Source organism: Rhododendron vialii, chromosome 1a, assembly GCF_030253575.1.
Source record: "Rhododendron vialii isolate Sample 1 chromosome 1a, ASM3025357v1".
NCBI classification, from domain to species: Eukaryota; Viridiplantae; Streptophyta; class Magnoliopsida; order Ericales; family Ericaceae; genus Rhododendron; species Rhododendron vialii.
In genome coordinates, this window is record NC_080557.1 from 46,116,294 (window position 1) to 46,254,571 (window position 138,278).

General features: G+C 38.7%; 20 protein-coding genes across 31 annotated transcripts; 8 read left to right on the forward strand and 12 right to left on the reverse strand.

Moving 5' to 3' along the window:
* Positions 1-12,070: 12,070 nt before the first annotated feature.
* On the reverse strand, positions 12,071-13,035 carry LOC131321340 (ethylene-response factor C3-like). The gene has a single exon (XM_058352333.1). It carries the CDS (start codon positions 12,995-12,997, stop codon positions 12,329-12,331), a length of 669 nt encoding a protein of 222 aa, XP_058208316.1. The 5' UTR covers positions 12,998-13,035; the 3' UTR covers positions 12,071-12,328.
* A 16,186-nt stretch (positions 13,036-29,221) lies between these two features.
* On the forward strand, positions 29,222-29,732 carry LOC131321350 (ethylene-responsive transcription factor ERF098-like). The gene has a single exon (XM_058352339.1). The coding sequence runs from the start codon at positions 29,222-29,224 to the stop codon at positions 29,663-29,665; it is 444 nt and encodes a 147-aa protein (XP_058208322.1). The 3' UTR covers positions 29,666-29,732.
* A 623-nt stretch (positions 29,733-30,355) lies between these two features.
* LOC131321358 (ethylene-responsive transcription factor ERF098-like) lies at positions 30,356-31,025 on the reverse strand. The gene has a single exon (XM_058352345.1). It carries the CDS (start codon positions 30,856-30,858, stop codon positions 30,457-30,459), a length of 402 nt encoding a protein of 133 aa, XP_058208328.1. The 5' UTR covers positions 30,859-31,025; the 3' UTR covers positions 30,356-30,456.
* A 1,223-nt stretch (positions 31,026-32,248) lies between these two features.
* On the reverse strand, positions 32,249-32,922 carry LOC131321366 (ethylene-responsive transcription factor ERF098-like). The gene has a single exon (XM_058352353.1). It carries the CDS (start codon positions 32,763-32,765, stop codon positions 32,367-32,369), a length of 399 nt encoding a protein of 132 aa, XP_058208336.1. The 5' UTR covers positions 32,766-32,922; the 3' UTR covers positions 32,249-32,366.
* A 2,020-nt stretch (positions 32,923-34,942) lies between these two features.
* Positions 34,943-35,416, reverse strand: LOC131321413 (ethylene-responsive transcription factor ERF098-like). The gene has a single exon (XM_058352416.1). It carries the CDS (start codon positions 35,414-35,416, stop codon positions 34,997-34,999), a length of 420 nt encoding a protein of 139 aa, XP_058208399.1. The 3' UTR covers positions 34,943-34,996.
* A 526-nt stretch (positions 35,417-35,942) lies between these two features.
* On the reverse strand, positions 35,943-36,746 carry LOC131321417 (ethylene-responsive transcription factor ERF098-like). Its single transcript, XM_058352430.1, has one exon. It carries the CDS (start codon positions 36,689-36,691, stop codon positions 36,293-36,295), a length of 399 nt encoding a protein of 132 aa, XP_058208413.1. The 5' UTR covers positions 36,692-36,746; the 3' UTR covers positions 35,943-36,292.
* A 2,529-nt stretch (positions 36,747-39,275) lies between these two features.
* Positions 39,276-42,013, reverse strand: LOC131321405 (hyoscyamine 6-dioxygenase-like). 2 transcript variants are annotated; one of them, XM_058352398.1, is made up of 3 exons: positions 41,716-42,013; positions 41,371-41,627; positions 39,276-39,565 (listed from the first exon to the last, which is right to left on the reverse strand). In XM_058352398.1, the coding sequence occupies exons 1-3, from the start codon at positions 42,004-42,006 to the stop codon at positions 39,544-39,546; spliced, it is 570 nt and encodes a 189-aa protein (XP_058208381.1). In that variant the 5' UTR covers positions 42,007-42,013; the 3' UTR covers positions 39,276-39,543. The 2 variants fall into 2 exon arrangements, 1 of the variants encoding a protein (XP_058208381.1); XR_009198469.1 differs by lacking the exons at positions 41,371-41,627; positions 41,716-42,013 and adding an exon at positions 40,914-41,363.
* A 4,920-nt stretch (positions 42,014-46,933) lies between these two features.
* LOC131321391 (dehydrodolichyl diphosphate synthase CPT3-like) lies at positions 46,934-50,913 on the reverse strand. 3 transcript variants are annotated; one of them, XR_009198467.1, is made up of 4 exons: positions 50,788-50,913; positions 49,849-50,013; positions 47,602-48,912; positions 46,934-47,381 (listed from the first exon to the last, which is right to left on the reverse strand). XR_009198467.1 is itself a non-coding variant. In XM_058352378.1 (3 exons), the coding sequence occupies exon 3, from the start codon at positions 48,878-48,880 to the stop codon at positions 47,966-47,968; it is 915 nt and encodes a 304-aa protein (XP_058208361.1). In that variant the 5' UTR covers positions 48,881-48,912; positions 49,849-50,013; positions 50,788-50,913; the 3' UTR covers positions 46,934-47,965. The 3 variants fall into 3 exon arrangements, 1 of the variants encoding a protein (XP_058208361.1); XR_009198466.1 differs by having other exon boundaries at positions 47,424-48,912; XM_058352378.1 differs by having other exon boundaries at positions 46,934-48,912.
* A 119-nt stretch (positions 50,914-51,032) lies between these two features.
* On the reverse strand, positions 51,033-58,898 carry LOC131321373 (diaminopimelate decarboxylase 2, chloroplastic-like). The gene is made up of 9 exons (XM_058352360.1): positions 58,773-58,898; positions 57,926-58,685; positions 56,375-56,549; positions 55,712-55,861; positions 54,292-54,453; positions 53,948-54,133; positions 52,206-52,328; positions 52,035-52,124; positions 51,033-51,290 (listed from the first exon to the last, which is right to left on the reverse strand). Exons 2-9 carry the CDS (start codon positions 58,423-58,425, stop codon positions 51,210-51,212), a joined length of 1,467 nt encoding a protein of 488 aa, XP_058208343.1. The 5' UTR covers positions 58,426-58,685; positions 58,773-58,898; the 3' UTR covers positions 51,033-51,209.
* Positions 58,899-65,804: 6,906 nt separating this feature from the next.
* LOC131321383 (hyoscyamine 6-dioxygenase-like) lies at positions 65,805-68,435 on the reverse strand. The gene is made up of 4 exons (XM_058352367.1): positions 67,883-68,435; positions 67,515-67,756; positions 67,083-67,401; positions 65,805-66,274 (listed from the first exon to the last, which is right to left on the reverse strand). Exons 1-4 carry the CDS (start codon positions 68,090-68,092, stop codon positions 66,026-66,028), a joined length of 1,020 nt encoding a protein of 339 aa, XP_058208350.1. The 5' UTR covers positions 68,093-68,435; the 3' UTR covers positions 65,805-66,025.
* Positions 68,436-71,413: 2,978 nt separating this feature from the next.
* LOC131321425 (2'-deoxymugineic-acid 2'-dioxygenase-like) lies at positions 71,414-74,096 on the reverse strand. Of its 2 annotated transcripts, XR_009198485.1 has the most exons (4): positions 73,766-74,096; positions 73,378-73,627; positions 72,477-72,795; positions 71,414-71,877 (listed from the first exon to the last, which is right to left on the reverse strand). XR_009198485.1 is itself a non-coding variant. In XM_058352439.1 (2 exons), the coding sequence occupies exons 1-2, from the start codon at positions 72,495-72,497 to the stop codon at positions 71,665-71,667; spliced, it is 234 nt and encodes a 77-aa protein (XP_058208422.1). In that variant the 5' UTR covers positions 72,498-73,330; the 3' UTR covers positions 71,414-71,664. The 2 variants fall into 2 exon arrangements, 1 of the variants encoding a protein (XP_058208422.1); XM_058352439.1 differs by lacking the exons at positions 73,378-73,627; positions 73,766-74,096 and having other exon boundaries at positions 72,477-73,330.
* A 2,703-nt stretch (positions 74,097-76,799) lies between these two features.
* On the reverse strand, positions 76,800-79,744 carry LOC131321444 (protein KINESIN LIGHT CHAIN-RELATED 1). Its single transcript, XM_058352440.1, has 2 exons — positions 77,944-79,744; positions 76,800-77,249 (listed from the first exon to the last, which is right to left on the reverse strand). Exons 1-2 carry the CDS (start codon positions 79,623-79,625, stop codon positions 77,006-77,008), a joined length of 1,926 nt encoding a protein of 641 aa, XP_058208423.1. The 5' UTR covers positions 79,626-79,744; the 3' UTR covers positions 76,800-77,005.
* Positions 79,745-79,855: 111 nt separating this feature from the next.
* Positions 79,856-84,349, forward strand: LOC131321460 (CDT1-like protein a, chloroplastic). 2 transcript variants are annotated; one of them, XM_058352441.1, is made up of 7 exons: positions 79,856-80,095; positions 81,120-81,239; positions 81,337-81,571; positions 82,183-82,884; positions 83,419-83,620; positions 83,704-83,794; positions 83,951-84,349. In XM_058352441.1, exons 1-7 carry the CDS (start codon positions 79,959-79,961, stop codon positions 84,006-84,008), a joined length of 1,545 nt encoding a protein of 514 aa, XP_058208424.1. In that variant the 5' UTR covers positions 79,856-79,958; the 3' UTR covers positions 84,009-84,349. The 2 variants fall into 2 exon arrangements, with proteins under 2 accessions (XP_058208424.1, XP_058208425.1); XM_058352442.1 differs by having other exon boundaries at positions 79,961-80,095; positions 80,953-81,239.
* Positions 84,350-85,339: 990 nt separating this feature from the next.
* On the forward strand, positions 85,340-91,143 carry LOC131321486 (uncharacterized). 6 transcript variants are annotated; one of them, XM_058352443.1, is made up of 6 exons: positions 85,340-85,483; positions 85,595-85,721; positions 88,068-88,240; positions 89,460-89,558; positions 89,647-89,798; positions 90,628-91,143. In XM_058352443.1, the coding sequence occupies exons 3-6, from the start codon at positions 88,070-88,072 to the stop codon at positions 91,013-91,015; spliced, it is 810 nt and encodes a 269-aa protein (XP_058208426.1). In that variant the 5' UTR covers positions 85,340-85,483; positions 85,595-85,721; positions 88,068-88,069; the 3' UTR covers positions 91,016-91,143. The 6 variants fall into 6 exon arrangements, with proteins under 6 accessions (XP_058208426.1, XP_058208428.1, XP_058208431.1 ...); XM_058352445.1 differs by having other exon boundaries at positions 85,595-85,697; XM_058352448.1 differs by having other exon boundaries at positions 85,345-85,483; positions 85,599-85,663; positions 88,066-88,240.
* A 2,226-nt stretch (positions 91,144-93,369) lies between these two features.
* Positions 93,370-94,575, forward strand: LOC131332182 (uncharacterized mitochondrial protein AtMg00810-like). Its single transcript, XM_058366261.1, has one exon. It carries the CDS (start codon positions 93,370-93,372, stop codon positions 94,573-94,575), a length of 1,206 nt encoding a protein of 401 aa, XP_058222244.1.
* A 1,615-nt stretch (positions 94,576-96,190) lies between these two features.
* Positions 96,191-98,876, forward strand: LOC131321553 (hyoscyamine 6-dioxygenase-like). Its single transcript, XM_058352449.1, has 4 exons — positions 96,191-96,443; positions 97,037-97,287; positions 97,419-97,737; positions 98,348-98,876. Exons 1-4 carry the CDS (start codon positions 96,249-96,251, stop codon positions 98,594-98,596), a joined length of 1,014 nt encoding a protein of 337 aa, XP_058208432.1. The 5' UTR covers positions 96,191-96,248; the 3' UTR covers positions 98,597-98,876.
* A 12,194-nt stretch (positions 98,877-111,070) lies between these two features.
* LOC131321569 (hyoscyamine 6-dioxygenase-like) lies at positions 111,071-114,613 on the forward strand. The gene is made up of 4 exons (XM_058352450.1): positions 111,071-111,465; positions 112,285-112,535; positions 113,197-113,515; positions 114,124-114,613. Exons 1-4 carry the CDS (start codon positions 111,271-111,273, stop codon positions 114,364-114,366), a joined length of 1,008 nt encoding a protein of 335 aa, XP_058208433.1. The 5' UTR covers positions 111,071-111,270; the 3' UTR covers positions 114,367-114,613.
* A 1,657-nt stretch (positions 114,614-116,270) lies between these two features.
* Positions 116,271-119,103, forward strand: LOC131321581 (hyoscyamine 6-dioxygenase-like). Its single transcript, XM_058352462.1, has 4 exons — positions 116,271-116,515; positions 117,124-117,371; positions 117,680-117,998; positions 118,746-119,103. The coding sequence occupies exons 1-4, from the start codon at positions 116,321-116,323 to the stop codon at positions 118,992-118,994; spliced, it is 1,011 nt and encodes a 336-aa protein (XP_058208445.1). The 5' UTR covers positions 116,271-116,320; the 3' UTR covers positions 118,995-119,103.
* Positions 119,104-126,189: 7,086 nt separating this feature from the next.
* On the forward strand, positions 126,190-133,750 carry LOC131321589 (transcription factor EMB1444-like). Of its 2 annotated transcripts, none has more exons than XM_058352473.1 (11): positions 126,190-127,132; positions 127,763-127,930; positions 128,208-128,292; positions 128,442-128,483; positions 129,504-129,563; positions 130,556-130,681; positions 130,753-131,718; positions 131,826-131,927; positions 132,300-132,440; positions 132,605-132,730; positions 133,375-133,750. In XM_058352473.1, the coding sequence occupies exons 1-11, from the start codon at positions 127,038-127,040 to the stop codon at positions 133,453-133,455; spliced, it is 1,992 nt and encodes a 663-aa protein (XP_058208456.1). In that variant the 5' UTR covers positions 126,190-127,037; the 3' UTR covers positions 133,456-133,750. The 2 variants fall into 2 exon arrangements, with proteins under 2 accessions (XP_058208456.1, XP_058208464.1); XM_058352481.1 differs by having other exon boundaries at positions 126,235-127,132; positions 132,605-132,741; positions 133,389-133,511.
* Positions 133,751-134,447: 697 nt separating this feature from the next.
* Positions 134,448-137,133, reverse strand: LOC131332192 (1-aminocyclopropane-1-carboxylate oxidase homolog 1-like). Its single transcript, XM_058366272.1, has 4 exons — positions 136,499-137,133; positions 136,352-136,386; positions 135,047-135,368; positions 134,448-134,845 (listed from the first exon to the last, which is right to left on the reverse strand). The coding sequence occupies exons 1-4, from the start codon at positions 137,030-137,032 to the stop codon at positions 134,594-134,596; spliced, it is 1,143 nt and encodes a 380-aa protein (XP_058222255.1). The 5' UTR covers positions 137,033-137,133; the 3' UTR covers positions 134,448-134,593.
* Positions 137,134-138,278: the final 1,145 nt, after the last annotated feature.

The window sequence follows — 138,278 nt, forward strand, 5'->3', positions numbered from 1 at the left end:
AGGGTATTAGTTATGAAGGGGAATAAAATAGTTGGGGGTATTATGTAAGAATGATGGTCCCACATTGATGTGACAACGGGATTAAATAGTACTTAGTTTGGATGAGGGATAAAATTGGGGGATAATGTTTTTTTTTAGTTGAAATGGAAGAGAGAAGGGGTATTATTCGGAGGTATTATGTAATAACATCTCAAAACCTTTCCATAAATAATTCCTCGCTGAGGGTATTAGGGGGCACAAGAGAATCCGGGGCTTAGCTAATACCACTGATAAAGTGCATTCCCAAACCATGGCTTAATCATGAGCCAACGGTCTTTAGAGGGGGTATTACTAATACCCCTTCGGTAGCCCCCATCCAAACAGGCCCTAGCCTCCTATTATTATACAACTCAGTTTCTTAACACAAATTTTTGGGCTTGTTCTTCACCATTTAGGAGGATTTGACAGTGGAGATGGAGTTGCGTTGAGATTACTTAAAGTTATGGTTTCTTGGTCCAGTAATTCATATATCCAACAGTCGCGATTATAATTTGAGGTATCGGGTAGTGTGCAATACATTCCTAGTTAAATCTCTTTGCAAATAGTGTTCTTTGATTATCTCATATTTGTAATCATTTGATGTCTAAGTTTATTGATTCAGTTATTGTCACTTCTTGTATTGTGACACAGAAGTATTTGGCTGAAAGCCATGGAACAGATAAGCCCACCGAGTTACAGAGTTATGAAAGATGTACGATGGACTGCCCTACAGAGAGTCTATAATGTTTATAGGGCCCATGTGCCCAATACAAAGTTTGACCTGGGTGGTGCTTGGCATGTTGCCGAGTATGAGGCTACAAATGAAAACGTTCAGAATGATCTTACTTGATTTGTTATCCTTGTTTATTGAGTTCTTAACGATAACCATGTTTATTGTCCTCAAATTGCATATACTACCTAGGCGTTTTATATTTTCAAGTGCAAAACAAGTTAGTGGGAACCCGAGTTGGAGTATTGAAAGAGTTAATTTTAGAGATTGTATAGAAAATCTGTATCATTTTGCAGGCTTTTAGGCCCACCATGTATATTTATCTTGAGGGCTTGTAATTATTGGAGATGTATTAATTTTGAGGCAATGTAAAAATGCGGGTTGTCACAACTGGTAAGTCACTAAAATGAATCAACTTGCTCATATTTATTTGGTGAATCATAATTAATTTATATATTTGTATCTATATATATGTATTATACAGTCCGGGTCGATTTGGAACCATAACTATGAATCCACAAACCAAACCATATAACGTGGTTTTTAATTTTTTTAAACCATGACCAAACCATACTACTAAAAAATCGAACCAAACATTTTTTGTTTGAAATGACTTAGACTGGATTCGCGATTTGACAAATTTTTTTCTCACCCCTAATTTTATCCCCTCTTCCACTACTATTGGCAAGCTTCAAATATAATACACTGGTGTAAAGATGTTTGAGATTTAATATTAGGACTCCATAATTAGTTGAGGTACGAGTACGGTAATCCGAACACTCGGGCATATTAAGATATGGGGTCCGATCTCATCTTTTCCGAAAATCCCCGTGTCTCTGTGCCGAGAGGGTTTCCGGCCGTTGGATTTAAAACATAATTCAACGGCCGGAAATTAAACCCATCCACACAGAGGCACAAAAATTTTCAACACAGAAGGTCCTGTCTCTAAAGATATACAGTACAATCTATTATTGCAGCCACAAGAAATATCGCACTAAGCCACTAATGAGAAATAGTCAACATCATACCCCGAATAATATGCATCAGAGGACCAAAGTTTACGGTTTGGTAAGTGCAACATTAGATTAAGGAAAAGTCGGCCGCATGGAATAGATGACCAGAAGTCGAAGCAAACATGCCGCCACCACCACCGTTGGCTTTTATTTTAAACACTTATTTGTAACAATCATCATATTCCTAATACCACAATAATCAAAAGCTAGGGTCGGTCTCCTCGTAGACTTATTTTTTGACTAAACTAAGAAAATAAAATATGAAAAAGCATTACCGGTACAATTCTTAGACAGTCATGCAGGAATTATAGGGTTTATAGGTCAGAAATACCGGTATTCCGTTTTTTTTATTTTTATACCTAAGTGTGTCCAGGTCAGACTGGTCAGTCTGTGCGTAACTCGATCGATTACTGGAGAATCAACTGCATCATCCACTAGTGCTAGTACAACGAAGTTGGCTCTATTTCTCATAGCTCTGCTAAGTAATCTTGCAACAAGTAGGCAGATGCCGCAGAGCGTTGGCCCGATAAGTTATTAGAGCCTAGTTAACAATATTGCTCAAAATGCTTAAGCCTCCGGTCCCGGATGAATTCCTTAAAAGCCAATTGAATCGGAAAGGGGGAAAAAAAAATATACCAAAACCAACTTTCTCCTCGTCCCCCACTAAGAAAGTAGTAGTAGTTGTGTCCATGTGCAAGGCCCTCGAAAGTATTGTTGATGGCACTACTCAATGGGAGAGTCCAATGTCAAGGGCCCTGGTTTAAAGGAGAACTTCCCAGATCTTTCTTTCCATTATTATTTTTTTCCCTCCTCTCACCAGGAAACAGTGAAAACCTTATTGCAATTTTTAACCTCAAAATACGCTTTGAAATTTTATTCAAAAAGTAGGGATGATGCCTTTGAAAAATTTCAATTCTTCAAACCACTTACGCTCTTGAGTGGGGAACAAAATGAAAAGGCACACCCAGACCAATGTTATCTGAATTTTGCGGGACTTCATAAAACGTTGCACCATTACCTCGTGAGAGTCGTGTTTTGGTAGTCAAGTGTTGAGGGACTGTTCGGTTCTCGTCGCTTGTTTTTTTTTTTAATTTATAAATCAAGTGTAATTTCGGCTAGCTTACGTGTTTCTCGACTAATCGTGGAGACTCAATTCCATTACCCACTTGTGGACCGAAGTTAGGCTGTGACTTAAGCTTGTGCTCATTAGGGAGTGTGTGTGTGTGTGTCATTCTCCCTTGTTGTAAAGCCCGTGTAGACCTTAATTGTAGGGCTATTCAATCGGCAAGTCTCCTTTAGTCGCGATCACCAAAGATTATGGACGCGTAGATCAACTATTGTAAATTTTTTCCCTTCATCGTATGCCGGAAGAAAGACTCAGTCCCTTTTATCGCTATCGTCTTGGTCGGAATCGCTACAATCTTGGCTTGCTGATTTAACTGATGGTCGCCAGAATAGCTTCAAGAGGTACCCTTCCTCTTCAATATCTTCCATTGTAACTAACAAAAGTAGGCACTTAGGAATTTGAAAAAAGGTTAATTAATGGGAAAATGACGGCCCAGTATGTGTTTTGATAATTAATACCCTCCAAAGACATTTTCAGTATTAACAAATATTCTTAACATGTCATTGGCAGGTATTAATCAAAACTCGTCCTTAGCCGTCATTTTCCCTTAATGGAAAACCCCCCAAAAAGGACTCTATGGGCCTTTTGTGCCTAGAAAACATGCGGTGCCATGATGGGCACAGTGCTTTAGACTTGTCCATATTGGTAGGTTCATGTATGTACCCAACATTCATTGCAGAAGTATTGTTTTTGTAATCTTCAGGAACCCTAACTGCTATTTCTTTTTTGAGCTCTGCTTTTATATATACTACTTTTTTTTGAACGGCAATATAGCATTTTATTAGGAGGAGGGAAAAGATATCCAATCAAAAATTGAAACCAAGGCAAAGGAACGAGCCCAATGCAATACCTGAGGGCCTAAAGCCCATATATACAATAAACAGCACATAAAATCCAAAAGGCCTACAAGTCCAAATACAACAATGAAATCCAACCCATAAGAAAATCCTAAACCTAACCCAACAGCTGCCTCCTCCCGCCACAAACAAAACCACCACCGCCAGTTCACCACCGACATCGATCCACCAAGCCACCATAGGCAACTCACGGAAAGAAAACCGAAGCTAGCAAACCCAAACTGCTGCGGAAGCTGCACCACTAGTAGTCCACGCGATGCGTATATTATGCAAAAGATATAAAGAGGAAAATTTGTAATGAAATGTGGGATGTGAAAGTAGAAAAGAGGGGAGAAAAAAACTTGGGTGAAGGGACGGATTGGGTGAAAAAAAAGAAGAAGCGTGAGTCAGCCTCAAAACTGATGGAGTGGTTATTTATGTGCAATTTTCTTCATTTGCACTTTTTAATATGTTCTATGATTTCTTTTTGTAAAAAATTAAAAAAAAAAACCCATAGAATTTGAAAAGTGATTCGACTGTCCAACTCAAAAAATGAATAAATAAATCTTGAAATTTCAGTATCAACAGCATATCTCAATCTCATTTCCCTATTTCAGAAGCTACTATTCACACAGACAAAAGTACATAGATTGTGCACAGATTTTTTTGTGGGGCCCACCATGAGTCTCACACAAATGATTCAAGCCGTTCATTAAATGTAAAGCACTTTTTTAATGATTCCAGTGAAAAATCAACTCAATCTGATACTATAAGTTCTCGATCCAATCACTAATGTTTTATTGAGATTTCAGAATAATGAAAAGTTAAATAATTGGATCAAGAATCTATAAGTATTGGATTGAGCTATTTTTTTACGGAAAACCCTTGAAAAAATGTTTTACGTTTAATGAACGACTCGGATCATTTGTGTGGAACCCGTGGTGGGCCTCACTAAAAAATCTATGCACAATCTGTGCATAAAATGTGTTTATCGACAAGACTTTCTGATTTCAGATCTCAAATCCTATTTTAAGGTCTGAACATGTGGCACGCAGATACAAGATCCCAGTGGCACAATCTCAACACCTGGTTTCTTTCTTTCTTTTTTTCTTACACAGAGTAACTGGATGTACGGACTAGTTTGAGCACGTCTCGACTAATTTTTGGACTTTAAAATTAACGGCTTGTCAAATCTCCAATGGCTCCAGGTTCATAATATTTGACTTTCGTAGAATTCGAACTTGCGACTTCTGCAGGAGGAGGATACGCTCTTTACTTTTTTCTTATTCTCGCTTGGCAAACCCTAACTGTGATAGTGACATTACTGGACACGCCTTTGGCTCGAACTTTTTTCCTCCTCTCTTTTTCAAAATTTTCTTTTCAAAAAAAACTCATTTAATTCGTTCTTTAATAAAAGAGAATCAATCAGATGACTTCGATCTTTTTAGGGAAAATGACGGCTCAGGACATATTTTGATAATTAATACCCGTCAAAGACAAGCTAAGAACATTTGTTAATGTTGAAAATGTCCTTGGCGAGTATTAATTATCAAAATACGTCATTGCCGTCATTTTCCCATCTTTTTAAACAGAAAGTCTATACATAAACATTTCATGCACAGATTGTGCACAATTTTTTTTGTGGGACCCACCAAGGGTCCCACACAAATGATCCAAGCCGTTTATTAAATGTAAAACACTTTTTCAAATGTCCCTGTGAAAAAGTTAGATGATTGGATATTTATAGATGCTCGATCAAATCATTTAACTTTTAATTATCCTGAAATCTCAATGAAAAGTTAGATGATTGGATCGAAAACTTATAGGGATTGAGTTGATTTTTCACGGAGACACTTGAAAAAGTGTTTTACATTTAATAAACGGCTCAGGTTGTTTGTGTGAGATCCGTGGTGGGCCCCACAAAAAAATTATGTGGAAAATCTGTGCGATTTTGTCTGTGTGAATATCAGCTTTCCTTTTTAGATTAATTTTTGCATGAGAGATCTACGCATATTGAAACCTACAGAAGGGTTGCCTCATACCTACAAAATTATTCTCGTAGCAGGCGAGAGCTAATATTTGAGTGCTCTTGGAGCAATGCTCAAAATCAATTACCGATATGTCGTTTTGTTCCCTAATTTACACACACAAAATCACGAGTCCCCCACTATTCATCGACCGCAACATAAGCGGAGTACCCATGGCGCCGCCTTATTCCAAAGAGCACTGAATAATTTTTCATAGTTGAGCTCACATGTCACGCCATCGTTTTCAAACATAATATATACTGTAAATCATTTCAATTAAGGATCCTTGCATAAATTAGATATTACCCAAAAAGTATTTCCCACTTGCTTAATTACAACAAAGTCCTCAAGTTTTACGTAACTACAACTTTGGCACCACGGCCTAATTTAACTTCGAAACAAAAACAATCGAGTTATTGAATTACAGACAGTTTAGCCAAAAAGAATCAAAAGGAATTAGTTACAGAGCCATCTTTAAAAAAAAGGGAATCAATAACAAGATGATTCAGTAACTAATCATAGTTAGCTTCCAAAAATGCCTTCGCATCTCGACACACAAGCATGCAAGCTAGAAACCGGCATTTGAACCTGAAAAGAAGGATTTTGTTGAGCAACACTAGCCCAGTAGGAAATTCTCTACAAAATCTATATGTAGTGAGATGACGAGCATGAACAAAGTGAATCAAGCTAAACAGTAAGTTCAGACAACACATATCGAAACCATACACTCGCATTGAACACTCATTCACGTAGATACTCTTCTTCCACCATATTTCCACCCCTTGCGTTACATAAACTCCACCCCTTGCGATATTGTATTTTCACCCATTGCGTCACAAATACTCCACCTCTTGCGATATTATATTTCCACCCCTTGCGTCATAAATACTCCACCCCTTGCGATACAACAAACTTCACATTCCACTTCCCAATTACAGCCACATTACTGTCACTATCACATACCGACATCATATACTCATTCCACACATACCAACAACGTCAAACACATCACAAATTAACTCATGAACTACAAGCACCAAGACATATGTTCATCAATCATAAAAATATGAAATCCATAGACCCTCAATTACTCCACTCGCACCATAGATAGCATTCAAACACAAATATCACACGAAGTCACCATAATACATGTAGAAGATGAGAGAAAACCCTACCAAAGTGGATTTTGAGCAAAATCCTAGGTCTACCAAGAGCTATTTGCTTGAATCCTTCAAAACCCAACCTTAGATTCAAGATCTAGAGAGGATATCACGCAAAAACATAATAAACAAACAAAGATCAACAAGTGATTGAGTGGAGAGAGAGAAAAACGTGGGTGAGAGCCCAAAGATGAGAGCAAGAACACAAAACTTACCCCTTGTTCTCCAAATGCAAGATTCAAGTGATTTTGAGGTTGAAAATCCTTGAATCTTGAAGATTTAATGTTGAAATTAAGAGTTTTGGGTGAGATTGGAGTTAAGTAGGTGAGAGAGGGTGTTTCTAGGGTTATCTCGTGGGTTTGGGTGTGAGAAATGACAAAAGGGGTTATCTCGTGGGTTTGGGTGTGAGAAATGACAAAATGGGGTATTTATAATTGTCCAAAAAGCGTGCTGAAAATTGCAGAAAAACATAGCTTGTACCGGTACTGGGCGATTCCCAGTATCGATTCATGTCATCCCAAAAATGCCTAAAACACAACTTCTGGACATCATGTATCGGTACTGGGCAAAAGGCAGTACCGATTCAAGCAGGGCAGAAAATGATATTTTTTCGATGGACACTGAATCAAACCCTACTTGCTACCAACACTTCCAAACAATATTACAACATCAAAACTCACATTTTACTATTTTCCGAGTGTTCAATACACAATAATAAACATATATCCGTACCCCCATAAATAAACGCACAACTTTATTAATAAGACGATTCCTTTGCGTATTTAAACGATTTTCGAAATTGTAATAATTTACGTATCTCTACGTCACATCACAGGAATATTGGAGGGCCAGAGAAAAGCTAGACTTGTCTCTTCGGAAATAGGATTAGCACTTAGCAGGAGGGAAATCTGAGAATAATGAAAGGAAAATCTAGCACAAGGTTAGATTCAAAGATTTTTTGGTCGGAAGTTGAAAAGTCAAGTGGTTTTTGGAACAAATGTGGACGACACTTCCACTTAGGTCCATAAAAAGTAGTATATGATTAAATCCTGGAAAATTGAAGGCCAAAACAAGCGAATTGATCATATTCGGCCTGTTGGGGAGAAAGGGTCAAATAACTGCGGCTCAAACACATATGTCACTTTGTTTGGTTGTGAGTTTAATTTAGTTTAGTTTTGGTAGTGGGTGAAAAGAGAAATATGATAATGATTGAAGAGAGATAGAGATAGATGAGAAAGTAATAATTGAAGAAATAAGGTAATGATTGGAGAAAAAAATAGGGTAATGATTGAAAAATTAAACTAAAACTAAAGTAAAATGGTAACCGAACGCTACCATGTGTTTGGTTTGCAATTTTGAGATTTATTTTTGAGATAATTTTTTTTTATAGGTTTGCGTATTTTTTCATCTTTAGTAATTTTTTAAACATTTTAAGAAACACTTTTACTTTTTGAATAGAGGTACGCTATGTACATCCAATAAGTAAAAAATTTGACAAAAAATCACTAAAAACGAAAAAACACAAATTACGATTGTCAAAAATTTTGGAGAGGTTATTTATGAGAGGGGAACCAAACAAAGTTATTTGCAGAGGCTCCGTAAATAAGGTTTTCAGGGAGGCGAACAATCTCACCAGTTCAAAAGTGTTTTGGATGACCTAAATTTTAAATAAATTATTCGCGTGAATAGTTTATTTAAAATTGACCGTCGATTATTACCGAGATGAAAGCGCGAGATAGAATAGCGCAAAAACCTCTTTTACGGACCCTCCATGAATAAGTTCACTTTGCACAAAAAGCTTCTTCTCGGTCTCATTCGTACGTCAAAAGTTCCATCCAAAAAGGGTCTTTGGGGGCCCCTAAGAGGTTGGATTCTTGTTTTTCATATTTTTTTTATTTAATCGAAATTTTGGTTATGGGTTTGAAAAATTTTTGGGTTTGATTTTTAGATAATGAGTGAGGAGAGAAAATATGATAATAATTGAGAATATGGATAATGAGTGGAGAGAGATAGAGAGAGAAATGAGATTAATGATTAGATATCGGGGTAATGAGTAGAAAGAGAAATGAAAGTAATGATTGAAGATATAGGTAATGAATGAATTTGGGTTTGGAAAATTTTTTCCAAACCCACAACCGAATAAGGGCTAAGAGATTAGATTAGGATATGTGGGGTGGTGTTGAGTCTGATTCTCTCTAAATGGATCTTTGGTATGCTTCCCGACCTAGATCTGCAAGAAAGAAAACCTCCGTTAGGTCCTGAGCAAAGTTGTCAATCTTGTACCGGCCAGCATACCGTTTTCACTACGGGAATAGTACGTATCGGTACCAGGCTGTATCTCGGTACCGTTCCGAATTTACCGCAATTAATATTTTATATATATTTAATATATATCTACCAAATTGCAAAACCATTTCTGTGAAATAAATGGCAGCAAAAAATTATCCAAAAAGACTCAAAATAAAGTTATGAAACAGATCAAAATTCCATCGTGATCTTAATCGAAGAAAATCATATATAAGCCCATAAGTTTCTTTTAATTAGTTTAGAGCCCACAACTTATGTCATAAAAAAAAAAAAGAGAGAATGTAATTTTGTACCGTCCGGAACAACGAAAAATGTCTGAAATAGACCGGTATCGTCTGGTACATCCGGTATTGGCCGGAACAGGCTGGTATTTCAACCGGAATGGATCTTGAGTCTTTGTGTTCCGTTTAAGCACCGGTATGGTATGTACCGGCCTGTACGGAACGAATTACGCAACTTTGATGGGGAGGCACTCCAATGACTTAAGTATGGGGAAAATGACGGCCAAGGACGTGTTTGATAATAAATACCCTCCAAGGACATTTTTAGCATTAACAAATGTTCTCAGCATGTCCTTGGCGGGTATCAATTATCAAAACATGTCCCGAGCCGTCATTTCCCCTCTTCGTCGATCCGATAATCTGAATCTGGTCCAAATACGGATTGGATCAGATTGGATTAAATTCGTTATCAATCCGATCTAAAAAAATTTTTCTAATTTTTTAATTTTTTTTTAAAAATTATAAATTTTTTATTTTGAAAAAAAAATGTTTAAGAAGTTGCATTTTTATTTTAATTTTTTTTAAAAAAATTCAGAAATTTTTTTTTTTTGCTAAAATTTTGAAGTAATAAAAGTTTTCGGATCGGATTTGAATTTTTCGGATTCGGATTATCACTATTGGATTCAGTCCATTGATAGGCCTAGGTGCAGTGAGTCATCTCAGCTGTCTCCTGTCTATCTCATTAATCAATTGTCCTAATATAAAAAGACTATTTGCGGGAAGAACCATTTCTTCACGTGAAGAGTCTCTTTTAACCCAAACAATTGAAAACACGTTTAGTCTGTTTAGATAGTTGAGATGACTCATCACACTCTGTAGTGACTTTCCTCACTGCAAGACCCCATCTCCCAAAAAATGAGGTTGAAGAGGTGCAAATTAAAATCGTTCAAAGCACAAGAGGTGTAAGATAAAAATGATTAACAATACAACATTGAATGGGACTTTTATGGGTGAAATATATCACAAAGTATGTCCGGAACCGTTTGTTTTACGTGAACGCGCATGCATTGGACAGTTCTGAACATAGTTATGTTTGGAATGATGTTATATAATTATGTTCCTAGCATTGCTTTTTTAGTTTTTTTAGATACTTTTCCTTTCAAAGTAGTAAACCTTTTTAGTTTCTGAATGAATTTTCTGTTGACCTTTTCAGCTCGGGCAAGACCAATGTCAGTTCCAAGTCCAAGGCCCATTCATAGTTGGTTGAAAAAGGACTCATAAGGCCCAAACTTGAAAATTGATTCCCAATCAGATGCTGATGGATTTGTTGGGCCGGACTGGACCATGTAACCTCTCCATTTCAAACGGACAGATCCATTATAACATTTGTTCCAAAAAATTAGAAATGACAAATTATTAATTGCTCCTGGAGCACCATCACATGGCGCTCGAGGGGCCTTCTACGCCACACATTGGTGAGGGCTCCACTACCAAGTGCGTAAATTGCCCACAAAAATGAGAGACCACAATCACACTTCCAACAAAGCTAACATAAAAGAGATTCTATGTAGTAGTTCGAAAACGAAATTGCTTTTTCACCAATTTCACAAGAAAAACAAAAAATGAAAGCTCATGCTGTTTGGCCCATGGGTTTTCTTCGCCGTGCAACAGCCCAAGAAAATAGATGTCATGTTTGATTTATACAGCCCAACAACTAGGGTTGCACTTGCCGGTCGGCGTTGGATGGATCTGTTTCACATCGTGTGCCCGTGTCAAATGGAATTGATGCGAGCTTTATATTTCTTCTGAAGTGAACGGTTCGAACACTTTAAAGTCTGAAAAGATGCCCATTTTTTTTAGCACACTAGGGCAGGACAAACTAGCCAAAGGTCCATTTTCGATTCCGAACTCCATTTGTGTGTCTCGTCTACCCTTGAGTAGTGGAAGAGCATAAATGCCCGAAAATAATTCCCATACTTCATCTTCTTTTGGCCCGATTGATTTGATGGAAAAGCATGCCGTTACCATTTCGATTATTTCCTTAGTTCTATTAATTTTTCCAGCAGGGGGGCATTATCAATTTGCACTTTTAAGGAATATAAACAAGGTTTCAATATCACTTAGCACACGCGATTTAAACTTCTTTGATAAGAGTGTTGCAACTACCAACAAAAGCATCTCTAGTAAAGGCACCGACTTTCAAAGAGCATCGCAATGACAAAATCTAGCTTGTGTTCTTATCGAGCTTGATTGCTTTGCCAATAGGTTGAAGTGCTCGTGGCGAATTTTCTATTTTTACCTCCATCTCTTTTTCCTACTTTGGGGTAAAAAAGAACTCCTCAATCATTTGAATGTCATGATTTAGACATTTTCATAATAACGCAAAGACCATGAAGAAAGTACTGGAGCTACGAAAACATCTCTGACAATAAACTTTTTGTCTCTAAAAAAAGAACATAAAAAAGTGACAAACGCGTATCTGTCAACGTCGCAATTTTTCAAACTTACACGGAAGCTTCTAATTAAGCCGGTGAGTGAAGGGAACTTGTTTCCTTCCACATTATATCAAATTCTTATATACAAAACAAAACACTACAGACATTCATAGAAACTATCAAAGACAATCATCACATAATTACCAAAACTTGATATATATTTCACAATTTACAACTACCATACAAGGAAACAAAAAGCTCGAATGAGAAACCGAATATCCAATACGAGGACACTCCTAGGAAACATTTTCACGTCCCGACCCGCGGAGAATTCTGATCCCTAGCAAGATAATCTATAAGCAAAATTGAAGGGATAAAAAAAAAAAAAAAAAAAAAAAAGGAGGGATACTACAAAAAAAGAAAGAAACATAATGTAACAAAAAAATGGAAGCAACCTAAGATGAATTTAGCAGCTCCTCCAAGTATTCAGCCCCCAAATCCTCAAATATTACCACATTGTCCACTTTCACCTCTTTATTACTAACTTTACTCCTTTTGGCAGTGCCAGACTTCTCTCTCATTGAGTGCCTCTTCTTTAGTGCCACCACAGGGGATCCCCCAACTTCGAAATCGTACTTCATTTCCTTCAGCGACTCCTGCACCCTCTCCGCCGGGAAATTGAGGACCGCCGTGGCCCCCCGCATCGAGAACGCCGCCTGGTCGTACGCCAGGGCGGCCGCCTCCGCGTCGTCGAAGGTCCCCAGCCAGACCCGGACCCCGTTCCTCGTGGAGTCCCGGATCTCGGCCGCGAACTTCCCCCACGGACGCTTCCGGACGCCCCTGTAGGACTTTTCCCTGACGGGTTTTTCGTCTTTCGCGACGGAGGTCACCTCCTCCTCCTTGGTCCCGCCGAAGGAATTCGTCTCCGAGGATTCCTTCGACGCTCCCTCGGCCAGGATTCCGAACAGGAGCATTTCCTCCGAGTCGTGGAAATCGAAGGGGAGGGAATTGTGATGGAAAGGGAGATTTTCCCATGAGAAAGATTGTGGGGAGTCCAAGGAAGATTCCTGTGTGTTTTCTGAGTTTGGGCATTGGGTGAAGAAGTACTGGGAAATGTAATCCATATTGGAAATGAGGCTTGACTTGAATTCCTAGTTATTTTGAAGACCTCACCTCATATATATACCCGAAGAAAAAGAAAGCATTTGATGGTATAAAAAAATGGGAAATCTTAGGCTCCGTTCCGGAAACCAAACTAAGTCCTTATTTTTTAAAAGGCAATTTCAAGCTCAAAAATTATAATTTTATTGAAATATAAAAATATGCAATATGGATATTGTTTGAAAGATTTTGATGAGATCTTTTATACGATGCAAAAAAATTTGAAAAATTATTTTTCATTTACTTACACAGCATTTATTTTTGAGTTTGAAAATATGAAATAAGCTGCTTATTTTTTAAGAAGGTTTCTGGAACGGGGCCTTAACCCAATTGGTTAGCCTGATCAAGGCCCGAGAATTAAGATTTGCTCTCGGGTTTTCAAGGTGCTATCAATTTCTTTGAAGTTGACTCATTTCAAGTGGGGCCCTGTTAACAGACGACGAGTTTACGTTCTTAGGAGTAATCAAAGTGTGAGTAAACTAACCAAAACATACACACCCAGGGGTTGCCCAGATTCGGAAACCCTGTAGTGCATGGTGCACTACAAGGCACTACATGGTGTGTAGTGCATATTACAACCATTCACGAGTGTTTTGGACAATTCAGATTTAAATGAAATTTTTTCGGTCCCGAAAAAGTTTCATTTTAAATGCAGACTGTTGAAAGCATATTTGGACGGTTGTGATCAGCCCTACAGGGCGCCTTGGAGGATCCCCTGATCCGGAGTTGCCCCAGTGGTTCGAGCAGATACCCAGGCTTTAGAGGTACTTCTCAAGGTCCGGGGTTCGATTCCCCACCGGATAAGTACTTTGAAGGAAATGGGAGGCCGTGACTGGTGTGACCGTGCTAGCTCCCCCAGATATTTGGGTTGCGTAGTCGGATCCATTTAGTGGTCTGATTGTAGGGTTGTTCCTCCATAACCAATATATTAAAAAAAAACTGAGTTAAATATTTAGTTATAAAAAAATGAGAAATTTTGGTGAAATAAAGGGAATGATTATTTTAAAAAGGGTGATAGGGAAAGGTTTTTGGGCAGAGAGGATGTTTCAGCATTTTTAAAATGTTTTAACTCCTATTTATGTGGTGTGGGGGCTGTATCTGTATTGTTCTATGATATTTGTATGGTCTAATGTGGGACTGAAATTGTGGGAATTGGACCAATTGGTGGGGGGTCGTTTTGGAGCACGTGGGTCAAATGACGCAAGGCGGCGAGGTCCAAGTAACTCACAAATTGCAAGTTGGATCGGGTGATGTCATACACGTGAGCTCATTGGATCCACTTGGCCTTTTACGATTGGCCGTCTATGTGTCGCCATTCTAGTGGCTGTTGTTTTCTACTGCTTAAAAATTAAGGCTTTTTAAGCTAGGACTACGGTTACCGTATGGAATTCGCGGTGACTGTCCGCCGTACGCCTTTTGTAGGCCCCAAAAAAATACATAAAAATATTCATAAATTTTAAAATAATATTTTACAGGATTCTGTAAAAAATCAGCTCCAATGGATATTGGTAGATATGTTTTTTGAATTTGTAGGAACGAAACTGCAAAACTAAACAGGTTCGTTCCTACGAATTCCAAAAAACATACTTACCGATATCTGTTGGAGCTGATTTTTTACAGAGTCCCGTAAAATATTATTTTAAAATTTATGAATATTTTTCTGTATTTTTTTGGGGCCAGGCTTGCGGTGGACCGGTCACCGTATGGAATGCGGTGACCCTAGACTTTCTGTAAAAATTCTTCAACAAAAAATCGTTCTTTCGGATAAATTTTTTTGGAATTTCATTTTGGATCGCTCTTGGATGACTGTTAATGATTTAAAATTTAGGTCGATCTTTTTAGGTGCCATATCCAGTTTTAAATCAATCATAACTAGTTCCGCCACTACTCTTGATCCACTCAATTAGATCTCGTTTTGGATTGGCACACCTCACAACCAAGTTAGTTATGAGAGTATACCTAAAGCACATGCATTCTAACGACGGAGGTCTCATGCAACCTGTGTTGGTCTTAAGTTATTATGTTGGTCAAATTAATTAAAGACGGTCACATTCCAAATGAATGGAACTTTCGTTTGGACTCCTGCATGTCCAGACTAATGTTAAAATGTTGAAGTTGTATTCATCGTGGTCTGGACTACCTTTACTGTGCTCCAGACGAGGTCGGGGTCAGGCCAGGGAGTTTCTGTAGACGTCTAGATGGGTGGTCACGGGTTCCACATCGCTTGATGAATGCAGATGATGGCGTAGCTAGACCATGAACAAAACAACCATCTTGTTAATTTTCTGATTATGACGCACAACTACATAGTCTATCCTAAACTTCTAGGGTCAAGTGGAAAGTTTTGTGTGGATGGCAACCACAGGCATCTAATCCTCCACCTGCACGCATGTTACATCAACACAACGACCAGGCCAGGTCGTTTTGGCATTTTGGATATACTCTGTACTATGTAGATAAATAGTGATGTAAGTATAGCTTCTCGGATTAGTCCGGTTGGTTGGTGGGTGGATTTATTTTCCACACGATTAATCAGAATCTAATTACTTAGGTCAAGTCGCTAGAAAATAATATAATTTCGAGGAGCGCGTAAGCTGGTCAGAAATGAATGTCGAAAGAGTGGAGCTATATATATATGGACATTAATGGATAACAGAAACCTGGAAAGCTAGTAGTATTCTGTTGACTGCAAACGGTCCAGATTCAGGCCCCTCGTTCTTGTCCACGTTATTGATCTCACATCAGAAATCAATAAAGAGAGAGATGAAAATGTGCGAATCTTTGAAAGTCTTCCCAGAAGAAAGGAATAGAAGAATAGTCTTGCTCAAGACAAATCATCCAAGGGCAATATAGTAAATTTATGTAGATAAAAAATAAAATAAAAAGTGTAAATGGCTAAAAGTGGAATGTGAAAATCATTTCCTCTCAATTGTCGATAAATATGTCTTTGCCCCTTAGGCCTAAAGCGAAACACGAAGTACACTCCTCAACTACATAAACTGCTTCGATTCCCCCTTTAATTATGATTGCTTAACTCAAAAAGACCCACAAATGCCCAAAGCATAGAGCATTTTCGTTGCCCTAGGTCCAATTTGGAGACATTATGCAAGCATTTACATTATCTTTTACTAATAGATAGATAGAGAAAAACAAGGACATTAAATTACATGCAGTAAGAAATTGGGATAAGCAAGCAAAAGTGAAAACCACTTGGCAGGCCAATAACATGCAATGATCTTATATAAGTAGTTTGCTTTAGTTCTGTTAATGAACAAGATCCGATTTGAATCCGTAATTCCTTACATTCAATCTAAATATAAATTCGGTAAAGCAAATTTCAGTAATCCAAATCCGATTCGAAAATCTGAATCCAAATCCATTCCGAAATTACAGTATGCATACTATATATGTTTTTAGTATAAACCCAATGAATTACTTATTTTAGAATAATCTCAAGATCTATTAATTTGTGAGTTGGATTCAAATTTTAATCTGATTCGATTAAATGGAACCCTGGTATTGGTACCGACCAATAGCATACAGATGGAGTACCAACGGGCACGTGGGGCCTACTCCGGATCCCGAACGGATAATCCGAGCAGTTCAATATTTTTCAAAAAAAAAAAAAATCCAGCAGGCTAGTGAAAAATCAGCTCGATCCGAATTGTGTACGTGCTCAATGCAATCTTTCATATTTTTTTAATCCATGCAGAGTCTGAAGTTGGCCCCTCGTGCTCATCATTACCCCATCGGTATGAGAGTGATTGGTCCTTTCGCTTTACTGGATCCTTTAGACCTTGTTTGTTTTTGGAATTTTAGATTTAAATTTATAGATAATGAATATAAAAAAAAATAAAATAATAATTAAAAATAAAAGTAACGATTAAAAAGAGATAGAAAAAAAAATGAGAGTAATCAACGTTACCATAGAACTTGAGTCATTTTGATATTGACCGGACGAAGAGACATGCGTGACTTTTGTTAATGTGTTCACAGATTCAGGGTACATGGACATTTTCTATATCTGTACCAGAGCCTTTCACGAATATATAGGAAAATCGTCCCACCAATGATTGGGTCCCACTTACCCACAACAGTCAAGACTTTTGTTTGTTTTACGGAGTATTATCTTATCCAAAACGCCAAAAATGCTTTTGTTGTTGGATTGTGATTTTGGCACTCCAAAAATTGATGGAGGGGCTCTAAAATTGCAATGTATTGATATACAAAGTAATGTAATTTTGGAGCCCCTCCATCAATTTTTGAAGTGCTAAAATCAATTTCCTTTGTTGTATTGTTCCCAAGTTAATTTCATACTGGATGGATTTATGTTGTGTGAGGAAAATATTACTATTATGTATCTTTTCCTTATAACTCAGATGTCTAGATCAACACTTTTGCAAAATTTGATTATTTTTGGGAGCCCAATCTCACCGATCACTCGCTGAGAACCCAGCCTAATTGAAGCCAGAGGAAAGTTTCGTATGGACTAACCCGAAAGAAGTTGATTGAGACCTTAAAGATGAGCAAATTTCTAAATCTCGAGTCTAAACTACCAGCCAAACAACCCCTAGAGCTTAACCGAAATACTATTATATTTATGTAATTTTTTTTTTTTTGGGCAGAACGGAAATTATATTTATGTGTTCAAAGCACGCACGGAATTTTTCTTTGTTACTCAAAAGTAATTCTCTATAACTTGATTACAAGTTTAGGTAATTTTTTTCTCAATCACCTGCTTAGTTCCATAATGTAGGTAATTTTTATTAAATTCCCTTAATAGTTTCGAAACTACTTAATTCTTAATATAACTATCATATTATATCATGGCAATAGTAAATATACTATTTTGAGTTGAAATTTTAACTAAATAACAACAAATTATGGGGGTTGATGTATGACACGTGATTGCTACATTTATTAATTGGAAATGTTTTATGGGGCCCATTGATTGCGAACCATTTTGGCAATGGTACATGAACCCACGGGCTTCTTCTTTGGACGCATGCAAGCTTGAAAGCTTGGTTCTAAGGTTTTTTTCTTTTTTGAATCCGTGTCTTCTAAAGTTGGTAGCAGAAAATATACCACGTGCTGATTTAAATAACCAAGAGTGCTTATTGAGAGGATATTGCTAATTCCTCGTATTTGGTCCTAATTACTAGTCTATAGCTCCCTATAGGTATAAAGCTTATGAGTGACTATCATGTTCCATTCTTTTTACCACCTCTGTCAGTGTTTGTTTGTCCACTTTCGTTATTCTACACCCTTCAAAAATTTGTACGTATTTTTTAACACGAATCCTAAAAATATGCAATATGATAGTATTCGAAATTTGTTTCATTTAGGCCTGGGTTTCAAAAATGCTAAAATAGCTCCCTGTAGGTATGGGGTATGACTTATGAATAACTATCAGGTTCCATTATTTTTACCACCTTGGTCCGAGTTTGTTTATCCACTTTTGTTATTCTACCCCCTCTAAAAATGTGTACAAATGCATGTGTTCTCTCTCACCTCTCCTCCTTCTCTCTAAACCCTTTTTTTCTCTCTCTCTCTCACTCTCTCTCTCTACTTCTCATCTTAGGGTTCCTCTGTGCCTCTCTCCCTCCCCCTGGGCTTTCTCTTTCCCTTTCCTTTTCCCTTTATCCTCTTGTTGGTCTCCCTTTCAGCCGTTTCAACCCTTTTCGCTGCCTTCCCTCACCATGTCCTCTCCGCTCTGATTACACCACCGATTGTCACACTTGGTACAGTCGGTTTTGCCTAACGGCGAGGTGTGATCGTGTGGCTGGTGGGGGGCATGGATCATGTGGTTTTCAGCCGATTCACTCTTGTGTGAATTCGATTAGGCTTAACGGCATGCAGCCCACGATTGGTGCGTTGGTGCGGTCGCAGATCTAGGTTTCTTTGGGCGACTGTGGCGGTGGCGTTTCTCCTCTTTGTTCGTCTCCGGCCGTTTGTAAGGGTTGTATCGACAACTTCTTGGCATGTTCTCGAAGTTCTAGCGGTGGAGGCTGATGGTGTCGCTGATCATCCTTCGTCGAAGTCTGGTGGTTGGGTTTTTTTTGTGTTGCTGCTGGGTTTTTGCTGCTGGTGGTGGTGGTTGTGCCTGGATGAGGTGGTCGATGACAAGTTTTTGAGTGGCGGCTAGGGTGATCAATGGTTGGGTTTAGGGTTAGGAAGTGGTGTATGGGCTGGGCTTGGTTTTTGGACTGGGTTTGGCTTTTGTTTGTGCTGATTTGTATTAATCTGGGCTTTTAGGCCCATTTTAGGTGTGGGTTTGTCCCAAAAGATGTATCTTGGTTTGGGTTGAACCTGTTGGGCCTAAACTAGTTCCTCCATATGGTTTGGAGAAAAGGGTCTTGGATGGTCAGGCCGGTGTATCCAAGATCCTATTATTTTTGTAATTTCGTGTTATGAGTTAATGAAACTCATTTTTGCTAATAAAAAAAAATGTGTATAGATTTTTCAACACGAATCTCTAAAACTATGTAATATGGTAGTATTCAAAATTTGTTTCATTTAGGTTTGGCTTTCAAAAATGTTAAAAGTGTTAAAAATACTAAGGTTGTGTTTGGATGACAGGCATTTTAGAGGGAATGAAAATGTGATTTCAGAACTCTAAGGTTCCTATGTTTGGGAAGAGCTTGAATGAGTATCTAATTACTGATCACCCAATCCAGAAGCAATCGCTTTCTTGTATAGAGGAGGAATTCGATCACCTAATTCAGGAGCAATCACTTTGGGAAGATCAAAGCTTTCTTCTTGTACCCCTCATTCCCACATATGGTCTAATTGTACACTAATATTATTTGCTTGGGTTAGTTTCTCATTATTTTTTTAAAAATTGTTTATTCATCTCGGTGAAAAATATAATAAAAGCACAAAACCATGAACCAACTAGAAGAAAGTATTAAGAAAAAAAAATAAAAGACAAAAATATCTGTCTGTTTTAAATTGCTTTGTCTTTACTAAACTTTTTTGAGCTTTTGGTCATTGTTTTTTCTTCGCATTTCTCTCATTGAGACAAACAAATAATTCAAAGAAACTTAACAAAAAAACCTAAACAACAATAGAGAATACGCAACAAATAATCCTTATTCCCGGAATGACACAACCAAATTAACAACAATGAGGGGCCTTTATCTTATCGATCAGCTATTCTTTCAAGCTTTCCATTTTCCTTGGTACATTTCTAGTTGTTTAAAAGTTGCATATTTTTGTAACGTCTACGCACAACGGAGTTGCTATTTGCTACACATGGTTGGAAACTTGGAGTACTGTAGCCCCAATTGTTAATTCGGTTGGTTGATGAGTTTGCTTCTCATGCAATTTAAAAGGGTTCGTTTTTTGGGGTCAATGCACAAGAAAGTAGTAATTTCTTGTGGATTCCTCAGTCCTGGCGTGAATGACATGTCTTTGACCAGACCGGATAGGGGGCTAATCGAGATGCACGTAAACAGAAGGTGTAGTTTCCTTAAAAAAAAAAAAAAAAAAGCCAACTTTTGGTCGTCTTTTAAATTTTCTTTCGCCTTTGTTAGTAGATTTGCAGACATCCGTCCTATTTTATTTTTTATTTTCTAACATCTTATCCTCTACCATTCGGATGAATTAAGAATTAAGAATTCCTTAGTTTTCTTAATCGTGGCCCATCCCTATATAATCCACTATCCCCCTATAGCTTGGATTAGCTTGCGAAACACTCATTTAGGTTAGTTTAATTATGTTACTAACCCCGTTGTGTGGGATATAATAATTAAGCAAGCTTTTTATAAAGCAACAAGTACATGCATCTTTACATAATTCCACCTGTGTATACTTCGTAAGTAGACAGATTAATTAGTATCAAGGGAAGAACTCAAGATGCTACACGCAACTTTAATTTCTCAATAAAACACAGTACTGTAAAAGATTACCCTGCAACTAGAACACGAGGAATATTAAATTAATCATTATCCCACTAAATACAGATTAGGTTACTAATCATTTCTCCACCTAACCAATATATGATTACATTAACATAGTATAAATGGCCAGCAATCATCAATCCATTTTGGCCGAATTAATCCAAGGATACAAGTTAATTAACCCCGAGGGGGTTTGGCGGGTGGGCATGAAAAATCAACTTAAATTAAGGGTTGGCTTGCGAGGGTCACAAGTTCGAATTTCACGAAGGCTAAACATTCTTATTCTTGGGGTCATTAGGGTTTGCCCGTGTTTAAGTTTAACATCCCAGAATTAATCAAGATGCGCACAAGTTGGTGTAGACATTCTGTCAAAAAAAAATAAAAATCCCAAGGATAAAATATTTGCCTAATTAATCCTTGGAATTTAATAATCCATTTTGGATTGGCATGAGATTTTGTGTCTCCAATTATGTGACATGGGAGGAAAGCCAACAGATTGTTCAGTGCTATTGGAGCATTTCTCCACCAAAAATGCTACTTGCACAACCGTTGTATTGATTGTGTGTGTAATTCTGACTGTCTAGATGTATTTGGACGGTCTAGATTTTATAAAAGTTCTTCTAAGGAAAAGTTTAACTTTTATGGGGAAGAGTTTGAGCGAATCCTGGCCATTTATTACAACAATGGACGGCTAGAGATTGGTTGTGTGTTGTGTTTTACACAACTGTTGTTTTTGTAGCACTTTTGTTTCTCCACCCTCTTACGACAGTCAACACTACTCAACAGTGCATTGGATCCGACATTTGGGCCATTTTTAAGGTCCCGTTGTTTGTTTGGATAATCTCAATTAAGAAATAAGTACTTATTCGGTATGCTGTTTTTGACTGCTTAAATCTTTCAATATTGATCTCAAGAAGTATGCAATATGAATCTTTAGATTGATTATTCCACTCCAATCGATTCAAGAACAAGAGAAAGAACTAATGTCCTCTTCAGATATTTTAATTGACGTACCCATAAATGGTATTTTCCATAGAAATAGTATTATTGTTTATTTTGATGATCCTCGATACAGAAGAAAGAGTTTGGGAATTGCTTTTACTAAATATGAGACTCTAGAAGTGCATTCCATCGTTAAAAAAGAGGATTTTATTGAGTATGAGTATCGAGAAGTCCCGGAATTTAGGGCAAAAGACCAAATGAAAGTAGATCGATTTTTTTTCATTCCCGAGGAAGTGCATCGCTTACCTCTATCTTCTTCCATAATGATACGGAATAATAGTATCATTGGGGTTGCGTAGAATCGGGTTTCATGAGTTTCTCTTGGAAAACCGGATCAATTTCGGATTTACTATTATTTAGAATGTTTTCGAAACGATATCTCAATTAATTCGATTATAGAAAGTTTGCAAAATCATGAAATCCATTATAAATTGAAAGATATAAGGGATCAATAAATGACACAGATTTTGGAATGTAGAAATTACAAAAGTGCTACACACACAACAGTTGTGTAAAACACAATACACAACCAATCTCTAGCCGTCCATTATTGTAATAAATGGCCAGGATTCGTTCAAACTCTTTCCCAAAAAAGTTAAACTTTTGTTCTTATTATGGGTTCTTATTATTTTCCCTTCCAAAAATCCAAAATAATTAAGTAGTAACTTTATTTTTTAAGGAGTATTCATACTAAACTGTTTTTTTTTTGTCAAAAGTTAACTTGTTTTCACTAAACCAAAACATGTTCTGCAACTTTTAGTTTAGTAGAAACAACTTGACTACAAATAACTACTAAAAATTATCCACAGCTTCTAGCTTACCGGAAACGCCCCCAATAGATTATAGTGTGTGTGTGTGTGTGTGTGTGCGTGTGCGCGCACGTGCGTGTGTGTGTGTATATATATATATACACTACGGATCCAGTGAGGGATTCCTTACCAGTCTACCGTGCGGACCTCCCCTTTCCCGATCGAATTGCGATGATCCGAGCCGCTCAATGTGTTCAGAACGTGATTTTAAGAGTACCCGCAAGAAATCAGCAAAAAAAAAGATCGGGAAGGGCTTGATCCGAGCAGTTTTTACTGAACCGTTCAATAAAAAACTGCTCGGATCAAGCCCTTCCCGATCATTTTTTTTGCTGATTTCTCGCGAGTACCCTTAAAATCACGTTCTGATCACTTTAAGCGGCTCGGATAGTCCCAATTCGATCGAAAAATGGGAGTCCTGCACGGTAAGCCCGTGCGGGATCCCTTAAGGGAACTGAACTATATATATATATATATATATATATATATATATATATATATATAGCAAATGTGAGAAGTTGTATTCAATTGTGAGGCGAAAGCCTACACAACAGAGAGGTACCCCATGGGAGCAAATGGACATCTACAGACCAGACAAACCATTAAAGAGGGCAATCAAAGCACAGTATGTGCAACCCTATTTCAAACTTGCCTAGCGAGATCAGGTTCACAGAAAATAAAACTAATATCAAACACATGACCAATAAACTACCGGACATAAATCGGACTGAAATTTGGACATAAACCGGACTAAATCCGGACCAAAAAAAAAATAAAGCAAAAAAAAAAAAAACTTCCCTCCTTCATTGAGCAACTCTTCTCTTGCCGAACCCCCTATCGATCAAGCTCCCAAGTCAGCACCCATGAAGCCACCGGCGACTGCAAACCCAGAAGCGGAGCAGCGGCGAATGGCAAGCGGTTTTGGTGGAGTTTGGGGAGGGAAACCAGATCTGAAGGCAGGGATTGATCTCTTCGCTCCCATCGCCCATATTTGGGTATAAACCCAAGGGGGAAGGAGAGAAAGGAGAAGAGGAAGTGTGACGGCTGTTTTAGGATTAAAGAGAGGTGCTCCTGCTTTTTAGAGAGAGAATTAAAGAGAGGTGCTGCTGCTTTTTAGAGACAGAATTGTTATGTGTATGTGTATGTGTATGTGACTTTGTCAATTTCAGAATAGGATTTTTGTCAAGTGAACCATATACTTAGCGTTTAGTCTGATGACCAGTTTAAAGAAAGATTTCAAGGCATTTGAAAGTCCTTGAGAGTCGTATAGAAAAGTCCGTCAAAAGTGGAGGCCCTTTGAATGCAATATTTATTTTACTAATCCTAACAAAATATTACTATATATATGTCCTGACCTAACCAGCTTCATTGATACATGCATATACATATAGACATGGATTATGTAATTAATTAATTAACCACCTTCTTTAATGGGAGTGGGACCAACAAAATCAGGTTTGGTAAAATTGTTGTTGGAACGTACTTTACATATGTGGCTGAAATTAATGAAGAAAATGCATGCACACTACTCTTAATTAAGGAGTAACACAATTTTTTTAATAATCGGATGTCTGGCAAACTTGTACGTCACACCTCGACTGATTCGGGATATTCAAACTCAGTGCATGGGGTTAGATCTAGTCAAGCTCATTCCAGTTTGTGCATTGATCTGGTAATGGAGTCGCTCGTGAGTTAGAGAAGAAGGGGCTTGGAGTGGGAAGCAGCTTGGAATGGATTTCGTCTCCTCCAATATGGTTGTGGAGTCAGCTTCGCATAGATGGGTGTTCTTGAAGATTTTTTTTTTCTATCGTTTCGTTCTATCGATGATAATGTTATCGTTTGACCCTCCATCCCTAACAAATTTTAAAAAAAACTTGCACGCACCTCGATTAATTCGAAAAGCTGAAGTTAATTGCTGTTGTGTCATGCTAACTTGAAACTTTACAAATGTGGCTGAAATTAATGAAACAAATGCATGCACACTAGTCTTAATTAATTAAGGTGAGCTCATGGTCATAGCAAGATATTATAAATCCCCTTGATGTTGTTTATGTTTCTTGTGCTTTGACATGCATTAGTATATATAGAAACTACCGAAATCTCTGTGTCCCTAGCATTATTGTTTTTTTTTTTTTTTCCTTTCACAGTCAAAGGTGAATATTCTGATTCAATCCTGAAACCAATAGTATAGTACCAACTATAATTCAACTCATTTCTATTAATTTCCAAAAAAAAAAAAAAAAAAAACTATAATTCAACTAATTAAGGCAGGTAATTTGCAACTTTATTGGAAGTTTCTCAGTGGGCTTTTGATGTACTGTTGCACAGATAGTCCAGGGTGGTTCTTTTGGGTATGGGCTATCAGTGGTTGTGAACAAAAATTTGTCTTTCCGCTAACAAATCCAACAAATTTGCCATAAGCTTTAATCCAGAACCGATCGTAAATTAATTTGGCCCACAACTTTCTTTCTTACTCCGTAGTCCTTCGTCATCCAAATTAATCTCAGTTCCCAGCCCATCAACCAAAATAGAGACAGCGTACCCCCAAGAATCATCATCAAGTCATAAAACAAAATCTCGCATCCGCAAAATGAAGTAGGGGCACTTCCCCAAAAATCTCATATGACAAATCGAAAACAACAATTACCATGGAATCAGCCTTCCAACGAAGGCCATGGATACATCCGATAAAGAAAGTCCCGTCGGAGTTTACCACACTGCGACAATTGGTATATTGAATTTCTCCTTCAACCATTAGTTTTTGGTGTTTGGCGATCGTCATAGGGGGTTTGTGAGAGCTGGAAACACACTTGGATTCCGGCGTTGGACATGGCTGCTGCCTTCGGGTCGAGTCCAAAACGATAACCCGGCCCTTGCCATAAGCAATGCCTATAAATGTAAAAGAAAGAAATTTCTTCTATTAAAAGTTAACGGTTCAGTGGGCCGTCCAGCCCATATGAACTAATTCTAACATGGAAATGGGCCGGGTTATCGTTTCTTCTGATTACTACCACACGTTTTGATTTACCCTATTGATGATGGGTCAGTTCATTGGTGGAAACCTGAATTTGGTTGGACCAGACAAGGTTATGTTTGAGTCTCCATAGTTTTTTATCGGGGCTAAACATACTTCTAACAGCATCTACACGTGGTGAGACCTTAGTCTCAATCACGACGTAAGTGTGGTGAGGTTCTCTGCAGATAGTGTTGTAGTATACGAGTAGGTGTTCATTGAATTGCAGCAATTTAGGAGTTAAATGGAACGCAAAGTAGGAACATTTGAGTGTACGAGTAGGTGTTCCTTAATTAATTTTCTATCCGCTCCCACCAGTTTGACCTTTCCAAAAAATAAGGTCAGCCTAAGAATGTGATTTCAATTATTTCGGTGACGAGGGGCCAGAACTTGCTTTGCTTTGCCTACCTATATCGATCATCTTAATTTTCTTGTTCTAGATTTTTCTAAAAAGTAGTCCAACAAACTAAAACTAGAATAACCAATTGGCGCTCAGTTGGCTAGGACTCTTGCATCTCATTAGGAGTGAGTTCGAGTCTCCTCACCTACGTGTGAGTGTTCTTTCCTTAGAGGGCTTTTCCTTTCTTTCTTTGTTTCTACTCTATAATAAGTTTATTTCTTGTGCATAGGTTGAGTTATTGGGTTTGGTTATCTCGTGGACTCTTACAATTGATGTAGTGTGTCCCGGGTTTAAACTCTGTACTTCATATCAAATGTAAAATGTACTCTTCTATCGATTGAAAAAACAAAACAAAAAAAGAAACCTAGAACTAGAATGCATGAACCAAGAAAAGGGAATTCAAACATTCCTTTAATTGAGGTGGTACGATACGACCCCCGTGACATATACAGCATCTCAACATTGACCATCCATGCATGCATGCACTTGCACTGTTAGATTAATACAGTACTATTATTACAAGTACTGTTTAATTTGCTAATTGCTCAAATATGCCAGCCACGAGGGGATCATTCACTTATTTTGGTCAGTTTTTTGGGGGCCAATTGGCAATTAAAAGGGAACCCACTCTCTTTTCATTAATTTTGGGGCGACTATTCGCAACCTCTTATTTTCTCCATTAGCCCATGAAATTTTTTCAAATAATTACAACATGAGCCCCCAATGCAAAATGTCTTACTTATCCTTCTAACTTTTTAGACACAACCCATCATCTTCTTCTTCCTCTCTTCCCTCAGTCAGTTCATGCCTCATCCATCTCCATAACTCGCCACAGCCACCACCACTCAATCAAGACCATCGCCACTCATCTTTCTCTCTCTCTCTCTCTCTCTCTCTCTCAGTACAGTCGCTATTGAATCACCACACTGCGATTATTTTGAAAACAATTTTGATAACTAACTGTCGAAAACATATATATATTTCGGTAACTAATTGTTAAAAATACATATATAATTTGGTAATTAACTGCCGAATTCTGGTATATACTTCTGTATTAGGTTACCGAAAATTTATTTGACAATATTATATTACTGAAGATTAGAAAAATCCTATATATATGCATTTCTGTAATTGACTGCCGAAAATATATAAACATTTCGGTAACTAATTGTCGAAATTATTTAAATATTGCGGTATTCAAATGTCGAAAACATTACATTTTTTCGGACCTGAAACGCCGAAAAACCAGTTCAAAAAATTGAAAATTCTGCGTCGAAAAAAACATAGTTCTCGATCGGCTCCCAAGTGGGTTTCGTTTGGAGAGAGAGAGAGAGAGAGTAACCTTGAAGAGAGGAGGGGAGGGAGTGGCGGTGGTGGGGCGGTGTTCGTAGCTTTGGTGGTGGTGGCTATGGAGATTTGGTGTTTTGGAAGGAGAGGGGTATAATAGGAAGATTTTGAGAAATTAATGGGTTATATGGAGTAAATAAAGGAAATTAATGGGTTATATGGAGTGAATGAAGGAAGTGGGCTAATGGAGAAAATAAAAGGTTGCGAATAGTCGCCATCTTAATTTTAGCTCAAAACTCGATGTATGTGGGTTTTAGGGATGGATTCAGAGGAACTAGCCCGTGACACCCCAAGATCCCAAAAGAGTTCCACATGGGGGAGTTGGGAAGGAATTAATTGGAATATAAGAGCATCCGCATCAGACTCTTTAATTTTCAGACCAAATTATACCTTAAAAGACCACTTTATTACTTTAGCTAATCACTTTTAAAATGCATACTGTTTCAGACTTTCTATTTTAACATCAAACCCATTATTTTATTTTTACTTCAATAATCTAATAATACTTTTCGTGCTTAAGAAAGAAGTGTGGTCAAAGCCATGTGGGGAAACGAAGACAAACACTTTAAAGTATAATAAAATATTGGTTATATTATCCTAAGAACAGTTGCTCACTACTAAACCCGAGCAACTGTAGCGTTTGTTTCTCTAACCCATGAACAAGCGAGACTGATGCATCACCTTTTCCCCCATTTTACTCGTTATTATAGTTTTACAGAAGGAGAAACGAGCCTAGTGTGGATGCCATAAGGGATTCCGGCCTGCTACTAAATAATTCGAGGTTAACTTTTTAAGTCACGTGTTTCGACTAAGGGTTAAACAGGTCAGTTAGGGCGAATCATTACAAGGCCTCTTCTCTTTATATATCTATATGTGTGTGTGTTTATCCTGTTATGATGCTCCAATTTTTCTTATTATTGAAAAATTAATAGAGTATCCAAAATCCCAAAAGTTACACTTACCTATAAAAGTACTCCGTAAAACAAAGATTTAATTGACTCAGGCGGCCGTTTTGTTTTGTGTTTTGTTTTTGCCAAACGATAGAATGTTAAGGGTTAATGGTCAGTAAAATAGTAGTTACGATGGGAGTCAATCACCTCTCCATTACGAGCCAAACCTCTTCCTTAAAAGAGAGAGTAAGGAGCCAACCACACAACCCATCTTTTGTGCTGTCCTATGCATACTCAACGCCTAAATTAATTTGAACCAACTTTAGTCAACATAATTTTACACAAGAATCGGCATTGTTTGTTTTGGGGTCTCAAAAACCTCTGAGAACGGTCTTCATTAAATCTTCTCTATGTATCTCTCTTCAATCATTACCCTAAAAACTTTCCTCAAAACTCAAATCGAACAGGATAAGCACTATACCGAAAATGCCCTAAAAGGCAAAAACAATGAACAAAATATTCCGACCTAAAAATACTAACTCTATACACACATAGCGTTGGCGTTGCAGTGTGTGTGGAACCCACCCACCACACTTGTGCGTGTGTTGGTGCACAAGTGTATGTGCTTGTAGTCCTAGAAGATTTGTACTTCGACCACGTGATGCAGCCCCGCCGTAACACATGGTGACATGGGGAAAATAAAATTCACAAGTTACGTGCTTGAAAAAAATTCTAACCGTCAGATGCGACCCAACTTATCCATTTTTAGACTCCATGCCTGTATATGTAGGCATCTTTTTACGTTTTGTTGAAAACCAAGGAAAGAAAATGGAAGGAGCTGAGAAAGGAGAAGGGGAGGCACCAGAAAGGGGGAGCGGAGAGGCCAAGTACAGGGGCATCAGGAGGCGGCCGTGGGGGAAGTACGCGGCGGAGATACGTGATTCGAAGCGAAACGGGACCCGGATGTGGTTGGGGACGTTCGGGACGGCGGAGGAGGCGGCACGGGCTTACGACAAGGCGGCTTACGCGATGAGAGGCCATCAAGCCATTCTGAACTTCCCGAACGAGTTTCATTCTGACGACAGTGCTTCGTTGAGGTCTCCTCCTTCTTGTACTGTGAGTTCATCTTCTTCATCATCTAGTACTAGGCGTGAAGGAGGAGAAGAGCAAGACAAGGCCATTGAGTTTGAGTATTTTGATAATAAGTTGTTGGAGGAGCTTCTTGAGGTAAAAGAGGAGGGGCAAGAGATGAAAAAGGCCAAGTTTAAGTGACTTGATCGAACATCTGGGTTTTTGTTGGGTACAAAAAATGGTTTCTTTGGCTTTCTATTGAATTTTTTTTTTTTTAATAACCGAGGAACAACCCTGCAGTCAAGCCGCTATTGGACCCAACTGCGCAATCCAAACCTCGGGCTATTGTATATAAGATCATGACTGCATTTAGGCGGGGCTTACCCTCTCCAACATGCAGGTGGTGATCTCACTTTTGAAAGAGAGTCTCGACATGGTGGTGTACACAGCTGCATTTCTTATATTCTCATTTAGATTTGGGGACAAGTTATGCAAACAAAATCTTCGGTAGTCCTTTTATGTGACGTTGTACTACACCCTTAGCTTATAGAACAACATATTGTCACTCTTTCATCATATTTTAGATTACAGCAACTTTTTCGCTCGAAAAGTTCTTTATTTTTAATCTGATCATTTTCTTGATGTTATTTTGGTCACCTAGGGGGTGAACAAAGTTGCATTGTGCTGTCTATTTTCTTACTTTACTGCTAATGATTGTAATGGAGAAGAAAGCAAAATAAAGAGCAAAGCACACAATTAAGCTATACAAACTCTAGTAGTACACCCCAACACTCAATATTACACAACATTCTTATGAAAGTAATGATTTTTTAGGTGACAAAAAGTGATAGTAAGTAGAAGTACCTCCCCCTATCAAGATGGAGACAGAGAGAGGCACATATTGTTTCCCGACTCGAGCATTTTTTTTAATAACTTGTTATCCAGCCCAATGAACCGATTAAATTCTTATATTATCGGTCATTGAGTTTCTTCTATTCATACCCAAGAAGATCTTCTAACAACTTATCATCCAAATATTCGAATTCAAAAACCTCATTCCCCCTCCCACCCTCTTTTCTCTCCGCATTCTCCACAATCGAAGATGAAGAAGTCGGTACCGTAACGGACGAAGGGGAAGAAGAGGAGGGGGGATATTCTTCAGGGAAATTAAGAATAGCCAAATGACCCCTCATCGAATGGGCAGCTTTGTCGTAAGCTCTCGCTGCCTCCTCTGCCGTATTGAAAGTCCCGAGCCACAATCGCGGGGATCTAGGCCTAGTCGAATCGCGTATCTCTGCCGCGAATTTCCCCCGCGGCCGGTTTCTTACTCCTCTGTATCTAACTTCTCCAACTTCGCTCTCTTCCGTGGTCTTGCCCTTTGAATCTCTCTCCATTGTCTAATGGAGTATCATCTCAATAGAGTACTCTGTTGTCTCTTCCATTTATAAAGGATGGAAAAAAAGAACTTAACTGGACAGAAGAGGACCGAATTGCATGTGGTCCAGGGGACTACCATTCATAACTTGGAAATCTCAGAACGTGCTCAGAACTGTTTTGGTCATTATTGATACCATGTACATGAATGATAGGGTACCCGTCACCTCCGCCCGGGATTATTATATGTAGGAGACCCTACTGCACTTATGTCGGGACCAAAACAAATGTACAACTATTTGTGTGAAGTGCTATGAGTATAGTTGGGAGCAGGGGCCCTGTAGTGCGCAATTCGAGTTGTTCATCTCAACAATTAATGGTTCAGATATGTTTGTTATATTTTACTGGTAAAAGATAACTTTGACAGGTAAAATTTAACAACGAATTTGGACCATCGATTGGGGAAACGGACGGTCCGAATAATCATTATACTCTTGTAGTGACTTGCAATACAACGTCCCCGGATGCATTTATGGAAACTTGAACATGAACCTTGTCCAACCGTATCTTGAGTTTCCAGCACTAAACCCGAGGAAGATGTCCACGTTTGAATACATCTCCCCAAGTCCAACCACGTTTTAAAAATCCAAAGTAGTTACTCCTTATAGTTTTGCCACAGGAGGAAAGTAGTCATTACCCCAAAAGGGAAAGATTAGATCCCCAACTTAATCTAACAGCCCAGCACAAAATCAAATCCAAGATAAACTATGGGGCAAATTATAGTTACCCCTCTCTAACTATGCCTCGCGTACACTTACTCCCTTCTAACTTTTTTTTTTGGCACTTAACCTCCTCAAACTAACGGAAATTCAAACGGTCATAGCTTCTTCATCCAAAATCGAAAATATGCAAATTATATATCGATTTCGAGGTCTTGAAGCCACCTTTCTAATGACACCAAAATCACATCATGATTCAAAGCACACAAAAAGTTATGATCAAAACGGTCTTTCTGTCTACCAGCTCTTACTCTTTTGATCATAATTTTCTGTGTGCTTTGAATCGTGATGTGGTTTTTGTGTCATTAGAAAGCTGACTTCAAGATTTCGAAATCGATATATAATTTGCATATTTTCGACTTTGGACGAAAAAGTTATGGCCGTTTGAAGTTATGACCGTTTGAATTTTCGTTAGTTTAAGGGGGTTAAGTGCCAAAAAAAAAGTTAGAAGGGGGTAAAGTGTACGCGAGGCATAGTTAGAGGGGGTAACTATAATTTGCCCTAAACTCTGGCTGTACATTGCCACATGAACCAAAACTCACTCACATCATCTCAAACAGTTTCAATTTTATCGGATGCCTCCGAAGGAACTGTCTCAAACAGTTATTATACACTTTATTTAATTCCGAAAGTAAGATTTAGTTGACAGAAGTGATGGTAAGTATGAGGGGAGAGAGCATTCGGGCACGTATTTTTTTTTTTGATAACTCAGATATTCGGCCTAATAAACCGACTAATTTCTTACGTCATCAGCCCTTGGGTTTCTTCTCCTCATACCCAAGAAGATCCTCTAGCAGCTTTTCATCCAAATACTCGAATTCAAAAACCTCTTTCCCCCTCCCCTCCGGAACCGAAGAGGAAGAATTCGATGCCGTAGCTGACGCTGGAGAAGAAGAAGAGGGTGGATATTCGTCAGGAAAATTAAGAACAGCCAGAGGACCCCTCATCGAATAAGCGGCTTTATCGTAAGCTCTCGCCGCTTCCTCTGCAGTGTCAAAAGTCCCGAGCCACATCCGTGGGCCTCCGGGCCTAGTTGAATCGCGTATCTCTGCCGCGAACTTCCCCCACGGCCGCCTCCGAACCCCCCTGTATCTTACTTCCCCCGATTCATTCTCTTCCGTGGCCTTTCCCTTTGAACCTCCCTCCATTGCCTAATAATATCACCACAGCAGAGTACTCTGATCTCTCCGCCATTTATAGAGAGGGGCAGAGAAAAGAACTTAATTGGACCAAAAAAAAGGATCGAATTTGTTGTCCAGAGGACCACCATTGAAAACTTGGAGATCTCCAATGGTGCTTGGAACTGTTTTGTTGATTATATATAAGTATTTATATTCGATGCAATGTACATCAATGAGTCGAACCACGTTTTACTGTGCAAATTAGGCCCCGTTCCACCAAGATTTTAATTTTTGAAGTACTTATTTTCGCTTTACGAAACATGCAATTTTCTCACAATATATTATCTTTAATTCAAAAAATAAGCATTTGAAAAATAAGTATTTATTTTAGTGAGTAGAACACACAAGTAAATTTTTGTAGGTCCATAGCGGCCGCACCTGAAGCTTTAGTTCTGGATCAGTTTTGACCAGATTTGTGTCGGTAAGGTTATAATAATGCCAGTGCTAATTGAATATGATTACAAAAACAAACGGTAGATCCTAGGGGTTTAGATTCTGATGGCTGATTAATTGAACTGGTTTATGATGTAAGCAAGGTACGTAAGGAGTTCCTTTCTACTTTCAAGGCTCGTATTGCTCTTAACAGTACCAGAAGATTGCGAAATCATGCTTTACCAAGGTTTCCGATATTGGACAAGTTAGCAACGTAATTCTGAACAGAGTACCCATTGTTCCACTTGTGGCGAAAACTGTATTTTGTAATTCGGTAGGGGCAATTTTGGCCATTGGCCTTATTATCTATTTATAACGCAGTTAGCTTGTAATTAGGGTTAAGAATTTTCAGAGAAAACAAGAGGGAGGCGAGATGAAACTGTTCTCAGAAAGAAGAGAGAAGACATGTACTCTGATTTCGATTATAGTGGACTGGTGTGGCTCCTGTGGTTTTTCCTCGTGTTGAGGTTTTTCACGTATATTGCCTTCTTTCTCTTTCTGTTCTCTACGCCTTTTTTTTCGTTTGCTTTGTAATTTTTGTGATTCTAGTTTTCAAGATCCGTAGGGTACTCTAAGTAGTCAAATGAATAGTTCAATTTCTAACAACTGGATGTTTCTTTTGCTAGAATTCAGAAAACAAACAGAACGATCACACACGAATGGAGAAGAATTTTACTTGGCTCGTCTTAAATCTACGTCTCTAGGCAAAGATCTGTCGCAGAATCTCACCACGAGCAACAAAAGTAAAATGAGCTGGTTGTATTTCCTAGTTCTCTGATTAACACAAAGCTCTTTTTGATGGTGGGAGTTCGTAAGCGATGAATACGCAGAGATTCGCAAAACTAAACTGCTCACAGTTATATTCAATCACGCTCGAGAATTACTCACCACCACAGATCCAAACACAGCAAACCAAACATATAATCCACCGTTTTCCAGCTCTCGATTGTCCTCCTCATTTAGAGCTTCAGCAACTCCAATGCCGAACCTTGCGGACCACGAACAACGACCATGTAAAGCTCATAGTAGTCCTTAGATGAGATGGGTTTGAAGAGTTTTGGATTGGAATCACTAACAAGCGCTTTTGCTGGTTCTATAATGGATTCTAGAGATAGACCAATAAAATATTTGACCAAGGACATTTGGGCAGTACTTGTATTCGTCACGGCTCGGTGAAGAGCACTTTTAAGCTTTCCATTGCTGATAATATATATCCAAATTTATCAAGAATGTTATTGCATTAGTTCAAAGTTCAAACGAGAGAAAAATGACTAGATGGGCGAAAATAGCTTGAAACAAGAGTCGCTGAAAGACGCGCCACCTGTTGCATGTCAAACCTAATGCTGACTTTTGAGAGCTGAAAAATGCATGTATAAGAATTGAAATGCATGAGAACAAGACTAGTACTTAAGTACAATGCCCCAGATCATCAAACCTAATTTTTTTTTTTGATCTTCAACAAAGTTGCATTGTGCTGTCTATTTTCTTACTTTACTGCTAATGATTGTAATGGAGAAGAAAGCAAAATAAAGAGCAAAGCACACAATTAAGCTATACAAACTCTATTAGTACACACCCCAACACTCAATATTACACAACATTCTTATGAAAGTAATGATTTTTTAGGTGACAAAAAGTGATAGTAAGTAGAAGTACCTCCCCCTATCATGATGGAGACAGAGAGAGGCACATATTGTTCCCCGGCTCGAGCATTTTTTTTAATAACTCGCTATTCAGCCCAATAAACTGACTAAATTCTTACGTTATCAGTCATTGAGTTTCTTCTCTTCATACCCAAGAAGATCTTCTAACAACTTATCATCCAAATACTCGAATTCAAAAACCTCATTCCCCCTCCCACCTTCTTTTCTTTCCGCATTCTCCGCAATCGAAGATGAAGAAATTGGTACCATAACGGACGAGGAAGAAGAAGAGGAGGGGGGATATTCGTCAGGGAAATTAAGAATAGCCAAATGACCCCTCATCGAATGAGCAGCTTTGTCGTAAGCTCTCGCTGCCTCCTCTGCCGTATTAAAAGTCCCGAGCCACATCCGTGGGGATCGAGGCCTAGTCGAATCGCGTATCTCCGCTGCGAATTTCCCCCACGGCCGGTTTCTTACTCCTCTGTATCTAACTTCTCCTACTTCACTCTCTTCCGTGGTCTTGCCCTTTGAATCTCTCTCCATTGTCTAATATCATCACAATAGAGTAGTACTCTGTTCTCTCTACCATTATAAAGGTTATAAAAGAACTGAATTGGACAAAAAAGGACCGAATTGCATGGGGTCCAGGGGACTACCATTCACTACTTGGAAATCTCAGAACGTGCTCAGAACTGTTTTAGTCATTATTGATACCATGTACATGAATGATAGGGTACCCGTCACCTCCGCCCGGGATTATTATATCTAGGAGATTCTACCGCACCTACGTCGGGACCAAAACAAAAGTACAACTACTTGTGTGAAGTGCTATGAGTGCGATTGGGAGTGGGAACCCTGTAGTGTGTAATCCGAGCTGTTATGGAAACTTGAACATGAACCTTGTCCAACGGTGTCTTGAGTTTCCAGCACTACACCCGAGGAAGATGTCCACGTTTGAATACATCTCCCCAAATCCAACCGCGTTTTAAAAATCCAAAGTAGCTACTCCCTTGTAGTTTTGCCACAGGAGGAAAGTAGTCATTACCCAAAAAGGGGAAGATTAGATCCCCAACTTAATCTAACAGCCCAGCACAAAATCAAAGCTAAGATAAACTCTGGCTGTACACTACCACATGAACCAAAACTCACTCACATCATCTCAAACAGTTCCAATTTTATCGGATGCCCCCTAAGGAACCGTCTCAAACAGTTATTATACACTTTATTTAATTCCCAAAGTAAGATTTAGTTGAGAATTTTATCGGATGCCCCCTAAGGAACCGTCTCAAACAGTTATTATACACTTTATTTAATTCCCAAAGTAAGATTTAGTTGACAGAAGTGATGGCGCTCGATCTTTTTTTCTTCTTCTTATAACTCAGATATTCGGCCTAATAAACCGACTAATTTCTTACGTCATCAGCCCTTGGGTTTCTTCTCCTCGTACCCAAGAAGATCCTCCAACAGCTTTTCATCCAAATACTCGAATTCAAAAACCTCTTTCCCCCTCCCCTCCGGAACCGAAGAGGAAGAATTCGATGCCGTAGCCGACGATGGAGAAGAAGAAGAGGGTGGATATTCGTCAGGAAAATTAAGAACAGCCAGAGGACCCCTCATCGAATAAGCGGCTTTATCGTAAGCTCTCGCGGCCTCCTCTGCTGTGTCAAAAGTCCCGAGCCACATCCGCGGGCCTCCGGGCCTAGTCGAATCGCGTATCTCTGCGGCAAACTTCCCCCACGGCCGCCTCCGAACCCCCCTGTATCTAACTTCCCCCGATTCATTCTCTTCCGTGGCCTTTCCCTTTGAACTTCCCTCCATTGCCTAATAATATCACCACAGCAGAGTACTCTGTTCTCTCCACCATTTATAGAGAGGGGCAGAGTACTCTGTTCTCTCCAATGGTGCTTGGAACTGTTTTGGTGATTATATATAAGTATATATATATTCGATGCAATGCACATCAATGATCAAGGTGATGTGTATTGTTTACTGTGTAAGAATAAATCTCCCGAAGTCCAACCACGTTTTACTGTGTAAGAATAAATCTCCCCAAGTCCAACCACGTTTTACTACAACTTGAGTCGCGTATCCACTGATCAACAAGTTGTAGATTACAATTTTTTGATTTTGTTCTTACGAAAAAAAAAATATTTTTGCTAGTTTTGAGCCAAATTTTTATGTTTTATGGATTCATCTAGACGAGAAGAATCAAAAAAGTAAAAAATTATTACTTTAGCACAAGTATTTTGTGAAATATCCTAGAAGAAGCTAGAAAAATATTTTTTTTTTGGTTTTTCTTGAATATTTTCAAAATGCTTGTGTAAAAGTCACAATGTTTTACTTTTTTCGATTTCTCTCGTCGAGACAAACCCATTATGGATAAAAGTTTGGCACAAAAGTAACAAACGTGAATTTTTTTTTGAATAAGAACAAAATCAAAAAAGTTTTGATCCATAATTTGATTAGTAAAAATGCCCATTTAAAACTTTTGATGACATAAGATTATGCTCAGCAGATTCAATGCCGACCCTGCCTTTTGGGGGCCTACAACAAAGATTAGTAAGTGAGCCCTATTTTATTGGATTATTATAAGAAATATCCAAGCAGGAGGAGCCCATAACATTTGAAGATTTTTGGGGGCCTACGGCAGTCGCACCTCAAGCTTTATCTCAGGACTGATTTTGACCAAATTTGTGTTAGTACTAACAATTAAGGTTATAATAATGCCAGTGCTAATTGAATATGATTGCCAAAACATATAGATCCTAGGGGTTCCTTTCTAGGCTCGTATTGCTCTTAACAGTACCAGAAGATTGCAAATAAAATCATGGTTTACAAAAGGTTTCCAATATTGGACAAGTTAGCAACGTAATTCTGAACAGAGTAGTCATTGTTCCATTTTTATAAACTCTTATGTTATTCAAGGCATTCACCTGTTTAATGATTGTTAATTGATCATTGGTGTTGGATATGCAGACAACCTTCAGCAATGCTGCAGCTCGGGTGTGTGGTGGCTCAGGTTGGAGAGAGCTGGCTCTGACTTTATGATGGCTTAAAGCAAAAACCAAAAGAAGTCCCTTTTTCGAAATCTTAATGAACAAAATGTAAGTAGATACCTAGGGGTATTAAAATATGAGGGGCCCTTAAAATTTGCAATTTGGGAGAGCCTAAAGCGACTGCAACGCCTGCTTTAGCTTAGAGCCGGCTCTGAGCTAGCTTGGAGCCTCCATAGCACTTCATACTTGTGGCGAAAACTGTATTTTGTAATTTGGTAGGGGCAATTTTGGCCGTTGGCCTAATTATCTATTTATAACGCAGTTAGCTTGTAATTAGGATTAAGAATTTTCAGAGAAAACAAGAGGGAGTCGAGATAAAACTATTCTCAAAAAGAAGAGAGAAGACCTGTACTTCGATTTCAATTATAATGGACTAGTGTGGCTCTCGTAGTTTTTCCTCGTGTTGAGATTTTTCACATATTTTGTCTCTCTTTTTGTTCTTTGCGATTCTGCAAACTGTTTTTCGTTTGCTTTGCAATTTCTTTGATTCTAGTTTTCAAGATGCATAAGGCTTTGTGAGTAGTCGAACGGATAGTTCGATTTGTAACAACTGGGTGTTTCTTTTGCTGGAATTCAGAAAACAAACAGAACAATCACAGACGATCGAATGGAGAAGAATTTACTTGGCTCGGCTTAAATCTACGTCTGTAGGCAAAGATCTGTCGCAGAATCTCACCATGAGTAAGGAGAGTAACGAGAGAGTAAAATGAACCGGTCTGTATTGTAGCATTTTCCTATATATATATATAAGCAAATTGATTTATGCACTCTCTTAATTAATGCAAACACTTATTTTTTTTCGTCTTTTAACTAGTGAATTTACGAAACAGTCCATACAATCTATTAAAAGTGTATGCATGCAAGAACTCTTTTGTAAATTCACCTACTAAAAGACTGAAAAAATGGCAAAAACGGTATTTTGTAATTCGGCAGGGGCAACTTTGGCCATTGGCCTTATCTATTTATAACAGTTAGCTTGTAATTAGGGTTAAGAATTTTCAGAGAAAACAAGAGGGAGGCAAGATAAAATTGTTCTCAGAAAGAAGAGAGAAGACTTGTGCTCCGATTTTCGATTATAGTGGACTGGTTTGACTCCTAATCAACAAGTTGTGGACCACAACTTTTTATTTTTCTGAATTTGAAGGGGCAAAACTATTTACACATTAGAAATAAACTGCTCACAATCTTATTCAATGATGACACTCAATCGGTACACAATTACAAATTACAAAAAATTCCTTAACACTTTACTCTCTCTTCTCTTCTCTTCTCAGTATAAAATATAACTCCCACACTTATACATGACTATTTATGCAACAAGAAGCTAGAATTACTGTCCTCCCTCATATATAATCCAACCGTTTTCCAGCTCTAGATTGTCCTCCCTCATTTAGAGCTTGAGCAAATCCAATGCCGAACCTTGAGGCCCACGAACAGCGACCATGTAAAGCTCATAGTAGTCCTTAGATGAGATGGGTTTGAAGAGTTTTGGATTGGATTCACTAACAAGCGCTTTTGCTGGTTCTATAATGGATTGTAGCGATGGACCAATAAAATTGACCAAGGACGTCCGTGCAGTACTTGTATTCGTCACGGCTCGATGAAGAGCACTTTTTAGCTTTCCATTGCTGATAATCTATATCCAAATCAAATATCGCATTAGTTTTTTTTTTTTTTTTTGAAAATGTCAATATCATTTCATAAGCCTGAAGATAAAGATTATATCACAAAATACAGGAATGCACCAAACTACATACTCTGGGATTAACGGACACCCTGCAAAAGCAAATCAGCACTAGGTGCCGACATGAAAATCCCGTCCGTGACTAGGCAGAAAGAAAATCGAAACGAAATCCCAGTACAAACCATTAAACAAAAAAAAAAAACAGATGTAATCAGAAACAACCAGCAATCACAAGAGAAAAAGAATCTAATCCCAACATTCGTCGACTGAAAAGAGAAGCTCGACGGCCGGAGACCAAAACCTCCTTCGCCCCTGACCTGCAGCCGTCTCCGCCAGCGCAAGGCCGGCCCTCGACAGAAATCAACCAAACAGACAGCCTTCTGGTTCCATGGACTGCTGTCCTTTTAGCATGCCGGCCGATCAGAGAAACTCCGCAGCAAGCCCCCGCTGTCACGGCGAGCTCCAGCCACGCAACCGAAGTAAACCAAACTAAGTCCGGCCGACTGAGCATGGTCACGGCGACCGGTAACCGTCAGGAAGACTATCCGATGAAACCCATCCACAAACCAAACCAGAATAAGAACGAAAAAGGAGATTATTTACCCACCACCACTACCTCATCAGATCCGGGAGAGACCCAAATCAGTACACAACCGGACTGGGAAAACCAATTGGTAGAGGAGACGAAAAAATCGTCGAAAAAAGAAGAGAAAAACCCTAACTCCAAAACACCTCACCTTATTTGAACCCCATCACCGACCACCAGCTACCAGATCTGAGTCTTCACCGCGAGAACCGAACGGAGAAAATAGAAAATAGACTGTTCGAATTAGTTCGAACAAGAGAAAATAGACTGTTCGTTTGAGAGGCGTATCCTCCCCATTTAAAAGTTCATCAAGCTGAGCATATGATTTTTCAACAAAATGAAGCTTGAAAGGGTAAAATCACAGAATATGCATGGTTACAATATTTAAGGGGGTGTACATGAAACTTCAAAAGAGGCCAATTCAAAAGTTGCTCTGCTCTATGACTTGGATTAGTTAAATACTTGTTAAGGAAAAGGCTAACTACAATCCGATGGTCAGTGGTTAATTTGAAAAAAAGTGCATTGATATTAATAAAAAAAAAGTGTATAAATATTCATGAAAAGTACAATAATATCCGTAAAAAGTGCATTGAAACTTTTTACTTTTTTAGCATTAAGTGCCTGCGTGATCAGCTTCGGTTAGTACTAACCGGTACTTTTAATGGCTGGATTAGATATATTTAACCACAAGGGGTACTTGGGGATTGTGTATACCTCAAGTTGGTCATTAATGCCAATAAGAAAGGCATGAGGAATAGGTTCGACACCGGCCCATTTTCCATCATTGAAAATCTGAAGCCCATAGGCCTCCTGTTGCAGTAAGGTCAAGATTTGTGAGTCTTTGTGTCCACCCACTCCCAATACCGAACTTGGGTCTGGACATGGTGGGTAATGATTGACCACAAATTGTTGCGTTTTACTCAGTTCATCTCCGAAATAACCCAACTCAATCCCGAGTCCTTCACAAATCAGCTCCAAAATCCTCGAGCTTAATTTCTTCACTTCCACTGCATATGTCCCAACCACCTCTTTGCAAATTATACGTGCGACGATGACATATATATGTATCAAAAATTCTTGAAATTCTAACTTACACAAGAGCCTTGGTTAATCCCTTGACTATATGAGTTGTAGGTGTGTAGATAAATTCAAGATTTACTAATTCTCTCACCGATACCGGGCTGGCTTTCCAGGCCAAGATTGGATCTTCTCCTCCAAAGGGTGACATGAGTAGTGATGCAGCGTATCCCTCCAACTGGATACAACCTTGTTCGCTTCGGGACTAAATTGGCTTGTGTAGAGACGAAAACTCTTAGTTTTGTCTTCAGAGTAATACACAGCCTTTTCTTCTGCAGGCATGTCGAAGAACTCCTTGCACAGGCTCATCGCGCCATTCATTAGTTCTTCTGGTATTCCATGGTTGATCACCTATTTTATGGTCGTTAAGAATTCCTCATTTGGTCATTAATTACTTCGTAACCAACAATTTTGATCCAAAGAAAAGAGAGAGATGAACCAGAAAAATTCCAAAATCCTGGCTAGCTTTCATCATGGTCTGAACTACTTCATATCGTCCAAGACCCTCTACCCTTGTTAGATCAACTACCGGAATGTCCTTGCATAGAGGCACTGGTATGTCTCCTGGCCTCTTCTCCTCTGGAAGAATATAACTCGCTGGCACGGCTTGAACGTTCTTAGACCAGCTTGAAACAAGATTCGACATGGTCTTTGTACGTTCTACTTGCAGATCAACTAGTAAAACACAAGAAGTACTTAGATGAGAAGAGGCTATGATGTATAACCACATGCAGGGAATTTGTTTTTTTTATAATGCCTTGCAGTCTTATCAGTAATTATTAGCCAACAAAAAAAGATTGGTCGTGAGTATAGCTGAAATGACGATGTTGAGGTGCATGGATATGTAGTAAGGGCCACCACCACTACCACACCGTCGCTGCCGCTGCCACCACAATGTCACCATTGCATAACTATCACTCCACCGATACCACTCACTGTCACCATTACACCCTCACTCCACCGTTTCCACCACCATTACACCACCACCACCGCCATTAGACCACTATCGCCAGCACTCTAACACCACCACCACCACCACAATCACCATTCCACCATTATTATAAGTACATTGTGACCATTAGTAAATTAACAGAGAATCGAAACTAAAATTAATTTATCATTTTTTTAATTCAGTACTTAATAAGTTTACCAAACAGCTTTTTAGCTTAAAAAATTCAGCATTTAGCTTTCAATACTTAATTTTTCAGCATTCAGTTTCAGTTTTCAATTTTATCAAACAGGCCCTAAGACTAGGACTGATAGAATTAGAAACGGCACTATTCATGAGATGGTAGGAGTTGTAGCTATACATAACAAGCAGAGATAAAATTAAGGTAGATTGGACGGACATATTTATCGGAAACGTGCATTCAGAGTAGTCAAGAAGAGTAGCATGAGAGTTTATAGGCAGAGAAGACTCACAGTGAATGATATCGATCGGTCACAACTTTTCACCCTCGACCTCACAGTGTATGGTTTCTTCACTATATGCTACTGTATATAGGATTCCAATACAATCCAGAGGGTTCACTTTCTATATAGGCAGAGAAGGACTCTGAGGTGAGAGATGATCAGCTTAGGGAAATAACATGCAGAGGATGCATGGGACCACGCAACGTTCTTAATTAAACAAATTAATTGCGCGGGGGGCCCAATAATTAAGGCAATTAGGCCAACCTAAGACCTTGTAACATTTCACTCTCAAACCTAAGTTGTTAATATTCAATCCAATGTTCTGAATACCGTACCGGTCAAGGTACCGGTTTTCCTACTGGTACGGTACGTACCGGTACCGGTCAAATACCGGATACCGTTTCGGATTGATCGCTATTAGTATTATTTTCATACTTAAAAGAATTTATAGTATAATATACACTTTTTTAAAATAAATAAAAAATAAAAAATCCGGTATTTGCCCGGTACTGTCCGGTATTTGTCCGGTACCGTCTGGTATTGTCCGGTACTTGAAGAAAAAAATAAATTTAAAAGTAGTCCGGTACCATCCGGTATTGTCCAGTACTAACCGGTATGTTCGGTACCGGCTGGTACCGACCGGTATTTGAGCCGGAACAGAATTAGAGGTGTAGGATACCGGATTTTGTCAAAAACGATACGTACCGGTACCGGCACGGAACGGTATTAATAACATTGATTCAATCAAACTTGTCGATCTTGATTTGTGTTTCACTCTCAACCTCACACATGCGCGGTGGCTGAGAATATGACTTAGAGGAGAAATTTTTCAGTGCCGAGCGGGCATATCCTGCGTGGTGCCCATATCGGCCAAGACCCTCTAACTTTGCTAGATCAACTTGTTGGAAATATCTGTTAGAATTTCTGTAAACTGAAATAACTAGAGACAACAACACAATAATAAATATTGAGATAACTATGAAAGCACAAAATTAGGAGTTTAAGAGAAAACTTATGTGAATCGAGTCACGCATAAAGCGTTGATCTAAGAGAAGATACGTCCCCATTTGCAACGAATTGTGTGACGTTCTACTCGAAGAAAGAAATCGTTTTAATAGAGGAAGAAGTGGATCTGGTTTTTTTTTTTTTCCGTCTTTTTAGTAAACCATGTGTATCTATATTATATAGAGAGTAGGCCTGTGCAAAAAATCCGTTCACCCGACCCGACCCGAAGGGTTTCGGGCTAGGCCGAACAACATGTTCGGTTGGGTACGGGTTCGTTTTCTGTTACAAATCAGATTTCGGTTTGGGGTTCGGGGTGGTGCGTTTCTTACCCGACCCAACCAATTCATAAAGATTAAGTCGTTTTTTGGTCAGACCCGACCCGACCCGACCTAAAAAATCGGTCTCGCGAACGGTTCTTACCACTTGTTCGATTCGTGTTCGGGGCCTAAAATAATGTTACCTGTCATATCGGGTTCGGGTTCGAGATCAAATCCGACCCACCGGACTTGTGCATACCCCTAATAGAGAGTAGAGATAAAAAGAGTTATTGATATTAAGGAGGAATGGGTTGAAATAAATAAATGAGGATGGGAGCTCCTCTCCGAAGACTCCCAAGTCCCAACGGCAAACCAGGGAGTAAATTAAGTAAATTAATGAAAGAATCCAAAGCCATATTATAGGTAATTTTAAATTATCTCCAGCACAACTACCGGAAAGTTGAGTGGCGGTGCTTTGGAACGACTGAATAATTATATACGAATAATTATTAATAATATTTAAAATTAGGTGTATACAAAATAAAATTTTAAAATTTCGGAAGTCGGTCGGACCCAACCCGACCAATTCATAAAGATTAAGTCGTTTTTTGGTCGGATCCGACCTGACTAGACACGACGTCAAAAATCGGTCTCGCGAACAGTTCTTACCACTTGTTCGATTCGTGTTCGAGGCCTAAAATAATGTTACTTGACATGTCGGGTTCGGGGTCAAATCCGACTTGTCCGACCTGTGCACACCCCTAATAGAGAGTAGAGATAAAGAGTTAGGTCCCGTTCTAGAAACTTTCTTAATAGTTTATTTTACATTTTCAAATTAAAAAATAATGTAAAGAAAAAATAAATTTTTAATTTTTTTTGCACCGTTTAAAAGAGCTCAATGAGATCTATCAAACGAGATCTATAGTGCTTGAAAAATTATTTGCATAAATACATAATTTTTGAACTTGAAATTTTTTTCTTAAAAAATAAATATTTATTTTGGTTTCTGGAATGGAGAATGTGTTGAAATAAATGAGGATGGGAGCTCCTCTCCCAAGAGTCCCAAGTCCCAACGGCATTACGGCAAACCTGGGAGTAAATTAATGAAAGAATCCAAAGCCATATTATAGGTAATTTTAAATGCTGGGATTTTGATTACTACTATTTGCACCAACGGTTTCCGTAGGGAGTAAATACATATATACACGAAAAAAGAGTGTTCAGATCAAGCACCCTATACACATCGGATGCCATTGATTCCCGCACGGGCCCCCTCGGTTTTTTTTTTAAATTTTTGGACAGCTCGGATCGGCCGTCCGGTGGCCGTCGAGGGAAACCGTCGGTGCAAATATCTTTTTCGATTTTAAATAGTAAATTATCTCCAACACAACTACCGGAAAGTTGTGTGGCGGTGCTCTGGAATGACTGAATAGCTATACACAAATAATTATTAATAATATTTAAAATTAGATATATACAAAATAAAATTTTAAAATCTTGTGGGGTCGGAGGGGGGCCGGGGCCATCCCGGGCCCCAAGGTAGCTCCCCCACTGGGTCAAAATTTGGATAAAAATTCATTTTGGGCCAGGTTCACTCTAATGGCGAAATGACCCCTTACCCAAATCTATTGTTTTTTTTTTGTTTATGTTTTCAAGAGTATTTCCCTGCATTTTTGTTTCTCTCCGTTTTTTTTTTCCAACATCTCCTATTTTATTTCCCTCCCATTTTCCCCCTTTTGCTTTATGAGTTTGTTCAGACTGATAGAATCCTCTAAAATTTTATACTCATCCATTGATGAAATTGAAACCCACAACTATACGTTGGTTGAGAGAGAGATGAGAAGACCAGCATCAGCAGTCGCACTGGCTCATCTCATTCTTGTCCTTCGATTTTTGGTTATTTGCTCTCAGAAAGACATGAAAGGGATTTTTTTACCAAAGAAAGAGCCATTGAAAAGGAGAAAGAGCCGTTGGAATATTGGGGAGAAAAATGGAGAGGGCTTGGGTTGTCTCAAATTTGGGCAAAGAAATGAGTAAAACTCAAAATGAGGAAGGGGTTGGGTAAAAGATTGGAGGGGTTTTGCCTAAATTTTAAATTTGGGTCTTAAAATGGGTTAAAGCTGGAGATACTATTAGGTGTTTAGTTAAGATAGGTGTTTAGCTAAGAAATTGTATAGATGAACTGCCTAACTCTAGATTGCAGATGCGCTAGTGGCTTTGTTTGTTTGGCATTTTAGTTTAGTTTAGTTTTGGTAGTGGATGAAAAGAGAAATATGATAATGATTGGAGATAAGGAAAATGAGTAGAGAGATAGAGAGGGATGACAAAGTAATAATTGAAAAAATAAATAGAATAATGATTGGAAAACAAAACTAAAACAAAACTAAAATGGCAAACAAACACAACCGCTGTTTGGCTTAGGTCATAGGTGTTCAGTTGAACACCCTACGAGTGAATAAATTGTATGTATGTGCTGCCTAACTCTAGGTAATTTATTAGCCAACAAATTAAAGATCGTTTCTATCCATCCGCAAAATGAGTATAGCTAGTTGAAATGACGATGTTGGGATGAATGTGCAGGAAGACTGGGATTGATAGAATTTGAAACACAAACTATTCGTGAGATGGTAGGCATTGTATCTGTACATGATAAGTAGAGATAAAATTAAGGTGGATTGGATATATTTACTGGAAACGTGCATATAGAGTAGTCAAGAAAAGTACCAAGAGGTCTAGTAGTGGATAGTAGAACTACGGAGAGAGAAAGACCTAAACTGACTTTGAATGCCGTGATACTGAAGGATTTGGACTTACTAAATCTAAGTGAACATATAGCCTTAGATAGAGCTCAATTAAGAAAATACTTACTCTGTCCCAAATTGCTGGACCCCTACGAAAAGACGTGCAATTTTGAGATTAAAAAAATACTTCCTCGCATCATTTTTTTAAATTTCTTTGCACCATATTAAGAGCTCTTGAATTGCTTTAATCCAAACAATAAAATGTGAATCTAATTAACCCATTGTTTTCTTCTGCCTACCATTCCTTCATATATAGCATATTTAACACCAACAACCTGGTAAAACCACTGACCAAAAATAGGGAAAAAGAAAAAGAAATCAACACTCTACTGTTGCTTTGTTTTCAGAACTGAGATCATACTTAAAGGTTACAGACTAAGATCCCATACTCAGACACTTCCAATATGGATTTACAGTGGCGACTCAATGGACACTCTTAAAAGCCAGAAATACAACCATGGCTAAACCAAGTCCCATCTTTGGCTGCAGCATGCAGTGAACCTTTGAACACCAAGTCCCATTCTTCCCCTGCTGCTCCAGGCAAACCAGTAATGCAACCATGGCTAAACCACTAAGCATCCATAGAGCCTCGTCTTTCATCAAGAATACCAAACACGTTGAGAGGTGCCCTTCAATTTTTGCAGATACGGATCAATGCAGGAGAAACATACATGCAAAACATTCAGATACGGATCAATTTTCAGATACAGATCATCGATACAGCAATACTTGGTTGAACTGTTGGTCTAAGTGGCACATTAGGTTTTCGCGCATGAAGCATAGAGTGAAACAGTTGCCGTGGCCCAACTTTGTATCAGCACTAAACAGAGTAACAGACAACACTTGTACCTGTTTCCGATAAATTTGCTTCCTCAAAACACGAAGGACCTGAACAATAATCTCTCCTTTTGAAACTTTCCGCCGAATCAGTCAATATGTTGTGTTTTCAGCTTAGGAAAGACAACAGGCCCAGTGCATCCACTCCGTCTATTACTTAAAGACCCAGGTTTATTTTGAAATAGGATTCCTACAGCATTTCACTTCTTCTGCAGCAAAGAATCAAACATTGTATAGCCATGTACGAACATTGATGTTAAATTCTCAGCCTCACACGAAGAGCATGGGTGTGAAATAAGTCCAAACCCGTGTCTGATGCTGTTGTGAATACGAAATATGGAGCAGGATTACCATCATCAAAACCAGATCAACCACATTATGGTCGAGAAGTTGAGCAGTGTCTATCAACCTGTGAAATTCGTATGATTTTCTTTCTCTCCTCCAAATAAGAAAAGTTCCTTTGGAAGTCCAAAACTGCCCAAAACAAATGCCAGAAACCAATCTCCGGCCAAAGCACAGATGGAGAATATAAAAGGGAATAAGCACTCTGCCATAAGAGAAAATTGCTTAAACGAGTCTCACCAGAAGTACGAATCAAGATATCAGGATCCGGTGCAACTGCCATATACATATGCTTCTCAATATTTAACACAGTAATAGCATCCACTTCATGGTTCATCTCATTCACTCCAAGTCCAATTATATCGTATCCCGTGCCACTTGCTTCAAGTACTTTGATATCATCCCATTTTTGTTCACAAGATTCTTGAACTGCATGCACAATCTCATCAGTGGAAGTGTAGGCAACACAGATGGACAAAATTGCTTTGGAGTTACCAGCAGTGGCCGCCATAGCCCTCTCAGCCGCCAACCTCACAGATTTATTCAAGAGTTTAAGGTTTCCAACAAAGTAAACCCTAATGCCATAGCGGTTCACTATGCTCTCTTCTTTAATTAACCCCTCAATCTTTTGCTCTATCAACTCCATGATAGATTGTACTTCTTCCGGATGTCTTTTGAAATTATCAATGCTGAAAGCATAAATGGTTACGTATTTGACGTCCAACTCATAACAGTATTGGAGCATAGACATAAGAGCCAAAAACCCAATCTTGTGGCCAGCGCCTTCAACCAAATTCTTCTTCTTCGCATACCTTCGATTCCCATCCATGACAAAGGCAATGTGGCTAGGGACTGGACCGACAGACAGAATCTGGAATATGCATTTTCGCAGGAAACTGCCAAAGTGCGCAAAGATTTGGGATGCTTGTTGACCACTTTCTCTATCCATATAAAGATACTAATCGAGTGCCAAATCAACACCTGTTCATATGAAAGTTATCTTCAGTGCAAATCTATCATTGACACTAGTAGTTTGGTTTGTAACAAGAGTTATAGTAAACGAATGATTCCACGTGGATCTCATTCCCCGAGCTTAACCAACCGCATCAATGCCTGAATGCCGAGCTTATCCTTGGAAAAAAAAATAAAAAATCTCCTTTGGGGTAGTCTAGTTGGGTTGCAAAGAAAACAGCTGAATCAATTAGGGTTCCAAGAATACAATTGAACCAACTAGCAAAGTTCCAATGGGTGGGCCAAAAATACTAGTAAATCACACTATGACATAGTGTGTAGACTCCAATAACTGAGATAGACGATATGAACCAATTAGCAATGCTACACGGTGTACCCATACATCAAATGGATTTTTACCATATTTTTGATACCTCCCCCAATGAGATGGGGAATTTGGAACCCCCTATTTAGACTCTTGGGCCCTTCATCTTTCTGAATCGAGGGCCGGCCCGGCTCGCGTCGTTCCAACAACCGGCGGGAAGCACCTTAGTATACGATCACGCGCAGTAACTGGGAGTCCTATTACACCTGAGGTCAACAGGTGTCTGAGTCAGCTTTCGAGCACTTTGACTAATCCTGGGCGCCCAATCCCGGCCCGCACTTGCAAGGAGCCCAACTATAAGCCAGAGCTCCGTACGGATTGGCCCCCAAAGAGGTCTTGTATACATACCCATCTAAATATATGATATTTGAGGCGCAATTCAAGATTTGGACATGGGTATACCTAGAAAATTATGTGGATACATATGAAGATTAGAATTACGCTATTTGCCCAAGATATGCAGTAGTTTCAAGAACGACCATTGAAAGCCCGACTGAATTATTTAAATGAAATAATCAGAATAAAATTAATACAACAGTATAGACGAGTGAAAGAAAAAGGGACGAAGAGATCGTATTTACCTACGGATGTTTGAGTTGTACGAGAAAATCTGGTTCTTTTTCGTTTCTGAATCGACTGGTTTAGTTGAGCCATTTTTTCTTGAACCAGAGAGGGACAAGGGAGACGCAGGGGTTTAGATTAGGTGTGGAAGCTACCACGTTTCCGCATCATGGTGCTCAATAGGGCTGCGACACTTCAGCAAAATGTGAGTTAAAGTGTACTTTTCGAATCAGATTTTAGATTCTAAACACTACTAGATTCTCCTCCTTTTACAATTTAATCATAATTCAGCAACTATAATAGTAAAACATGTATATCTGCTTCTACTAAAATTCAAAATGATAACTGACGTTTTTTGGTAGAACGGATTATTTATTTAAACTGAGAGTATATTATATTCCAACCGCTAGTTCTCATATAAAATGACACATTTTATTTACCAACAAGTGGTCTACACTAGGATTTCTTTAAAAGCTGTAGTAAGAAGTATCATATGATTAACAAAGTCATTTTATATACTTCCTTGAAAATAGGAACCTGCCATAAGTAATATGTGACAGAAAGGAAAGTAATTTTCACACTTTTCATTTTACAATTATCACTCTCTTTTTTGTCTTTATTCACGTCAATTTGCTACGTTGCCCCCTTTTTTTCAATACTCTTATTTACACTTCCCGAGGGCAACATTAAATTTACGTGGATAAAGACAGAAAAAGAATAGATTGTAAAAAGGACAGTGTAAAAATTATTTCACGACATAAAAGAGAAACATGGGTGAGAATAAAGGATCTCACGCCCATCTCCTTGTATGGGAATCAGGTTTACAAGGGTATGGTCCAACCAACGTCACCAAAATGTTGATTCCAGTTGCTTGTGACTTCTCCACCTTCAAATCTTTTTCCGAAAGAGAAATGATTGAATTGACAAACCAACTAGTAGTAAAACCACAATGCACCTACCAAAAGGGGCAGTGTTCGTTTACTAGCCCACCCGTATCCGAACCGCGCATTGAACTTTTCCACCAAAAGGCTTGCCAATTCCTCAGGAATGGATGGAGTCTGCAGATTTCCACAAAAAGGCTTTCTGATTACCCAGGTTTATGTCCGATCAGAGCAGGTATTTACTGAGGAAACGAAAAATGATCAAAAATCCGCAAGAGTCCTAAATTACTGACATGATCGCGCCTGACCTTCAACTACATTCATGAACAATAGCAACAACTAGATCACTTAAACTGATTTGATTCATGATATCCAGTGTTCCGATATCTCTGATCCATAATAACAAGGGAAGGCAAATACAGAACAAGCCATATCAAAATTCAAGCCTCTCTCTACCCTGCTGCCACGGTGGACATCATCAACATATGGAACAAATGCGTCTAAAGATCTTCAAAGTATCTGATGTGGTCTTGAAATGTCTCCCCATGTCGAATCTTGGTCACTGATCCATCTTCTTTGACCTAAAATGATAAGTCGCAATCTAATAAGTACTTATTGGCAATTTTCAAGCTTAAAAACAATGGACTTACTGAAATAATTTTTTGTGCAATATAGATCTTGTTTGATAAATCTCCATGAGATCTTTTGAACGGTGCAAAAAAAAATAAAAAATTATTTTCGTAAATACATTATTTTTAAGTTTGAAATTGTAAATAAGTACTTATTTTTAAGAACCCTTTGCGGAAGGAACACACCTAACTTTCCTACCTACAGACCAAAAACTTAACCCCTTTCTTTGTATAAAATCTGAACTTGAACCCTTTTATTGAGGCATCACAAATTATGAGGTATGTCATGGCATAGCATGCATGTTCATCGGCTGGAAAGAACCAAGTTCATGAGGGAAACACGGTCAAACTTTTGATTCAAGTACGAGTTACATCCTCGTATAATGAAGTCATCCACCTACCTGAAAGTTAGGCTGGTCCTTTTAGGGTTTCCCTTGGGTTACATCCACTGGGTGTGAATGCAAACACCCATCTAATGTCTTGTTTATAAAAAAGGAGATAAAGTGGATGGGTTTGTGATGGCCCAAACCATGGATTATTTTCAGTTGAAACTCTAAAAGCAACACAATGCATAAACAAAGTTCCCACGTAGAAAGCAAGGGTTTCTGCTTCATCATGTGAGTTCTATTGAATAAAGTGTAGCTAGATTTGAAACAAAACAGACAGTCGGTGAACAAGAGAATCAAAACGACATACCCAGTACTCCGGTGGGCGCATCTTGAGATTGTAAGTTGAGGCCATGCTCATGCAATAAGCACCGGCGTCATGAACAACCAGGCCAGCTCCCTGAATGATCAATTTCCTCTCAGTAAACAAACATAAATTTATATCTCAAACAAATTCCATGTTAACCGTTTCCCACATTACCCTTTCTGGAGTTGGAAGCTCCCTATCCTTTCCCAAGAAATCCGCTGACTCACAGACCGGCCCCACCACATCAAAAGTAGAAATCTCAGCATCAGGCGGTGAAGGAGAAACCAGTTCTATATGCTGCACGCAAGTAAGAGTAAACAAGCAATTAGTGAAGAAGCAAGAGACACTGTTACAGAGATTGCAGTGTAACATGGGACTAATAAAAAGGCAACATGACAAATGAAAATCAATGAAGCCCCACCACGAGCCCTTTGTCTTTCTCTTTCTTCTGTAGGAAAGATAACTAGTGAACTCAAACGTGGAACATTAAGGTAAAAAATCTCTGGGGCTCACTGATTGCTGCATATCAGTAAACCTTTGAAATTCAGTTTCCTAAATTTTACTTTAGAGTTGTACGCCTAAAGGTTAACATCTACAGAAATATCAGGCATCCGAAATGTCATCTCAAATCAAGACAAACTGCATTTCAATAGGGAAAGCCTTCATCATTGATGTCAACAAGAACATCACTACTGAAAATGCAACAAAAAGGGTCTCAGAGCAAATGGAAATACAATGGCTCACAAACCGGCATGTTTGATTACTTTTCAGTTCTTTCACTATAAACAGAAGAAAAATCTTCAGATACCCTTTTTTATTTGGTATTATAACTGGCTTTTACAAAGGCCTTCATGTGACTATTTCAGATCCAGCGTTATCAATGCTTCAGGTATTATTCCTCTTTCGTACTTGTTCGCTCGGAACGGATCTACTACAAATCGGCAGAAGTCTCATTGATCAACTACCATGGTCAGTGCCCCTTCCCCTATTCTTTAAAACCTAGTTTTGAGCCTGATCCCACTGCTGTAGACAAAGAATTATGGTCAGTTTCTTTATCTGCTGCAGCAGCATGGGATGCTACTATATCCCATGGTTCTATTGTACATTGGCATAAGCTTGTTTGGTTTCCTAAATGCATACCTCTACACAGCTTTATTTTGTGGATGGCTATTCAAAAAGAAATCAGAACCAAAGATAAGCTCAGTCACTGGGGAATTAACCATCCTCATAAACTATTTGTTCTCTTTGCCAGTAGGAAGCAGACACCAGACACCAGACACTATATCTCATATTTTATCCAAGTGCTCCTATTCCAAGAACATATGGAAGCAAGTCTGCCATTTGAGTGGTGTTTCTAAACCACACCACAGTTGGGATGCTGAAATAGCATGGCTCATTGGCAAATTCAATAGTAAATCTTATAGTAGCATTGTCAGGAGCTTGCTTGGGCATGGTTTATTATACAAGGCAAGAGAGCAACTGCAAAGTTTTTCAAGGCATTCGAAGGCCTTTTTCCACCGTTTTAGACAAGATTTGTTTTGATGTTCATGTTAGAAGTTCTCAATGTAGGTCTGTCAACAAAACGCCCCTTAACTCCTTGATTTATAGCCTTTTGAAAATTCCCCATAGGGTTTTTTTTCTAGCCTAGCTGAATTCTGTTGTTGGAAGGTATGCCTTCATTGTCCTCTGTAAAATTGTTTTCTTTTAATGAATCTCATGTACACAAAAAAAATAAAAATGAAAACCTTGAGACAAGCATATGATGAATATATATATATATATATATATATATATATATATATAGAGAGAGAGAGGGAGAGAGAGAGAGAGAGAGAGAGAGAGAGAGAGAGAGAGAGAGAGATGACCATCTTGCATTGACACAAGCATCTGAGGAAATTCAGCAGATTATAACTTACTTGATAAGCACCATAAAGACTCGGGCGGATGAGTTCTGACATGCTGCCATCGATGACAATAAAATTTTTTGTCCCATTAGTTTTGACCCCAGTTACACGATTGACCAGGCAACAGGTATTTGCAATTAGTGATCTCCCTGGTTCAATGATGAGATTAAGATCTCGCGACAAGACCAGCTCCCGTACCTAAAACCAACACCCATGAAGAAAATTTGATAAAGAATTCAGATAGTCCAAAGCAGTGGGCAGAATTGAAGACAAGGAAAGAGAATTCTTTCTCATTATTAGTCTGGACTCCGGAACTAAACAGGCCCTAAGTGCCTAGCGAAAGAAATGGTACTTACCGTGTCAATTAGATCTCTGGGAGTTGGAAGGACAGCACCAGTGTGATAATAGTCGATCCCCAGCCCACCTCCAATGTTTAAGTAGTCAATTTCAAAGCCTTGGTCCCGAATTTGATCAATGTAGTTCACCATAAGGACAGCAGCGTCCCTAAAAATGTCAACCTGAAAATCATAACGAGATTCAGACTTCCAGGACACAAAAAACGCATTTTGTGCATCATGAGACGATCATAAAAGGCAGATAAACATCAGAAGACTAGGGATCAATGTTAACACAAATGTTAATGACATGAGGAAAAAGAAAATAGCAAGTAAGAAAGATATATAAACAGCAAAGTAGAAATTGACTGAGGACAGCTATAATGACCCAAGGAAATGAAGAAAAATATGTGAATACAAGAAAAGCAACCAGCAAATGTAACCGAAAAGAAAGTAGTAGTGGTGGACATGAAGGGTGAACCAAGTACTAGGTCTAGAAGGATATCAATGAACGAACACTGTAGCTGTTGTTTAATTCCATTTTTCAACATCGGATTATGTACACAAATCTGGATTCCCCAGCATCAGCATAGCAAGGCTCATCCATAAATCAACAATAAATACAAATAGATCCACAAGCATTATACATTCTTCAGCAGCATACCTAAAAACATCACTCAAGCATTGTCTTGATATTTGTTGACTCAAATAGTAAACTATGCAATTGATCTGGGCGATATCAAGTATGGTAACACCAATATAGTAAAAATATAAAAATGTGGGGTAGGGGTTATGGCCTCAGGGAAAAGGAGATACGAAAAGATAAGATAATTTTAAGGTCAAAGTCATTAGGAATGGGCCAACCCAATAAAGTTCCCTTGTTTCAGGCATACCAATGTAATGGGAAATTTCTTTGCTGTCATTGCAAATGAAGACATAACACATTCAAGTACTGTCAGCATAATCATATGAATAACCCAACAGAAAAGCACAAAGTAATTTTATTGACATTAGGGCATTATTCATGTACAATGCTGTTTAAAGTTTTTTTGAAAGTTTTGCCTCCAATGATCCACCCATTTTGATGAAGGACCAAAAGGTTAAAATTCCCTTAGCACTAGTACATAAAGGATTGAAAAATTGGGAGGGCATTGCCTTCTGCGCCTAAAAGCTTACCACACTCTCACCCGACACCCACTAAGAGTAAAGGTGCAACATCAATGGCCTAACGAAACAAGCTAATATTGTAAATAATGATATGGAGAAAATGCGGTCAGCACTAAATAGAACTATGAGCGTATCATGTGCATAACTGGGAGCCACAAATAAATGTCAAAAGCTTTACTACAGGGAAAAACTATCCAATCGTAACTTCTAAAGCAAGTAGAACATCCAACACGTATATCAAAAAGCAGGAGGAAGCACAATGTTGATAAAGTACCTTGGTGATGGTCGAACCAAGATGGCAATGGGCCCCCACAAGCTTCAGCTCATCAGGATGTGCCTTCACAGCATCTAGAAACCATTGAAGCTTCTCATTTCTAATGCCAAATTTGGAGTTTTTATTACCAGTGGCAACATAAGCATGGACCTAAAGAATGACCACATAACAGTTTTTGAGAGCCAAATTGACCATCGTACATCATTGCAATTGTATCGGGAAAAGACCGTAACATTAAGCAAAAGAAGCTACCAAAATTTCCGGTAGTCTTTTATAAAATACTGTTTATCATTGGTGATTGTTGATCCCTATGATTCCGTAGCTGAATATACACAAAGCAAAGCCTCGATGCATTTCCTGGACAATCTTTGAGTTGACTGAATTCCTTCAAGGTCTTGGCGAAGTTGATTATATCTAAGTTGATTACCGTATAAAGAAAAAAAAATGCCATAATTATTGCCTCCCAAAATGCCCTCACCTTCAGCATTCACTACTATTCAGTTTTAAGTTGTAATCCATGAAGAGATGATACTTGGTCATGTATGTTAACTGCACGTCATGAACTAACTATCTGGGAACCAGCTAAGTTTACTTAGATTGCTAACTTAAATTATAGCACTACCAAGTCAAGAACTTCAAATCACATCTAGGTAGCCACATTACCTGAGGATCCACATCAGGATTAATCCGAAGCAATACATTAACCTTCTTCCCAGCAATCCTTGCAGCATACACAATATTATCCAAATCAAATTCACTATCAATATTGACGAAAACACTTTCGTGAGCAGCAAGTACCAGATCCTCTAACAGCTTTCCATTGCCATTAAAGATACACCTGTTATTATGGAGTAAGTCAAATAAGCTACACTAAGAGGAGTTTTAACAGTCACAGCCACAATCAACCTTAACCAAAAAATGAAAGTGCATGAAGGAAATCAAAAACTTCATCTTTACAAGCGTAGATTACAAAAGTTAACTTAGTTCTCTAAAGTAACATGAAAAATAAAATACCTTGCTGTTTACATAAGAAACAAGAGAAAATAGATTGCACGGTGAAATCAAATGATGAAAATAGTGCAAAAGTACCAGCGTCCTTTCATCTTTTCTAGTAAAAACGCCTCATTTTGACACTCTATGAATCATTACATGCTGAAATCAATCAAGCATGAGGAAATTAAAACCTCCACACGACCATTTCCAAACTTCACCAAAAACAATGGTTTTAAGCATCTACACAGTACATTTACATTTATACCTTCCTTGCCTATCAAAAGAGGACCTGATGAACATTGTCCAACAAATATCAAACACATTATGACTTATCGTGGAAAATAAACTACCAATCAACAACGATTTGGCAAAAAGCCCGGATCTTTTCTTCTATGACAGTTTCAACTTTCAACAAGGAGAAGGCAGTTCAGGTTGAGTCTTAAGCCATTGCAAGTGTTCATAAAACAACTATATTGAAGTCCCAGGCATAGTTTGTAAAAAACTACGAAACATGAAACGTATCCTACGATTTGTATCGTCATTTTTGGAGAACAATACGTATCCCACCCTGTATCATTTTTTTAAACAAATACTACGATACGACCGCATATTTGTATTATACAAATACTCTCTTTCCCAACTCTTGTCTTTAGTATTATCTCAATTCCAAAAATCTTGTCCAACTAAATACTAGAAACTCCTACTCTTCCAACAAACGTATCTTAAGATACACAATACGTAACCCGATATGATTTACACAATTGAAAAACACCATACACGATGGGTGTGTGAATGTGTATTAAAGGATAATAAATAAAGATTTTCGAATATAGAACTAGATTACCTAAATCGCCATTCAATTTGGATTTGGACCGTGAGATTTTTCTAAGGAAAATTCTAAAATCAGCCCACTGGGCTGACAATAATGAGTGTGTGAATGTGTAGATTTGAAAACACTAGTACTAGGCATGAACTACCAAACAAAAAGTGCTTCCCAGTCAATTGGGTGGGCTACACAAATCTCTCCTCTCTCTTTTTCACATGTCAAAGGGCTACATGCTCAATAAATCTAGTTTTACAAATATACCCAACAGAGGTCTATAACATCAAATTTTAGCATTTTACGGGCTCTACAACTTATAAAGACACGATGTTGATCTTTTAACTCCCAAAAAAAGAATTCAAGTGAATTATGAAATAGAAACATGCATTGTCTTGTACCTTTTGGGATCGAACCCAGCCTTTAGCGCCAATCTAAGCTCATTGCCACTCACCAAAACTGCCCCACATCCCAACATCCTCAAATGCTCCAAAATCTTGAGATTATTGTTGGCTTTAATTGCATATCCAATAATCGAATTTAAACCCTCCAAAGCCTCCCTATAAGCCTCAAAGTTTCTATTGATTTGGGGCTTACTGTAAAGATAAAATGGACTCCTCTCCACTGCTGTTTCCATGACATCCTGCACCCTAAGACCCTCACAGTACAAATATCCATCATCTGATTTGGTGAAACAGTGCCTAAAGTTCTGGGTTTTTGGCTCAGAGGCTGTTGTTTCTGCAGGGTTTTGGGACAGGACTGCCCTTAGGTTCAGTGCCCTTGAGGTATGTTTGAAGGGGAGATTGGGGTTTAGGACATAGGGGTTTGGGGTTGGCTTTGATGGGCAATTAAGGAATTTGGGAAAAGAAGGGGATTGAGAGAGAATGTGGGAGGCCGCCATTGATGGAGCAGATAAGAGCTTGATTTTAGGCTATGATGATACCCGTATCCCCCTTTTTGGGCGAAGTAACCGGGTCGACACGACACTATACGGGTGCGGGATTGGTCGGAAAATAATCGGACACGTTTGTTTTTGCATGAGAAGAAGATGACGAAGAAGAACAAAAAGAAGGAGAGGTCGCTGAAGACGATGTGTAAAAGCCGACGATGGTCGACGAAGTCGCTGAAGACGGTAGTTGTCGCAGTCTGTAGAACGACGTGCTGCAACGAGGAAGAAGAAGGAAGCTTAGTTGCTGGAGATGGGAGCTTACGGGTGAGAGAGAGAGAGAGAGAGAGAGAGAGAGAGACCTGCTGCTAGTGGCTCCGTCGCTGGACTGAACAGCAATCGCTGATGCTGCTGCTGCTGTTTTTTCTTCTAGGGTTTGGGCCACTTATTGTTTGGGCCATCTTTATTGTTTGTAATTTAGCTTTTGGGCCTCTTTGTTTAATAATGGAACAAGTGATAAGTTTGTTGGGCTATATATTAGGGTTGGGCCAAATTTATGAGATCCATAAATTACTCTTAAATCAGTTTTGTGCAAAGAAAATGATTTTTTTATGATATAATTTTACTTAATTTATATAATTAATATAAATACTTATACTATATAGTTTTCTCTTGCAGGTCTTCAATCGAGCACGCCGAAAATTGATGGGAAAATGACGGCACAGAACGTGTTTTGATAATTAATACCCGCCAAGAACATGCTAAGAACATTCGTTAATACTGAAAATGTCCTTAACGAGTATTAATTATCAAAACACGTCATTGACCGTCATTTTCCCAAAATTCATAAGGCCCAAAAGAAACGGTGGTTCTAAAACCAACCAAGAAGCCCAAATCTATAAGGATTTTTAGGCCGAGATTGGATGTTAATAAATGGTGTTTCACTGAATCCTTCCACTTGTATCCTTAACCTAATTCAGACAGATTATGTAGAGCCTAAAACCGTTACTTAATCCGTTGATTATTGATACTCCCCACCCATATTATGGTTTTTTTTTCAACATCGTATACATTAGTGGAGATTAGCGGGTGTTAGAATTAGCACAGGAGGGTCCAAAGGCTATCCATAGCCCTAGCCCTCAAAGCTCCACCCCCGTGGGATTTGAACCCTGGTTACCACTAGGGAGAGGGAGATGAGCAACCAACTTCACTAGAAGTGATTCTCATTTTATGGTAATTTAACGCCTGCAAGTTACGAGAGAAACTATCAATTCTAAATCATGACATTAGAAATATTTTATCTAAAGACAAAGGATGGAGAAAGGACGAACTTGAAACATTCCATAATCTTGTTTAACTCTCATAATTTGGTGAGTTTTTTTTTTTTGGAATTAGTTTGATGAGTTATTTCGTCGCAATAAAGACCCACCCAATTGCATGTGCGAGCTCAATGACTCGAATTGCCATTGGCTCGCAATCTTCTTATTTATGTTTAGTTAATACTTCACTACCTTAAACAAGTACTGCGAGAGAATGACATATCTCGTAAAGCAGAAAACAAGTACGTAAAAATAAAAATCTTAGCGGAACATGACCGATTCTTCACTTTTAACTGAAGAAAGTGATACGAAAGTCCTGAGACAATACCGCTTAATAGCAACAAGACCACTCAGAAAATTTCAATTGAAGTATTCAGGCAACGGATAAGTTGTTTCACTTTCACCCATTTGAGGCCTTAAGTTTAAGACATCAAATCATATCGGCCATCTATTGTCTCCGGATTTTCTTCTGAACTTAATCTGGTCAAGAGCCTGGCGCAAGTAATTCTCCATGAACCCCTTGTATGATTCTATGAAGTGACCTTGAACACCTGGGGAATATTGGATTCCGTGACCAGCGCTTTCGCAGGTCCTACGATGGTTTTACGAGTTGGAGTGATAAAAGTGACGATGGATATCCGAGCGACACTTTCATTCGTCACTACCCGGTGCAGAGGGCTTTTTACCTTCCCGTTGCTGATATAATCTATATCCAACCCAAATCGGTAATTGAGTTAGTTCCCAGCACTTGAATTTTTTGTTCGTAAGGGGCGAAATTAGCATGAACAATATTAGATTTTTTGGAGGATTCCAATCTAAAGCTAATTAGCAATAGGTGGAGTAACCTCTAGAATTATAGTTGTTGTGAAAATTCGCAAGTGCACGAAATCGTAACAAGTAATATAGTGATAAAGAAAGAAGTCGAACCCACGAGGACTACTTACCTATTAACTATTGAAATTGTTCTAGTTCTAAATTATTTGGAATCAAGAAAAGTGATGGATTTTTGGATTTGAAAAATAAAAACAACTAAAAGTAATTCAACAAATGAAGATTTGACTGAACACTTAAGAGAATAAGCTTTCACTCAGGAAAAAAAATACTAAGGCATCCGACTCACCTAACCAATCCAATCCCAAATCCTAACCATGCGATTAGTCAATTATAGTCCTATTTGACAGTGAGAAATTCAAACTTTTCTAAGACCCTCTCTCGAGTAGAATTAGAACTACCCAACATACAATAATCCGTGATATGTCTATGCGGATTTAAGAGCATTTGAGCCCATTAATATTAACAAAATTTCTCATATAAGCTGCACAAATCACGTTGGCACATTCCTGTCTTTCGTTCAATTCATGACATACATCATACAAAGTTAAATTGCATGCATCATCTCTCGAATTAGCATGCACAACACATCACTCAAATATTGGCCAGATAATTGAGAGCACTAAACACAATGATGTAAACTCAAAAGGACTGATAAAATTATGATCACATAAAAATAGGATTCGGAATTGTCATGGAGAGGCTACATCGTAGCCTTAGCAATAGAAATTAGTTCATAATAGAATCAGAACAACCCATAATATTTCTGCTGTTCATAATGAAAATTGTACGAAAAGAAGGTGAAGAGTTTAGAAGGAAACTGTATGTAGATCGAAAATCTGTTGACAAACTCCAATTCGGCCTTTGTCTTCCTCTTCTTTTTCCCAAACTTCTAAGTCTTCTCCAATGGTGAAAAAAAAAACTCTTTTCTACAAGCTCTGGTCGTGCCCCAACTTCTCTTCTATCTTCCGTATAAACACCTGTCTTTATTTCCCAAAACAGGTTCTCAATTAGGCAATTTTCGTCCTCTGACTTGATCCCCAATTTTCACCATATTATTCTTCGATTTTTGGAAAGTCTTCAACACGAAAGTTGTAGGATTCTCTCTTAGCTTTCCGTAGACACCAAGATCACCCTTATTGGATTTCTCTAGCCAAAGATATGCTCCGATTACGGAAGGGAACTTCAGGAAATTTGAGAAAAGATCAAGTGTTTCCTATTCTTTTGAAGAAGGCAATCTTTGTTCATTCAAAAAGGAAGGTTTCCTCCTCAATTCCCAGCAAGCCTTCAATGTTTTTATTCCTGAAAAAAATAAATAAAGTAAATAAAAACTCTAATAAGTAAGACAATTAAACACAAACTAACATAAAATTAAGAATAAAAGTATGCCGAAACTTGCATAGAAATTAAGCACATCAATAGTATTAACTAAGCTTGGGTGGCTTAGATGAGTGATGTGAGATTAAGTCTAACACTCCCCCTCACGTGTAGCCCGGATGCATGTAGATGTACGAATTGAGAAAACCAGGAGATTTGACTCGGGCGACCCCTCACATGCAGCCCGGAGGCACGTGGAGGTATGCATTGATGAGGTGAGGTGATTGACTCGGGTAATTGAGGTGGGCTTATTAGGTTGAGATTTGAGTCATCTGAGCATACATGCATGCATTCGCGGATAGGTGTAGTAATTGTATTATCGATTATGTTGAGGTTTTTAACTTTCTGGTGTTCTTATCAACAGGCTGGCTACCATCTTAATTCGCACCAATTTGCTTCTTAGGTTGAGGTTAGGCTCATGGAATTCTGTCGAGTAGATCGTTACGATCCCTACACGTTTGCTGGCAATTCAACTGTGCATGGATGAGTCGGCCTCTTCTTGATGTCTTCATTAGTGATTCTTAGGGTTCGGAGATGTTGTTCCGGCTAGGGATTTGTCTGTGTGTTTGCTGGTTTTGCTGGCAAGTGTAGTAGACTTGGTGGGCTTTGTTTAAGCCGTTATAATCTTGTACTTCTTGTATCTCTGATTCGTTTTTGGATTTCTTAATGAAGATTTGCCTTTCAAAAAAAGGGGGTATGAGAAGTTTCGGATTTAACGCATTAACAGGCACTTTTGAGATTCTATGACTCATTCTCCCTTTTAAGATTTTTTTGATAAGTAAACTATGTCTAAGATTGTTATCCATTGTGTTTCCCTCGAGAGAGCGAAACATACGTCTTGGCCGTGTGTTTGAGATGTGCAGGTGTGTCAGGATCATGGTTGGTCCGAATGTAGATAGACCGACTTTTTAACAGACGAGTTGTGCGCGGTGGATGAAATCTACCGCCGGTTCTTTTTTGCCTCGCCGAAGATCGAGGACTTCAGATTTTCTCAAGCAATGTTGAAGGAAAAAAATGAGCGCTGCGCTCACATGTAAAACAAACGATGTTGAGATGGAAATGCTTGGGATTTCCTTCGTGGGAAATAAATACAACTGTGGAGTTGCTAGAATTGAAACATAAAATTGCAAGAAAAGAAAAGAGAAACTTTTATATATACCGGGGATACCAAGGGTGTTGGTATCCCCTCCGGTTCATTTTCAATTTTTCGGCCATTTTTCGATCACATTTGAATAATCGGCTCTGTTCATTTTGTAGAGTTCGGTGAGAACCATAAACTTACAAAAAATTGTGTTCATCGGACTTTAGTAGATATATGATCGGTACATGTGAAAATTGCAAAAAACACAAAAAAACAAAATTGGGTTCCAATTCAGTTTGTTTTTGGACCCGATTTTGGTTTTCTTCAATTTTCACATGTGCTGATCATGTATCTACTAAAGTTCGATGAACATGATTTTCGGTATGATCAAATTTCTCGCCGAGCTCTACAAAATGAACGGAGCCGATCATTCAAGTTTCATCGGGAAATGACCAAAAAATTGAAAACGGACCGGAGAGGATACCAACACCCTTGATCTCCTAGACCTTTGGAAATTGAAATAAATAAAGGAGAGGCATTTGGTTGTGTGGTCGTGGACCACTTCTATGATATTGGTCTTCTCTTTTTATAGGCCCATAATCCCGTTACCCCCACTTAGCAACATGCATGCACGAGAAGTACTTGAATGCAAATTAGCCAATTTGTTTGGCTAGGATTTTTGGCTACTTTGGAAATATAAATAATTGTGTGTGAGCGTGCCAAAAAAGACTTGTAATTATTCTTTTCAGATTTAACTTAATAAAAGCCAAACTTAATTAGGCGATTGTGATATCGGTTTAATTACCTCAGTGAAGAGGATTTTTCCTTTGAAATATTGAAACGGCACGACGATTCACTAGAAATTCAACAATCAAAGAGAAACAAAACCTTGATTAATTCAAAACAACTTGCTTTCCAAATGATTCTCCAACTTCGAAATAACACGAACAGATTATAATGTAACTACTACAAACTATTCATAACTACTTCAAAGTAAGTCTAAGTTCCTAATTTACTGCCTATGGACAAACCAAGTATAGCATAGCTGTTTATTGATGAATTGTCTGGGTTTTTTTCCTTCTATGATCTCTAGCTTCTATTTATAAGTAAATTCTTGGGTCTTCTTAACGGTTTCCCATCTCCCGCTAGGCTATCTTCGAAGTCAGTCTTGTTTTTAATTCAAACTTTCCCTCCAGAGTTTTTGCTTGCAACCATTCCATGGTAATTCAATTTAAACCACTATCTCCACCTTCCTTGATTAAAACATGCTTGAACTGGGTAGTTTCATGCCTCAAATCTCAACTTCCCTAATCGTGCTCCACGACCGTAACTGCTCCAATAGGGATTTAAACGACATGGCTTGTGTCCCTGGGCTCAAACTGCATTCCTCTCCTTTCCTTTGTTCTTTGCGTGACATCTGGCAATGACTCCTTTTACCCATAAAACGATATTGAATTAATCAAAACACCATCGTTCCTTTAAACGCAAGATTCCGTGTATTTCAACCCACACATGCTCTGTTTGTTCGATACAAATGGCCACTTGTCACTTTCTAATTGGGCCAATAAATTTCTCATGCAAACCCAATTGCATGTGTCCCATGAACTCCAAAATCAACTGCCATGAAGTCCAAGATTTGGAGAAACCAAGCTTGTCAAGTTGGTCCTGATCAAAAAAAAAAAAAAAAAGCTTGTCAAGTTGGTCTTCTCACCTTCCTCCCTTAGTGGAGGTAGGAGTTTGAGCCCACGAGAGGTGAGGGTGTGGTTCAGGATTATGGACAACCTCTAGACCCCTTATAAACTAACTTATTAACTCACTAACTCCCCATACCCCGCTAATGTAAAAACTATGGAAAAAAACAAAAGTCCATGATTTGAACCCTTTTATCTCCAAGTAATCCCATGCAAGATAATTCGGCTACGCCAAAAATACATGGGCTAGCTTGGCGGCTTTTTAGTGGGCGATTATTTTTGGGTACGAACACATTGTTATGGAAAATGGTTGATCTTGATTTTTTGGGAATGCAAATGCAAGAACCAATATTTCACGTCGATTGTCGCCATCAAACGGAGTCCCCTCTGCCAATACAATCTCCCAATGGATGGACTAAATCCGGAAAGAAGAAATTATGAAAAGTGAGAAAAAAGAAGAAGAAGAAGAAATCCAAATACTTGTTTCGGACTCCTTCGATCAAAATCGATCTACAACATATAAGTATCGATCTTCTGTGGCTTAATTCAACTTCTCCGAAAATAAACCCATAATTGAACTCCATCCACCACTCCCTTCACCCAGAGACGACCAGAGCGGTTGGACGAGTACTGCTTCATCCACGTGATTGACAAAATAGAATACTGAGCGGCACCGTGTGGAAGGAATTTAATCTCATTCGTCGGAGAGCCTTGCAGTAAGATAATAGAGAGAGAGAGAGAGAGAGAGAGAGAGAGAGAGAGAGAGATTATAGTATGCGAAGGGTTTTTACCTTTGAGTAAAAAAATCGTTTCCTCACAAACGGCCTTAATGTCCTGATGGTGGCTTTTGGATTCTAAATAAATTCGACTGCCAATTTTTACCGGTATAGATAGGCGGGGCCACCAACATGTGCCGAAAATTTCATCCAACCAAGCTTGGATTACATATATAGGCGGGATTTCTATCTATGCAAACTTGCAAAACTATATAACAACTCATCGCGATACGTTACAGAAGCCTATCACACGGCATTGCGATAATTTTACCTACGATAATCATTGCGATACAGTACAGAAGCCTATCACATGGCATTGCGATAATTTTACAAACGTGTATATCGTCCCATTGCGATATGTTACAGAGTCTATCACGTTGCATTGCGATATTTTTAAAAAAGTGTACAACATGTCAGTTCAATTGCATCGCGTCTTGCCAAGACATGGATGCAATGAGTCATGCCACCGTACTGATGCTTTTTTTTTTATATGCAGCCACAAAGTTTATTACACCAAACCCGTTTTGCTTTTGGTTTACACTAGAGCTTATAAGCATCTAGTGTCGTCGCATCGTTAGGGTCCCGGAGATTGGCGAAGTAAATATCACGATACTCCTTGAATCGAAAGGACTTGAACAGTTGGGGTTCGGATGCACTTTCAAGTGCTTTTTCAGGTTCGATGATGGATTCTAGCGATGGATTAATAAAAGTAACCAAGGATGTCCGAGCAATGTCGGCATTCGTCACTACTCGGTGTCGAGCACTTTTTAGCTTCCCATTGCTGATAACCTACATCCAAGTCAAACGGGAAATCACATTAATTTCAGCCCAAGAAAACTTATATATCAAGTAGAAGAACAAACAGATAATGAAATTTAAACACACATAACAGTTTGTACAATGCAACGGATCATTGCATCTATAAGCATTCTAGTACGAAACTCGATCACTAAAATGAGAACAGGGCTCCTGCCAAACATTTTGGACCCATCTTAGGCTGACTATTAATGATATAAATCATTCATTTTATAGAGCTCAGATATTCGATCAGCGTCACTTTTGGTTTGGTACGTTAAACTTCTCGTCAAGCTATACAAAATGAAATGTTTCCATCAGTAAAGTTCGCTCAAGATGGATATGGAAAATGTCAATACTGGACCGTTCCACTTTAATGAGTGCTTGTTCAACAACGGATCAGATATCTAATCAACATGATTTTTAATCGTTTTCTTAGCTTCAAAATGGAGAGTCCCCTAAAATAAACAATTCAAAGCGTAAAAAAAAAAATATATATGTTCGAATTCAGAACACTACCCTATTCAGGATGGCTATAGCTAAGCATGTAAGATTTTGCTAAATATGCTTCATAATAAGTTAAATTTCTTGAGCATGACCACTATCAATAGATTACAAGCACATTAACAACACCCCAAAAAAAATGCGAGTAGTTTGAATGGGCAAAGACTATACAAACTCTTCAAAGGGCTAACTACATGGGTTTTTTCTTTTTTAAGGGGAAGAAAGTGTACTGATTGAACAAAATTTAAGGGCCTTTACATGAAACTTCAAAGGGGTGGGGGTTTATAGATTTATATACCTCAAGTTGGTCAGATATGTTGATAACAAAAGCATGAGGAATTGGTTCAACCCCAAGCCACTGGCCACCCTTGAAAATCTGAAGCCCATAAACATCCTGCTGCTGGAGTAAGGTTAAGAGGCTTGGATCAGTGTGACCACCGACTCCCAAAACCAAACCTGGTTCTGGACATGGTGGGTAATTGTGGACCAGCAGTTCCTGAAATTTGCTTAGCTCATCCCTGAAATACCCCGATTCAATCCCCAGTCCTTCGCAAACCAGATCCAAAATCCTCAAGCTTAACTTCCTCACTTCCACTGAATAGGCCCTAACCACCTCCCTACAAGCTCACAATTGAGAAAACCAAAAAAAAAAAAAGGTTCTATTTTAGAAACTCAACTGATCCACAAGCCTTAATTCATTAGTTGTATTTGAAAAAGAAAAATACGTTACCGATATCTAGCCGGCTTTTCAGGCCAAGATTGGATGTTATCCTCTAAAGGCTCACAAATGTGTCTAACAGAATCTTTCCACGTGTTAACACCCTTCATGCTGCTTGTGTAGATCCTAAAACCCTTACTAGTTCCATCCTCAGAATAATACATAGCCTTGTCTTCGGCAGGCATGTTGAAGAACTCCTTGAATAGATTCATTGTTTCATCCATTAGTTCTTCGGGTACTCCATGGTTGATCACCTGTACTTTTGTGAATGTTTGACCAAGATTTCATAACTAGAAAGTTAGTACAATAAACTATATTAGTTTTTAAATTATGGTATCAGAATACTTTGATCGATATATACATATAGAGAAAGGATGGACCTGAAACATTCCCAAATCCATGTTAGCTTTCATGATTAGCTGAATTGTCTCAACGCGATCAAGACCAGACAGTTGTGATAGATCAATGACTGGAATATCTTTGCATACAGGCGCCGCAACATCACCTCCGGGCCTTTGGTCCTCTGGCAACACATAATTTGGTGGCACAGATTGAACGTTTCGAGACCAACTTGAGAGACGAGTCAACATTCTCTACAAGTACGTACTGAATCGTTTCGAAAGAAAAACAAGTTTTGATGGGTAGAGGCAATGGTGTCTATGGGTTCTCTAGAGCATATATATATTAGTTAATAAGGAATCTAGACTGTCTAGTTTATATCATGACTGGATAAAAAGCAGAAGAAGTTACTAGTAAAACTCCTGAGAAATGGCAAAACCAGTCTTAACTTCGCCGCTTCTCTACAAATGCGCGCCCACTGTATCTTTTAAGAGCCCAACTTGACAAGCACTTAATCCCAACTCTTTCCCTCTCCTTGTGTTTGTTTCCTGTTACCTCATTAATTTGTTGACTTTGAGGGGCCTAGTTGTGGCTTCATCCTCGATCTCAGCCGGCCACTTGTGTAGAGAGGCCTAACACATCGTAATCGGAATGAATTCTTTATCAACCATCAAATGAATTCTATATAAATCCTAATCAACTGGCCTGCATCCACTATATAAGTTTTTGACTGGGGAAGTGATATCCTAATGGCTCACCAGAAATTTAAAAAAAAAAGAAAAAAGAAGAAGGCAGGTCTATTGTTAACGGGTTTGACTTCTGTATTGGCAATATGGGCACTCTAACGTTCCTAGCTCTGTCTAGCTTTCTAGTATAATTCTCTCGAACTTTCTCTACTAATTAATATCAATAGCTAGTATAGATGAGCCAGTTGGTATCCGTAGGGGTTAGGGGTTGGTTAGCTTGGGGGTGAAAACTTGAGATTTAGAGGTTTGCTTGCTCCTTCCTAAAGTCACGGATTCAACTTTATTTCCCAGTAATTCTTGGGGCCATCTCACATCACCCATAAACGTGCAAAACGCAGCTGGCCTGAAACACGTTGTACTATAAAAAAAAAAAGTATGATTTTATTACTAGAAAATACTTGACTAGCCTTAATGCCAAGTACAGATAATTCAAGATTTTTTCCTACCGATATCTTGCTCGGGCCAAGATTGGATATTATCCTCTAGAGCATGACAAGAGTCATGCTTGATTGAATCCTTCCAGTAGTTAACCTGGTCCTTGAGGTAATTCATACCGCCAGTGTAGAAACGATAGCTCTTAGTCATGTCCTTGGAATAATAGGCAGCCTTGTCTTCTACAGGCATGTCAAAGAACTCCTTGAACAGACTCATTGTGTCATCCATTAGCTCTTCTGATACTCCATGGTTGATCACCTGTTAACAATCATAATTCATAATTTCAATTTTTCACAAATATGTTACTACAAGAGAATGGATGAACCTGAAACAAACCGAAATCCTTGGAAGCTTTCATGATCCGGTGAATTATTTCGTCGTGGTCATGTCCCCCAACTTGTGCTGGGTCAATTACTGGAATGTTGTTGCATACAGGAGCTGTAATGTCCTCCAGGCCTTATCTTCTCTGGAAAAAAACATAATTTTTTGGCACGGACTGAACGTTCTTAGACCAACTTGAAACAAGAATTGACATCTCTACTATTGAATTGTTTCAAAGGAAAACAAGTTTTGATGGGAAGTGGAAGTGTTGTGTATGATTTTTATAGTGATCTAGCACTCTTCATTTTTTCCTGTGGCCAGAGCATATTGTAAATAGGAAAAGAATTGGTTAACCAGCCACGGAGTTTTATACTGACAGGCAGGGCCGCCGCCAAGAACATGTGCTGAAAATTCCATTCAAACAAAATTGCATTTCACAGAGAAGGTTCAAGCAGATGTGGATTACTCTATCAAGCTTGGATGGCTTAGGTAAGCAATGTGGAATAAAATCTAACACTCCCCCTCACGTGCAAGCCGGATGCACATAGAGGTATGGATTGATTAGGTGAGGCAATTGATTCGAGTGGAGATTCGACCACAGGAGGTGTGACCACCTAAGACGTAACTCTGATACGATGTTAGAATAATTTGTCAATAAATAGAGGATTTTTGGGCGAATCCTAGATTTGTCGACAAATCTTCACATATGCACATGAAGGTACGGATTGATGAGGTGAGGCGATTGATTCGAGAGGAGGTTCGACCACTTGAGGTGCGACCACCTAAGACGTAGCTCTGATACCCTGTTAGAATAATTTGTCAATAAATAGAGGATTTCTCGGTGAATCCTACATTTGTCAACAAATCAAATCCTAAATTTGAATGAATGAGTCACGCATTTGCCAACGACATCCTATATTTGATGAGAAGTTATTTATTTGCCCGCTGATACTATATATCAAGTTCTCAACACTTGCCAACCACATCAACTTCAACTTTGTAAAATAGGACTCTTTGACTCGAAAGGATTTGAACACTATGCTGCATATTGAACTAAGAATCAAAATTTTTTTTTCCTCTCTGATTTCGTGACGCATTCTAGAGCTGGTGAGGAAAAATGACCTTCAGTGAACCGTAACCGAGCAATGCTCGTATCATCACTGCTTAATGTTGAGACTTTTAGCTTTTGATTGTTTTTTTTTTTTGATAAGTGCACAAAATTTTATTAGGCTCAAACCAAGAAACAAAGTATAAGGGATAGAATCCCCTTACAAGAAACAACAAAACAGGCAGCCATACTTAACAGCTCTAAACAAGAAAACAAAATCAAAGAACACCCTATAAAAAAAACTATACATATTGCATGATCCTGTGAGGCAAGCCCCATATCTCACAAATACTCCGATTTTGCAAGGATTGTTTTACATTCCTTCTGGAGCTAAGGAAAGCACGAATCCCATTGGTTATATCTGTTGCCACTTGAGTATGATCCTTCATCTTTGCACAGAAAATACGAGAGTTTCTTTCCTACCAAAGACCATAAACAGTAGCTGCCAATGTACTCTTCAAACTAACAAATCTGAAAGTATCCCAAGATACATTGCCCTGCAACCAATCAAGGACATCTCCCATATTATTAGGAATGCCAACCACTCTATTCTTTGACACCAAGTACTGCCAAACACGTGTAGAATATGAACAATCAAAGAACAAGTGATGATGTGATTCCTCCTCATCCTGGCAGAGGCAGCAAAGAGCGTCCAAAGCCATACCCCAGTTTCTCAATCTGTCCTTAGTACTTTAGTTTTTGATTGTTGCAAAGCCAAATGGAGAATTGCAATAGTTCCAGATAGCACCAGAAGATTTACTACCATTCCATCACGACAAGTTATCACATTGGTTCTAAATTTCTACAGAAATGGTATCTGCAGAGTTTTGACTGGTGAAGTGATGTTCTAAACATTTTACACATTAGGGAAAAAATACTGCGTTTTCACATCAGAACAGCCCTATCAGAAAAAGAAAATGAAACATTTTATTCACATAAGCAACTTTTAATACTGATAGCTATGGCCGCCAAGAAAACTTGATGAAAATTTCATTCAAACAAGATTGGATTACACAGACGAAGTTCAAGCAGGTATTTTACATAACTATTTGAGATTCGGCAATGATATTTTATGAAAGTCTATCACACCTCATTGCCATATTTAATACAAGCCTATAACATCGATCATTGGTATTGAAGCAGTCTTGACATGACATCGAATGAGTCCTTCCACCGTACTCATGTTTTACTTTGGATATGAGGCCATGCCGGCTTACCACGGGTGATTGGCCGTGTGAATATCAAGGTACTCCTTGAACTGCATGGACTTGAAGACTGGGGGTTCGGATGCACTAACAAGTGCCTTTTCAGATTCTATGATGGATTCTAGAGATGGACTAATAAAAGTGACTAAGGATGTCCGGGCAGAGCTGGTATTCGTCACTGCTCGGTGTTGAGCACTTTTTAGCTTCCCATTGCTGTTAATCTGCATCCAAGCCAAATGGGAAATCACATTAATCCCAGCCCCAAAAACTTATCAAGGAGATAAACAAACAGAGTAAGAAATTTAAAGATACATCTACCAGGACTGCAATTGGTACGATGCATCGAGCATTGCATCTATGGCATTCTATTACCAAACACTACCACTATCACTAAAATAACCAAATGGGCTCCTATTGATCCAGTTTTGACATTTTTGGATTCTATCTCAGGCCAACTTTAATGATGAACGCCATTCATTTTATAGAGCTTGGATATTCGATCAACTTGACTTTTGGTAGGGCTAAACCCCTCGTCGACCTCCATAAATGAAAATTTTCCATCATTAAAGTGGGCCCGAGATGGGTCTAAAATGTCAAAACTGGCCATGTCCACTTTAATGAGTAATTGCTCTGAAAGGCTATTTAGCATGCAAGATTTTTGGTAGTTTTTACCTCAAACTGGAGAAGATCATGTCCCCTAAAAGAAACAATTCAAACTTGTGAAGAAGAAACAAGTTCCAATTCAAAGTGTGGTTTTGACAAAATCTAGCTAGGGGCATTTATATGAAACTTCAAAGGGTTGGAGATCATATATATATACCTCAAGTTGGTCAGAAATCATGATAACAAAAGCATGAGGAATTGGTTCAACCCCAAGCCACTGCCCATCCTTGTAAATCTGGAGCCCACAGATATCCTCCTACTGAAGCAAGGTTAAGAGGTGTGGGTCACTGTGCCCACCAACTCCCAAAACCAAACTTGGGTCTGGACATGGTGGGTAATGGTGGACCACTAGTTCCTGAAGCTTGCTCAGCTCATCCTCAAAGTACCCCACTCCAATCCCCAGTCCTTCACAAATCAGATCCAAAATCCTCGAGCTTAATTTCCTCAGTTCCCCTGTGTAGGCCCCAACCACCTCCCTACAACCATAATTCAGCAACAAAGATAGTAAGTTTTAGTATTAAAAACTCAACTCAACATGCCTTCATTCATTAGCGCTGTTACAAAAGTGGGTTGCCAATAGCCTAGCTTGTTTGCCTTGTATTCAAACATTGTCCTAAATGCCTTTATATAGCCTACAAAAACTTGGTAAGATACCTAAACAAATTAGGGAAACGTGCATAACAAGAAAACTAAGTAAGAAACATGAATAGTAACAAAACAGGAAACATAAAAATAAAACCTCCAGAACATGGCAACATAATATTTCCTAATAGTATGCTAATATCTCCCTCGAACTTTCAAGTAGGTCTATCAACTTGAGTTTGAAAAGGTTAGGGGAAACCAGGACCAGGACCCAAAAGCGAGTACCACGAGAAAGTTTTAAAGGAGGAGTGTTAGACTTTATCCGACATCACTCACCTGAGCCACCCAAGCTTGCTTAATATAATCTAGAAGTTACTCCACCTATAACCAATAGGTTTTAGGTTGGAACCTTTCAAGAAATCTAACAAAGCAAAATTTTTTTTTTTTAAAAAAAAGAAGGAACTTAAATACGTAACTGATATCCAGCTGGCTTTTCAGGCCAAGATTGGATGTTATCCTCCAAAGGCTGACAAGTGTGTTTCACAGAACCTTCCAGGTGTTAACCCCATCATCTATGTAAGACAAACTGCTTGTGTAGAGCCTAAAACCCTTAGTTCCATCCTCAGAATAATGCATGGCCTTGTCTTCTGCAGGCATGCTGAAGAACTCCTTGAACAGATTCATTGTTTCATCCAATAGCTCTTCAGATACTCCATGATTGATCACCTGTTTTATGGTAATCGACGCATTACTGTTTGATCAAGATTCCACAACAAGGAAGTTAGCAGAGAAACCATTAGATTCTAAGTTCTGGTGATCAAAATATTTTGATCTAGACAACAGACAAAGAGATATGAGATGAACCTGGAAGATTCCTAAATCGCGGTTAGCTTTCATGATTTGCTGAATTTTTTCAACGCGATCAAGGCCATCCATCTGTGATAGATCAATGACTGGAATATCCTTGCAAACGGGTGCTGCAATGTCACGTCCGGGCCTTTTGTTCTCTGGGAACACATAGTCTTCTGGCACGGAATGAACGGTCCTGGACCAACTTGAAACAAGAGCCGACATTCTCTGCTATCGTATCCTTTCAAAGGAAAAACAAGTTTTTTTTCTGAGCGGCGCGCAAAAACAAGCTTTTTTTCTGAGCTAGCTTACGCGCCGCTCAAGTTTAAGGAAAACAAGTTTTGGTGGGAAGAGGCAATGGTCTAGACAGGGGGTTTTATAGTATGCTAGCATTCTTACCGGCCCGTAACGATCGGCCGCTAGCAAAGGTTCCATGCCTTCTCTCTCTCTTTTTTTTTCCCTGGCTGATTCGTTCATAGAATCATAGGGAATCCATTTCTGACCAACCTTCAAAATATCCTCATTCTTCATGGCCTTTTTTTTCTTCTTAAAATTAAAATTCCATTTCAAATTTCTTATTATGTTCGATTGAGCTGATCTTGACAGCCAGATTCGTCAGCTAACCTATTGTTTTCACTGATTTATTTAATTAACTTATAAAATTACACACAATCTCTCACACTCAAATTGTCTCTCTGTGATCTCTCACCATCCATAGACACCCCCCACATAATAATTGAGCTTAATAATTTACAACTGCAAGGAGCACGTACGTCTCCTTCACTAGTCAAAGCCAATCCTCACAAAGTGCCAGTCCTGAACAAAGACAAGCACGGCGATCGCCCTGGCCCCCAAAACTTTTGCTGAAATGAGGGGCCCCAAAAATTATGTAGTCTTCAATATATATTGTTCTATAAAATTATATGTATTCAAAATGAGCATGTCAAATAAATGAAAATTGATTTTACAATACAAGCATAATCAGTATTTTCGCCGCTACACATGCAAGGAGAGAGTGATCTTTTAAGTGCTTTTAAAATTTATGTTGTTGTATATATAGTAATAAATTTTTTTTCCAAGTTGATTTTTTTTTTTTTTTTGGGTCACAATGTCATTTTGTTGTATAATGCATAAAGGGTCTCACGATCTTAAATCGCCTTAGGCACCCCAAAAAATATCAGGGCCGGCTCACACGTGGCATAAGTGTTGATGTTAGATTTCTTGGAGGGCTCCAACCTAAAACCAATTGGCAATAGATGGAGTAGCCTTTAGATTTTATTTACTAAGCTTGAGTGGCTTAATTGAGCAATATGGGACAAGTTTTAACACTCCCTCTCACGTGCAGTCCGGATGCACGTGGAGGTACGAATTGAGAAAACTAGGAGATTTTTACCCGGGCGACCCCTTACATGGGGCCCGGATGCACGTGGAGGTATTAATTGATAAGGTGAGATGATTGACTCGGGCGATTGAGACTTGATCACACGATGTAAGGCCACCCAAGACCTAGCTTTGATACCATGTTAAATTTCTTGGAGGGTTCCAACCTAAAACCAATTGACAATGGGTGGAGTAGCTTCTAGATTTTATTAACCAAGTTTCGGTGACTTAAATGAGCAATGTGGGACAAGTTTTAACATTTGAAGATATGAAAAACAGAATTTGAAATTGACGAGGTTAAGTGGTCTACGTGCAACCGATTGTGAGCCGTCCCGATCGAATAGTTTGCGAATCTTTACAGGTAGATTTCTCGATACTCAAATGCAGTTGACAATTATACAAAGCTCATTTCACTCAGAAAATATAGATATCATGCATCACACAAATCTGTCATGACATCTCATTTTATTACAACAAAATCACATCGATCTTTTGTAGTCTTCAGTCTTCACATGTTCTTCCAAACTTAATTTCAGAGCCTAGACGACTCGAGTGCCATTCCTTTAGGATTACCAGTCATGGCTATGTAATTACCAACGTACTTCATACATGAACAGTTGGCGATCCGATTCACTAACAAGCACTTTTGCAGGTTCTGTGATGCTTTCAAGGGTTGGAGTGATAAAGAGTGACTTAGGGTGTCCAAGCGGCGTTTGTATTTGTCACAGCCTGGTGTTGAGTACTTTTCAAATACCCATTACCGTAGGGATGGAATCAGGATGTCGTAAATGCAGGGACCAAACTATGAACAAGAAGATTTTGAAATTTCAAAATTCGAAAATCTAATAGTTTGTTTGATTTAAGTTTTGAGGAAGGTTTTTTGGGTAACAAGGGGAGAGAGAGAGAGAGAGAGAGAGATGAAATTGATAATGGTAGAACTTATGAGAGACCATATGTGGAGAGAGATTGAGTTTTGGGACTCAAAACGAACACATTCTTAAAGTATTTAAATGTCTAAACGACACTTCATACAAAATACAATATCTATGTGTTTTTAACAAAAATAAAAAATAATTAATATTATTTTTATTTTTGAAAAAAAAACCCCGAAACAACAGGGGCCATGGCCCCCATATGCCCCAACATACATCCGTCTCTCCATTACTGAGAGTCTACATCCAAGCCAAATAGGACTGGACAAATTGGGCAGTTGACAGGAATTCTGTTGAAGAAAGAAGAAAAGAAAAGTGGGTTTTTTAAAGCCAAGTGGCCATAAATGAAACTCCAAAAGAAGCAAAAAAAAAATTTTTTTTTTTTGGGGGGGGGGGGGGGGGGGGGGTGGGGGGGAGAACATACCTAAGCTAATGGAAAGATCGTTACTTCTGTAAACTTCAGAAGACGAACTCGTGAAGAACAAAAGTTGCACCACTAGTACTTGGAAATAGATATAGATTAAGCACAAGGGGCGGGGTATAACGTATACCTGAAGTTGGTCGCAAATATCGATAACAAAAGCACGAGGAAGAGGTTCTACACCTGACAAGCACAACACATGATTCACCCAACGAGCTTATTTGCTTATTGCTTATTTTGAGCAGATAAGCAACTAAAGCAAGCTGACCAAACCAGCCCTCTGGCAGGGGCATTTTCTTGGTCGACACAACAAATATTTAGCGTGAAACCAATCAATAGAACCGTGGCAATACCCTCGCCCACATGCTTGAAATACAACTCAATTAGTCCCCATCGGAGCAGACACAATCAGCAAAAATGACGTAAAAGTGCCTCGCTTCAAGATTAAAAACAAATAACCCTCACTTTTTAGAAGAAAACAGAATTGCTCTTGATTGTGCAGCAGGTTTGTTCAATAAAACACTAAACTGCACCTGGTAACTTCTCCCTAACAGAAACAGCTGGCTGGGAGTTTCTAGTAGAGACTTGACTGTTACGGGGCAATGGCAAGGCCCTTATGTTAGGTTCCTTTGAGGACGCTTCCTGAGCTTTCTTCTTTAATTGCTCAAGAAGTCGTCGAGCTTCTTTGAGTTCATCATGCGCACTTGCACCATGGCCTTCCCAAGCATCAACTACCTGCTCCTGGAATTTAATTGCAAGGGGGTGGCTGCAAAATCCAAGAAATGAGCTCAAACGAAATATATCCTTTTACCCCTATATTGAAAAAGATCAGAAACAGAAAGCTATTGTGTTGCACTGTAACAGCCAAATTTGCATGGCCCCGACAAGATATACTTAACATGGAAACAACTCTCAAGGTTTCATTTTTCTTATTTCACCTCATTAAATCAGATCCAAAAAATTTATTTTCCTGTTTATTTAATAACCATATGAACAAATACCTACGTCCTGTCCAGAAGGTACTAACAAATTGTTTCTGAACATAAGGTATTCCACGTGTAGGGGGACCTACGATATAACCATCACTTGACCAACAATTTAAGGAATGATTCCAGATTTCACTATACATATTTATCATTTATGTAATGAACCATTCGCAGATTGGACCTATGATTAGGCTCCCTGTCTGAGGGAACAAGGTCACCCATAATATCCCCGTGGTCGAAAGAAAGATCACGTGCGAGTATTCAAGAAGGAAAAAGGGGAGTAGCACATGCGCCTTCTCAGTTACGCACGATTTCACTAATCAACTGACCAACTAGATTTGCAACGTAAAATAACCATTCAATAAAATAGTTTGTATCTCCCTCAACGAAATGTGATATGCATGCATTCACTAATCGGACTAGATTTACAATGCAAAAAAAGAATCAGCAAATACATGTTGGAAAATTTTTAACCTTCCCATGGCGCCATACGCTTTTGAAAGGTTCTGACAAGCCTCAATTGTATCCACATGGCCTGGTCCAAGGGACACGTCCATGATGTCCTTGGCTACTGCAAACATCTGTGCAGCTGACTGGGGCCTATCTAGTTCCAAATAGGCAGCACCCAAATTGTTGTAAATATACCCCACACCAAAATGCTTGGAACCAAAGCACTCTTTCAATCTCTCCGCTGCACTCTCCAAGTAAGGAATCGCCTGCTGCACCTTTCCTGTTAAAAGAAGTAACCACCCAATCCGTGCAGAAACACTTCCTTCTGAATGCTGCTCTTGTGGGAGCTTCTCAAGCATGGAATGTGTTCTCTTTAACAACGAAATTGCAGTTTCAAACTCGTTCATAATCTCATATTGCATCGAAATCTCAATATATGCCTCAGCAACTTCTACTGGGGAGGTTGCTTCTTTCTTGTCTAGAATCCCACAAGCAATCTCTAAACACCTTTTTGAGTCACCAAATTTCTCTTGATAGCACAAAGCTTTCCCCATGGCAGTGAAGATCATGGCTCGATCCTCACTGTCTTTATCAGTTTGCTGAACAACACCCTTCAAACCATTGATGGCTTCCTCGTACTTCCCCAATGCAATCTGCATATTGGCGGCATCAATCTCTGCCCGAAGCAAATCAGAACTAAGACCCCAATTCTTCAGAACCTTTTGCGACAACTGATTTTGCTCCAGCGCCTTTTCATGCTCCTCCAATCCGGTATAGATAACCCCAAGAAGCCGCCTATCATGCGCCACTTCCACCGAATTATTCCCCAATTGGCCCTTGTGTATCTCCAACGCTTTCAAACAATATGGCATCGCCTCCTTAAAATTCAAAACGGAAACATAAGCCTCTGCCAAATCCCGGTTGGCATTGCCGAGTTCCCTACTGTTTTCCCCCAAAGTCATTTCTTTAATGCTCAAACAATTCTTTAAATTCTCAAGAGCCTCCTCTCTCCTCCCCATTGCGGTCTTAGTATTCGCCAACTCGAGCTGAACAGCATGAAGAATAGGCCTAATATCATCAACGCTACAACTACCCTCCTCTTCTAACCTAGTTAACACCCTATTAGCCCTATTAAGGTACCCTAAACTATCATTAAACCTTTTCAAGCTATAACAGGAGGAACCCAACAATTGTAAAGCCATAGCAAGAGGTAAACTAACTCTATTATCATCTCTATCCAAAGCCTTCAAAGCTCTATTAGCAAAAGAAAGGGTTTTTTCAGGATCCTCACCTTCTTGGTCAAGCTTGAGCCCTAGTTTCAAACAAGCCAAACCCAGCTCCCTTTCATCAAAACTGGCCTCCATATCCTTGAACGCTCTGAGCATTTCTTCTGCGGTTTCGGCCGACTCGAAAGCCTCATCTACTTGTGATTTCTCTTTGATCTTTCGTTGTCTTGAGGATATCTGACCCGGAGAGGGGTGTGGATCCGCAAGGGTGTTGAAATTGTGAGATGGGTTTGTCTGGAAATGGTGGGTTTTGATGTCGGACGAGGGAAATTTGGTAGGTTTGAGGTGGGTTAGGGTTGGGTGGTGGTTGGGGTCATGGGTCGTGGTGGCGGTGGAGATTTGGGTGATGAAGTCTCTGGAGAGGAGAGAGAAAGGGAGTTTGCGATGAGAGAGGAGGAGTTTGGATGAAGCTCTTCTCATGGCGGATGGTAGAGAGAAGAGAAGAGAAGAGAAGTCGGGGTCTTCTGGATTCTGCAACGTCGGTCGTTAAACCCTTGGGAAAACCTTTGCACAATTTTGGAATAAAAAACTCGCACATCAAAGACCGCACTCTGAAACGCGAGTCTTTGTCAAGACCAGGGTCTACCCGGTTAGGTTTCGGACGGTCCAATTTAAACCGGCCATAATTGGAAGAGAGCCCATTCTCAGCCGGATAACCACCCGCGCCAAAAAAACCGCCTCACTCGCGCCAAAAACCCTACCTATACATCGTCGCCGTTCTCTAAACTACCCCATCTCCGAAACTGCACGACAATGTCGGACCCCTCATTGTTCAGTTTGTTCAGGTCGAAGAAGATACTTCGTTCTTCATCATCATTGTCAAAGCCGTTACAGTCAGATCAAGTGGATCCGAAGAAGACGGTTGATGGGTCGATAAAGCTTCCGGAAAAGTAAGTTCCATTCTAATTTGAGAACATTATTGGACTTTTTCCGTGAACCTTGGGTGAAACATTATCTGGGTTTCAACCACTTCTATTTTATTTTGTTTTTGTGTTTGTTTGTTTGTTTTTTTTTTTTTATCGATCTTGGTGAACTATGTGCTGTAAATCTCTGTTTTTTGTGCGGATTTGTTGAATGTGACTCGTTCAGTTGGCCATTGTTGTCTCTATTCGGTATGCTGCAGGATTTTAGCTTAGCGGCAGACGCGTAAACGAGCCGAGCTTTGCAGTGTTCGAGCTCGGCTAGCTTGTAAACAAGCCGAGCCCCGAGCTGCTCACGAGTAGCTCGATTTGTTTGCAGCCCTATTTAGAGGTGAATTCAGGGGCGGACCATGGGGGTCAAGCCGCCAGGTCCCCACACACCTCCCAAATATCCCATTATTTCTACTACATTTTATATTTTGTTTGTAAAAATTATGAAGAAAGGTCCCCTCAAAATTCTGTTAGTATTATATAAGGATGATATTTTGTTGTTAATGTACGAATTGTGATTTGATCCCCCGTAATACGACTCCTGTGTCCATCACGGGCGGTGATACAGATATATTAAAATATTTTGTTTACAGAACAATATGTACAATATAAAGATAGTTATATTGATTGAAAACTTTTCGGATATTGATTTTTGGTGAACTATGTGAGATGCTAATTTGAGAGGAGCTGGGGTTTGTTAATTGCTGTTTTTTGTGTGGATTTGTTGAATGTGGTTTGGTCAGTTGGCCATTGTTGTCTCTTGGGTATTCTATTCTCCTTATTTATGTTCAAAAATTTTTTGGGCTGTTTATGTTGTACTTTTCTGTAAATTTTAGTGAGTGACATGTAAAATCGATGGAAATTTTGGAAGTCTTTGGAATTCAATGAAAATTTGCAATATCATTATGGTATCTAAAAAGCTATGGGGAATTGTGCTTTTGGGCAACGTTTTAGACCATGGCATCAATCATTGTGTTGTTGATGCAGTAGACTTTGTCTTCAGGTTTGAGAGATTGGGCAAGTTCTTTGATAGCTTGGATAGTTCAATTCGGCTGCTTCGGTTGAAGGGCTCTACGTCCACATATACAAACATTCGCCCCAAAATAGAATATTTGACAGATAGGTAAAAAAATACTCTCTACTATTTTTTTCAGATGAATTATATCCATTTAATTTTGCAATATTTTGTTTTTAACATATTGTGTTTATGTAATCTGTAGGAGGTTCTCGTATGCTCATTTAGCCCAATTGAAGTTTCTTTTACCCAATGTGATTGAGATAAAGAAGGTTCTAATTCATGATGAACAGACTAGTTGTATGAAGCCAGATCTCCATGTTACACTAAATGTTTATGCAATTAAGGATGAGGAGCAGCTAAAACCAACGAGTTGGAATTCACAGATGAGGAATGTCTTTCATGCTAGGCTTTTGGACTTCTTTAAAGCCCATCCTGAGGTATACATTTTCTTTACTTTCTATAAGCATTTCTTAACTGTGGCTGCTAAAATGTGCTTGCTTGCACTTCTATGATTACTTGTCTATTGTCCTAAACTTAATGATACTTGATGCTGCATTGATGCACATAGTCTGGCATTGTTACTCGAAAGCGACTGTTGGGTTTCACATTTTTCCATTTCAGCACTATATGTTACTGAAGCTGTAAATCATTGAGTTTGTTCACTACCTTAGTGTGTGGAATGCTATTAAAACACTATAATCAGTATCAGCGATGCTAATTGGATTGAGTGGCATCCACCTTTCCCTTTTTCAACCTAGGAAACTATGTTAGTGCAAAGCCTGCTTTGTGCTCATCTCTCTCTTACCTTTTAGCGGATGGTAAGCTTTTCCTTGCAGACATTTGGTACCCCGTCCATTATCGATTACAAGGTTCTTCATTTGGAACCTACCTGAAGTGTGCATTCTCCATCTCCCGTTTGCTTTCATTTGGGAAAGACTTGGAAATTAGTTTTTGCTGTAGTCTGGAGGATATGATTTTGTCTAAACATTAGCTAATGTCTGTCCTTTTCGGCATACCCTATGTCATTGACAACATCTTGCTCATTTAGGGAGAAGTGCCAGAAGCAGCACTACCAGAGCCATTCAATCAGTCAAAGCAAGATGTGGCCTTAAATTCATCCTTTGGCGAGACATCAACTGCTGTACTTGCAGAATCGCAGCCTGCTAGAGCATCCCATCTATCTCAGTCTTTCCGGAAGCACCTTTCAATGCAAGTTTCACGCAATAAAGTCATTGATTACCAAGAAAAATCAATTGTGTCTCCACAGCCTTTGGTTCTTCCTGTTTCAGAGCCACGTGTTGGAGAGATCTCCTCTTATGCGCTTCATGAATTTTCTTTACAACCACCAAGAAGTCAGGAATCGCTAGCATTTGCGGCTTCTGAAACTAGTGTGCAGCCATATCATCCACCTACAACTCCAAGTACTGAGATAGATTCCACAAAAAATGAAGTCTGTTCTTCTATTGCGAATGCTACCATCTGTGAAAGTCCTTCAAAACTGGCCTCATCTCCAGTAGAGCTGACGAATGTCTCACCTGCATTGCACCCAGAGAAGAGGGGTTACATGTGCCCAAGTGATGATTCAACCAACTCACCCAGCAAATTAGTTAGACTTACACATCTCAGAAGATCATTGAAATTTGACAATCCTGTGAAAAGTGCTAAGGTAGAAGATGAAGTCAAAAGTATCGGAAGATTATCAGTTGAGAACGATATTTTCAAAATCCTTCCTGAGAATCTCCTTCAATCGGTAAGCCTATGGTGCATTTGTCGTGCTTTAATCCTTTTCTGAACACCTTTGATCTTAAAATGTTTCGTGATGCTGGATCATTATCTATGTAGTGCTATCTATGTAGTGCGAAGGGCAATATAGATTTCACTGTCCTCTTTTTGCATCATTTGAAGCAAAGCAGGCCAGGGGGATCCTCACAAGTTGCGTCATGTCACTCATGTTGTAATTACAATGGAGGTGATTATAATTTATAGAAGTAAATTTACTAGTGTTGCAAATGTGTACTTTCAGCGCAAAACAAGAAAAGAAGCGAAAATAACAGATAGGAAATAGATGGGTATAGAGTAGTTTTTGTACTAGGAGGCTTGTCAAATCTAGTTTCAAATTGTAGCATGTCCAGGGTCAATTTTTCTGTTTCTTATGCCTTTTTGGGTCTGGAGAAGAACTTTGTTAAATCTATGCTTTCCTTAAAATAGAGTGAAACCAAAGTTTGTTGTTACAGTGAATGCATAGCAGTTGAAACAAGAAACTGACTGACTTGCATCTCTGCAGATTAGAGAGAAAGAAAAGAAAGCAACAGAGGAGCAGGATCCAGCCATCTCACAAGCGAAGAAGCGGCAACAGATGGTTGCCAGCTTACCCAAACTCTTCAATGCGATTCATTTCTTATTTCAGTCGATGAAGCGTTCTGTTATCACAAAAGAGGAGCTTATGCACAGGATAATAGCCAATCACCTAGATGTTGTTGATAGAAGTAAGCCGTGATTCTTACCATCAGTAATGCAGACACTTCTTCTAGCTCTGTTAAAGCTAACCCCTTTTATTTTGTGTTCACAGGAGAAGTTGAAGAAGAACTTGAACTGTTGCAAGAACTTGTTCCTGAGTCAATTTACGTGAAGTCGGCATCTAGTGGTGATGTTCTCGTATGGTGAGCCTTTTACCATACTTGTATGTCTTGTAGGCAAACTCTTGAGTTCCGTATGATGGTTGAAAGAATACAAGAACGAACGATCAGTTAGATCCAAATGACTCAGCTCTTTACAAGTTTTAGTTGTTTGATTTCAGAGTTTGTGATTTCTGGCAGCATAAATATGATATCAAGTCCGGAGTTGATGCATGCAAAACTGGTGGAAATAAAGTGAGATAACAAAGGCATGGAAATTTAACATCCTGATGTTATTGAAGATGATCTATCCTCCTCCTATATATAAAGAAGTTAATCAAGGGAGCAGATGTTGCACATGATGCCATTGCACATTTTGTCTATTTGTAAATATATTCTGTAATTGGCTCGTCCCTTGTTCATTTCAAGCCCCTTTGATTAGATTGAATGTCTGATGTAGTGTACTTTTTGTTATGTCATTGATAGTTTTAAGCAAAAATTATCTGAGTAGTTCAGTCAGATGTAACTATCTTTCACACAGTCCCTTCTTAAAATTGGGAGGTTTTTTTTTTAAACAGTTATAAAGTTGTGAGTTTTTTTTGTTTTTGTTTTTTTTTTCAATATTGTATACATCAATGGAGAGTTAGTGGAGGTTAATAAGTTAGTCATAAAATATTCTGAGGCTATCCATAGTTCTAAACCCACAATCGCTCACGGCAGGGATTAAACTTTGGTCTTCCACATGGGGAAAAACAAGATATGTCAACTGAGTTAGAGCCCATTGGTATATAGTTGTGAGTTCAATCGAGGAAAAATTGGTCTTCTATTTTTTTTAATTGGTATTGGTAATCTAAATGTCCATGAGAAATTAGACCCCGTTTCGCTTAACTTTTAGCACATTTTGAAGGTTTTGTCCTTATTAAAAAAAATCGTGTTGGTTAATTTTGCACCAATTTTTTGTAAATTATTAATTCGTCTCGATGAGATGAATCGAAAAAGTAAAATTTTATTACTTTTACCCAAATATTGTTGTAAATATCCAATTTTAAGCAAAACAAGCCAATTTTTAATTATTATTTTTTCAAAAAAGTGGTTATTTTTCGTAACTAAAAAACAAGAAAAAAATCTGAATTAAGGCAACATTACAAAAATCCTAACACTCTGTTTGAAACTCGAGGAAAGGAAAGGAAAACTAAAAAAAATTCCTTTTATTGTTTGGTTGGAAGAGAAAAAGAGAAGAAAATAACAATTTTAAGTTTTAAGAATAGTAAATTTTCCCTTTCTTTTTCCTCCCATTTTATTTTCTTTTTCTTTCTTTTCTTTTCCACAAGTTCCAAATAGAGGCTCTATTTGGAACTCAGGGAAAATAAAGGAAAATGAAAGAATTTTCCCTCCTATTATTTGGTTGTAGAGAAAAAGAAAAGAAAATAAAGATTTTGAGTATAGTAAACAGTAAATTTTTCCTCCTATTTCCCTCTCATTTTCATTCTCTTTTATTTTCCTTTCTTTTCTTTTTCTTTCCATATGTTCCAAACAGAGCCGAACAACACTTTAAACCGGGTGCCGGGTTGGAGTTTCGGTAAGACGCCGCGTAGGTCGCCTCTCTCTCTCTCCCTCTCCCTCCTATCAACAAGAAGCATCGATCGTAACTCGTAAGCGGTTGGAAAATACGCAGATCAGATCCTCGCGTCCTCAGATCGACTCATTTCAACTCTCTCTTTCTCTCTCCATCTGGTTAGTACGATATCCTTTCTCTCTCTATATTCGTCTAAATTCCCCGTTATACTAGTATTCACTTAGATTAAACGGACCTTTCTTTTTCCCTTTTGCTCTTTCCTTCACCAGGAAGTTACAGAAGAAATTCGCTCCTAGGGTTTCAAACGCAGGTTGGCTGAAACTCAATAAACCTGAAAAGGTAACTGTTTGGGGTTTCACAGCGCGCGCGCATGTACTTCCCTCTTCTTGAACTGGTGTACGTTACATATTACATCGCGACTTGAATTCCTCGTGACTCCTTTTTATGCGATCTGAATCTATTTCCATCTCAGTTAATTTGATTCCGTCGTGTAAGCATTATACTTGGTTAGCTGCTATTCAAGATTTCTCTTATGCCTTTGTTACTTGGATTTCTTCACTCTGTACATTCGTTTGCTGAATTCTCCAGCTTATGGTGTCGAGAATGATTGAAAATTCCGTATTTATTTTTGATCGGCAAATTAGGATACATCACTATATCTTTGCCGGTCTCTCTTGGATTTAGATATCAAGTTTCTCATGTTAAGGAACTTGTAGCAAAGTCTTGTAAAGGATGGAGGTAAAGTAATTATATCGTTGATTCGTTTCGATGTAAATATATTCTTGATAGGAATTTGCATGACGTAACTTTAGTTGAAAATTGAAATGCATTAAGCAGTAGCCGAAGCACACTGTTGTATTGCTTTGATGTGTTCTTATGCCTTGAAATCATAGTTGTCAGAATTGTACGATTCATAAATCATATCGAACGATTCAGTGGGTAATCGATACGAATAGGCTGCTTGAATCAGAAATAGCTGCGAATCGGAAGTGAATCGATGAATTGTTCGATTCGCTTAAAATTTCCGAAATTCATTTTTTACTCTTGTTTTGCTTCTTTTGTTGTTTGGAAAGGGTTTTAACTATTTTTTTAAGGTCTTTAGTATTGTTATGTCATTTTTTGTCTATGTTATATGGATAGATAATAAGAAAAGGAGATTTATTACGAAGTTGAATTGAAAATGAGGAAGATAATGAGAATATAACAACCCTATAAACCTTCCAAGGGTTTGTTTTGTACTTATAAGTTATAACTCTTTTGTACAAAAAGAACCATAAGGAGGATTTACGAATCATCATCTCTTGGTAGTTGCAATAGAAACAGCTTACCTAATACTCCACATTATTATCAAATCATCATTTAGAAGAAGGTTTTTATTGATTTAGGCCTAAATCTTTCATTTGTAGAATTCATGACCGAATCGGAGCGATTCACCATTCGATTCGATTCACCATTCAAAAAATGACCATTTCAATTCACGATTTGACAACTATGCTCGAAATACACTAGTAAGAAGTAAGCAAGCGATGGCATATGAATTTAAAAGACTAAGGATTCCTCTGTCGTGAGTTGATATATGTCCCCTGCATTTTCTGTTCGTTAGAAACTTTGAACAAGTTGACTAAAGTCTAAACCATTAGGGCAGCATTTTCTGAAACTGTTGAGCATATATTAAACACTACACGTGAACGACATTATATACGAATCCTCTGGACTAGTTTTTCCCAAGTTCTGATATATGTTCCACACTATTAGAAAGTCAATAGATGGGTTTTTGAAGTAGATCTGTTCAACATAGCTTCTTGTACAATCTTTTGATTTCGGTAGAAGTTGGAACACATTTTTGAATATTTCTTGAAGAATTTTCAACTTAAACGTGGAAGAGATTAACTTTTGTCAGATGATCAGATGCCTCAGAATGTATAGCTGCTTATTATGTGATTACTTGGAAAGATAGATCAAGAAGCTGGGGAGAATTAGTCAGAATTTTGTTTTCTTGCTTTATGATGGATTATATATTGTGAATTTTTTGTCCACTCTGTTACATTTGGTGGGAAAAGAGTTTCTGGGTACAAAACGTTAATCTCGTCTTCCAAACATTCTCCATTTGAATTAGAGGGAATATCTCTATATTTTTTCTGATCTGTTAATTTTCATATGAAAGCTTGTATGGTTATTAGGCCTTAAGCGTAGAGTGGGTAATTTAACTGAGCTTATGTTCGACTTGCTTGTGGTGGGGTGCAGTCCTTCATTGCATTGTATTTGTGATGTTCCAGCCTCCTAGAAACAAAAAAGATGAAACCTAGGAACGAATAAAAAAGGAATGCATGTGGGAGATAGAGTGCTATTGCAAATTATATAGCTGAGATGTGCTTTGTGTTGCCTGCAATGTTTGGGTTATGAGGAACTTTTAACCTTGGAAATCTAAGTATGTGTCTGAGGTATTGATTGTTGCATTTATCTTCATCAGCTTCTTATTTTGACATGTTCATTTGTCATTGGGACTTGATTTGGTAGGAGGTTGTAAAGATTTGTGACAATGTAGCACAGCAGGCTAGCACCAAAACTACTGTAGCTATGTTTCTTTTCATGTAGTACTTCAGTTCTTTTTTTTTCTTTCTTTTTTTTTTTTTCCTGCTAGAAGAGAGTTATGCTCTGGAACTTGTCCAAAAAATGTGGTTACACTTTACCCTCTAGCAAAGGTGGTCTGATGTTTCTTCCTTTGTTCATGTCTCATTGCAGAAATGTATGATAATTTGGGAGGGCAGCCTGGGTTGCCAAGACCACCTCTACACCCACAGCCAAATCCATTTGGGAATGCATTTACTGGAGCTGGTTCAGGGCTTATAAGAGGTGGACTGGGTGCTTATGGAGAGAAAATTTTAGGATCAAGTTCCGAGTATGTGCAAAGCAATGTAAGTAGCATGCCAAGGTTATGAATTCTGAAGTGGTACCTTTGGCTTCGGTCATGTTGTTACAGAAAGGATGATGGTGGATCAGTGACCGTCTCTACTCTCTAGTTATGTGATTGCTATGAAGCACCGACACCTCTAGAGGTCGAGGTATCGTAGTGTCGGACACGGGGACACCGCGGGGATACGTACGGGACACGCCACGTGGCGTGTCCCATAATTTAATTTGAATTTTTCATGGGGACACGGCGGGGACACCGCTGGGGACACGGCAGGGGCCAAACTGCAATTTTTTTTAAAATTTTGGGGGGCCAAACTGTAATTTTTGAAAAAATTGGGGCCAAATTATAATTTTTTAAAATTCCTGGGTGCTAAACAATAATTTTTATTTATTTATATATATAAATATATATATATATATATACACGTGGTGTGTCCCCCGCCGTGTCCGTATCCCCATTTTTTTAGAATTCCTGTGTCCCGGTGTCGGTTTCGGTGTCCATTTTGGTATTGGTATCGGTGTCCGTGTCGGTGCATCATAGTGTGATTGTTTTTGTCGGTCTTTTCTGCTACTTCTGTTGAAGGAATGTTGATTCTTTTATTACCCTTAGATATGTATTTTTTTTGTTTGAAAAGTTCGTAGATCCCTTTGTCTTTCAGACATGTAATGGCCTTGCCTTCAAGGGAAAGCCCAATGGCATCTTATCTGATCAAATGAGGCAGTGACCTTCTTCAGCTATGTCATTGGGTAGTGGTTAGTGGAGAATCTGGAGATTTGAGCTTTTGAGCTGGGGTTAGCTGCAACTTCGATTTTGGGCAAGCTGGACTTGCTTGGGACCTTGAATTTGTCCATTTGCTTTCATTGTAACATGCAGATTAAGTGGATAATATCGAATATAAGTACATCAAAAGAAAGGCAGCAATAAGCTTTTGCATTAGTAGTTTAAGTGCTTGTGATCAGATTGTCATGATATGTAGTGGTGGGCCGCTATATGTTTTGTTGTGTATTCACAATTCTATGAGGGCTAAAGCCAAAAGCATAAGGGTTTTGTGTAGGATTATACATGCATGTCTATATTGATTGTTTTGTTACTGCATTTATACAATTGATGAAATGATTTTAACCTTCTAAGCGCTTGTTTTGATGAGTTCTATGGTCATATTTGATTTTGTGGTTGGTTTCCAACTTTCCTAACATTTTCATCTTTTTTTAAATGGATAGATTAGTAGGTACTTCTCCGATCCCCAATACTATTTCCAAGTTAATGACCAGTATGTGAGGAACAAATTGAAGGTTGTCCTATTTCCATTTCTGCACCGGGTAATTCCTTCTTCCACTATTTTCTTACCTTCTAGATGGTTAATTATGTCCTTCATAGTGGTGATCTTCTCTTTCTCCAATCCTTTAGGGACATTGGACAAGGATAACAGAGCCGGTGGGGGGCAGGCTTTCCTATAAACCCCCAATCTATGATATAAATGCACCAGACTTGTATATTCCATTGATGGCATTTGGTACCTATATTGTTCTTGCTGGAATCTCACTGGGCCTCCGCGGAAAGTAAGTAGTAGCATCACTGTATGATTTGTGGTTTTTCATGAAAAAGCATTGTCTACATTTAGTGGGTCCGTAAAAGTGTAAAACCAAATGAACATTACTTATACCTGATTTGTGGTTTTTCATGAAAAAGCAATGTCTACATTTAGTGGGTCCGTAAAACCAAATGCACATTACTTATACCTTGCTGAATCGAAAGTGATCTTTGGTTAGCCCCTACATCATGCCGATCTTGTAGCATTTGCAGTTTGTTATGGATGCAACAACATAAGTAATACCCATTTTCTAGCATTTGTTTATGAAATGGATTTTGCTGCAACTACTGCAACTAATGCTATCCAAATGGTTTCTAAAAGTTAATTTTGCTTCCTGGAACTAACGAATCTCGCGCATTCCATGTACTGGAAAGATGAGAGCATCAGAAGCGTCCTTGTACCTTTCTCTGAAATGTGGTCATTTTCGTGTTCTCAAGAATCTCAACCCTTTGACTACTGTTCAAAATTTTGATATTAATTCAGTGGCGACTGCATTTGACTCTGGAAACAAATGAGATTATTGGGTTCCCCTCGCTTTTCTTGTGAAAATCAAACGCGGATTTTCAGCCATGAAAACCGAAAATTTCATGACAAATTCAAACAGCTAACTATGGATTGCTGATTTTAAATTCATGATCAAATTCTTGGATTTAATTATCATAAGAAAACACAAAATAGTATAGTCTCTAATATGGATTACTTTCGCAACATCATCTCTCCCTCTCCCTCTCCCTCTCCCTCTGTGTGCATGTGTTTGTCACGTGTTTAATGTGCAATGTGTCTTCATTTTGATGCAGGTTTAGCCCAGAAGCCCTGAATTGGCTGTTCGTCAAGGGGTTGGTGGGCTGGTGTTTGCAAGTCTCCCTGCTGAAAATGTCATTGTTTTCATTGGGTAGCGGGGAGGCACCACTTCTGGACATTGTCGCTTACGCTGGGTATACTTTCACTGGATTGTGTATGGCTGTTCTGGGGAAAATAGTGTTGAGCTACTCATACTACTTTTTGATGCCATGGACGTGCTTGTGCATGGGCATCTTCTTGGTGAAGACTATGAAGAGAGTTCTTTTTGCAGAGGTGAGGAGTTACGACTCGAGCCGGCATCATTACGTCTTGCTCTTCATTGCTTTGGCTCAACTCCCACTTTTCGTTTGGCTTGGCAACATTAGTGTCAATTGGCTTTTCTAAACTGTAATCTCTCTCTCTCTCTCTCTCTCTCTCTCTCTCTCTCTCTGGTGTTATGAGCAATAGGTTTGTGTATGTCTACACAGTGTATGGACGATTTTTCAATTTTGATTGATTTTTTGGCCGGTCCATTTTGATTTCTGATTCATTTTTCTCATGTGAATGCCTCGGTGACTGGATTTAGCATTTGAATATTTGATATGGTGCTTGAGGCCTTATAGGGTATAGATACATCTTTAAATGGTAAAAGATAGAATCAAAATGATATATTTGATTGCATAGCTACGAAGAGGAATACTTCTGCAGTTTTGCTTCAAAATCACTGTGTTCTGATTTGGAACTTGGAGGAATACCTAACTGGAAATACATCATTGAGCTTGTGTTGTTAAGGCCCTCTTTGGACTGTGGTTTAGGAGGGAAATGATGGAAATGACAAGGTAGAGGAAAACATAGAAGGAATGAAGGATGGTGAAGTGAAGAAGAGTTTTTATTTTCTTGTGGTTTGCCAATCGTTTTCCTTTGCCTTGTAAAACAGAAGTTGTTATTGGGGATACTGTTATTTACCGTTATTGTTTTGTTACAACTACAATTTTTTGGTTTTGTCCGCCTTTAGTTTTTTTTGTGTTTGTTAGTTTTGCGCCAAATTATTATTGTTTCGTCTCGATTAGACGAATCAAAAAAGTAAAAAAATTAGTATGATTTTTACAAGTAATTTTGGAAACATCCAAAAAATTGACTTTTTCGATATTTCTTGGATATTTTACTTTTTCGATTCCTCTCATCAAGACAAATTAACTAATAGTAATACATAAAAATTTGGCGTAAAATTAACAATCGTGAATTTTTTTAATAAGGACGAAACTTGTCAACTTTTTGACTTGCGGAAACCCCCGTTAAGTGGTCAGGTATTTGCCTACTGTTTCCTTTCTCCTCGTATATGGCTCTCCGAATTCTTGACCCAAGTAAATCATTGCTTTTTTTGTTTTTTGGTGGAGGGAGAGATTATGCCAAGATTGTCTTCACATTGTGACAGTTTTGTTCTGTTGAATGCTTGTGAAGCTGTTTTTTGTTTTTTTTTTCCTTTTCCCATAGCACAACTAAATGTTAATGCGTATATATTGGGAAGTGCCGAAGTGGGTTTGCTGAATTCAACCTGCTCCATTTGTCTATATCATACACCAACCTGCTTCATTTGTCTTTTCGTTTAATTTTATTACGAGGGCAGCTAAACAAACCAAGTTAACTTGAGCTTGTGTTTGCTCGTTAAAAACTCGTTTAAAGTCTGTTTCTTAAATAAAGAAACTATTACATTTTGAAGCTCATAATCCAAACCAAGCTCGAACATGCTATTACTTGGCTCGTTTTACTTGTGATGTATAAAAAATTCAAACTAGTCGTATTCGGCTCTATTAAAACGCTTTTGAAAAGGGCTCGACTCATGAACAAGCTAAGTTTTAAAACATACTCCCTCCGTCCCAATTTACTTGTCATTTTTGGGAGTTCGTGCCATTTTTCAATTAATTATTATCTTATAATTTATAATGTTTTAGATGATTTCGAAAACATTGAATTATAGAACAAATCGAGATCTATCAAATAATATTCATATTGGATATAAAATTCATTACCATTTTAAAGATATAACTAGTTTTTTAATCCAGTTAGAATGGAACTGAGACAAGTAAATTGGGACGGAGTGAGTATTTTTGAAACTCGTGAGTCTTCAAACCGAGCTTAATCAACAATCTGCTCAGCTCGTTCGAATTTAATGAACAACTCGGATTGTTGTATGGGACCCGAAACGGGCCCCACATTATTAACGGATATCACCCACCGGAACAAAATCAATCCCATTATGGTAGGAGCTCTATTCAAAGGCAACCATCTATTAGGATCAATTATTACCTTTATTGTAGGAGACTTCTTCTCCTAATCATTTTCCTTCCAATTTGGTTGTATCCGTTTCCTATATGTATGGTTGTATTCTTCCATTGAAACTCAAGGAAATAAAAACAATTCATTCAGTTCTTATCATGGTATCAAAGCATGCCCGCCCACTGGCATGCTGCTATTTCTAATGAACTCAATGCACTTGAACAAACCAAAACATGGGTACTTGCTCCTCTTCCCCCTGGAAAAAAAATCAATTAGCTGTAAATGGGTTTTTAAAACTAAATTAAAAGCAGATGGATTCGTAAAACGTTACAAAGCCCGCTTGGTCGCCAAAGGCTATACTCAAGTTGAGGGCTTGGACTATCATAACACCTTTGCTCCTGTCGCAAAATTGGTCACTGTCCGCTGCGTGTTGGCTATTGCCGCTACTCGTAACTGGCATCTACACCGATTAGACTTTAACAATGCCTTCTTGCATGGAGACCTTGACGATGATGTTTATTGTTTACATGTCTCTTCCTCTAGGATATGGTCGACAAGGGGAGACCCGTGTCTGTCACTTACAAAAGTCCCTCTATGGACTCAAACAGGCATCTCATAATTGGTACTCTAAACTGTCCACAGTACTTCTATCGGATGGTTTTACACAATCCCAAGCTGATCATTCTCTATTTACTCGGCAAACTGGCTCTATTATTCTCGTTGTTCTTGTTTATGTTGATGATTTGCTTGTTACAGGCAATGACTTACTGTCCATTCGCCGCTTACAAGAATTCTTGTCGAGTAAATTTCAGTTAAAGAATCTTGGGAAGCTTAAATATTTTGTAGGCATTGAAGTGGCTCGCTCTGCCAAAGGTATTTTCATTAATCAGCGCAAATATGTTCTTGACATCCTCGCCGACGCGGGGCAATCCGGCTGCTGTCCAGCCTCTTCTCCTATGGAACAACATCTTAAGCTCTCAACTGATTTCGGTGATCCCATCTCAGACCCAAGCTCCTACCGCTGGCTCATCGGGCGCCTAATATATCTCACTATTTCGCGCCCCGATATCACGTTCGCCGTCAATTTACTCAACCAGTTCATGCATACACCTTGGGTTCCTCACTTTGATGCTGCCATTCGCATACTTCGCTACCTCAAGGGCTCTGTCTCTCATGGCCTACTCTTTTCTTCCAGTTCGGCCCTCAGTCTTACTGGCTACACTGACTCGGATTGGGCCAGTTGTCCCATGACTCGTCGCTCCACCACCGGTTATTTCATTACTCTTGGTACCAACCCCGTTTCATGGCGCACAAAAAAGCAAAGTGTCGTGTCCCGCTCTTCCGCTGAAGCCGAATATCGGGCCATGGCCTCGACCACTTGCGAATTGTTATGGCTTCACACCTTGCTTCACAATTTAGCAGTTCCACTATCCTCCCCAATTACTTTACATTGTGACAATCAAGCAGCCTTACATATCGCCCGGAATCCGATCTTTCATGAGCGCTCCGAACACATTGAAATCGACTGCCATCTCATTCGTGAACGGGTTCAACAAGGTCTTCTTCACCTTCAACACATTGCCTCAGCTGACCAATTAGCCGATGTTTTCACTAAGGCCTTGGGTGTTGATCATTTCCGTATTTTGACATCCAAGCTGGGCATTACGTCCCTCCATGCTCCATTTTGAGGGGGAGTATTAACGGATATCACCCACCGGAACAAAATCAATCCCATTATGGCAGGAACTCTATTCAGAGGCGGTTTAGGATCAATTATTACCTTTATTGTAGGAGACTTATTCTCCTAATTATTTTCCTTCCAATTTGGTTGTATCCGTTTCCTCTATGTATAGTTGTATTCTTCCATTGAAACTCAAGGAAATAAAAATACAGTAATGCTACACGCATAGCAAATGTGCACAGATTTTGTGTACAGATTTTTTGTGGGGCCCACTACGGGTCCCACACAAATAATCTGAGCCGTTCATTAAATGTAAAACATTTTTTCAAGGCCCCCCACCAAAAATCAGCTCAATCCGATATCTATAAGTGTTTGATTCAATCATTTAACTTTTCATTATCCTGAGATTCGAATGAAAACTTAAATGATTGAATCAAGCATCTATGAGTATCGGATTGAGCTGATTTTTAGCGGGGGCCCTTGAAAAAATGTTTTACATTTAATGAACGGCTCGGATTATTTGTGTAAGACCCGTAATGGATCCCACAAAAAATCTGTGCACATTTGCTGTGCGTGTAGCGTTACTGATAAAAATAATTCATTCAGTTCTTATCATGATCTGTGCACATTTGTTGTATTACGGTGACTTCTCTAGAAAGACAAGTATGACCCGTATTTCACCACTGTCAGAACAGAAATGCAACACACACAGCAAAAGTGTACAGATTTTGTGCACAGATTTTTTGTGGGGTCCACTACGGATCTCACACAAATTATCCGAGCCGTTCATTAAATGTAAAACATTTTTTCAAGGGCCCCCGCAAAAAATCAGCTCAATCCGATGTCTATAAGTGTTTGATTCAATCATTTAACTTTTCATTATCCTGAGATTCGAATGAAAACTTAAATGATTGAATCAAGCATCTATGAGTATCGGATTGAGCTGATTTTTTGCGGGGGCCCTTGAAAAAATGTTTTACATTTAATGAACGGCTCGAATTATTTGTGTGGAACCCGTAATGGATCCCACAAAAAATCTGTGCATATTTGCTGTGCGTGTAGCGTTACTGATAAAAATAATTCATTCAGTTCTTATCTTGATCTGTGCACATTTGTTGTATTACGGTGACTTCTCTAGAAAGACAAGTATGACCCGTATTTCACCACTGTCAGAACAGAAATGCAACACACACAGCAAAAGTGTACAGATTTTGTGCACAGGGGTCCACTACGGATCCCACACAAATTATCCGAGCCGTTCATTAAATGTAAAACATTTTTTCAAGGGCCCCCTCAAAAAATCAGCTCAATCCGATGTCTATAAGTGTTTGATTCAATCATTTAACTTTTCATTATCCTGAGATTCGAATGAAAACTTAAATGATTGAATCAAGCATCTATGAGTATCGGATTGAGCTGATTTTTTGCGAGGGCCCTTGAAAAAATGTTTTACATTTAATGAACGGCTTGGATTATTTTTATGGAATCCGTAGTGAGCCCTATAAAAAATCTGTGCAAAAAATCTGTGCACATTTGCTGTGTGTAGCATTACTGCTGTCAGAAACACAAGTGCCAGTGACACGAGACAAGGAAAGCTTGTCCCCATTATAGGTTTTTTTACTTTTTTCCATCTTTTAAAGCTCCCAAATTTTTGCGCCACTCGTCAAGATAACTGAAACCATGGTGAAACTCATTTCAAGCAGGTGCAGTATCCAATCAGTGGTGCCGGAATCATATATATTGCCACCGGAACAAAGACCCGGTAACTCAGTTGCTCCTCCCTGCAAGACTATTCCGGTAATTGATCTCCTCGGCGATCGGAGTGACGTGATTCAGGAAATCATCAAGGCTAGCCATGAATATGGATTCTTTCAGGTGAAAATTTCAGTACTGTTTAATGTTATCTAGACATGCTTTTTTAATTTTTTTTAAATCAACAGTCAATTCATTTCATTCAAATGTTTAAAGGCAAAGATTTCCTCGCAATAAATAAGAATGAACCAAAGTTACCAAAATATAAGATACGAGCTATTGCAAAAGCACTATAGGCTAATAGACTCTACAACGCATACTGCATAAAAAGACCAACGGTATTTGTCGGCATAGGATCTGTCCACGATTTAGTAGTAGAGCATCCAAAGAGACCAACGGTATGTGTCGGCATAGGATCTGTCCACGATTTAGTAGTAGAGCATCCAAAGGGAAACCTAGCTCAAACCATAAGCATAAAACATGTGCAGATGAAATCACCGGCGAAAAACCCCACGGATCTGCTATCTGGAAGCCAAAGCCGGCCGGCTCGTGGTACGAGAAAACGCGGATCTAGTCATACTTCAGCAAGGGTGGGAGGTCCGGGCCTCCCCACCCATTAACTTCCCTCCGTCCCTGTGACGTTTTTATGTAATAAGATCAAGAAAATAGAGTAGCCAATTGGAGTATTACTCTGGGAAAAACAAAAAAATTTGCAGTTGAGAAACCATGGGGTGTCGGAAGAGTTAATGAAGGATGCGTTGGTGGTGGCCAAGGAGTTCTTTGATTTGCCTGTGGAGGAGAAAGAGAGGTTTTACTCTGAGGATCCCCATCAGAGTGGTTGTATGCTCAAAACAAGCATTGACTTCCCCAAAGAGAAGTTTCATTTCTGGAGAGACAATTTGAGGCACCCTTCTCACCCCTTGGAGGATCACATTCACCGTTGGCCCGAAAATCCGGCTCGCTACAGGTATAGTACTATGTTACTACTAGTAAGCTTTACTCACTTTTAACTGTCAACACTCTTTGATCACAACGATTTTTTTTTAATCCTTTGATCATGACGAATTCGCTCTCTCTTTATTGGGCAATATTTCGCAGGGAAGTGTTTGGACCATACTCAATGGAGGTGAGAAGCCTTGGTTTGCAGATTTTGGAGCTAAACTGCGAAGGGTTGGGCCTCGAATCGGGCTACTTCGGGGAACGATTGAGCGAGGGCCAACTGATTGTTGTTAACTATTATCCACCATGTCCTGATCCAACCTTGGTATTGGGCTTGCCCAAACATGGTGATCCACACCTTATCACCCTTCTTAACCAAGGGGATGTGCCTGGGCTTCAAGTCTGGAAAGATGAACAATGGGTCACAGTTGAGCCAAATCCTAATGCCTTTGTGGTTAATATCAATCACATGTTACAGGTACTTTTCTTCTGCTTTCCCTGATGCTACGTTTGGTTAATGAATTCGTGGAGGAAAATGCTTCGAGTCATATTACCATGTCGCTTTCCGAAAAACAGTAGTGGCTCCCTCAAATGGTGTGCATCGGGTTACAACATATATGTTTCGAGGATTCAACGAAGTCTGATCTAACGATCTTTTGCCTGCATTCGCATAAACAAAGGGAAAGAAAGAGTATGGAGTCTAAAAAGAATCAAAACGAACCAAGTGGCTGTTAATTCCATTTCTATAGAGTAATGGTGTAACAATGTGACAAAACGATTTGTTAAAGAGAGCGCTTTCTGGATTTTCGGTGTACTGGCTTGGATCTAGGTTCTATTATAGACCCTGATGCACCTAATCGAATGGGTCCACGACTCTTGAAACCCAAAACGAACAAAGTCGAAAGGTTTTGAAAACACCCAAAACAAAAACATTTATTTTGATAAATCCCAACAGTATTTACTCATGTTGTGCCATAAACTCCTAAACTCTTTCCTAGCGTTGGCTTCTGTGATTTTCAGTCAATTTTTGGTTCTAATGACAACTTTGTCATTACCTACTTTATACTTATAAACATTCAATTTTGTAGATTATCAGCAATGGGAAGTTGAAGAGTGCATATCACAGGGTGCTCACGAGTTCAAATATCGATCGAACGACGGTTGCTAGCTTCATCCTTCCTTCCAAGGATAGCGTCATTGAACCAGCCAAATCTCTTGTTAGCGAATTGAGTCCCCCGCTGTACAAATCTTTCAAACGTGGAGATTTCGACAACATTTACTTCAGTGATACCCACGAGGAAAAAGATCCGCTCGAGCACTTTAGGATCCGATCTTAAGTAGGTTTTTGTGTTCGGCGGCTAAACATCGTGTCCAGTTCAGAAGTCTCTTGCTTACTAACTTGCTAAATAAGAGAGACTAAACATGTATAACAACCGTGGTTGTGTCATGCCGTGATCTTCATGTTATTATCGTTGTTACGTATATGTGTTTGAAATAAGCATCATCCTCTCCTTTCCGACTATATGTGAAATAGAATATGTAACGGGGGTTTTGAAAAGCTCATTGTGCTATGTTTTGTAGTTAATAAAGCATAATTTCATGATGGAAAATTCCAAAATCAGCCCAATGGGATGACAATGGTAAGTATGTGAATGTGTATTAATTGGTGTAAAAAGTACACATAAATATGTGTTTTCTTTGTCTTCTAGTGTGTTTATCGTCAGCTCAATAGGCTGACAATAGCTCAGAGTATATTATATAGCTCAGAGTACGTAGCATGGAAGCCTTCAACTAGCTTCTTACTCGGTAAAAGAAGGGCTTGTCCTCTATGTAAACTTTAAAGGGAAAAAAAAGTCTGAGAAAACTGATTTTAATTTCTTGGAAACTGTAACGCCCCGAATTTTGGGTACGTTAAAGAAAACATTTTATTGCAAAAACAAAGTGAGTCTAGCTCATTATTACTAGGGGTGTTATTTGGTCGGTTCGGTTCGGTTCGGGGTGGATTTGCCGCACCCCGATCGGGTTCGGGGTACATAGTCCGGAGACCGATCCCGACCGGTATTAATTTCAGTTCGGTTCGGTTCGGGGTGGGTTCGGTTCGGTCGGGGCGTTCGGTCCGCCCGAAATGGGCCTTAGTCGGGCCATTCTAAAAACTAACAATAGACTACGGGCTATGTTTGGGCCATTTTTTCACCCATATTTGGGCAATTTTCACATGTTTCTCACCCATATTTGGGCAATTTTCAACCTTAAGTCAATCACCCATGTTTGGGCCATTTTTTCACCCATATTTGGGCCATTGTACGGTTTGTACCTTCTTTTTTTTTTTTCAAACACCAATTGAAAAAAAAATTAACATACAACAACAGGGAGAGTATAAAAAGAAGTGCTACAATACTAACATCCATTTGTTTTTCCAACCTTCACTGGTATTGTATGGAGTAGCCATGGGAGATTTTTTTTTTTTTTTTTTGCTTAACTCGTTGGAATTGAAAGACCTAGGAAAATAAAAGGTACTTGAAACTTGAAAAGAAAGCATAGAAGAGTAAAAGGGTCATCTAACTAGAAACAAAATTTTCTCCTAGTTCAATAGTGCATAACCTATTTAATACCTGTGCAAGTTCCTATTTAAGTGGTCAACAAGTATGCTCAAACAATTACAACTTTCACAAGTACTCTTTCACCTTCTTTTTTTTTTTCCAATCGATTGGAAATATCTTCTACACTACTATATATAACTTGGAGAAGTTAAAGTAATTTAGAACAGAGAGAGCAATCGATTGGAAAATTTTGCAAAAACGTCCCCATCTTCGCCCAACTCCGCTTTATTCAAAAGGAAAAGAAAAAGCCACGGTTATTTAAGGTGTAGAATTGAGCCAATGTGTGGAACAGCATTCCCAATCCAGGCAGAAGAAATTGGATTGGTAAGTAATATCACCCCTAGGCCCCCTCTTTCAAGTCAAGTCCTAAAAACTATACTTGATCTGACCAATGAGAGTAACAAAGTAAATAAATCAAGCAATGAAATTCTAAAAAAAAAAAGTAAGAGCCAAAAGTTAACCATTCAAAATTTTGTTGGAAGTTAACAATTTAAAACAATAAGAGCCAGAAAATTAAAATAATTTATATAAATATATAAAATATATAGTTCGGTCGGTTCGGTCGGTTCGGTCCTCGGTCGGTTCGGTCGGTTCGGTCCGCATTCGGTTCGGTTCGGTTCGGTCGGTATAGATTTCCAGAAAACCGAGACCGAACCGACCTAGGTTCGGTTCGGTTCGGTCCACCCCGAACCGAAAAAAAACTCCCTTGGACCGACCGAAGATCGAACCGATCGGTCCATTTTTTCGGTCTTTTTCGGTCCGGTCGGGTTCGTAACAGCCCTAATTATTACAACATAACTCTCATGAGAGTACTTTTATTACACAAGGGAGGGGAAACTAAGGTCCCTAACTACAGCTCCGCCTGCTCCTCCATTTGAGCCAGCTCTTCAGCTCCAAAGGCCTCCAAGGTGTACTGCTCACCTTGATCATCTACAAAGTCTGACACATTATACCAGCGTCGCCACCGATATAATATGTCAGGGTCACCAAAGGTAACACCGTGAGCTACAAAAGCTCAGCAGAACAAACCCATACCCGCTAACCCATAACTTACAAACAACAGGTTATACAATCATCGATTTCCACATGATACATGTATATACAGCTAACAATGACACATCCATATTCGTTAATCATCTATCGTTGGTGTCCAAGATTTCCGTGTTTCTCCTACGCGACTCGTCGTAGACCGTGTCAACATTTTCATTTACAACTCAATCTTTCAAAAACCATTTGTTTAACACACCCAACCTCGGTTCCGCCGTTCCGGTCTCCCGAGTATCCTCACAATGGTTCCGCCGCACCGGATTCCCATTGGCACACAAAATCTTGCATTGGCTCCTCTCCGCGGATAACCAAGCCATACCTCACCATGGTTCCGCCGGTCCGGGTTCCCATGGGAACGCACACAACCTCACAATGGTTCCGCTATTCCGGATCTCCATTGGAACACACACACCCAACTCACATTATGCCACCAAAACCGGTCATAATGTAGTTTCAAAAATATTTCCTTCCTCGGAAAACATTTCCTTTCATTTATCACACCCTAGGTGCCATGTTTCTACTTTCTCGGTTCTCGTGTCTCGTTTACATGCAAAGACTCCGCGGTAGGACAAAAGTAAGCATGAAACATTCTAACAAGATCATCCAATTCTATAATATACTACAAGTAACACATTCGATTTATGTATGTAAGCTCATACTCCTTGGAATATCAAAATACGAATACTTCGATTCACATGGTAACGTTTTAACTTTCGAAGACCGTTCTTTCTTAAAGATCAAACAACATACGTTTTACTTGGAATAAGTAAGTAAGTGAGTAAGGATAAACTTAGAATTAGGGGTAAGAATAATCTACCTTGATCCGAAACTAGTCGGGGCCGAATAAGCTAGTTGGAAGATTTTACGGGTGGTGAAACTCGCAAATCTGGACCGAACTTTGGATGGCCGTAACTCGGTCAGTATTTGGCCGAATATGATCGTTCTTGGGTCGAAGTTGAAGCTCTCGAAGTGCTCTACAACTTTCGTGAAGGAAGTTGATCCTAGAAACTACTTTAGGTAGGAGAAAAATGGTGATAAAGGAAGAGACAGTATGCTGTCTGGAAATGGAAATCCGAGATTTTTACTGAACTTTGGATGCCAATATCTTTGTCATTTCTTCACCGATTGGGATGGTTCTTGGGTCTAACTTGAAGGTTTCGAAGTGCTCTACAACTTTCCCGAAGGGAGTTGGTTCTAAAAACTAGCCTAAGCAGGGGAAAACTGAGGATTTACGAAGGGCAGTAAGCTGCCAGGAAAAACAGAAATGATTTCTAGAGAGAAGTGAGTGAAGGTGTGAGTTGAATGGAAGGCATGGGGTGCTATTTATAGCCAACACTTGAGCTCCTCCTCCCTCCTCTATGGCCGCCCCCCCCCCCCCCCCCCCCTTCTCTCCTTCCTCCCATGGATTTGCTCCATTGTCATGTCCAATCAAGCTTGAAAGCATGCCAAGTCTTCCATGACTTGTCACTTCCATTTGTAGGCCAAATCTTAGGTCATCATGAAGGGTTTTGGACTTGTCAAGTCTATGGGGAGGTTGCTTGCAAGAAAGAATATAATCATGGCCTAGCTTTGTACTTTGAAAGACTAGAAATGGGTTGGCAAGTGGTCAAAAATAGGCTTAAGGCTATAATGTTGCTTGTGTAAGTAATCAAAACTCATGCACACACTCCACCCCACTTTCTCCATCCGGCCTCCTCTCTCTCTCTCTCTCTCTCTCTCTCTCTCTCTCTCTCTCTCTCTCTTGTATCTATATACATCCAAGAAAATCTAGGAAAGTAAGTCTAGGATTTTAAAACTAGAACATAGGTGTGCATGCATGGCAAAGCTAGCCAAGCAAAATGATGGGATTCTTTGTATGACTTGTCTTGTCATGCTTATTGGCAAGTCAAAGGTCTATTAACCAAGGGGTAGAAATTCCCCTAACAATTATGGACCAAGGGGTAATGGAAAATTGGTAATAATTAGGGTTTGAAATGACTTGTCATGGGAGTAAAATGATTACTCCTATGGTCTAATGGTCCGATAGGGTTCGGAGGGTTTCATAAGGTTCAAAGACGGTCAAAAAGGTTCATCTAGGGTTAGGGAATTGTCATTAGATTGAAACGGTAATTAGGGTTTTCTAACGAATTGGTTGGAAACTAATTCTACTTGCCAAGTAGGATTTCTAGCCAAGAAATATAATTTAAAGATTTTATTTAACTCACTAGAAAAAAATACAAGTGCTTCTACAAGCATACTTGTCTCTAGAAAATGACTAGATTGCTCGGCGTGAAAATATATAATTTTATAAATCTCAAATCTAATTATGACGGATTATTAAAATTAAAAAGAAATTTTTAGTAGCAAATCCAAGTAATTAAAATAAAATTTAAATATTTAACGAAATTTTTATTTACCAAAAATCAGGGTCGTTACAGAAACCACTGGAAATTTCAGGGGAAATATGATTTATTATGTTTTACAAAAAAAATTCACTCCATGGCCATTTGCTTGTTCTTTCTGTTTCTGTCTTGAGTTATTGGATTACTACGTGACTTTGCTTGTAAAGTTCTACTCAATTAAATCCATGATGGGTATTGCATAAGTAGCACTATATATATAATGCAAACTTATCCAAAAAAAAAAAAAACTTATCAAAAAAAGAAGAAGAAGCACAATATAATGAATACTTTTATAGGAGTATTACAAAGTTGGGGACCCTATGGTGTGATAAGCACGGTAGGGGACGCCGTAACTCTCTACGACAATGTCTTCTTTGCTATTGCATTGCCCAGATCATTTACGAAGGTCTACTAATCTAGTTCCAAAACTGCCAAGTAGCCTTTTAAAATATATTTTAAATATAATTACAAATCCGATTGAGTCAAATTTTTACGAGAATGATTTAATCAACATGAAAAAAAAGTCAACCGTCTCGATCGTTAGTTCGAATTTGGAAAACCGATCGCCTGAAAGAAAATTGGTTTTGGCGGTGTGAAAATCTACTAGCGGTTAATGAAAACCGTCGCTATAGTCCGGTTTATAGTAATGGTTATTGGAAACCGTCGCTATAATCCGGTTTTTTAGTAACGGTTATGGAAAACCGTTGCTATAGTCTTATAATCTAGTAACGGTTGCATGAAAACCGTGGCTATAGTCCTGTTTCTGGTAACGTTTTGCAAACCGTTGCTACACACCATCTCTACCGACGGTTTTTTCAACCGTTACTAAAAAAATTCGTTGGGAGATCCCAAATTTCTTGTATTGTATGTTTTTAGCACGATTTACAATCGTGGATGTGGTCATCCATTACTCTGGTGATGCAATTCTTTTATTTCAAGAGAAATCACACTTTAAACCCTAGAGTTTGTTGCATTTCTCACCTACTATTGTCTTATCTTTTATGGAAAGAAAACAATTTAGTAAACAGTTAATCAATTGTCAATGCGATCATCCATTAATCCCGTGATGCAGTTCTTTCCTTCGAAGGGAAAATCACATTTGAAACCCTAGAGTCTTATGCATTTCCCCTAGAGTTTGATGCATTTCCCAAATTCACTCCTGTCATTTTAATTTTTCGAACTTGAACCCTATATTTATTAGGAGATGGACGGATGGTCCACCTCCGTTATTGATTTAACGGAACAGTTGAAATGTGGGATGCAAAAGAAATATATTGCCCACGTGGCATTTATGTTGGTGGGTCTTCCAACTTGATGTTAACATGCATTGCTAACTTAATCACATCCAATCAAAACCACTCTTATCAAAAATCTAGAATTGTTACAATCACTCATATATAATTCCACTCTTATCGACATTCTAGAATAGTTGAAGGAGATGGATGGTCTAAATCGTGATCAGCTAATAAATATAAGGTTTAAGTTGAAAAACCTATAACTACAGGGTTGAATTTGGGAAATATAGAAAACTCTATGGATTAAAATATAGCTTTATCTTCTTTGACTATTATTGCAGTCTTTTTTTATTACAAAGAAAGACAAGGTCGGCCAGATTTTTCTCCGAAAATGACAGATAAGGAAAGCTTATCCCCTATAAAAGCCTCTCAACATAAACCAAACTTGTATGGCGTTGATTTTTAGAACTCAATCGTCCTGCATGGCGTTCAAATGTTAAAATGTGAAACTAAAATATACTGTACAAATAAAAAAACATAATATCCATCCATCCATAAAAGCTAATGTTTTCAATTTTAGCTTTTGAAACATGATAAACAAATAGAAGGCTATTCGCAGTCTAATCTAGGGAGTCATGCACACCTCAAGAAACCATCCAAATCACCAATAGCTTCCTCTTCTCAATCATCATTTGCTTTATACCCAGCCACATCTTCATCTTCTCCTTCGTCTGAATTTGAATCTGAATCTCCATTTTCTTACTCTACTTGTTCCCATTCACTATCTTAATCTAATGGAGGCGAAGTCTGATGGAAAGAAGTTGAAGGCTAAATGCAGAACATTTAAGGCGTTGATACAAAAGATATAATGGCTTTAAGAAACATAAAAATCCAGATTCGAAGCTATGATCCGGTCCATTGGCCCTCTAGGTGTTTGATAGACTAAGGAATTGGAAGATAAATGGATATATCTTGTCTCTAGATATTTCAGCGCGCACGTAATGCGCCTTGGGTCTTGCCCCAAGGTGCACGCTTTATGAGCCTGAACTGCGCTTTGCCACTCTAGACGTCATCTTATACATGTCAAAAGCCTATTTTTTGTTATGTGAGGCAGAATTTTTCATCAGTTGAATGCTCTATGTTGTAAACCCTATTTCGTTATGTGATAATAAGAACAGCAGCCGCTCTTGCTCCTGTGGACATATCCAATTTTGGAAAACCATTTATATCTCTGTATTGATTTCTTTACTGTTTTATACTTGTAAATCGTGCGTGTGTGCGTGTGTGTGACGATCCTAACAATGTACCCCCACCAACGTCACAAATTATTTAAATGGACCATGCACATACCTCCACCTTGAACCATGTCACTACGTATTGTATAAAAATGACATAGAAGACTCAAATACTATGTCCCTACTAAGGAGTAATATACACAAACTTGAGTAATAGACCTAACTTTTCACACTTCATACTTGTCACAAAATATGACGAGCTCCTTTTCACAAAACAATATGGTTCAAGAGTACTCAAAATAAAGTCTTTTCCAATTATTGACTTGCTCTTGTTTACCTCGGAGAATGTTGGTTCACCTAACTTTCCATGCTTCGTGCTTCTCACAAATTTGACGTGCCCATTTTGAATATATAATATGGTCCAAGAGTACTCAGAATAAAGTCTTTTCCAATTATTGACTTGCTCTTGTTTACCTCCAGCTCCCCCAAATCATGCTTATTTGTGCAGGGAACGAAAGTGGTGTCATGCTTATTTATCCTCTAAAGTATGGAGTAGGCCTCTAAAATGGGAGTAGGCCTCACCAACATGGTTGATTGCCGAGGGAGCGTCTTAATTGTAAAACAATGGAAATGCTTACATGAATGAAAGGACTGTCTTACATTCTTGAACCAATATTCATATATGACGAGCTCCATGTCATATTTGTAGTATATAATGAGCAGTAATATTTTGAGAACTTGTAATGATAATTTTCATTTTTTTTTTTGTTTTAGGTGGAGTTCTCTCTATTCAATAGATCATTTCTTATGAAATTTTCGGTGTGGTGCAACTTACATGGTTTACACGTTACTAATTCCCAAAATGAGAATATTTATCTCCATGTAAAGTCGGTACTCTTTCTACATTTTTTAGCCCAAAAAATGATCTTGACAAACAAAATTGCAAATAATAAAAATGAAGAATTGGTAGATTTTGTCTAAGAACAAAGTACATTGTCAACCAACCTGTATATGTGACTATCCATATCGTCAATGCAAATAAGAACAATAATATAGGAAGGCTAGATTGACTACCATTTCGAAGCCACAACCTCATAAATCAACACAAGAGAACAAATAAATTACATCCACCACCAATTAAAGCATCCATCAGTCCAAAATCTTTCAAAAAAACCAGTTGTTTCACTCTCATATCTATGACAGTTACACTATCAGTTCTAGTTGCACAGTGTATAACTAATGTGCTAAGCCATACCAGCCAACACATGAACAATTCCAATAACATTGTGACTACCACAGGATGTACATCTAAATACGAATATCAGAAACAGAGCAAACCTCCAAACAGACATACACAATCATATAAATACCAAGACTCAAACACATTCAGCACTTCTGTAAGATGTCAGCTAGTAGGTAGTTGCACAAACAAAACATGACCTATACGAATAGCCTTTTTTGCAAACCAGGACCCACATTACCCTGTAAGGCAAGTACATGTGTATGTTAACATAAAGACAGATGTTAGACAGTTTTCTATATGTTTTATCTATTATCTTTTTGTTTTCAAACTATGTTGAAGAGATTTGTACATCTACTCATCAAAGTTTGGGAAAATGGAGATGAATTTCTGGAACAATATGTGTCGGGGTAGTGTTTACCTCTAACTCCTTTGACCTCATCATCCCACCAAACCATTGCTCCATAAACTTGAAGGTATGAAGGCCGCAATCGTGTCTGCATCCACAAAATTGTTTCATTCATATACAAAGTAGTATGCACCATGAAATGGTTTAATCTGTCAGCTTCCCGTCGGTGTTACCCCCTTCTTTCCAGGGGCAAGAACAGGAGTGGATTTAGCATGGGAATCACTGGCTATATAATGCTACAGTTCCATAGCTGGGTTCCTGCACCAATGGAGAGAACTCAACCTGCAACTATTTTCATGAACCAGAACCTTCGTTGCATGTTTTGAAAACTCCCGTTTCATGCAGTTTCGATAACTGACGCACCCATGAGTCAACAAAATTTATCTACTCCTAGTCCATCATCTTTGCAGAAGCAAAATGTAAGTGTTTCTATTGCAAACAACATGTCTACTGCTAGATGAGGACGAAAACGGACTTCAGGACTTCAAATTTTAGAGAAAAGTTGTGAGGAATCAGTGTCACAAGGTGTTGCAGAGGCTTCCAATGTGAAGTCCTAGAAACCCTATCCTTGATACTAAACTACTCCTCTTTTCCAGATTTCCCATTCTATTATAGTACGATAACTAAACGACTTCTTCTTCCTACATCTTTTGAAAGCTATCCAACGGGGGCAAGGAGATCACATCTTTCTAACAGACGGGGTAAAGAAGCAAAGAATCTATTTGCTCACCAAGAAAGAAATAATCTCAATATCGAAGTGTCATAAGACAGATCAATCCTTCCAGTCTTGTTGAGATCGTTCCTTCACTACCGATCAGTCACTTGTTTGTTGTTAGCTGCCGTTACAGAACTTCTCTAAAAAATGACTGTCTAGAATTGGAATGCATATTTGGATTGAGAGAGCAGCATCCCATGAGCAGTATGCTGAACTGAGATAACAAGGAAAAAGATCCCAGGTCCCATGAGCAGTATGCTCAATCGACTCCTAGAAGGCCCCTGGTCATGTATCTCACAATTCTCGAATCGTCCATGGGTAGTATACTGGGACAGTGCGACGTTGCAACCGGCGAGCCAATATTCAAATCCATTTTTCCCAAACAAACAAAGATTCCGAAAGCTAAAAAAAAGGATAGGTGCAGAGACTCAATGGAAGCTATTCTAACAAATGGAGTTGACTGCGTTGGTAGGGAACGACATCCAAATGAGATCCTACTCTAAAAACAAAGGGGATATGGCGAAATTGGTAGACGCTACGGACTTGATTGGATTGAGCCTTGGTATGGAAACCTACTAAGTGATAACTTTCAAATTTAGAGAAACCCAGGAAAAAAAAAGGGCAATCCTGAGTAGCATCTCTTGCCTCTTTTAGATAATCTTCACTACAATTGAAAAGGTATAAAATGCACGAATTAAGGTCATAGAAGATGGAATTTATCACATCAACCAATAACTACATTGGCCTTAAAATACTTACAGGAATGTGAGATAGGGATTGGTTTTGGTCCATTTCTTTGGTGCCTCTGCTCTTTCCTCAGTTCGTTTGGTCCTTCTCTTTGGTGCCTCAGTCCTTTCCTCACTTCGTGCTTGTTTCCTTCCAGTTTTCATCCTTCATTTATAAAAGATAATTAATATTTTCACTCTCATTTTTTTTAGATAATAGTAAAACAAATTTTAATCATTCCTATAAAGGGTATTCCACTGGAAATCTTACATGCCAAATGGTGCCCACTGGAAATATCTCAAATGTGGAGATTGAATGTGAGAACAAAAGGGTAGTCCACCTCTGCATTTCAGAGAAGGTGACAAAGGGACTGTGCTTCTATTTTGGGCCTATGTGGCTAATACCATTTGTATTTCTTTCTTTTGGTCTAATAAAAAAAAGTCATAGAGTAGGCACTTGTCATTTGAACGGGATCATTCCAGTTATTTGTATAGCTTATGAATGAAACCTCATTCAATTTCAGAAACACATTTACAAAGCACTGAAAAACCAAGGAAGATTACAATACTAGGTGCAAGGAATACAATATAGTTTGAAACCCACATTCTCTACTACACTACCTCATTGTGTACATTGCCAAATTATGCTACACATCTTTGCCGCAATATGTGGGAACAATAATGTCCCTAGAGAAGAGGTTCGAGACCCACTTTTAAGCCTCAATACCCACTTTAGCTATGTCCCTAAAGAGGTGCTACTGACATGCTTCTAATCCCCCCAATATTCACAGGAAAATCGACAGACAAAGGAACATCAACACACACACACAGAGAGAGAGAGAGAGAGAGAGAGAGAGAGAGAGGGGGGGGGGGGGGGGGGTTGTACTAAGGCAACTCTGCATACCAAGTATCGATTCAACTTACCTGGCGATGATTGAGTCGGAATCGATTCGTATGAACTGTAGTCGGGTGTTCGTACTAGGGCAACTCTTTAGACGATGGAGAGCAGAGAGGAGATATGAAGGAGGAGCAAAACCTAGAGAGGAGATGAAGGGGGAGTTTTACATTCGGGTTAAATATATACTTGCCCCCTAAACTATTCTGAAATTTTCACTTCCCCCTTCAACTACTAATTGAACACTCATGCCCCTTCAACTAAAAAAATGTTACACAGTCAGGACAAGCAATGTGAAGATGGAACCAAAGAAAAGCAATGTAGTCAGGTAATCACACAACCAACATTCAGTTAGCCATCACAGCCCATGCTCACAATCACAAGAAGTCCGAAGGCCCCAACTAAAAGGGGAGGTGTCCCTTAAGTTTCTATCTTTAAATGTCTTTATCTAAGTTTAAGACCAAATTTTATCTACTGTTATGGTGTTTTGTATTGCCCTGGCTTTTGGTGCCTTGTTTGGCATGGCTATTGATGCTTCTTTTGCTTTTGTGATGGCTATTGATGCCTTTTTTGGCTTGTGCACTGTTAGGGCTGAACCTAAGGAGAAAGACCTTATTCTGTTAATGGAGACATTTGTTGGTACTATTATGCCTTGTTCTACTTTTGTGGTTGTTGCTTCTGGTAATGCCTTTTCTTTCTTTTTTTTACATTTGGAGAGAAGAATGCATGCTTGTGATTGTGCTGCATTTTTCCATTTTCGAGATGCTATGATTGTTGTGACCAAAGAAAAGAATGTATTTGCTATGATTGTCATTGTATTTGTACAAGCGGAGGAACTTGTGGAAGAAATCCGCACTACTGTCTGCCTCTCATGACGATGTGTGTGTGTGAGAGAGAGAGAGATAAACAAAGTGAGTGAGTTGGAGAGAGAGAGAGAGAGGGAGGGAGGGAGGGAGAGAACAGAGTCAGAGTTATGGTAGACCAGATTGTGAGATAGAGGAAGAAGAGGATAGATACATATATATATATGGTAGGCAAAAGACATTTATATCCTTCAACTAACCCACTTAGGGAGAGGGGGTCAAGTTTTCCGTCCAAATGGAAGAGATTGTCCTGACTGTGTAACAATTTTTTAGTTGAAGGGGCAAGGGTGTTCAATTAATAGTTGAAGAGGGAAGTAAAAATTTTCGGAATAATTTAAAGGGCAAGTATATATTTAACCCTTTGCATTCCAGTGGAAGGAGAGAAGAAATGAGTAAAGACGGATTTTTGACTTTTGGGGAGCAGAAGGGGAAAAAAGGAGGGAAAAGTAGAGGGAGGGGTATTTTTGTTCACGTCTGTTTTCAGGACCATAACTTTGGAATTAATCATTTTCTTCCCATGACTTATGAATTTCTAAAAAATGGTTCATGAGTTGGAAATAAAATACCCCTCATTCCACTGAATGCAATTTCCCCTTCTTTCTGTTGACTCGAGATAAGGAAAGCTGCTCCCAAAATTTTGCTCCACTAGTCAAGATAACTGAGACCATGGCGAAACTCATTTCAAGCAGGTGCAGTATCCAATCAGTGGTGCCGGAATCATATATATTGCCACCGGAACAAAGACCCGGTAACTCAGTTGCTCCTCCCGGCAAGACTATTCCGATAATTGATCTCGACGGCGATCGGATTGAAGTGATTCAGGAAATCATCGCGGCTAGCCAGGAATATGGATTCTTTCAGGTGAAAATTTCAGTGTTTAATGTTATCCGGTCATAATTTTTTCTTTTAATCAATAGTCAATTCATTTCATTCAAACCCTCAAATGCAAAGATTTCATCACAATAAACAGGAATGAACAAAAACTATTAAAATTCTAAGACACGAGCTACTGCAAAAGCACTACAGGCTAATAGGCTCTACGACACGTATTGCAAAAGCAGAAAAACACTATGTGTCGGCATAGGGTCTGTCCGCGATTTAGTAGTAGAGCATCCAAGGGAACCCAGCTCAAACCAGAAGCATAAAACACATGCAAGATGAACTCACTGGCGAAAACCCCCACAGATCTGCTATCTGAAAGCCAACACCAGCCGGCTCATGGCGCAAGAAATCGCAGATCTAGTCGTACTTCAGCTATGCAAAAATTAAGTGTTTCATATTGTGAATAATTATTGTACTCCGTCCGTCCTATTATAAATGCTATCTACTAAAAACCATGTAACTTTGACCTCACAATAAAAGATTATGGAGTTAATTTGTATTTTTTTTTTTGCACCGTTCAAAAGTACTCAGTATCAAAAGTACTCATTGATATCTTTCGAACGGTGCAAAAATATTCAGAAAATATTTCCCAAAATATTGTGTTTTTTAAAGTCAAAATGCACGACTTTATGTAGGATACGAGACGGAGGGAGTATGTATTATAAATTATATAGGTCGATTCTAGCAAGGGTGGGGAGGCCCGTTTAACTTCCCTCCGTCCCTGTGACGTTATGTGATAAGATCAAGAAATTAGAGTAACCAATTGGAGTATGACTTTGGGAAAAACAACAATTGCAGTTGAGAAACCATGGGGTGTCGGAAGAGTTAATGAAGGATGCGTTGGTGGTGGCCAAGGAGTTCTTTGATTTGCCTGTGGAGGAGAAAGAGAGGTTCTACTGTGAGGATCTGAATCTCATCGGTTGTGCGGTCAGAACAAGCATTGACTTCCCCAAAGAGAAGTTCCATTTCTGGAGAGACGTTTTGAGGCACCGTACTCACCCCTTGGAGGATCATATTCACCATTGGCCCGAAAATCCGGCTCGCTACAGGTATATATTACTACAAGTTTTACTCAGTTTTAACTGCCGATAAGATTTCTCGTCTCCATACACGGCGCCATTGTATTCACTGGTGGTGAGAATCTCGAAACATACTAATTTAATTTAAAGATACACTAGTAGTGTGGAAAATAGATTAGGACATGGGACAAGAATTCTCCTGAAAGAGAATTAGAGGTGAGGGCAGACATGGACCGCATTGTCGATTTGGCATGGACCGCATCGTCTATTTGGTTTGGGTTGAGCATCAACCTAGTTACTAACCAACTCTGTTCGGTTTTAAAATCTCCCACTCACAACCAAGCCAATCAAGTTTTTAGAACCACATCAATCTATTCACCCAGAAAAAAAGCAAAACAACTTGGTTTGGTTCTATTGGAACCCCTTATTCCAGATCTCAAGCCAGGGCCGCATATCTCAGGCCAGGTTAGGTTCAGATTGGGCATGTTCTACATAATCATGGGGCGGGCTGTTCTCCCAAGCCTGTCTTGCTTGCTATGCTATATATGGCTTTTAAAGTTTTTTAGCTGTAACATTGTGGGATTAGAAGAGATTAGTATTATGGAGAAAGTTGGCAGGGAAACCATGTGTATTTCACTGTCAACACTCTTTGATCGTTACAAATTCGCTCTCTTTATTGGGCTTTTCACAGGGAAGTGTTTGCACCATACTCAGTGGAGGTGAGAAACCTTGGTTTGCGGATTTTGGATCTAATCTGCGAAGGGTTGGGCCTCGAATCAGGCTACTTCCGGGGACCATTGAGCAAGGGCCAATTGATGCTTGTTAACCATTATCCACCATGTCCTGATCCAACCTTGGTATTGGGCTTGCCCAAACATGGTGATCCACACCTTATCACCCTTCTTAACCAAGGGGATGTGCCTGGGCTTCAAGTCTGGAAAGATGAACAATGGGTCACAGTTGAGCCAATTCCTAATGCCTTTCTGGTTAATATCAATCACATGTTACAGGTACTTTTCTTCTGCTTTCCCTGATGCTATGTTTGGTTAGTGAATTTTGTGGAGGAAAATGCTTCGAGTCATATTACCATGTCGCTTTCCGAAAAACAGTATTGGCTCCCTCAAATGGTATGCATCAGGTTACAGCATAAATATTTCGGGGATTCAACAAAGTCTGACCTAACGATCTTTTGCCTGCATTCACATAAACGAAGGGAAAGAAAGAATACGGAGTCTAAAAAGAATCAAAACGAACCAAGTGGCTGTTAGTTCCATTTCTGTAGAGTAATGTTGTAACAGTGTGACAAAACGATTTGTTAAAGAGGGTGCTTTCTGGATTTTCGGTGTACTAGCTTGGATCTAGGTTCTATTATAGACCTTGATGCACCTAATCGAATGGGTCACTACTCTTGAAACCCAAAAAGAACAAAGTTGGAAGGTTTTGAAAACACCCAAAACAAAAACATTTATTTTGATAAATCCCAACGGTATTTACTCATGTTGTGCCATAAACTCCTAAAATCTTTCCTAGCTTTGGCTTCTGTGATTTTCAGTCAATTTTTGGTTCTAATGACAACTTTGTCATTACCTACTTTACTTATAACCATTCAATTTTGTAGATTATCAGCAATGGGAAGTTGAAGAGTGCATATCACAGGGTGGTCACGAGTTCAAACGTTGATCGAACAACGGTTGCTGGCTTCATCCTTCCTTCCGATGATAGCCTTATTGAACCAGCCAAATCTCTTGTTAGCGAATTGAGTCCCCCGCTGTACAAATCTTTCAAACGTGGAGATTTCGACAACATTTACTTCAGTGATACCCATGAGGGAAACGATCCGCTCGAGCACTTTAGGATCTGATCTTAAGTAGGTTTTTGTGCTCGGCGGTTAAACATGTATCTAGTTCAAAAGTCTCTTGCTTACTAACTTGCTAAATAAGAGAGACTAAACATGTATAACAACTGCCGTCGTGTCGTGATCTTCATGTTATTGTGCATTTTTGTTACGTATATGTATGCTAAATAAGCATCATCTCTTGGAAACCACTGGAAATTTCAGTGGAAATATGATTTGTTATGTTTTATAAAAAAAATTCATTCCATGGCCATGTGCTTGTTCTTTCTGTTTCTCTGTCTTGAGTTATTGGATTACTACGTGACTTTGCTTGTAAAGTTCAACTCAATTAAATCCATGATGGGTATTGCATAAGTAGCACTATATAATGCATACTTATCAAAAAAAGAAAAGAAGAGCATAATATAATGAATACTTTTATAGGAGTAGTACAGAGTTGGGGACCGCTATTGTGCGATAAGCATCGTAAGGGACGCCGTAACTCTATGCGGCAATGTCTTCTTTGCCAATCGAATTGCCCAAATCATTTACGAAGGTCTACTAATCTAGTTCCAAAACTGCCAAGTAGCCTTTGGTTTAGTGGCATCAGGCTTATTCTTAATCAAATGCTAAAAAAAAGGTCAGAAGTTTAATTTATCCTCCAATGTATTAATCTAACTATTCTAATTGTATTGACTTTCGCTGATGGAAAAAAATCTAGTACCAAAACCGGGTAAGGAAAAAGTTACTATAAAACTTAATCATAAAGCTTTATTCAAAACCTAAAAAGAAAAGAAAACACACACATTCACAGACGAAAAAAGTAGTCCAGTTAGCAAAGCATGTTGAAGATTAAAAAAAAAACCTTTGTAATCAAAGTTTAAATGTATTTCAAAATTTGAAATTGACTTACAAAATATTTTTAGTAGGATTTGCTATGTTTTTAGCACGATTTACAATCGTGGATGTGGTCATCAATTAATCCGGTGATGCAATTCTTTTCTTTCAAGAGAAATCACATTTTAAACCCTAGAGTTTGATGCATTTTCCACCTACTTTTGTCTTATCTCTTATGGAAAGAGAACAAATTAGTAAACAGTTAATCAATCGTCAATGCGATCATCCATTAATCCCGTGATGCAGTTCCTTCCTTGGAAGGGAAAATCACATTTGAAACCCTAGAGTCTTATGCATTTCCCCTAGAGTTTGATGCGTTTCCCAAATTCAACCCTGTCATTTTAATTTTTCAAACTTGAACCCTATATTTATTAGGAGATGGACGGATGGTCCACCTCCGTTATTGACTTAACGGAACAGTAGAAATGTGGGAAGCGAAAGAAATGGAGAATAAATTCTTTACACTACCGGTGTAAACATTTATTTCTTTCAAATCAATTGTATTGCACCACGTCGTCATGTTTTATTAATTGGGACCATTGTTTTGACACGTGTCGCAATGCAATTGATTTGGAGGAAACAAATGTTTACACCCGCGGTGTAAAAAATTTATTCTCAAATAAATATATTGCCCACGGGGCCTTATGTTGGCGGGTCTTCCAACTTGATGTTAACATGCATTGCTAACTTAATCACATCCAATCAAAATCACTCTTATCAAAAATCTAGAATTGTTACAATCACTCATATGTAATTCCACTCTTATCGACATTCTAGAATAGTTAAAGGAGATGGATGGATGCATGGTCTACATCGTGATCTGCTAATAAATATAGGGTTTTAAGTTGAAAAACCTATAACTACAGGTTGAATTTGGGAAATACAGAAAACTCTATGGATTAAAATATAACTTTCTCTTCTTTGACTATTATTGCAGTCTTTTTTTTATTATATTACAAAGAAAGACAAGGCCGGCCAGATTTTTCTCCGAAAATGACAGATAAGGAAAGCTTATCCCCTATAAAAGCCTCCAAAATAAACCAAACTTGTACTCCATGTAAACTGAAACTATCAAACTGAGACTATGGCTCAGCTCATTTCAAACACGTGCAGTATCCAATCGGTGGTGCCGGAATCTTATATATTGCCACCGGAAAGAAGACCCGGTCAGCTAGTTGTTCATCCCTGCAAGACTATTCCGGTGATTGATCTCGACGGCAACCGGAATGAATTGGTTCAGGAAATCATCAAGGCTAGCCAAGAATATGGATTCTTTCAGGTGAAAAAAAAAATTCATTGTTTAGCTATGCAAAGAGTTATTAAATCGTTCAAATTAGATAACCCAACGGAGAAAACTAGAGTATGATATATGTTTGGGTAATGATTTTTCACTCTCTTATATCTAGTTGTACACTATTTTTTTTTTGTTCTTATTGAAGTAGATTTTTATAAAAAAAATGTTCTTTGGATATGTGAAAAAGTAACTAGAAATAACCAGGTTAATTAAAGGTTAATTTTTTCTTATCAATCTCTCGCGATTCTTCAATTATTGTGGGGCCCATGTAACTTGTGATGTGAATGTACTAAAACTCTCCTGCTGGATAGATAAATGTTCGGATTTTTGCAATTATTGTTAAAGAATGATTGCTGAATATCAAAAGCTAATTATTACACGAAATTCTATTTTTTTTAGAATGAGTTGATCGATTGACTTGTTCTAGAATTATTTGTTCATAATCTAACTAACCAGGTTATCAGGGAAACTCAGGCTCCTTTAGCTGACCTCTTTGAGTGGGTTACCCAGACCACTTAATCCAGTCAAATCTCCTTAAGTAAGATCAAGATATTAGATTAACCAATTATGAGTTTTGAAAAATAAAAATGCAGTTGATAAATCATGGGGTGTCGGAGGCGCTGATGAAGGATGTGTTGGTGGTGGCCAAAGAATTTTTCGATTTGCCTGCGGAGGAGAAGCAGAGATTCTTCTCTGAGGATCCAAAGCAGACTTGTAGAATGAAAACAAGCATTGACTTTGCCAGAGAGAAGGTTCATTTCTGGAGAGATAGCTTAAGGCACCCTTGTCACCCCTTGGAGGAACATATTCAGCAATGGCCCGAAAATCCGGCTCGCTACAGGTACGTATAAGTTGTGCTCGCTTTTAACTACTGATGGAAAATTTATGTACCCGGTCCATAGCGTTCGCCCCATGATGTGTTGAGAATCTCGGAACACATTAATTTGAAGACACCATCATTTGACCGGAAGTACATTAGGACATGAAACATGAACTTTTCAGGACATAGAATTCTTGTGCTTTCTAGTAGTAACATTGTCAGATAAGAAGAGATGATCATGGAAAACCTTTACAGGAAAACCTTGTCTGATTCATTGTCAACTCTCAGCATTCTTTGATCATTGTCTCTCTTTATTGGGCTATCCACAGGGAAGTAATTGGACAATATTCAGTGGTGGTGAGAAACCTCGGTTTGCGGATTTTGGATCTAGTCTGTGAAGGTTTGGGCTTCGAACCGGGCTACTTAGGGGGAGAGCTCAGCTGGGGCCAGATAATGAGTGTTAACCATTACCCACGGTGTCCTGACCCGACCTTGGTATTGGGCTTGCCCAAACATGGCGATCCATACCTTATCACCCTTCTTAACCAAGGAGATGTGCCTGGGCTTCAAGTCTTGAAAGATGAACAATGGGTCGCAGTCGAGCCACTTCCTACTGCCTTTGTGGTTAACATCAATCACATGTTGCAGGTATTTTTTTTTGCTCTGTTTTTTCCCCCCCTGATCCTGTGTTTGGTTTCCTGAATTTGTGGAGGAGACTAAAAACATCTCCAACCTTGATCCATTTTAAGACCCAAATTCAAAATTTGGGCAAAACCGTCAAAAACTCCTCTCCAATCATGACCCAAATCTTCTCCCATATTTGGGTTTTATCCATTTCTTTCCCCAATTTTGGGACAAGAGAGGCTCAAACCCTTTCTTTTTTTCAATTGTTCTTGAGAGAGAGGGAGAGAGAAGAAGAGGGTTGTACCTAGCCGGAGAAGAAGAAGAAACTGCAGACGAAGAAGGTGCAGCAATCGAGGTTCAACGAAGAAGAAGGTGCAGCGATCCAAGTTCTATACGAAAGTACAGACGAAGAAGAAGGTTTTACCTCGTTGGAGCGGTTGAACTTCGCCAGAGTTTGCCGGACTGATCTTCTCCTGTCTTTTATTTACCTATATGTCATTGAATTGGGTCAATATAGAGTTTTGCCCTTGAAGTGAGACCGACCCAAAATGAATTTTTACCTAAATTTTGACCCCAAATTTTGATCCCAAATTGGGTAAAAATTTGGGTTAAGGTTTGAGATGCTCTAATAGAATTTAAAGGAAGTGAAAGAACCTAAATTGACCCAATTATGAAAATGAGTAGAAGATAAAGAGTATGAGACTAAACTAAATTGACTACTACTGTACATGTTTAACTATTTCACTTGTGTATAAAAATCCCATTCTGTAGATAATCAGCAATGGGAAGCTGAAGAGTGCTGATCATAGGGTCGTTCCCAGCTCAAATGTTGCTCGAACGACAATTGCTAGCTTCATCCGTCCTTCCAACAATGTCGCCGTTGAACCAGCGACATCTCTTGTCAGCGAATCCAATCCCCCACTTTACAAATCTCTCACATTCGGAGATTTCATCGGCAGTTATATGAAAGATACGCACGAAGGAATAGATCCACTCGAGCGCTTCATGATCCGACCTTAAAATCGTTTTTCCGCTCTCTATTCCAACATTTTATTTTCTGCATTGTCTCTCGCTTTTCATCGTTTCAAGAGAGAACAAACTTGAATAATAGTCGTCATTGTTTTAGATATATGAGCTCCATGTTATTGTGGCACTTTATTACGTACGTGCATAATAATCTTCTTTTTAGATTTACGTGGAATAAAATATGTAATGGGGATTTTGGACAAATTATTGTGCTTTGTTAATTTGTATTTGATTAAGCAAAATTTCACAATAAATCAACAACAAAACAAACAAATAAAATTCGAGTCTCTTTTTTTTTGTTTTTGTAGGAGGGGAAAAGGGATAGGGAAAACAAGCTATATGGCTAGCTCGTAGTAGCTTCGAACCCCTCAACTAACTTCATTCTTAATTAAAAAGCGAATGACTTATCCAATAGGTCAACCTCTTAGTCAAAATGTAACAAATTCTGCATTAAGCATCTCTCCACGAGAGACAAAGTATTACGGTTATGGAATTTAGATGGGTGTGAAGCACTTGAGATTGGTAAAATTCATGTTCGATGTTGATATCTTCCTACTAAATACATGATAATGTTTAATCACTTCGATAGATGAAAGATAAGTTACCCACAAAACAAAAAAAACAAAAAAAGGAATGAAAATGGGCACACTAATTTTTAGCCGCCTCTAATCTATTTTTCAATAGTATTTTTTTTTGAACAATCCATACGGAACTTTGCTTCGCTTTTAATTGAACTTTCCGCGAGATAAACCGGGAGATTGAGCTCCCGTGATTATTCGAGGTATGCGCAGATAACTAGTAAGTATGATCGCATACAATCTAGAATTAGACGAAATAGAAAAAATAAGTAGTCTGCCATACCATTATTCCAATTCCTTAGCGGATTAAGAGTTGATTTTTGTTCACCCTTCACTTAAGAGGGTGAACATTACCTGTCTTTCTATTAGTTGAAATGATGCGGATCTCACCACAAAGTGATGTCATGCTTATTAAAAAGTGTATTACATGATAAGCATGACATCACTTTGTAATGGGATCCATACCATTTCAACCAATAAGAAATTCGGCGAGTTGACATGAAAATGCTTTTCTTCATTGGATTCCATACTGTTATACTGAGTATTTGTAGTGACCATAACTGGGTGTGGGTGAGTTGACATGTTTCAAAAGCTCTTGAAAAAGCTTAACTAGCTTTCTACTGTTGGTCCGATGAATTATTACACTGTGTGTAGTTTTGGCTTGATGTGCTTAATTTTCTCTTTTTTAAAATTTCTTCCAATCATATAGTATATTTTTATCATCACGTGACAATAGATATACGTCCTTGTTGGTCGTGGGCCAGTATTTCTGCCCACGCGAGTCGAACTGTGACGCTTGGGGCGTGCTATGCTTTGATACATGGAAATAGAGTTGTGCTTTTACCATCACCTACGGGTTTTGATAAGATGATAAGCGTTTGATCCTATAAGTGGTATCAGTGTCAAGATCGCGGGTTCAACTCCCCTGGATGGCATGTTGCTTGCGGCCATTGTTGGTCGCAGGCCAGGCCAGCATCCTGCCCACGCGAGTCGAACTGTGGCGCTTGGGGCCTACTATGCTTTGATATAAGGAAATAGAGTTGCTCTTTTACCACCACCTACAAGTTTTAGTAAGATGATAAACGCTTGATCCTACGGTCCTGATTTTTTAGTTTTATTTTTTATCGATTAGCCTCTCAACGGATTCGATTCTACAATATGAACGATTCTCATCACCGAGATGAGGTCCGTGGTGGAACCCACTGCTGTTGTGAACGGCACCATGTTTCATCTTCATTCTTGATACTCCATTAATTATAATGACGCAATTGCGATGAGTTTGAGGCTTGTGCATGCTTCACGCACTTTCTAAAATGGGGATTATTCTATTCAGCAATTGACCACTAAAATATCATGTACTCATCTCACGGATATAATCCAAATGGGTGGGTGTTGATCTGTTGTCCCTAAAATTCCTTCTTTTTTTTTTTTTTTGATAACTCACCACTAATCCCGGGGCCCTAATGTTAAAAAAAAATAAAAATGGATGGGAATCAAATACACAATCGTAATTATTTACTTTTTAGATTCCTCTCGTCACGATAAAACAATAATCCTCAAAAAAATCGACCAAAAACTAACAAATGAGAATTTTTTTTGAATAAGACCAAAAAAATAAGCCAAATGACTTATTAGCCGAAAGACCCAACATGATCTCGTGGATGTGAATCGAATACACAAGACCTCCAAATAAATTCGTTCATGGAACAAATGAAAGAATCCCAGTAGAAGATGGGTCTTTCGGGTTGCCAAATTATACGCCCGCATCCAAATATCCAATTCATATTGATAGTCATCAAGAACACACTCACTCACTCATAAGTCATAATTACAACTCGGAACTTTTTTGGACAAGGGATCGAGTCAGTCTCCGAGATATACTGTACATGTTAGTAAAAAGGTAAGCTGCAAGATCTAACTGGGATTGTTTTGGTTCCCAAACCATTTCCGGGAAGAGAAACAGAGAGCAAAGAAAGCAGAAAGATAGAATCATAAAAAAGTAGTTTTGAGGTCTTGGAATCTAACAGCAAATCCGAATTTAAGCATATAAAATTGCCGCACCATTAATTTCCTTTGTTTAAGCATATATATATAATGTTTTGCAGCCTTAGATGTAGTACTAATTATGGAAGGATGAGACCACATAAATTTTTTTTTTTCCGATGGTTAAGGGTGTTTGGGTCAATTTTTGCGCACCTCAACTAATCCCGTCATCGGTCCGGTAAAAAGCAGACTATCTATGTCAGGATTAGGGGCTTCACAATAAATTGACTTCAAGAAACAAACTCTTGATTGATTGTGTGAGAGCAAACCTACCGGGCACCAACCGAAATAGCCTTGAGGCTATAAATAAATGGATCTACTCAAACACGGAATTGAGTATGTTGCATTTTAACAGAGGAAGATGGGGTAAGGGAAAGTAGAGGAGGAATATATATCATTGTCCTTTGTCTGTTTGAATTCATCACCCCACTCATTTTGTTCACCAAAGTTTATATTCATTGTATGTGGAAAATATGACGCATTATTCGGATCACTTGCTTTCCCATCTGGTTTCTTATAGGAGGTACACAGTGTGTGTATATATATATACACACACATACACGGAAACGGCTACAGTACATGGTCCAAAAAAAGGGGTGTGTACCGGAGATTTTCATGTTGTATAGATAATCTGTTTGACGAGCCATCAAGATGAATGATTATCGAGTTGAAATGGACCCAAAATAGTACATGGTCCAAAAAAAGGGGTGTGTACTGGAGATTTTCATGTTGTATAGATAATCTGTTTGACGAGCCATCAAGATGAATGATTATCGAGTTGAAATGGACCCAAAATGAGGCGGGAATAATCCAATTAGATTTACTTATTGCATTTTTACAAAATGGGATTCTTAGTAATAAAAAAGAAAAAAAGAAAACAGGCATGTTGACTTCAGTCTACGTGAATTCCACAATTCATGTTAGAATTTACAATTCTTAATTATAATTTCTCGCAAGAGTTGATCCTGGTGAAAGATAAAATAGAATGCAATTTTGATCGGAACTCATTTTTTCTCGACATAAATGTGTTTTGAGAACTTATCAAATTTATCCCGTCAACATAATTTTCGATGCAGCTAATGTTTTCAACGAGTTTTAAAAAATAAATCACCTATACAATATGAAAACGAACCTTATCTATCTCAAAATCGTACCTCTGCTCAAGGTCTCAATAATTTTTTTTTTTTTTTTATCTATCCCTCTTTGCCCATTACCCCCAAAATCGCTCTCAAAACACAAACCGAACATATTCGGTGATCCCCAAAAAGACCTACAAGAACTTGAAAAAGACCGTCCAGTACTTCTTCCTCTTGGAGGATCCTATTTGATAATGTCGTGGCCATGAAGGGGGAGAGTTGGTGTTTCCACTAAAAACGTCTTTCCAAATTCCAGGGCCCTAAAGACCGTTGCAGTCATTTTCAACCATTTCCTTTTGTTTAATGGACAATCATTAATGTCATTACTTACCCAAAAAGAAATCATTAATGTCATTAACTTAGGGTTACCCCATTCCAGTAAAAAATCTTAACTTCATGCTCACAATACAAAAATAGAAAAAACATCCATAAAAGTAAAATCATGAGTCTTGCCAGCAAAGAGAATAAGTTATTCACGTATCTGTGTAATCTCAATCGTTTGTTTCGGCAATCAATGGTTGAGATATGTTTTTAAAATTTGACCGGTAATAAATAAGAGTAGTTATTACCTACCGGTAATAGTTTGTTTGTCATCTGGATCGTCCAAAATACTTTTGGACGGCTGAGATTTAGCTCTGTAAAACTTATTCGCGGCTCCTCTGTGAATAAGTTTTTCTTGCCAATAAATATGTCTTATAAAAGTCTAGGAACACACCATCTGGGTGCTACTCCTAACACAGTTGAGTCCGAAATCGTTGGATATATATGGACCCATATGCATCAAGCGGCTCTCTATGTATAGTTTTGTCTGGAGTTGCATTTTAAAAGTTGCGTTCGTATCGTTACTCTCTATCCTAATCTAGTAATCTTTAACACTCCCGACAAATTTGAATCATTATTTGGGTTAAAAGCAACAAACCGGATTTCCTCCATGTATATCTTCTCCCATACAAATACATTTAGAGAATCATTTTCGATGATTGATCATGTTATCATTTTGCCTTCTCTTTTTTTGCCGTGCCCTGTTTTGTTTTTTACCTCTTTATGAGTATTGAACTCATCCCTCCAGAGTGAAGAAAGGCAAAAGAAAGCATGAGAAATGATTGGAAATCAATCCCAATAATCACCCTGAGATCACACTACTAATTTTCAATGTCTGCTGTTGGGTGTTGATTTGGCCCAAATTTTGCCTGGAATTAGGAATAGGATAGGGTTGGAGGGTGGCAAACCAGGGAGATGGACCCGGGCATCTGTTTTTTGTTTTGTTTTTTTGATCATCAAAAGTTAGTATTGCTAGAATAGTTTGATTAACACTTCAGAACTCCTGAATTCCCTTCTCGGTAGCTAAGTGGACACTTGATGCCATTGTGCCAAAGGTCTATGCACTATGTTTTTGTTTGTTTTGCTTACCTTTCATTCATCTACTAGTCGATATAGAAATTGACTCCTAGCTCAGTTGATAGGGCAGATAAATTAGGATTTTATCTGCATCCTCTTTTTCCTAGGATAATACCAAAATATAAATATAAAAAGTTAGGGAAAAGACTTTCAAAGTCCTCTTATGCTCAAACATTCTCTCATTAAAACTTCTACCCACAGCTATAAATCGATGAAGGATAAAAATAATATAACAAGACTTTTACCCGTAGAAGTATGAATAGATAAATGACTCCATCTTCACCCATTTTTTCCTAGAATTTTATAAACTAGGATTTTCTTGAATAAAAGAAAATCTAATAGATATGAATCTGGAAAATTTATTTCCTATTTAACGTTTGTATAAGTAGACTTTTAAAATGATACGATTTTTTACTTTCTCAATTCCTCTACTGGAGCCAAACTAAAAAGTCCAAAAGAATATAACTTTGTGATCATGATTGGAAAAAAATTCGAAAAAAGGTGGAAATTTTTTTGACTTATCAAACCAAGGCTAAATATGACTTGATGAAAATAAGTTGGAAACCATTAAGGATGCTGGGCAGAAAAGAAGGGGGACAATGGCAATTGAGGTGTAGGTTGTCATACCTTTTAGCAGCTAAAATGATTGAAATGACAAGGGTCTTGGCTTGGGAGGGTAAAGTTCAATTTCAGGGTTGGGGAAAAGAGAGATTGGTATGGCAGAGAGAGAGAGAGAGAGAGAGAGAGAGAGAAGAGATGATGAGATTCATGGGAAGATAAGGAAGGCAATTTCCTCACCATAAATCATATTGTTTGCCATCAATAGGCTACCCAAGAAAAAGGGGCATTCTCACAAGGGGAAGATTTATTGGAAGTAAAATTCCACACCAAATCCAAATGAGTTCATACTTCAAAAAATAAAAAAAAAACACCCATTTGCAGACTTGTTTCTGTGTGTCTCGACATTGGATCAGTATGTTCATCACTTAAGACCTACCAAAATAAAATTTAAACATTTACTACTACTACTTCTTTCTAAAGGTCTTGAAAAATAAAGTTTATTTTCGTGTTCAGATCCACAAAAAATTCTTGATTCGTAATTTGTTTTACTATCTTTATAAAAAATCTATGCCAATTAGCGAATAATTTACTTAATCTTAACTTTTTACACTAATTGCCTGTGATAAGGTGGTTGAAGTCATTTGATGTGGTCACAACTATAAAGGCAAAATAAGGCAAAATAAAACTTGGTTTTTGAATGTCATCAATTTATTTTTTCAGGAAGGAATACTCTCCCGGCCCATTCTAAAAAAGTTATCCAGTCAACGAAAATCTAAACATGCTGTACTTTTATAATAATAAAAAAGAAAAATGATTTTGCCACTCCTTTTTTTATTAACGTCACTCTATTGCAAGTGTATTTTTACACCAAAAATACATTTACACTTGGAGGGGAGTAACGTAAACAAAGAAGAGAGAGACAAAATCATCAGCCATAAAAAAAAGATGCTAATCTTTTTTGAATGTGAAACAGCTCATTGATACTCCGTAATAATTTGCAAAAGAAAATTTGAACTTTTATTCACAAGAATGCATTATTTTTTTAAAATTCTCATTTTGTAGACCGAACAGTTCTTTTGTGACTGAGTGAATAAGGTATATAGTAGGAAATTAGATTTTGGCACTTATGTTTCAGCTACATGCATTCCATTTTGTGTCTTAATCATGTGAGATTACAAAACAAATTGTATAGTACCACTGGCTAAAACTAGAGTGCCAAAATCACATCCCTATATAATAATGTCCTTAATTAGATATTCATCAAGTGGTCCCAGGTTTATATTTTCTTAGGAAAAAGTAAGTATCCTTTTAATGTGGAGAAAAATAAGAAATGTAGAGATTTGGGCAATCTTTCCTTTTTTCTTTTTTTTTGATTTGTTTTTCAAATCACACCCAAAGACAGTACACAGTAGCTGTAAATCGAACGGGATGCGTAGGATAACTCGAGAATCCATCAATGATGCGCACTAGGCACCCTGCGCACCCTGCTCTCTCTCTCATCGACCAAGCTGCTCTCTTCTGTATATATAATGGAAGTTTCAAACTCAAACAACTGCGAATTCTGTTAGCTCTCCTTCGCATACACTGCTGACTGCACTCTCTCTCTCTCTCTCTAGAAAGTAAAGCAACGAGACCTCTCGTCGTCAATGTCGTCGGACATAAGTTAATTTTGTGAATTTTCTGTTCTTCTCATTCAAACACTCGCCTTAGGGCTTTTGAAAAAAGACTCCAAATTTCCATAAATTCTACCACTTCTGGAGTTCAATGGCGGTTGTTTTGATTTGGAGTAGTCCGTGTAGCGTTCCTAGTAGCTGATTTCATGAGTTTGATAGGTCACGTGGGTCAGTGAACTCTTTCAAGATCTTAGCTTTTTTGTTTTTTTCTTTGCCTTAAAGTTTTATTTTCAAGATTTCCCCTAGGGTGTCGAAGGACTTGATTTTTTCAAACAATTCCAACGGTTTCTTTGAATTTGATGGCGATATGTCACGAGGGCTTAATTGGAACTGATTTCACGAGTTTAATAAGTTACTTGGGTTGCTGAGCTCTTGCAAGATTTTGGATATTTTTTTCCTGTGTTCGGGTTTTAGCTTGTGTTGTTTGAGTGAGGTTATGGGGTTGGAGGATCTGTTGCTTTTTCAGACGGCGGGACCGCCAATAAAGCGGCGAGCAGGGTTGCGAAGGAAGCAGGCTGGTAGAGGTTCTTACAGAGGTAGCTAGGCTAGAGGTGGAGGTGGTGGTGAATTCAGTGGGAATTAGGGTTTTTTTTTTCAGTGACGAGTGGTTAGGGGAATTGGATTAACGTTCTTTTGAATATAGACCAGATGGGTACTCACTTACACCAAGCACTCAGGGCCCTTTGTCTCAACACTGACTGGAAGTATGCTGTCTTTTGGAAACTCAAACATCGAGCTCGAATGTAATCTCATTTCCTTCTACTTTTACTTCATTTGAAATTTAGTTTTTCCTATGACATGTATGGATATCAATGTGAATAGTTTAGTGAGTATAATTGGATTTAGGGTTGTTATTTAAACTTGGGTTTATAATTTCATGAAGGCATATTTAAGTAGGTCTAAACTATAAAATCTGAGGTACTTGAATTTGGACCAATTGTTTCTATAATTGGCGTTTTGAGTTTTTCTTCAATTATGTGCACATATCAAACTGGCTTGCTCTTGTGTCTATTTCTGTTTCTACTTTCTACACTTTTCTGTTTCAAGAAAGTCATTCAACAGTTGAAAGCCCAATGACCATTTTGATATCTTGATGGTTGTGATCCCTAGTCCCTACCCTTGAATTTGATAAAAAAAATATATATTGGCGCAGAAATAAATGGGTCCTTGATATCTTCTTATGGTTACTTCTGTCGTGGAAAATGTTTTTTTCAAGTGTATCAATTTTCGTGACTCAATTTGGTAAGAAAATACTGTGTTTTGTCTGCCCTGCTGCCTGGTGTAGCAATTTACATTTGAGTTAGTCCATTCCATTCTGTCACAATAATACTCAATACTCTTCATTGTTATTCTGAACGTTGGATTTCTGGTAGGGTGCTGACTTGGGAGGATGCTTACTATGACAACCACGAGTTATATGGTCCTCCGGAAAACATGTGCTTCCCTGGAATGGGGGATAACTTGATTGATTGGCATTCACGTGATCCTCTTGGGTTAGAGGTGGCAAAGATGTCATGTCACGTTTACTCTCTTGGTGAAGGGTATGAAATAAAACAATTGATGGAAGTTATATTTTATATTTTTATAATTGGACCTCAACCCCAACCCATGCTAAGTGCTCTGTGCACCAGCTTTTCGGTGAAGTTTTTCTTAAGTTAACTGAGTTTTTGAAAAATTTGCCTTTCCTTTGACATACCCGTTCTTGTAGGCCTAAAACCTTCATGTTTGCCATCCTAATTATGAAATCAGTTTGAAAGGAAAATTCTTCAAGAATGAAAATTTTCACTCTAACGCTATATTTATCAAATTGTTAAACAGGGTTATTGGAAAGGTGGCAGTTACTGGAAAGCATACGTGGATTTTTGCAGATAACTGTGTGACAGATTCATGTTCACCATTTGAGGTGAGAAATTATTTGGTGATACTATAGCACTGTAAAACACATGCGCTATACCATGTGGGAAGGACCCCTAATTTGTTTCTCCACGCCACCTCTTTTATTTAGTTGAGCTTTCTATTTGTTCTTATTTCATAATATTGGTAATTTTCCAGCATTATGATGGGTGGCAAACTCAGTTTTCAGCTGGGATTAAGGTGTGCTTTCTTATCCTTTTTCCTCTCAAAGTTTAGTAACTGATATTACACACTACTAATGCACTTATGTTAGGCCTAGGCACACAAGTACACAACATTGATAATTTGTGGAGTCTTGATGTTAATAGTAGCTCTAGAGGTTTGTGAACACACGATGATCTTATCTAGTAAAACAGCAATCATTGTGGGTCATCATGATTGTAACATGGATTCCTCCCTCTGATATCAATTGGGTTCGTAGTCGGTAGTCCAGACTTTTATGTACCCAAGACTCTCCATGTAGTCTCCCAACGTGGTGCTTAGCGCACCTCAATGAAGGTTGGTTCGTTGCTCCCCTTTTATCCTCTGACATCCTCGACTCCTCGCTAGGGGATCACTCGACCATGAAACCACTAGTTCCCTTCTGGTGCCTTGAAACAACGACCCCACGTTGTAGTATCCTTAAGTCCACGGCCGTGAACACGGATAAGTCAGTTGGCTCTGATACCATGATTATCACCATCGACTTTGTCACCAAAGGATAGCCTACGTTATCAATCGGCTTCATTGTCTCCACTTATATACCCAAGGCTCCCTATGTGAATTTTGACGTCTAACTGACTCAAGTTCAACATACAGTAACATTACAAACTTGTGAATTGCAAATTAAGTCGAAGTTACTTGGCTTTGTAAATCAACACATTGGTGCAATGCCACTGCTACTTGGTAGTTGGTCCTGTGATTTAATTGTATTGGGCTTCTGGCTGTGGAGTAGGACAAAGAAATAAAGTGGCTTTGTGCTGCACAGAAGCTCGAACAATATGTATCATGTGATTATGGGGTTGTTTGGTGTGTCGTCGTTCAGTCGATTGTGAAACATGTCTTGTGAAAACTATAAGAGAGAACTGTTATTGGAAACTTCGTTTCTAAAGCTTCTGATTTTAGAAGAATTTTCTTTACAGCTAATACTCTTTGGTCCTCATATCATCTGTTTTATTTGACATGTTTCCTGAACAGTATCTCTTTGTCACTTGTTTTCAGACTGTTGTGGTGGTGGCTGTGGTTCCGCACGGCGTTGTACAACTTGGCTCTATGAATAAAGTAGGACAATTTCTATTGCTACACAGTCACTTCCATTCATTATATTTGCGACATGCTTGATGTCAGTACTATGCTTCATATTGTAATAGACCTTCCTTGGTTGGTCAGCGCTCCTTGTATTCTCATGTTTGGGTATGGAGTTAATTATAGATTATTAGTTTTTTGTCCTACCTTTATTACTCTTTTAACCCTTGAATCTTGGGAGTTTATATGTTTTTACTAGGTTTTTCATTGTATTGTTGATAAAAAGTAAAGAGAAACCCCCTCATGTGTTTTGAAACTTTGAGCTAGAAAATTTTGTCAAGTTCCAAATTATACTATAGGATCTTATAGCTGTTGGATTTGCGAATCAAATTGTCAAGTGAAAACTTATTTGCACACACCTTATCACTTTTACAAATGGAAATTGTGAAATGCTTTGGTTGGATTGAATCAATTAGTTATCAAACAGCACCCGAGTTAATATTTCCAGCCCTCTTAACCCTTTTGTACTCCCATTCTCAGAGTTGTTTTCAATTATCAGTGAAACTTTTTAGTTTTTACCAACTGCCACCTTTTTTCATTACAGCTGCAACAAGGTGTCTACAACTTGTCTGTGTTCTGTTAAGTTGCTCACTCACATGCAGGGCAAAACTTCACCATCTGCTTTAGTGTTGTTTATGTTTTGTTGGATCTTGCAATTTTTTCGGATATTTTCTGCTTGCTCTTGTATTTTATGCAAGATTTTCGTATGATTCAATGATTTGCTTGTTGAATATGAGGTAGACAGTTTACTTCTCATACTTCATGATTCAAGCATCAAATACATCCAGTATACTTTCTGCTTGTTTTAACTCCATGGAAAAAGTTTTTTCGCCCTACCCATTTTTTTCTTATGTTGGACTGTTGAAATGTGCACCTTACATTCACTTTCTGAAGTCAAGCCTACTCATCAGTTGCTCGGTTGCTCCTACTTTGTATTTTTGTTCTTTTCTTTCATCTGAGAGGAGCAGATCCCTGAGGACTTGAAGCTAGTAAACCATATCAGAGATGCCTTCTTTGCAGTTCAAGATTCGCAAATGGGGTGTACTCCTTGCATAATTCAGAGTACTCTGGGGCCTTCCTCTTCCTCATGTCTGGTAAGTCTTTGTCTCCACGAACACACCTGTTGAGCATAAAATAATCTCCTGATGGATCTTTCTTTCCCCAGTCAAATATATCTACGATAAGTTCAGGATCTGGAAATTTTCATGATTGCGTAAGCAACATTGGTATACCTGTGAACAAGGAGAAGAGTCGGAAGACTATAATAAGGTCTCGCACATCTTCCTCAATTACAAACCTTGCTGATTTTTCTTTCATTCAACCATCGCCTGGTGATTTGCTAAAGAAGACAGTTGAAGCAAGCAGTAAGGATGGAGGACTTGAATTATCAACATTAGGGGGTCATGTAAGTAGCAACCTACTACAAGCAAGTCCCGAATTTTACTTTTCAGAGCAGCAGAAATATCAGAATGACATGCAAGTTCAGGATGTTTTGGAAAATACCATAGATTTCCCTACAGAAATTGATATTTTGAAGTCATTGAAAACACCATTCAAGTTTTCTACTGACTGTGAGCTGTATGAAGTACTTGGGCCAGCTTTTCAGAAACAGAATAGTTCTTGTGATTGGGAGTCAGAAAAGACTTTTACCGAAAAAACTATTGAGATGCCAGATGGAATGGACTGTAGTAGCCTGTTGACAGGAGAAACTGGCTCAGAGCATCTTCTAGAAGCAGTGGTGGCTAACGTTGTCCGTAGTACAAGTGATGATAGAAGTGAAAAATCATTATATAGTTCGCCAAAGTCCCTGTTGACTTCTGAAAAAATGCCACAGCCAACGTGTGATAAGGTTACTGTTAGTGCAGTTGGGTATTCATATGACCAATCTTTTGTAGAAAAGGACACATTGCACTCCTTGGGCTCTGAGTCTTTTGGTGTGAGCTCTTCAATGGGCTTTTCGTCAAGGAGTCATAGTGCATTTAGTGAGCAGCTGAACAGTGCACAAGAACCAGCTAAGGGCAATAAGAAGAGGGCTAGACCAGGTGAAAATGGTAGGCCGAGGCCAAGGGACAGACAATTGATCCAAGATCGTATTAAGGAGTTGAGAGAGCTTGTGCCCAATGGATCAAAGGTACTTTCCATCATTCTTTTTCACCTCTTAGATTTGCGCGTCTTGTTTATCCGTCTCTCTACTTTTCTCTTTAACATTTTCTGGGCTGACTCTTTTGATATTTACAGTGCAGTATTGATTTACTTCTGGAGCGCACAATCAAGCATATGCTCTTTATGCAAAGCATCGCTAAGCATGCTGACAAACTAAGTAAATGCGTAGAGTCAAAGGTAAGGTTCGGCGTCCTGTTTCTTCAGTTGAACACCGATTGCATTTGTTTGATAGTGTCCATGCCTTGCACGCCCGCAATTGGTAATAGATAGAAATTCGTTAGGACAAATAAATTGGAAGATAAGAATTGTTGCTAGGAACCTAAATTATTTTGTGTGCTTTCTCTGGGGCTTTTAATTTTGAACATGCTTTTTGCTAGTTGTTGAATTCAGCTTTTAGTAGTTGAAGGCAAGAAAGTGTCATTCATGGACAACATATAAGTTGCCTTGTGTTGAACTTGACTAGTCTCCCAAAGCAAGAAACTCTGATTCAACCTACCATCTTCAGTCATGATTTTCCTGATAAGTTGCCTTGTGTTGTTGATTCTACAGTTGCACGACAAAGGAACAAGTTTAGGAGGCTTACCCGGATATGATCAGGGTTCAAGCTGGGCAATGGAAGTGGGAAGTCACCTGAAAGTTTGCCCTATAATGGTAGAGAACATTAACGTGAATGGGCAAATGCTGATTGAGGTATAGCCTCGTCAGATATACATTAAGTTCTTCTTGGATTAAATAGGAGAGAAGGAAAATTCTTATAAGAGATGTTGCTTTCAAGTGAGCAGCATCTCAGAGCAAATCCCGTGTAGTATTTCTGATTCTAGATGTGGAGTAATAGTTCTGCTGGATCCATGCAGATGTTGTGTGAGGAAAGTGGCCATTTTCTTGAGATTGCAGAAGCCATCAGGAGCATTGGTCTAGCGATTTTGAAAGGTGTAGCGGAAGCTTTTGGGAAAACAACACGAATGAGTTTTGTGGTTGAGGTACAGTCCTAGTTTTGGCTGGGTATCTGTAAATTTATTTTTGTTCACCCTCCACTTAAGCGGGTGAACATTACTCTCCTCCCTATTGGTTGAAATGGTGTACATCCCATCACAACATCACAAAGTGATGTTTTTTTTACCAAAAAGTCTATTGCAGGGGTGAGACCTACACCATTTCAACCAATAAAAAGGAGGGTAAACAAAATTGCACTCATGTCTGTAGCCCACTAAAGATACAAAGCTTGCATTTTAGGTTCTAAATATGAGATCACTTGATTATGAATGAACGAATTTACTTGGTCTTTTCTTTCTGATGGCACATCATACATTGATGTTTGCTTCAACCTGTGCTAATCATATAGCATATGAACTTGTTCCAATTGGAGCATGTCGCCAAGACCAAAATGGGGAAGCCACATTTGGATGCAAGACAGGCTAAAAGGTTTTAAAGAGCAAAATCTTCTGTTGTTTCAGTTTTTGGAATATTTTCACTATCTCATAGGCTTGATACGACCTCCATAACAGAGTCTGCTAGCAAACCTCTTGATGTTTGTGCATGAGTGGACTTCATCTGAGCAAATATTACTGCAAGCTCCTTCTGCCAATATGTGTAAATAAGGTTTCCAATTTTGTGAAAATTGCAGGGGCAGAATAACAGAAGCATGCATCGGATGGATGTGTTGTGGTCACTTGTGCAGATATTGCAACCCAAGACAACGGTTTAGCAGCTATGACAAATACTGAACTGAAAATCAAATCAAGCGCAGAAGGTAGAGGCTTCCATGTGGATTCTGAAGATATTAGGAGTTTGTCGCCCCTATATAAGTTGATAACCATGTAAAGATTTGCCTTTTCTTTTTTGCTGTTGTGTGTGGAGATGGTATCTTGTTCTTTTTTGGTTTTGTGTTTTTTTATCTGTGTTGTTTTGTGTACCACGGATTTTTTTTGACCTTGTTTGTCCTCTTGGATCAATTTTTGAGAGGCATGGTAATTGCATATCGTTTTTTACCAGCAATTTAATCATGTGGGTAAGTAGTCTATGCAACTTTTCTTATTGATGTTTGTCCTATTCTTTTGGTTGTTCTTGTTGACGTTTGACTATCTCCAGTCAAGTGGAGTTAGGCCAAGCTCAATTTTGGTTATTTAAGCATGAGTTATTATTAGAACTGTGGCTCATATGTTAAGTATGAAGAGATACTAAGGAGTTCTAAAAAGAAGGCCAGATATTGGAGCGGAGCGGAGCGGAGCGACGGCATCTGGCCCATCACCGATGATCTAGTGAAAGTAGACTAGGCCGAAGGCCCAGGCGTTTCGTAATTTGGGGTATGCCCCCTACGGTATGGTAAGGTATTGTATAAAGGTATTTTTGGGATACTAGCCAAATATAAGGTTAGGGCTAGAATAGAGTAGGTATAAATATTCTATATTGTAAACCTTATTTCGTATTGTGAGCCGCCCTCTCTTTCGTGGATGTACCCGGTATTGAGGAATCATGTATAATTTTGTGTTGATTTTTTTATTGTTTTATACTCGTAAATCGTGGTCATGTGTGATGATCCTAACAGTTATGATGTTGATCTTAAAACCTAGAAAGCACGACTTAGTTCGGATCATTTGCGGTCCTAGATCCAAAATCGAAGTATATTTGCAGCATGAAATCTATAGAATTAACAATTGAATGCTTCTGCTGAACAGATTACCAAACTACTGATATGAACTGCGAAATTCGTATTAGTTACTCGATAAGTGTTTCAACAGCTTAAGACATGAGCAATTACTTGTACAAACAACATCGCCAGAAGCCTTGCTACACAACAGCACAACATTCAGTAACCTCTCCGGTCGGCACCGGCACCCGGCACTTCATAGCTTGAAGTGAGGAAGGGCAGAGTTGACATCTTGTCCTTTGGTCTTGTAATAGGTAAAATACTCATAGCATAGGAATTCCTTGTATATCGCCGGACTTTCCTCTGACAGAAGCTCCTTTATGGGTCCAAAGGGTTTAGCTGTAGCCTTACTGCTAGGAGAGAAGAAGCATGCAACTGATACTCTTGGTCCAATTGGTTGAGCCAAAACTCTGTGCTCCACGCTTACGAACTTGTCATTTGATATGATCTATGCGAAACAGGGTTGAACAAAAGGGAAAATTGAAGTTAGAAAAACCCTTGAACAAATGGAGGAAACCAAGCTCAGCAAATTTGGATTCTACATGATTTCACAGTACTATTTTGGGATTTCGTTTGTTCGTAAATAGAAAATCTGGAGTACTACTAGAATGCATGTTCATGTTTATACATTTGTAAGTACGATTCATACCTGCATGAGATCCCCTATGTTTGCAATGAGGGCGCCAGGAACTGGAGGGACATCGACCCACTGGTTTTTGTGAAGAATTTGGAGGCCGCCGATGTGGTCTTGCAGCAACAAAGTTAGAAAAGTGGTGTCTGAATGCTTGGGAGTGCCCAAGGTCAGGTGCGGCTCGGGGCAAATCGGGTAGTAGAGGGAAGCCAACGCTTCGCTCTTCATGCATTCGATACAAGAAATGTAGTCGCTGCTTAGTCCTAAAGCCTCGGAGAGTAACTCGGCCATTGTCTCCCTCAGCTTAATCATGCATTTCACATACTCTTGCACTTCTTTTCTGCAAATTATTTAAGCGGATGTGTTAGAGAGATTATGCAGAGCGCAGAATATTAGTTACGAATTACTTTGTGGCAGCAACATCGGTGAGTCGAATGAGAAGATGTTCTACTTGTCAAAAAATTAAGCACGGTTGACGGATTTCAAAAAATTCACAAAGAATAGTACCAGAACATATTCTACTATACATAATTTGAAATTTACACTGAGAGAGAGAAGTTTTATCTTATTTTCTTGAATCATGCAGGGTCAGCGGAATATGTTAATGCCAACTACTAACACGTAGTTACGTAATTGAACTAGAAAATATATGTAATTTAGTCCATGAAAAATGAATCCAGTTGGTTAGTTAATTTGTAATAGAGATTGATTCCTTTTTAATCCGTAATTTCAATCAAATTCTTCAAAAGGGAATGAAAAAAGTTAGTCAAAAGGGCACACACCCAAAAAAGGAAAAAACAAAAAACAAAAAAAACAGAACGTTGTGGAATGGAAGGTGATAGGACAATTGACCCATGTGCTACATGATGATATTTTTTTATTTTTTATATAGTCAAAATTAAAAAGTGCTTTCAATAAAGGTAGGTCCAATTTCATGCTTTCAATAAAGAGAATTAGGTCAAATTAGCACAGAAACATAAAAGAAGCCACGGTCAACAACACATCGTACGTACAAGGTTGCCAAAATGTTTGACAATCAAAGAAAAAGGCTAATGGGCTACAAATTTGGTAACTTCTGGCTCTCTCCTGTGCGAGACTAGGGTTCGAGCTCTACATACAAATTTGATAAGATTTTTCTTCAAAAATCCCATACATACGATTAGTGAAATAACACTATATACTGGTAATCACGATCTTTATATCATCTCATGTGGAACTACTAGACCCTTATCACGACTTGTAATCTCTATATACAACAATGTTATGATGATCACTCACATAATACGGCCAACGGGCCAATTGTGTTTTAGTTATCACCATAACATTATAGCTTGATTTACATAACCCGTTTTATCACGCTACATGAATTACCATATCAAATGATACTAAAATATCATCAGAGTAGCTAATAGCTCAAATGTTTGATGCATATATATACAAACACACATTTGTGTGTGTGTGTGATTATACGTATCTGCAAACAAGAGGAATAGCTTGAGGATCCAAATAATCATCATTGAAAACACAAGTCAAAATATCCCTCCAACTAGCCGCATCAAACTCCCTAGGCGGCACATTGCTATTGAACCTGACCCTCCGTCTACTATCCCCGGAATAGTACTCCATCTTGTCCTCTCTCCTCTGCTCATGAAACCTCCTGACTGCCTCCAGCATCGCCTCCATGACCCCGCTCGGCACCCCATGGTTCACCATCCGGAAAAAACCCCACTCGGACGCGGCTGCCCGTATCCCCTCCACCACCTCCCTCCGCCTTGCCCCGTCGAATTCCACCCCGGTGAAGTCCACCGTGGGGAGCTCGAGGGGGGATTCGGGCGGCGGGTTTTCCAGGCTCTCCGGAGGGTGGACGAAGAATCCGGGGAGCTTCTTAACGCCAGCGTCAACTAGTCCCTTGACGCCGGCTTTAGTCTCGTCGAATTCTTTCACTTGCTTGGCCCAGTCGTACTGGGTGTTTACGGGTCGTGCTGGGATCGTTGTGGCGACCATTGTTGCAATGGGAGCTATGGTGTTTTGAGAGAGGGGGAGAGAGAGAGAGAGATTAAAAGTGTGGTGCGTTATGTATTTGGTGAATGTGGGTTGTAGTTAGCTAGGGGCCAAGTAACCCTTTTATAGTGTTAAAATGAATAGTGTCCTATTCTATGACGATGCATGGAAGATTACCTAATGACATGGTCCCCACTATTATGCATGGCATGCTGTCTAGAAGATTACCTAATGACATGGTCCCCACTATTATGCATGGCATGCTATCTAGAAGTGTTATTTGATGCGTCAGGAACACGCAGATTATGTCTGAAGGATATTTGGATGAAGGATTTGTTTTGAGTGATTATAAAAGGAGTGTGGATTTAAAGGTGTATATAGAATGAGGAGTGATATATATGTAGTAAGGGTAGATCCACCTTATAAGAAGGATACGTGCATTTGTAATCCAGTGTTTGGATGATTTTTTAAAAATGAGATATAAAAAGTGGATATGATCGAGGTTCAGATTTGGAACCTCCAAAGTGCTTTTCAATTCCGTTGCAGCAAGTTCATACGAAATTTTGCTCCGATTTTATTAATTGGATCGTCCTCTAATAGACGGTGAGATGGTCCCTTGAATTAGTTGAAATACAAGTAAATATCTATTGTGTGAAGCATTTGATGACTATTGTCTAACGTTGTTTCTTTAATTCGTTGGTAGGAGACCATCACCAACCCTTTGGCGTTTTTTCCTCTCAGCTTCCCAAAAAGATTCCCAAAACGAGAGAAGTGAGAACACAAATTCTTAAAAATCCAACCCATGCAGATTATTACTCCTACTAGTATTTCAAAGAGTAAAAAATCAACGAAGTCAGGCTCCGTTAAAAAGGCAGAAGTTCCCTGTGCTAGCTTTTAAATTAGAGTTTGGACTTCAAGATCTCCTTTTCATTCACTTTTCTTTTCTTTTTAAGTATAAAATATTTTTTAGACGGTTCGTGTAAAAAATCAACTCCAACAAATATCAGTAAGGGCTTTCTCAGAAATCGTAGGAGAAAGCCCTTACTGATATCTGTTGGAGCTGATTTTTTACAGGAACCTTCCAAAAAATATTTTTAAAAAGATGAGCGGTCCGGATCATTTTGCGGGACCCCGATATGGACCCCACAAAAATGTATGTACACGATATGTGCAAAAACATTTGTGTGAGAATCATTACCGTGACTAATATATGTTACCCATGCATGTTTCAAAATCAACGGGTAAAATA

What these genes read in the sequence shown, in the direction of transcription:
- LOC131321340 (XM_058352333.1), bottom strand. Translation starts at nt 12,997, where the DNA reads ATGGATTACATTTCCCAGTACTTCTTCACCCAATGCCCAAACTCAGAA.
- LOC131321350 (XM_058352339.1), top strand. Translation starts at nt 29,222, where the DNA reads ATGGAAGGAGCTGAGAAAGGAGAAGGGGAGGCACCAGAAAGGGGGAGC.
- LOC131321358 (XM_058352345.1), bottom strand. Translation starts at nt 30,858, where the DNA reads ATGGAGAGAGATTCAAAGGGCAAGACCACGGAAGAGAGCGAAGTTGGA.
- LOC131321366 (XM_058352353.1), bottom strand. Translation starts at nt 32,765, where the DNA reads ATGGAGGGAGGTTCAAAGGGAAAGGCCACGGAAGAGAATGAATCGGGG.
- LOC131321413 (XM_058352416.1), bottom strand. Translation starts at nt 35,416, where the DNA reads ATGGAGAGAGATTCAAAGGGCAAGACCACGGAAGAGAGTGAAGTAGGA.
- LOC131321417 (XM_058352430.1), bottom strand. Translation starts at nt 36,691, where the DNA reads ATGGAGGGAAGTTCAAAGGGAAAGGCCACGGAAGAGAATGAATCGGGG.
- LOC131321405 (XM_058352398.1), bottom strand. Translation starts at nt 42,006, where the DNA reads ATGTGGTTATACATCATAGCCTCTTCTCATCTAAGTACTTCTTGTGTT. An exon ending in AGGATTTTGGAATTTTTCTG is followed by an intron (nt 41,628 to 41,715) that starts GTTCATCTCTCT and finishes ACCATAAAATAG; the next exon opens with GTGATCAACCATGGAATACC. An exon ending in GGAAAGCCAGCCCGGTATCG is followed by an intron (nt 39,566 to 41,370) that starts GTGAGAGAATTA and finishes ATTTGGATATAG; the next exon opens with ATTATCAGCAATGGAAAGCT.
- LOC131321391 (XM_058352378.1), bottom strand. Translation starts at nt 48,880, where the DNA reads ATGGATAGAGAAAGTGGTCAACAAGCATCCCAAATCTTTGCGCACTTT.
- LOC131321373 (XM_058352360.1), bottom strand. Translation starts at nt 58,425, where the DNA reads ATGGCGGCCTCCCACATTCTCTCTCAATCCCCTTCTTTTCCCAAATTC. An exon ending in GCTGGGTTCGATCCCAAAAG is followed by an intron (nt 56,550 to 57,925) that starts GTACAAGACAAT and finishes CCATAATAACAG; the next exon opens with GTGTATCTTTAATGGCAATG. An exon ending in CCAGAGATCTAATTGACACG is followed by an intron (nt 54,134 to 54,291) that starts GTAAGTACCATT and finishes TGTTGGTTTTAG; the next exon opens with GTACGGGAGCTGGTCTTGTC.
- LOC131321383 (XM_058352367.1), bottom strand. Translation starts at nt 68,092, where the DNA reads ATGTTGACTCGTCTCTCAAGTTGGTCTCGAAACGTTCAATCTGTGCCA. An exon ending in TGGATTTGGGAATGTTTCAG is followed by an intron (nt 67,757 to 67,882) that starts GTCCATCCTTTC and finishes ACAAAAGTACAG; the next exon opens with GTGATCAACCATGGAGTACC. An exon ending in ACATATCTGACCAACTTGAG is followed by an intron (nt 66,275 to 67,082) that starts GTATATAAATCT and finishes ACTTGGATGTAG; the next exon opens with GTTATCAGCAATGGGAAGCT.
- LOC131321425 (XM_058352439.1), bottom strand. Translation starts at nt 72,497, where the DNA reads ATGATTTCTGACCAACTTGAG. An exon ending in TGATTTCTGACCAACTTGAG is followed by an intron (nt 71,878 to 72,476) that starts GTATATATATAT and finishes GCTTGGATGCAG; the next exon opens with ATTAACAGCAATGGGAAGCT.
- LOC131321444 (XM_058352440.1), bottom strand. Translation starts at nt 79,625, where the DNA reads ATGAGAAGAGCTTCATCCAAACTCCTCCTCTCTCATCGCAAACTCCCT. An exon ending in GCGTATGGCGCCATGGGAAG is followed by an intron (nt 77,250 to 77,943) that starts GTTAAAAATTTT and finishes TGGATTTTGCAG; the next exon opens with CCACCCCCTTGCAATTAAAT.
- LOC131321460 (XM_058352441.1), top strand. Translation starts at nt 79,959, where the DNA reads ATGTCGGACCCCTCATTGTTCAGTTTGTTCAGGTCGAAGAAGATACTT. An exon ending in ATAGAATATTTGACAGATAG is followed by an intron (nt 81,240 to 81,336) that starts GTAAAAAAATAC and finishes TGTAATCTGTAG; the next exon opens with GAGGTTCTCGTATGCTCATT. An exon ending in CCTAGATGTTGTTGATAGAA is followed by an intron (nt 83,621 to 83,703) that starts GTAAGCCGTGAT and finishes TTGTGTTCACAG; the next exon opens with GAGAAGTTGAAGAAGAACTT.
- LOC131321486 (XM_058352443.1), top strand. Translation starts at nt 88,070, where the DNA reads ATGTATGATAATTTGGGAGGGCAGCCTGGGTTGCCAAGACCACCTCTA. An exon ending in CCGAGTATGTGCAAAGCAAT is followed by an intron (nt 88,241 to 89,459) that starts GTAAGTAGCATG and finishes TTAAATGGATAG; the next exon opens with ATTAGTAGGTACTTCTCCGA. An exon ending in TATTTCCATTTCTGCACCGG is followed by an intron (nt 89,559 to 89,646) that starts GTAATTCCTTCT and finishes CCAATCCTTTAG; the next exon opens with GGACATTGGACAAGGATAAC.
- LOC131332182 (XM_058366261.1), top strand. Translation starts at nt 93,370, where the DNA reads ATGCCTTCTTGCATGGAGACCTTGACGATGATGTTTATTGTTTACATG.
- LOC131321553 (XM_058352449.1), top strand. Translation starts at nt 96,249, where the DNA reads ATGGTGAAACTCATTTCAAGCAGGTGCAGTATCCAATCAGTGGTGCCG. An exon ending in ATGAATATGGATTCTTTCAG is followed by an intron (nt 96,444 to 97,036) that starts GTGAAAATTTCA and finishes AAAAATTTGCAG; the next exon opens with TTGAGAAACCATGGGGTGTC. An exon ending in ATATCAATCACATGTTACAG is followed by an intron (nt 97,738 to 98,347) that starts GTACTTTTCTTC and finishes TCAATTTTGTAG; the next exon opens with ATTATCAGCAATGGGAAGTT.
- LOC131321569 (XM_058352450.1), top strand. Translation starts at nt 111,271, where the DNA reads ATGGCGAAACTCATTTCAAGCAGGTGCAGTATCCAATCAGTGGTGCCG. An exon ending in AGGAATATGGATTCTTTCAG is followed by an intron (nt 111,466 to 112,284) that starts GTGAAAATTTCA and finishes CAACAATTGCAG; the next exon opens with TTGAGAAACCATGGGGTGTC. An exon ending in GAAAATCCGGCTCGCTACAG is followed by an intron (nt 112,536 to 113,196) that starts GTATATATTACT and finishes GGCTTTTCACAG; the next exon opens with GGAAGTGTTTGCACCATACT.
- LOC131321581 (XM_058352462.1), top strand. Translation starts at nt 116,321, where the DNA reads ATGGCTCAGCTCATTTCAAACACGTGCAGTATCCAATCGGTGGTGCCG. An exon ending in AAGAATATGGATTCTTTCAG is followed by an intron (nt 116,516 to 117,123) that starts GTGAAAAAAAAA and finishes ATAAAAATGCAG; the next exon opens with TTGATAAATCATGGGGTGTC. An exon ending in ACATCAATCACATGTTGCAG is followed by an intron (nt 117,999 to 118,745) that starts GTATTTTTTTTT and finishes CCCATTCTGTAG; the next exon opens with ATAATCAGCAATGGGAAGCT.
- LOC131321589 (XM_058352473.1), top strand. Translation starts at nt 127,038, where the DNA reads ATGGGTACTCACTTACACCAAGCACTCAGGGCCCTTTGTCTCAACACT. An exon ending in GTTTACTCTCTTGGTGAAGG is followed by an intron (nt 127,931 to 128,207) that starts GTATGAAATAAA and finishes ATTGTTAAACAG; the next exon opens with GGTTATTGGAAAGGTGGCAG. An exon ending in TTGTGCCCAATGGATCAAAG is followed by an intron (nt 131,719 to 131,825) that starts GTACTTTCCATC and finishes TGATATTTACAG; the next exon opens with TGCAGTATTGATTTACTTCT.
- LOC131332192 (XM_058366272.1), bottom strand. Translation starts at nt 137,032, where the DNA reads ATGGTCGCCACAACGATCCCAGCACGACCCGTAAACACCCAGTACGAC. An exon ending in TTCCTCTTGTTTGCAGATAC is followed by an intron (nt 136,387 to 136,498) that starts GTATAATCACAC and finishes TAATTCATGTAG; the next exon opens with CGTGATAAAACGGGTTATGT. An exon ending in ACATAGGGGATCTCATGCAG is followed by an intron (nt 134,846 to 135,046) that starts GTATGAATCGTA and finishes TGTTTCGCATAG; the next exon opens with ATCATATCAAATGACAAGTT.